At 42.1% G+C, this 111978-nt stretch overlaps 9 protein-coding genes and 1 non-coding gene across 12 annotated transcripts; 4 read left to right on the forward strand and 6 right to left on the reverse strand.

Annotated features, from left to right (window-relative positions):
• Nucleotides 1–4786: 4786 nt before the first annotated feature.
• Nucleotides 4787–9532, forward strand: eif2b4 (eukaryotic translation initiation factor 2B, subunit 4 delta). The gene is made up of 13 exons (XM_058056637.1): nucleotides 4787–4880; nucleotides 5314–5351; nucleotides 5437–5611; nucleotides 5697–5891; nucleotides 5958–6040; nucleotides 6409–6500; nucleotides 6575–6689; nucleotides 7102–7178; nucleotides 7286–7388; nucleotides 7491–7618; nucleotides 7679–7856; nucleotides 7934–8114; nucleotides 8378–9532. Exons 1-13 carry the CDS (start codon nucleotides 4859–4861, stop codon nucleotides 8575–8577), a joined length of 1587 nt encoding a protein of 528 aa, XP_057912620.1. The 5' UTR covers nucleotides 4787–4858; the 3' UTR covers nucleotides 8578–9532.
• On the reverse strand, nucleotides 8639–10399 carry atraid (all-trans retinoic acid-induced differentiation factor). The gene is made up of 7 exons (XM_058056638.1): nucleotides 10277–10399; nucleotides 9991–10121; nucleotides 9729–9797; nucleotides 9536–9607; nucleotides 9294–9415; nucleotides 9099–9199; nucleotides 8639–9019 (listed from the first exon to the last, which is right to left on the reverse strand). The coding sequence occupies exons 1-7, from the start codon at nucleotides 10367–10369 to the stop codon at nucleotides 8915–8917; spliced, it is 693 nt and encodes a 230-aa protein (XP_057912621.1). The 5' UTR covers nucleotides 10370–10399; the 3' UTR covers nucleotides 8639–8914.
• A 637-nt stretch (nucleotides 10400–11036) lies between these two features.
• On the forward strand, nucleotides 11037–23419 carry snx17 (sorting nexin 17). Its single transcript, XM_058056922.1, has 15 exons — nucleotides 11037–11534; nucleotides 13817–13891; nucleotides 15053–15170; nucleotides 15800–15864; nucleotides 16774–16884; nucleotides 16967–17057; nucleotides 17663–17750; nucleotides 19041–19110; nucleotides 19191–19283; nucleotides 19556–19759; nucleotides 20751–20879; nucleotides 21597–21674; nucleotides 21808–21882; nucleotides 21962–22003; nucleotides 22256–23419. The coding sequence occupies exons 1-15, from the start codon at nucleotides 11475–11477 to the stop codon at nucleotides 22373–22375; spliced, it is 1419 nt and encodes a 472-aa protein (XP_057912905.1). The 5' UTR covers nucleotides 11037–11474; the 3' UTR covers nucleotides 22376–23419.
• A 595-nt stretch (nucleotides 23420–24014) lies between these two features.
• On the reverse strand, nucleotides 24015–32746 carry znf513a (zinc finger protein 513a). The gene is made up of 5 exons (XM_058056921.1): nucleotides 32516–32746; nucleotides 30975–31099; nucleotides 30747–30881; nucleotides 27078–27827; nucleotides 24015–25653 (listed from the first exon to the last, which is right to left on the reverse strand). The coding sequence occupies exons 2-5, from the start codon at nucleotides 31012–31014 to the stop codon at nucleotides 24773–24775; spliced, it is 1806 nt and encodes a 601-aa protein (XP_057912904.1). The 5' UTR covers nucleotides 31015–31099; nucleotides 32516–32746; the 3' UTR covers nucleotides 24015–24772.
• Nucleotides 32239–41896, forward strand: si:ch211-278j3.3 (E3 ubiquitin-protein ligase RNF19B). The gene is made up of 11 exons (XM_058056920.1): nucleotides 32239–32335; nucleotides 34017–34340; nucleotides 35571–35992; nucleotides 37530–37987; nucleotides 38670–38875; nucleotides 38940–39087; nucleotides 39301–39463; nucleotides 39650–39764; nucleotides 40598–40729; nucleotides 40990–41227; nucleotides 41375–41896. Exons 3-11 carry the CDS (start codon nucleotides 35837–35839, stop codon nucleotides 41577–41579), a joined length of 1821 nt encoding a protein of 606 aa, XP_057912903.1. The 5' UTR covers nucleotides 32239–32335; nucleotides 34017–34340; nucleotides 35571–35836; the 3' UTR covers nucleotides 41580–41896.
• Nucleotides 41897–43453: 1557 nt separating this feature from the next.
• Nucleotides 43454–59836, forward strand: si:dkey-71h2.2 (low density lipoprotein receptor adapter protein 1). 3 transcript variants are annotated; one of them, XM_058057798.1, is made up of 11 exons: nucleotides 43454–43757; nucleotides 52618–52760; nucleotides 53661–53773; nucleotides 56004–56118; nucleotides 56703–56775; nucleotides 56862–56954; nucleotides 57063–57190; nucleotides 58350–58384; nucleotides 58841–58869; nucleotides 59148–59218; nucleotides 59435–59835. In XM_058057798.1, the coding sequence occupies exons 1-10, from the start codon at nucleotides 43673–43675 to the stop codon at nucleotides 59183–59185; spliced, it is 852 nt and encodes a 283-aa protein (XP_057913781.1). In that variant the 5' UTR covers nucleotides 43454–43672; the 3' UTR covers nucleotides 59186–59218; nucleotides 59435–59835. The 3 variants fall into 3 exon arrangements, with proteins under 3 accessions (XP_057913781.1, XP_057913782.1, XP_057913780.1); XM_058057799.1 differs by having other exon boundaries at nucleotides 58844–58869; nucleotides 59148–59836; XM_058057797.1 differs by having other exon boundaries at nucleotides 59148–59835.
• A 1118-nt stretch (nucleotides 59837–60954) lies between these two features.
• Nucleotides 60955–77361, reverse strand: fndc4a (fibronectin type III domain containing 4a). The gene is made up of 6 exons (XM_058057695.1): nucleotides 76979–77361; nucleotides 70054–70169; nucleotides 69762–69966; nucleotides 66379–66468; nucleotides 65227–65360; nucleotides 60955–63417 (listed from the first exon to the last, which is right to left on the reverse strand). Exons 1-6 carry the CDS (start codon nucleotides 77052–77054, stop codon nucleotides 63376–63378), a joined length of 663 nt encoding a protein of 220 aa, XP_057913678.1. The 5' UTR covers nucleotides 77055–77361; the 3' UTR covers nucleotides 60955–63375.
• A 5115-nt stretch (nucleotides 77362–82476) lies between these two features.
• blk (BLK proto-oncogene, Src family tyrosine kinase) lies at nucleotides 82477–88437 on the reverse strand. Its single transcript, XM_058057447.1, has 13 exons — nucleotides 88366–88437; nucleotides 88122–88213; nucleotides 87842–87872; nucleotides 86187–86280; nucleotides 86023–86121; nucleotides 85858–85961; nucleotides 85612–85761; nucleotides 85029–85181; nucleotides 84780–84959; nucleotides 84641–84717; nucleotides 84352–84502; nucleotides 83083–83214; nucleotides 82477–83020 (listed from the first exon to the last, which is right to left on the reverse strand). Exons 2-13 carry the CDS (start codon nucleotides 88209–88211, stop codon nucleotides 82818–82820), a joined length of 1464 nt encoding a protein of 487 aa, XP_057913430.1. The 5' UTR covers nucleotides 88212–88213; nucleotides 88366–88437; the 3' UTR covers nucleotides 82477–82817.
• A 4111-nt stretch (nucleotides 88438–92548) lies between these two features.
• rp1l1b (rp1 like 1b) lies at nucleotides 92549–108375 on the reverse strand. Its single transcript, XM_058056688.1, has 5 exons — nucleotides 107857–108375; nucleotides 106169–106246; nucleotides 105484–105995; nucleotides 102778–102943; nucleotides 92549–102703 (listed from the first exon to the last, which is right to left on the reverse strand). Exons 3-5 carry the CDS (start codon nucleotides 105916–105918, stop codon nucleotides 93063–93065), a joined length of 10242 nt encoding a protein of 3413 aa, XP_057912671.1. The 5' UTR covers nucleotides 105919–105995; nucleotides 106169–106246; nucleotides 107857–108375; the 3' UTR covers nucleotides 92549–93062.
• Nucleotides 108376–109915: 1540 nt separating this feature from the next.
• trnal-cag (transfer RNA leucine (anticodon CAG)) lies at nucleotides 109916–109998 on the reverse strand. Its single transcript has one exon. It is a non-coding gene; the product is annotated as a tRNA-Leu (tRNA).
• Nucleotides 109999–111978: the final 1980 nt, after the last annotated feature.

Raw genomic sequence — 111978 nt, forward strand, 5'->3', positions numbered from 1 at the left:
TGGCTTGTATATTAGAAATATGAAGTGATTCAAACATAACCAAATGGCAAATGTATCATTCATAATGGAGACAAGCCGATGAGCGGCAAAACGTGGACCCCTCAACAAGTGACAGTGATCAGCTGCTCTGTCAAGAGGAACAGTGAGATTATGATTTGTGCTCGGGCCATTGTGTCTGATGTGAGCGGCCAAAGCATTCCACCAGCCACAAAAGTCATTTGATATTCCCGGCAGCCCGATATAACGCGGCAAGGCCTTGGCGCATAGCTGACATTAGTGGAAATGTTGCATTTGAGGTCGGCTCGCACCCTGGCCGGGGGCCATGGGAACTATCCAACGACTGTCCAATTTAGATAACATCCCGCTAAAGAGACAAAAAAAAAAAACAAAAACAAAAAAAAATGCACTGCTATTTGTGGACGCAGAGTGCCTCGGAAATAGCAAGCGCCTTGGGTTTCAGTGTAAGCCCCCCCCTTTTGCTCTGCGCTCTGAGCTGGAGCTTTCTGTGAACGAGGCCCCCGGGTTCCGATCACGCCCAATCCAGGCGCTGATTTTAGAACACAGGTGTTGACCTCAGTGGAAGCGGCTTGTGCTTGCTGCAGAGGAAAATGAACCCTCCGCTCTCCTCCAGCATGCTGCTGATGGCCATATGGTCCCCGACAGATGCCTGCTAGCGGTCAAATATGGGCCCACGCAATCCACCCAATGAGGCGTTAACAGCGAGTTTGAAGGAAGACGCATAAGCAGAAATGGTTGTGCAAGCCATTCCCAAGAACTCATATAATCTCTATTTCTTCCCGGCTGGCGTTCATCTGTGTCTATGTTCAAAATAACTTGAAATGTTCTGAATTGATTTGGATGGAATTTTCAGGAATTGTCAGAAATGGGATGTGGAAGAACTGATTACATTTTCACTGTCTGGACCCAGGAATTTTTTAACGGTGCGAGATAGGAACATTTTCACCATTTGGGCATATTCATTCATTCATTTTCTACTGCTTATCCTCACAGGAGGGTCACAGGGGACGCTGGAGCCTATCCCAGCTGTCTTCGGTACATCCTGGACTGGTGGCCAGCCAATCACAGGGCACATATAGACAAACAACCATTCACACTCACATTCATACCTATGGACAATTTAGAGTCGCCAATTAACCTAGCATGTTTGTGGGACGAAACTGGAAAACATGCAAACTCCACACAGAGATGGCCTAGGGTGGGATCGAACTCGGGTCTCCTAGCTGTGAGGCCTGCACGCATATAACTTTCCAAAATAATGATCAGAGCACTTGTTTGGGACATTCAGCCTTCCTGGTGCCTTGCACTATCATGCTAGATGCACGCTAACATTAGCATAGTAGCATTTTTTGCTATTTTCATGGGTAGACACATATATAAACATTTACCTCTATTATGCTAGGTGTTAGCATGGTAAATTAACATGTGAATGTTAATATTGCCAGCATACCAACATTTCTTGCCATTTTTACAGGTATATACACATATATACACATATATGGTATACTGACCATGATCACGCTAGGTGTGAGCACGCTAATTAATATTAGCATGGTAACATTTATAGCTATTTTGATAGATAGACAGTATTATATTAGGTCTTAGCGTTGTGAGCATGCTAACATGAGGATACTCACATTTTTGTTGGTTTTAATGAATATGAACTTAAGCAGACGCTTTGTGCTAGGTGTTAGCATGCTAACGTTAGCATGTTAACATGCTAACATAGTTATACTAACATTGTTAGCATTTTCAGAAGTAGGCACTTATACAAATGCTAGGTTATGCTATTATGCTAGGTGTGTGCAGGCTAACTTTAGCATGTTAACATTGTTAGCATTCAATACGTTATTCAAACCCAAACTCAAATTCAAACTCATATCATGTCATAGTATATCATATCATAACATATTATATCATATCATATGATGACATCTTAACATTAAGTGAGGTTTACCAACTTTGGCCCACCTTTGGTTTTATACTGAAGAGTGCAGACCTCCGTCAAGGTCAATCCCGCTTCAGGTACCTGAATTGTTATTATTATTCCCTGAGAAAAGTCTTTCCTGCTCCTCAGTTTTATGGAAACGGTTAGAAATGTTAACTTTTTGTGTCATTCAAGCAGACAAAGGTTGTCTTTATTTGGCTTGAGGTAATGTTTCATGTCAGAAACCTTCAGCTGCGACCCCCCGAAATGCTCCAACACATGCCCGCCCTACAGTCAATGCATTGTTCCTGTCCGTCACCCTCGCTTTCTCCCGTCTTTCTCCAAAAAAGAATCCATTGACATTCGGCGTAAAATAGAGGCAGGGTGGGGTGTCTTTTAGGGGGGTGTAGGGTGTCTCAGCCAGCCCAGTGTGAACAGCTGAGAGGTGTGATTTCACAGGCCGGCTCCCCACTGTCACGGGCCCTGATTGGGCCGGACAGGAGGTCGCAAGGAGAGGCCCGGGCCTTCCTAAAGGACACCAACAGGTGGGGGGCCACTTTGGAGGGGGGCTTGCCTCGGCGGGGATAGAAAAGGCCGACATGCGAGGCCTGCTGTGGGCACAACACACCCTGCCTGGGCCGGGAGGAGGACGCTCGGAAGGAGAGAAGGAGTTGCTTGACGGAGGGGTTCTCGGGGAAGGGCTTGTCGGGAGGCAGCAGCTTGACAACCAAATTAGGGGTTAGATTTAAAATCAGGTGGGGTTTTTTTCTTTTGTTTTTTTACAACCCTTGACACCTGGGGCAGCTGAGAATCAAAAGGGATGTTGTGACGTCCATTGGTCCTGTCGTTACACCTTATAAAAATCAGTTACTGTTAGGTAGAGCGTGCTACCATCACCTCCATCTTGTCCAAACTCAAAAACGGTGAGTAAAAATATGGACAATCTATCTTCAGTGTATTCTATCAATGTCTTAATATGGGTTTTCCAGCCCTTGAGAGAAAAGCCCATTGGTGTAATCCTGGATTTGTTTCATTTTAAGACACTGCTAAACATCACAAATTGCCACTTTCCTGCATAAATCATTAGTATTTGTTTGTTTGTATGGTAAAATGTCACATATTTTGCATCCTAACACACTTTCACCAACACACACCAGCATATCTCATGGGTATGTGTGTGTATTTTCCGCTGACATGTACACATTTTGCATTTTTGCACAGTTTTTGCATCACATCTTGTCAAATAACGGTGTAGTTCATGCTAAAATGTCAAACATTTTATATTTAAACACCAAACGCTGGCCAAAATCTTTATTTTTTGTGTGTTTTATGCTCAAATTGACACATTTTAACACAGTTTTCGCATCACAAAATGTGTTTTTGTGTGTGTAAAAATGTCCAAAATGATATTTTTTGAAGGCTGTATCGTGTCCGAGGAAGTTCCAGTTGTTGCCCCTTGTGAGGACATGCTTCCTTATATCCCCATATTAATTCACCACTTATGGAATGTAAGGAAGTGTGTGGTTTCAAGGGGACTCAAGCATCACATTCAGCGGGTGGGGGTTGGGGGGGGGGGTGAATGTGCGTTTTATGTGCAAGCGTGTGTCAGGACGACAGGTGAAAGAAGGCCCGGGCTGATTTTAGCCTGCCCCCCCTCCCCAACTGTTGACGGTCAAGAAGGATTGACAGAGCACAGCTGTCACCCTTTATAGCGGCGACAGGATGCTCACGAAAAGGGAGGGGAGGTCAAAGGGTTCTCTAAAAAAGCAGGAGCGATCTGCTCCTTGACATGTTCTTTGCAATAATGGACGCTCCCTTAATCATGTGTCTCGCTGTGTGTTTCTTTAGGTAAGACCAAAGAGGACGACCTTACAGAGCGCAACCCTTCCTCCTCTCTTATCGCCATCTTTTTTTTTTTTTTTTTTTCTCTGCCGCTTGCAGCTGAAAGCAACACACCTTGCTGTGGCTGGTCAAACGGAACCAAGTCAGGTGTTTCTGTGAGGTTTGGTCCCCTTCAACCAGCTACTGCGTCGTGATTTCAGTCAGCGGACACCACTGAGTTTGTCATAGTAACCCTGGCAGATGTCTTTTGTAATTATTAGGTGTGTACTGTGCACTGTGTGTTAATGTTGCTTGCAAGAAGTCAATAAATCAATAAAAACTCCTGAATTGAGAATTGCATTTCTTTCTATTTTTAAAGAAAAAAATAATTTTACACATACTTTCACTCATCATTACGGGCATATATCATACACAGATGTGATTTTTAATAATATTGACAAAACAAATGAAATATTGAATTCATTTTTCATTATTTTTCATTCATATTCACAGCAAAAACTCTTATTACACAGTACATACACAATTATCGTCATATTTGATTTAAAAAATTATAAGCCACTAGTTCCCAATATTAGATATTAATTTTATCAGATCCATTACAACATTTAAAATTGTGTTGTATTAATTAAATCACATATTAATTTATACAAAATGATATATAATTACAAGATAAATATAATAAATTAGGCAGCATGTCTTTGCCCCCGAGTAATTCATTCGCAACTGATGCATGAATAAATATTTTGTGTACATCCAATAAATAACAATATAATTACCAGTATAAATCAAATCAAGGATTTCCTTGTTTACCTGCAAATTCCATTATATTCAAAGTACTTTTACCCTAAAATTGGATGTTCTGACAAGAAAATAAAAATAACAAAATATATAACTATTATGTTTTTATAATAGTACACAATGTTCCATTAATAATGTTTTCCAAATTCTACACCCCATAAAAAGACACCTAATAGCTACATGTGAGTAGTAGTTGTGCCGCCCATCCGGTAGGGGGCGCTGTGCAATATATGGGCAAAGACCTTGTACAGGAAGCGAAGCATCGCCGTAAACATGGCTGACAGTGGAGTGGCAGGTGAGTTTCAGACAGTGTTAAACAGCTGCGGTTTATCATAAGTTTGGCGTGTTTTGTCCGCTTTGTGTTGAACGATGGCGCAAAATCCACGCGATTTCACAGCTTGTGTAGAAATATTTTAGTTTGACCCACAGGGAACGATTAGAACCTGATGCTAATGCTTAGCATGGAAGCTAGTGATAGTGAGTGGTCCCAGTCGGCTTGAAATGTTGTTGCATCATCTCGTTGTATTTAATTTTTTTTACTCACAAAATAACCGAGAAAGGTCGTGTTTGTGTGACTGTGTCATTGGGAGGCCAAGCCATTTTCTGAAATGGCTAAATAGAGAAGCACAGTTAGCTAACAACAGCATGAACTCTCGGCAATGAAAGGCATATAAAACATGTCAATTCACATTATGAATGTCACTGAAGTGTGAGATAAACTGTTGCAGATGAACCTGACAAGCAAGCTGACATAGCGCGTGCAAAGGCAAGTGGTTATGTGTTTACTTGTATTTATATATAGATTAATTAAGGTGAGTTATCACTTATTACATATGTAACACTATGCACAGAGTGAAGGCAAAGAGCTGACCAAAGAGGAGAAGCAGCGACTAAGGAAAGAGAAGAAACAGCAGAGGAAAAACAAAGAAAAAAAAGAAGAGGCCACATCGCATGAAAATGAGACAAAGCCTGCCACTTCTGTTACTGCTGCTGCTGCTCCACCTTCACAACCGCCAGCACAGCAAGGTATGTCGGCATGCGTTTTGCAGCGTCTTACATCGCATTGCATCTGCATCATCATCATCATCATCATCATCATCTTCTGTGTCAGCTCCATCCGCAGTGCCTTCCTCCGAGACTCCCGGGCCAGCAGATAAGCCGACCAAAAGCAAAGCCGAGCTGAAAGCCGAGAGGAGAGCTCGACAAGAGGCTGAGAGAAACTCCAAACAGAGCAAGAAGGGAGAGACAGGCCCGCAGGCCACCGCCCCTTTGAAACCTAAACTGCCGCCGAGCGAGTTGCAGCCAGGTAACATCCAGTTAAAGTACGTGAAATGAACCTAGGGAACACTTTTTTTTTTTTTTTTTTTTTTAGTGGTGAAGAGGCTTCCCGAACATATCCAAGTGGACAACCCTGACGTTTTAAGGAAACTGGCCAAGAAGCTGGAAAGGCAGCAGGTTAGCTCCTCTCTTTAATAGGACTTAAATATCGAACCGCGATATTGCGAAGGACTGCAAACTCACTGACAACCTAAGTTCTATGTGACTGTCTTAGCAGCATGTGATCATACTGACCATTTCTTTCAGACACCAGAGCATGTTGCTCCTGAAAAGGTACAAAAGCAAAGCGTAGCAAAGCTGTTTGCTGTGCAGATCATTAGAGGGTATCTTCTTTTGATTTTGGAACAGGCTGCATGCGCCCTTTAGCGCGCTTTGGCGTGTCTGTGCATGCGTTGACTTTGCTGTAGTTGTGTTTTTTCTCTCCTCCTCTTATGTGCAACAACTGATCCATCTGTGCTGTTGTGTTATTTTGTTTTTTTTTTTAGATCCCGCTGCGGTTAGACTACGGTTACAAGGTCAGCCTCTTCTCACACCTTCACCAGTACAGCCGCAAAGCTCCTCTAACGCAACAAGTCGGGTAAAGTAGCTTTAAAAAGCATCATTTTCCAGAACATGTACATGGTGTGTAATAAAACACTGTTTCCTTGCTAGCATTCCCTCCTCGGTCATACATCCTGCTATTGTGCGACTGGGACTCCAGTACTCGCAGGGCATCGTCGCAGGATCCAACGCTCGCTCCGTGGCCTTGCTGCACGCCTTTCAACAGGTACATTTTATGTGGGAAGCCAAACAAGTACGAAATTTCTTCTTTCGCTACTTTTTGTGTGTTTGTGTGTCACAAGCCGCTAAAATAGTTTCTCATACCGTCCTCCGCTATGAGAGAAAGTTCTGTCATACCGTAGAACGGCATGACTGACAGCGATATAGTATGTTAAGATGCCATCTACTGCACAGAGCTGGAACAACATGCAGACAGTCCCCTTATAATGTGTTTATGAGTGATGGGCAACAGGTTACACCAAAACTATTCATGCATGCTGTGGCGGCCCTTCAAGATTAGATTTGGATGTCCACGAGGTTTAGTGGACAACCTAACCCACTAAACGCATCTTAAATCTGTAAAATGTGGAAAAATATTCCAATATATGTTAATAAAGCACAGTTTTGTATCTGATCAGGTCATAAGGGACTACACCACACCTCCTCATGAAGAGCTGTCCAGAGACTTGGTTAACAAATTGAAACCCTACATCAGGTAAAAAATGATCTATTTTGGTTTAAAAGGGCATTTTAAAATTTAATTTGGTTATTTTTATATATATTTTATATACATCATGTTTCTCCTTTTTCCCACCTTGGCAGCTTTTTGAATCAATGTCGCCCTCTATCGGCCAGTATGGGCAATGCAATCAAATACATCAAGAAAGAGATCTCCAACATTCCTAGTAATTGCAAAGAAGACACGGTGAATGTTGCATTTTTTTTAATTTAATGAATCCAAAATGACTGTTTTATATAAAATGGAGTGTATTTACTAAACCCAGCCTCTTTGTCCACTTCCCTGCAGGCCAAGTACAAACTGCTCAGCTGCATTGACAGCTACATCAATGAAAAGATAGTCCTTGCCGCCACAGCCATCGCACAGTTTGCCATAGAAAAGATCAGCGATGGCGACGTCATCCTCGTCTACGGATGGTAAGGTGGTTCATTCAGATCACTGATCAAGTTCCACTCCCACGCTCGCATCTTTCTCAGCTCATCGCTGGTCAACCACATCCTGTGCGAGGCCTTCGACATGGGCAGGAAGTTCCGCGTGATCGTGGTGGATAGCAGGCCCAGGCTGGAAGGCAGGGAGGCCCTGAGGCGCCTGGTCCAGAAGGGCATCAGATGCACCTACGTCCTCATCTCCGTCGTCTCCTACATCCTCCCCGAAGTGAGCACCACACACTCACATCAGTTTCTCTTGGTACTTGGTGCAAGTGAGGTTGCTGTCGTGTGTGTGCGTGATAGGTGTCAAAGGTGTTCCTCGGAGCTCACGCACTGCTCGCCAACGGCTACATGATGTCCCGCGTGGGGACGTCCCAAATAGCTCTGGTGGCCAAAGCCTTCAATGTGCCTGTGCTGGTGTGCTGCGAGACGTACAAGTTCTGTGACAGGGTGCAGACGGACTCCTTTGTGTCCAATGAGCTCGGTAAGGAACACAACCACGCTAAGTGTACGCAATTGTTTGTTTGTGTGCAACTTTCAATGTTACAGGTTTTTTTTCCATCTACAAAGCAACCACTACTTGTTACATGATTGTAGGTACAGTATGTACCGACTAATATTTGTTCAATTTGCATTTTTTACAATGTGCTAATTAAAAAAATTATAATATAAAACATTTATAATAATCTTAATCTCACAATTTGCAGCATTTAAAAAAAAATTTACATTTAACATAACTATTCCCAGATGACCCTGACGACCTCATCGTGACTCGAAAGGGGAAGACTCAGCTGGAGCACTGGCAGGAAGTGCCTTCGCTCGGCCTGCTCAACTTGGTCTACGACGTAACGCCGCCAGATTTCGTGGATGTGGTCATCACGGAGCTGGGCATGATCCCGTGCACGTCGGTTCCTGTGGTGCTACGTGTAAAAAATATCGACCAGTAAAGGTTCACGTGCTTTTGGCATGCAATAATAATTATATATACACACAAGAGAATGGGATTGTGTTGTGTTTTTAATGGAGTTGTTTTTCACACTGAAAACACAAAAAACAATCTAGCCAAATTAATAGCCTTAAAAATGAAATAGCTTAGTTGGGTGGTGAGATAAATAAAAAAAAGAAGCACTTAAAACAGCATTAGTGTTTCCGATCCATAAAGAAACTACATTTAAAACACTGCCGGCTTATAATAAAACCAGTTCATGTAAAAACCCCAATGTTTGCGTAAAATAGGATGGAAATCACTGAGGTGGAGTGGCGGCGTATTCCCTTTTGAGCTGACTAGAGTGACTTGGCCTTTCGTCTCTGTGTGAGCCACAGCAGGAGGGAGAGCACCAGTGTGGAGGCGCCAATAGCCCCAAACACCTGGAAGGCCGGGAATTCCCCCTGTTGAAAAAATGCAGGATTTTCAAACTTTTTTTTTTCCCCAAGAAAGTAGCAAGAAAAATGAGAAAAGGGAACAGACTTCTCTGAGACACTTGTATCCATGGTAGTTGTCTGCACAGCTGCACTCGAAGAAGCCAGGACCAAAGGGACCACACTGGGAGAACTCCGGACAATTGACGGCTACGGGTTGATTCATTCATGAGGACGTAAGCAGCTGCTTGTGTGCCTTTTAAATATAATATAATATAAATGCTTCCAACAGTGGAAAACTTACACATCTGTCCGGTTTGGTTGCACATATTCTTTTGGCCTTTGCAATGCAAATTTCCTTTGTTCCATTCCACTTTTTCCCAGGAGGAATTCCCACCAGGACATGTGATGTCTGCAGGTAAAATCCTAAAAAATATTTCAATAAACTACTTACTACCTTACTACCTACTAACATACATATGGTAATAAAAAGAATGAATTGAAAAGAGCTGAGAAATCTAAATTACAATACTATATCGTACTTACAAGTCATTTAACTCAATAAATCCTTGAAATGTCAAGTCACTGATGTTGACGAGAGTGTTTTGTGAAAGATCTCTGCAAAATAAAGGTTGAAAAATAATTTAATTAGAATAGAAACAGAAATGGTCTCTATTGGCTTTAAAGGTATTGTTGTGCACACATGCATTTTAGCTCATGACGTCCTTCCCATACATACATCAATAAAGCTGTGGATGCTTCCTGGAGATACTCCACGTGATTTAGGGAGCAATTGGACAGATCCAACCTAAAAAAAAGTATTCATTGTTAATAATAAAAAAAATTACTAATAGCAAAATACTTGGTATACGTGTACGTCCAAAAAAATACCCATTACACAAATATATTTAAAAATTGAATACTATAAAATAGGTATTTTGTTTTGAACTTCATGTTATATTTCCCAGAGAAACGAAAGCATCACTGCATGAGACGCCTACCCGATGATGCGTTCAAAGTCACTCGTTCCATTCCCCATGCAGCAGCGTCCGGCTATCCGACCAGCGGATAGGGAGCAAAACAGACCCACTGCAGAGCCATTCAGGACCGTTCCGCCACATCGACTACATACCTACGATTGTAACAAATAAAGTCAACGGTGGAATTAGCTGTTTGTTTATTATTACGCATAATTCTTTCACTACTATTATTCATATGTTAGTCCTTATTACGCCGTGTGTTGTCTGATAATGATGAAATAAACAACATAGCACTTCTTGATCTTACCTGCAGCTCTTTAAATTGATGGCTATGGTAAAAACACAAACAAATGATAAAAACAAGCAGTGTATGCTTAAGCTGGCAGTTCCCAGCTTTCATTTTTAACAAATGAGGTCATATGATCCTTCAGTAGCAACCACGTGACCGGAAGTTCTTCCTATACAGTATTCCCAACATTTTAAGTCTTCCCCCTTACATTTATTGACTACATTTATAACCACTGCCATGAATTGATTTCTCTGCAAACTAAAAAATGTAAAATAAACATTATTAATATTATTACCTTGTTTACACGTATTTGTACCGTGCTCCCTCGCTGTCACTTTGGCTCGTACCACCACAAAAGTGGGGCAATATTGGAAACGATTAGAACACCCGCGAAAGCACCCACACATCCATTATATAATAAAGAACTTTTCTATTCACGTGAAAATATTGCATGGCGAAAAACAGGATTTTACTATTCTGTAACAGGATTTTACTATTCTGTTAACCTCTGTGTCAATTTAACCACCCTCGACTAGAATGATGATGGTTTATGCCAGGATTGTTCCAATGGACCGCTCTCACACAAACCCACTGAAACACATGACCTAGCTGACAATTTTTGTCACTTTACTTTGTAACATATTTTTTCGGGTATTAATTTTGATTTTAAATTTACAGTAGGCAAGGGGGACAAGTAAAGCCACAAATTCCAACCGTGACCTCCGCCCCCTTGAATGTGAGTGGTTTCGACCATGGAGTCTGTAGGAACCAGCTGCAGCTTCCAGCCAGTTAGCTACATCTGGTTAGCGAAAGTGGATGGCGCAATAGTTTAGCATTTTAACTCCTTTTATATTAAAACTCTATCAAAAGTGTTTAAAACAGCATTTAACGTTAGCTGTGTTGAGGGTGTGATAACCAAACAGTCGCGACATGGCTGCTGTGGTAGTTCTAAAAGTTTAAAACTGACGTGTGAGAAGTTTTTTATGTGAAAGCTAGCTTGTGTGTGGAGTTTCACGTCCAGTCGCCTCCACAGCACCCTTAACACGGCTGTATTGAACCGAGCAACCGTGTGCATCCCATTATCCCTCTACTCATCACTGCTGTGGATTTTTATATCAATTTTTATTTATTTTTGTTATTTTACTCTGGACAACTGTGGCGTCTTGAGCATCGTTAGCGGGAGTGGCGTTCAAGGACCTCTGGCTTGGAGCTAAACATGCATTTTTCCATACCCGAAACAGAGGTGCGTTCGGGAGAAAATGGATCTACCTATGTGGTGAGTACTAACGTTTTAATTTTTTAAAAACTCTTGACGTGAGGTTTCAAGCTAGCGCCGAAGGCAGCGTGTGCTTGTGTGGATGAGCTCATAGCCTAATAATAATAAATAGAAAACATCTGTCGCGCATCATGCTAATCGGGAGACAAATGTAGGGACATAAAATATAGGAGAAACGCAGTTTTTGTGCTTTCATAATGGTTGGACAAAATGGTTTTGGGCACTGTTGAGCCACAGAATATGTATGACAGACCACGGCATTAGGTAGACCACCTAATAGAGCCAATACAAGAGCTAACATTTTGGTTTTATTAGGGACAGGAAAGGGGTTATACTAGTAATAATGCACCACAATAATAAATATTAAATTGATCTTGCATTTGGTCCAATAGGATTCGTGCAGGTGTACCTAATTTTATGGCCATGAGCTGTCAAAGACACCTGAAGAAACAAAGGCTTAAATCCCTGCTAGGGTTATTTTGCTTCCATATTCTTTAACTGAATAAACATATTTTTGCATGCATCTGATTTAAGCAATGGCAATCCCTATACACATGCTATTGTGTTGCTAGGGAACTGCTGTCAAGCTTTGGGGAATAGCGAGAACCGTCATGGCCAACAGTCTTGACTGTTAGTAACCTTCACTAACTGAAAAATTATCCACCCTCCCGTTAGCAGTCGTCTGACCGCCACGGTGACCCTCCAGCCAGCCCGCAGGAAGGGACTTTGCTTGCTCACAGTGTTGAGAGGCGAGCCCTGTGTTTGAGTGTACCTTGGAACCGGTGGATGCACCACTGGATCTGCTGACTGTGCGTTTTCTGCAATAACAAGGGCAGCAAATGCAACCTCCAAAGATTACCATTAGCAAAATAGCAACAATAGTTATACACATTAATGTCACAATCCATGTCTGATTTAACTGTAAAACCAAAACAGGGTCAGACATCCTGCCTAGTCACGCTTCCTTCCTGCCTATATCATGCACATCTTTTTTTTTTTACTTTTGCTTCTCCCTCTCTCCTTTAACCTCCCCCCTACCACTCTCGAAAAGTCTGTCACTTCTCTGTCGCATAATTTGCAGTCTGGAGTCCTTCCCATCTGCTTGTTTGGACAGATGACTCAGGATAAATATTCAATAGAGGCGGTGGGGAGAGGAGATTAAAGCACCCAGCGTCCCTTGTCACCCCAATGGGGGCGAAATCGGTTGTTTCTGCATGCAGGCGGAACGCACTTCCTGCGATCCATGCAAGTGTACGCAGCTCCATGGGGGAGGAAAATATTACCATCCAAAACAAACACCCCTCACATTTTCAGCAAAGATATACAGTATGTATTACAACATATTCTCTCAAGGGATAATACTATAGAAAGTAAACTTGTACTCTGCAGCTTGTAGCTGGCAACACAAGTGAGTAGCAAGGTAATTGTGGTTCATGGTTTGGGGCTGCACGAGTGCTGCTGGCACTGGGGGAGCTGCGGCTCATTGAGAGGACACATGAATTCCAACATGTACTGAGACATTGCGAAGCAGAGAGTGGAAGTTTTCCAACATACGGAGCCCCACCATCACCACCACCACCAAGGGCACAATGTGGACATGTTCACTGTGAGGTGGAATAAAGGCTAAATAAAATCGTGCACAAACATGACAGGCGTACTGACGATTGTTATATTCTGCAGCTAAAAAGGCTTTTGTAAGTCCAACAATGGAAATAAAAATATCTAATATTTTGTGGTTTCATTGAAATGGGACATAAAAAGTGTGTGCTGTGATCATAATTAAAGCCAAAATGGCTCCCCGCTTGGTTCCTTTTTACAACCATTCATTTCCATTTTTATAACAAGAGCAACAACACGCCCGGCAGCCAATTATGAACAAAGTAGTCTAATACTGTAAGTGTTTGAAGAGATTTTGAGTCCTTGTTAAGAGCTGTTGAAGGGCTTTGTCGTAAATTTTAAATATTTTGTTGCGGTCCGCTTAATGTAGAATCTGGCCTCGGCTTTTTTGACTTGGAGACACTTGGCTTGGTGACTTTATGGAGGAGAAAACAAAGACAGAATTCCTCAACCTTAAGTCTCTGGCCGCTGTTGCACAACATGACAGGAGGAATGGTGGAAAATGTGATGCAAGGACCCTTCTTCTGCTTTTTTCTAAACTATTTGTTGATTCCTCTTTAGGGGGGGAAAGAGGCATCAATGGGTTCATCTGTTGAGATGTTTGTCTGGCCTGAGTTCTAATGTGTCATTTTGTTATGCTGTCTATACGTGTGTCCCTCCCACAGGCTTACAACATTCATGTCAATGGCGTGCTGCACTGCAGAGTCCGCTACAGTCAACTCCTCGGCCTACATGAGCAGGTTAACCCAAACCTTTTTTTTTAATGTTTAATTATGATAATGAGGATGACGTTGCATTGGACATGCACTTGACAACGTGGACAGAGATCGTTTTTAAGTCCTCAGTAGGACATGTTTTTTATTTTAATAATGATATGGAGTGCATGAGAAATTGGAAAGGAAACCATATCTATGTTACATAATAGAGTGGAAAAAAATATTCTCTAATTCCATGTGGAAGTGGATTCTTATGTTTTGAGGAAATACATTTGAGGCAAACTGCTTAGCTTGCTGGCTTGCGAGCTCGCAGCCATCCCGAGTCCCTGCAGGATAATTGTTGAGCAATGTGTCATAAACAAAGAACAATCAGAGTGTAAATGTGACTTTAGGGGTGTTATATCATATCTACAGGGCTCTCTAATGTTAAAAACCATATTTAGAAGGTCATAAACAGATTGTTTTATGTTCTAACTACAAAAATATTCAATCCTATGTCACGGTCAGGGCTGTACTACATTTCAGCAACGTTTTTTTAATGCGTGAATTGAAATTATGGAATATGTGCGGCCATAACCAAAACCAAAATTGTTGCACACCAACATGTTTTTTTGTGTGGATAAAACTAAGCATGTGCCACCTGAAGGGAGATTTATTCTTCAAGCCCGTTTGCTGTCTCGCCATGATAAATAAGCAACCAAACTTCACCGTCTCTGTCCTCAAGTCATCCACTCTGACAGTTACTGTTGCCCGGTAACAGGGTGTGTGTGTGTGTGTGTGTATATATGTATGAGATCTATACTCTTTGGCATCCTGTAGGGCAAAGACTGAAGCTGATGCTGTTGTGTTAATGACTTGTCTTGTTTAAAGGACATGTTTGTAAGAAGATGGAGGCGGGGCGGATTGTCTACACACCGTGTCAAACCCTGTGAAACTAAAATGACTATTTTGTCATGAGACTGCACAAGAACAGGCTTTAAAATACAGATGTGATTCATGAAAGAGCGCATGAATGTGGCTCATAGAGTGGAGCGAATGCACAACTGCAACCCCGTGCTTGTGTTTAATCATGCACGTTTGCTTTCACAGATTGTTTTAATGGTAGGGAGGAAGGCCGAAGGGAGAAAAAAAAAAGTTTCACGATTACTCGCTCGGCCTCACAAAGTCTGCTTTGTCTCCCCACAGATAAAGAAGGAATACGGCAGCAACGTGGTGCCGTCCTTCCCCCCGAAGAAGATCTTCACTCTGACGCCTGCCGAGGTGGAGCAGAGGCGGGAGCATCTGGAGAAGTACATGCAGGCGGGTGAGTTGTTTATCGGCGTCGCTCCGCAGGTGGCGCCTTCTGCTTCCACTTGTGTCTGGGGTTGTTTGTGTCTTGAACATCATGATGGCGGACCACTTGACGATATTGGTTTTGGCAATTTGTCCACAGCAAACACATTTAAGCATATTTCTGTCACAAGTCTTGTTGCAGCTTTCAGAATAATTCCAGCTTTTACATCATTTCCGTAAAAAACAGGCTGTTCATCTCTTTCTTTTTAATCCTATTACCCCAAACCTTATGCTGAACCTGCTGTGTGCACAAACAAGTTTGTGGAAACTGGCAGCCCGGACGCCGAAGGTCTGTTTTAATCCTCTCAGCGCCGGCGGTCACGGCAGAACAAGGAAGCGTTGTTTTGTTATTTACCCACGGTCCCTGAGCGTACGTGCACGGGTTGTTCTTGGCGACGGGATGGCTTGGTTGCGTCATGGCGTGGAAAAAAAGAACAAAAAAGAACCGTCACCAGCGGGGCGTCTATCCTCATCAAACTCCAGCATGTAATCACGCACACGTTTATTGAACCCGCATAAATGGGACACGATTAACTCTCCTATGGGGGGGGGCGAGTTTTCACATGCTGCTTGACTCATTGTTTCCTCCTTTTTATACAGTACGCCAGGATCCACTGCTTGGAGCCAGCGAGTTGTTCAACAGCTTCCTAAGGAAAGCACAGCAGGTCGGTACCTTGCTTGAGTGACACCCACCCGGGACACAACATTAGGAACACGTCATTTATCACAACGGGGTGTGGATATGCAAGCTAATAATGTATGCATGTATTCGGAATGGGGCTCCAGGTTGTGTTGTCATCCTTCAAGCTGTGGTGGCCTTGGTTGCCAGGCGGGCATGTAAATCCAGTGACCTTGGCGGAGGGATTCATCCATCTGCCTCCACTCTCGTAATTAGAAAGCGCCACCACTTGCGCCCCGTCCCCTCCAGTCCTGGTGTTTTGTGAGGACAGAAGGTGCAGACTAGCAAAAGGAGCATTACAACTGTGGGAGGTGGAGACTAATTAATACGATAAAAGCTGTGAAATATTCACAGATCCAGGCACCGTCAGTCTTTCATTGATTAGTAAGTAATACATGGGCATAGACCACTGCAGAGTCGTCGTTCAAGAAGGCATATAGAATATTGTCTTCTAGGGCTATAGACTCTAGTTTTTCATCAGAAAAAAAGGGTTAGGGTAGGGTTACTACTTTTTTCCGCTCTTTAGTAATCAGCGGTAGAACAAAGGTAAATTTGGGCAAAATATCAGTTCTCAACAACATCAGTTTTCCTGTCGTGTCACTACACGCTGTCGCCTGTCCATTGTTGTGTATGTGTTCCACAGTGTTTACATGCAGCGCTGTGAGGTTGCAGCAATGGCTGATTTTACATCGTCATTATCCGCCAGTCACAACGACGTGCATCAACAAGGGACACAGGGGAAAATATGTGTGTTTTCTGTTTATAAAATACCGGTTCCAACACTAGCACGGTTTATATTTTAAGTACTGTTTTGGCATCGGTAACGATGCCCAAGGCGTTCCCAAGTTGCTTTTCCTTAGTTAGAATTTCAACATGACTGTCACGTCTTATCCAGGAGACGCAGCAGATTCCCACAGAGGAGGTGGCCCTGGACATCTGCCTCTCCAACGGCCAGAAGGTCACGGTCAACATTCTTAGCTCAGATCAGACAGAGGACGTCTTGGATGTAAGCATGCTCGTGTGTGTGTCGACTCTTTGTGGTCGCTCAGCCTTGAATGAATGCAACTTGAGTTGTGTGTTTTTTGAAGGTGGTCGCAAGTAAACTGGACCTCCCTGAAGAACTGGTGGGCTACTTCAGCCTCTTCCTTGTCCGTGAGGGGGAAGAAGGAGGACTAACATGTATGTTAAACAACAGCACACTGTTACACAATCATTCTTTTATTGTTAATCAGTGATTGACCCAATCAGACATTCCATGGACTGAATGTACTGTACACTCAAGTATTAAACTACAGTATCAGTACTCTATCAGGACGGCCTTGGTGACTCTCATGAGTCTAAACATAGATGTCTAAACACTGACTGAGATAAGACCGATAGTGTTAAAAATACTTAAAGGGGACCTACTATGCTTTTTCCACTTTTCTGACCTATAAATGCAGTTAGAATGTGGTATTCTTTTAGTATCCTCATGTTAAACGATGCCAAATTTGAATAGCCATTTCCCACCACAAACAGTAGGTCTACCCACGTTTTTTTAAACATGGTATTCCTGAAAAAAGCGTATAATGACCACCGGGTGGAATGAATTAAAACAGACGCGGGAAACACGAAATCCAAAGAAATACAGCTGTAATAGGTGCAGATTCTGGAAGATCTAGAAAGCCTTCTGTGCTGATTATTGTGTGTAGCTGCTCTATAGGAGTCCACAACTCGATACAAAGGCAAAATGAGCATAATAGTTTTCCTCTACAGTCGCTTTTCTTTTACTGTTTCTTTCTCAGTTGTACGGAAGCTGCAGGAATTTGAGCTGCCGTATGTGTCAATCACCAGCCTACGCAGCTCAGAATTCCACATACTCCTACGGAAAAGGTACGGACCATCTTCTTTCGTTTTTTGTTTTTTTATTTCACCTAGGACATTTTTTTGTAATGTTAATGTCCAAAGTGCCTTTTATGTATACCTGCTGCTACAGTCACATTGTTTTCCGCATGTAAAACTATCATTATTCTCTGTTTTGTGTTAATATTTTTGGGTGTCTGGGAACAGTTTAAGGCTTTGGTTTTCGTGTGAGCTTTTTGGAACCGGTTCATCATGAAAAAAAAGTGGGTCCACTGTATTTCAATCCATCCACGGGATAACAAATGACATCTGTTACTCTGTGTTTATTTAAATAAATGAAACAGACTGTTCATTCAGTTTGAGGCCGAGGCCACCCAGATTCATTTGTCTGACAGTAATTGGGTTTAGATAACGAAAACAATTTGGCTTGCCGACGTACATGGACAAATAATTGTGTTGGAAGCATTAAGACTGACAGAAATAGGACAGGAGTAGTATAAGGAAAGACAATATCACTCCTAATTGAAAATTTTACGAGCAGTTGGGAAAAATTGGAAGAATGTAAAGTACATTTTGCACTGTTGGATCTTAAAGGAGGTTCTAAGTAAAGCTTCAAAAGGCCATAAGAAAAAATTGCAATTGGACTTAATTTTGGGGGAACACGGGAACACATGGTCCAAAAGAGTGAGCCAATTCCTCTGGAAGAAGTCCTTTGTCAAGTGCAGCGTTGTCCTGTTGAAAAAGCCAGTCATTACCACACAAATTAGGGCCTTCATGATGATGGAGAACCTCCTACAACCTCCTATCTCCACATAGCCGGCTGCCGTTTGACACCCCTGCACAACCTGAAGCGCCATTGTAGCACAAATTGTTCCATTTAAGGATCATGATGCCATGTGGATAATCGTATTCTTTTTTTTTTTCCCTCATCTATTCCGCTGTGATGCTAATGCTAACTAGACGAGCATTTCCCCCTCACCCGTCGACTCTATACTCGTCTCTTCCTCCATCCTGCCGCCGCTGAGGTGATGTGGATGTTGGCTTGCCTCAAGGGAGCTCTAAAGTCCTGCTGACCTACTTTCACTTTGGATGCGGGACAGAGGGGGAAGATGGAATGTGAATCTGGCAAAGTGGAAGGTGGAGGACTAACAGACCCCCAGTGTACGGGAGCCAGAGAGGGCTTCTTTGTGGTTACAACATTAGGAAAGGTGTCGGCAGTAGACGCCATGTAGTTTTGAAAGTGTTTTGAAAGAGTGTTTTTGCTTGTTTGGAATTGAAAGTATGTCACGTTTTTTTAAAGTTACATGTGTTTCTGTGCAGCTATTGGGACATGGTGTACGATGGCGATGTCATGGACAACAGAGTTGGCCTGAACTTGCTTTACGCCCAGGTAAGTCACATTACTTACCACAGGGGTGTGTATTATAACGTCCATTTGTGTTGTTTTTGTGTTGTTTTTTGGTCCAATAGACGGTGTCTGACATCGAGCGAGGCTGGATACTCGTCAACAAAGACCAGCACAGGCAGCTCAAGTCACTGCAGGAGAAGGGCTCCAAGAAAGAAGTAAGAATGCAGCACCTTTGGTTCACTTTTGTCGCGTATCAGTGTAGGGTGTCAAAATTACCCTCCCCCTGGGGAACACATTTACAGCAACACACACGAGCAGGAGTCTTATTTCTGGGTAAAAAGGTGACTATAGGGGTGTTAGTTCATGTCAAGAGAGCTCCAATATGCCTTTCAGCAATCTACATGGGGAAGGATTCAAACCTCATCTCGCCAGGGATTAGACAGATCCGTATTCTAACCCCCTCTGTGTTTTCTGCCCCCGCTCTCAGTTCATCAACCTGGGCCAGACGCTGAAATACTACGGATACATGAAGTTCGACCCGTGCGTCACCGACTTCCCCGAGAAGGGCTGCCAGGTCATCGTGGGGGCGGGCAACAACGAGCTCAACTTCCACGTCAAGCTGCCCAACGAGCAGATGAAGGAGGGCAGCTTCAAGGTCACTCGTATGCGCTGCTGGAGAGTCACGTCCTCTGTAAGTGTGGGGAGATGTTAAAAACCAGAGGCCGGTAACAACAGGCGCCTGTTTTTGCCAAGAATTGGTCATTTTTTCTCTCTCTCTGTCTCTCCTCCGCTCCTCAACCCTCCTGCTTGCTCGTTGCCTACGTACTCACTATTCAGCCTCATTAGCATAATTAGTCAAACACCACACATTGCATTGCTATGTGTGGTGGAAATTGGTTAAGTCGTTTGCCTGCAGCTCTGCTCCTTTGGTGCATCACTGATCCTGAAGTTCTGTCTGCAAAAACACATATCAATAATGCGAGTGTGTGTGGGGGGAGGCAAAGCTTACAGCTCTCAGAGCACGCAAGTGAGGAATAAAGCCCTCGCCCCCGAGGTGATGCATGCGCCTTTGCAGCACATTGGGTGTTTGTCCTTGTACACATTCTGTCATGTCTTTGCTGCAAGCCTATTTGAACAAACAGGTTTGCCTTTTATAAGAAATAATGGAAGCAGCAATGGTCTGTTCTTGGCTCTGCATGACGAAACCGCAACTGTATGAGCAGCATTTGAAGTAGCATTTGTGTCACTCGAGTGTAAAAAGTAAGTTGGCTAAAGGGGATTTGAAAGATAAATCAATACGGCTGGATATCCGCTTTGACAGGCGGTAGCAGCCTCCTGGATCGATTAGAATCGGCCATAAATCCTTAGCTGAATGGATTGGCGAGACACCTGGGTATCGCAAGACCAGCAGCCGCTTGACAGGCCGTCTCTCAAATAACCCGAGAACCTGGGCTGCCAGCGCTTATGCTCTGTAACTTCCCATGACTACAGCATATATGTATATATATATGATATGATGTGCTCTTTTACACATTTGAAAATACTGTAAGAAAGCCCCTTTTATAGAATTGGCTTCTTTATTTCATAATGTAACTGTTTATTTGTATCGAATCATCATCCACATCCCTATTAGTGACTCACCGTTGATTTCAACTCAAACAGTCTCCGTTCCGTCTTTGCAGCAAGTCCCCGTGGTGAACGGCACCAACAACCCGTGCACGTCGTCCAAGTGCGATGTCAAGCTGGAGCTGGCCTTCGAGTACCTGATGAGCAAGGACCACCTCCGCTGGGTCACCATCACCAGCCAGCAGGTACTCTCACAACACCGTGTAGTGTAGTAGTGGTGTCAAACATGCGGCACGGGTGTCTTTTTTTTTTTTACCCCCTCTAAAAATACCGTTACCGTCATTTCCTGACTTTAGAGTGCACCGGTATGTAAGCTGCATGTCATATTATGGGATGTTTGCTGCACAGATTGCATGTAACTTGGCTAGTTAAACAATAGGCTAGCTTGATCAGGAGATAATAACATTCATTCATTTTCTACCGCTTATCCTCACGAGGGTCACGGGGGTGCTGGAGCCTATCCCAGCTGTCTTTGGGCGAGAGGCGGGGTACACCCTGGACTGGTCGCCAATCACAGGGCACATATAGACAAACAACCATTCACACTCACATTCATACCTATGGTCGCCAATTAACCTAGCATGTTTTTGGAATGTGGAAGGAAACCGGAGTACCCGGAGAAAACCCACGCATGCACGGGGAGAACATGCAAACTCCACACAAAGATGGCCGAGGGTGGAATTGAACCCTGGTCTCCTCGCTGTGAGGTCTGCGTGCTAACCACTAGACCGCCGTGCCGCCGAGATAATAACATAATAATAAAATTTTGGAATCGTACAGGAAAGACATTGATAACACAGTTCCATAACTTCCACATAACACTACATTCCTCTTTTATATTACCTTATTATTCATATGACCTTGTCACTGTGCATACTGCATACATATGTGTGTACTTTCAGGCTATCATGATGAGCATCTGCCTTCAGTCTATGGTGGACGAATTGATGGTAAAGAAGTCAGGCGGCAGCATCAAAAAGGTTAGCCTTAAGACGTTTAAGCACCTTCAATACTAATAATAATAATAATCATTTCATGTCATAATTAAACGTTAAATTGACGTATCCTTGACAAGCACTTTCCAAGCACCCTGTTTTGTGCCTGCCTACCTAGATGCTGAGGAAAAGACACAACGGCTCCATACAGCGGCCCGACTGTCAGCAATCTGTCAAATCGCCCCCTCTACTGGTGAAAACATGGAAGCACAAGTCATTCTTGCTGGTCACTTTTTGCTAATGAAGCTTCTGTTGTGTGTTCCTCCCTGCAGGACTCCCCTGACCAGAGCCGTGAGCAGATCATCAAACTATCAGTAAGTTGTTGTTAAAGCTATCCTATAATAATCTAGCCTTCAACACACTCTTTAATGTGTCTGTAGCTTTAATGCTAATGAGCTGTGCTTGCCCCTGTCAGTGTGTGTTTACTCTTCTGCACTTTTTACGTAGTAAGTAGATATGAAAATGTTATTGTACAAGCAGAAGGTTCTGGGTATCAGTCTGTGCATCTGTAACGTGTCGCAGCAATCTGGTACTAAAACAGTCCACCATTGACTCCCATTCTTCAGACCAAGCTGAGCTCTGTGTCGCTACGAGGGATCAGCGCCTCCAACTCGGCCAACGACATCAGCGGAACAGATTTCCACGGCAACTACGCTTTCGAGGGGATTGGGGACGACGACCTGTAGCCCCCATTTCACCCCCCTTTCCCGCCCCCGCTCATCCCCCCCGCCTCCTCCTCCCTCCCACCGAACAAAGGTCACACTAACACAAGTGTCTTCATTCCTGCAGGGTTGTAGCATCCACGCCCGCAAGCCCGCAACTGTTAGCGCTTTTGAAGCAGCCGTCATGGTCACGTGATGCTTTTCGACTCGTGCATTTACAGCCATTTGTGGTACAATTCACGTACGACCCACTAGCAAGAGCAGCCGCGTGTCTGGATGAGGGGCGGGGCTAAAATGAGCGTTCATCATCACTTGTGACGACACTCTCAATAGACACTAAATTAGGCACACCCGTGGAGCTGCCGCTCCCGAAGGTAATAATGCTCATTTACGGGCCGGTCTGATACCTTTACATTGTTGTTGTTGTCATGGCAACCAGCATGATATCTCTTAAACGCGCTTGGGTCGCTGCTGCTTGCACTTTGCTCACTTACAAGATATTTCTGCAAGGTGGTGACGGCGGGGGAGGCTTTGGAAATCCATTTTAGCTTTTTTTTTTAAGGTTTCTCATAAATGCCAAATTATAGTTTACTAAAGCATTTTGCACACAAGATATTATGTCACTTTTTAAATAAAAATGTACATGCAATGAAAGTATTCCGAACATTTACTAATATCAAGTAGCTTAGCGGAGTCCAAATAGAACAAATATAATCTGCCGCTGTGTGTACTATAGAGCAGACATGAACTAGCTAACAGCCATCATTGTTTACATTGTTAGTTTACACTTTTTCATTGTATCTTTTATCAGTCATCATGCCAATCATCTCAGAGGATTCAGCCAATCAAGGGTGCTTTCGGACGGCGAGCAAAGTTCATGCATTGCTGGCAACAAAATGAACACACGCCGAGATGTTTGTTCTGCCGCGATGTCTTTTTTTTTGTTGTCTTCTGTCATTCGTGTTTTGCCATGAACGCTCGCAAGGAGGTGCCAAATGACATTTTTTTAAAAAGTGCTAGTTTCATTTTAGCTGCAATCTCGGTGGCAAAATAAAACACCTGAAACGATCTTTATTCTTGTTAACTCATCACTGCTAACAGCTTTGCTTTTCAGCCACGGAACACATTCGCTGGATGTAACAACTCCCCGGAAAAGCCATTGTCAGCTATCGGAACTAACGATCTATTCATCTTCCCTCTGATGGAGCTGGTTAACTTTGAAAAGTTGTTCTTTATTTTTCTCAAGCTGTTGAGAAAGTTGTGCTTCCAAGTTTTTTCTACTTCTGCGCAAGTCCGGATATTAGGAGGGGTAAATTTTAACAGAAACAGTGTCATACTAAAAGGAATGTTAAAAATGTTAAATTGAGACAAACTGTTTAATGAGGAAATCTTAACATTGCAATTTATAAGTGCTAATTGTATATATTTTTTAAATTGCTTCCAGAGTGGGAAAATTCCAGCCTGGTACTTTCTGGTGTCCCTGCAGCATATTAGTTGAGCAACATGTAAAGGTGGCATTATTCCATGTCTACAGGACCCCAAATGTTAAAAACAGTATTTACAAAGTCATGGCAGCAGCTAACCGCTATAGATAAGGGACTGTAGACACCTAGCTTTGAATATAAGCCTTGCACTTTTAGGAAACAATGAGTCGGCTATATGACATTCAATGCAATAATCTTTATTGTAAAGTCCTGGTTTTAAGGCATTGATGAGACACTGCATAAGGACACGGAACTGGACAAATTTCCCTTGCATACAATTATAATAATGAACTTTTCATAATAATAAACTTAATTCTTACAGGGGGAAACTACATGGCACATCCACTGAAAACCATCCAATACTGTATATTTATATTGAGTAATACTGTTAGAAAAATAATTGTTACACACATGCTTACTTTCTAATGCCATTTTTTTGTTTTGTCAAGTAAACAATGGGTTGATTTCACAGTCGGAACATAAAGGGGGACACAAACAACCCCATATAAAGCACAAACATTTAGGACACCACCTCAAATTTAAATCAACTCTTAATAATAGTCTTGAGGGGCTTAAAATAGTTTTATTTCTGCATCGCCCATAAAACAATTCCAGTGGCGTTAAGAAGCACTTCTTTGCTAGCAGTTCATTCCAAGGCACGCCGTCACCAGAGTGCCAATGCAAACAGAGAATGATGCGTTCAAGGACGCATGTACCCTTACTTATTGTGTAGTGTTATGTTTTTGTTTTTGTTTTTTTAGGCAAAAAGCATCATGCACCACTCCCTCGGGAGTATTTGTCTTTAAATGCTGGAAGTAAAGGACAGCAACGTAGCGGGATGGACACAAAGCACAGCGACAAAAGACAGAAGAGTCCACCCGAAAGGCATCACAATGTTGGGACAAGAGAGGATATAAAGGCTCTGTAGAAAAAGTCTTTAGACCATTTCCAGTTTGTAGCACGAGTGCTGCAACGTCTGAGCGCCTTCTCTCGCCATGTGCGCGGCCGCCCCCGCACCGCCCCTCGCCCCCTTGGCCACATCCTCCTGGTCCCGGCCTCCGGTCATGGGCACCTTGACCCATCCGTCGGTGGCCAGGCCGTGCTTCTTCTGGTGCCGCTTGTAGTTGTCCCAGTGCCCCGTGGTGTAGCCGCACTCCTGGCACTTGTAGGGTTTCTCGCCCGTGTGCCGCAGCATGTGGCGCTTGAGGTTCATGCTCTGGTTGCAGCTGTAGTTGCAGATGGCGCACTGGAAAGGCTTGGCGCCCGAGTGCACGCGCTGGTGCCGCTTGAGGTTGGCCAGGTTTCCGCAGGCGTAATCGCACAGGTGGCACTTGTAGGGCTTCTCGCCCGTGTGCACGCGGTGGTGGCGCTTGAGGTTGTCGAAGTGTGCCGAGGCGTAGTCGCACTGCGGGCACTTGTAGGGCTTCTCGCCGCTGTGCGTCTTCATGTGGCGGGCCAGGTGGTTGGGGTAGTGCGTGAGGAAGGGGCAGGCGGCGCACGTGTACACTTTATCGGTGCGCTCCACAGGGCTGCCGGGCGACGACGACGAGTCTTTGGTCAGCATCTCCAACGTGCACTTGGCACAGATTTGGGCCGACGAGCCGTCCTCGTCTTCCAGAACCACACCGCACAGGCGGCACGTGTAAGGGAGGGACGAGGACACGGGGGCGCTGCCGCCGCCTCTGCCTGACCTGCCGCCGAGGGCCGGGGTGGAGGAAGGCGTGGGCTGTGGCGACCCCCCTTTTAGGCTCTCAAGAACTGAGAGGTAGTCTGCATTCTGGACTGCTAGACTCAGGTGAGCTGAGGCTGCTGCAACCTCTGGCGTGACAGAACAGAAATAGGTTAGAACCGCAAGATTGTAGAAGACCATAATGTAGCCCACAGGGCATCCCCCGGTGCTACAAATGGTAGAAAAAAAAACCCAAATAGCTGCTACTAAACATGCCTATTTTTGATATGCTAAAGTTTGGACAGAAAAAAGGGAAAAATCAGCATAATTAAATGTATTAAATTAGGAATTCTATGACAATAATGACATATGAGGGATATGAAGTAATGTCATTTTAGAAGCATACAATTGAAACAAGAGTTTTTTAGTTAGTCGTAATAGTATGACAAACAGAGCAAAAACATTTGTTACGAGAATAAAGTAAATATTATGGGAATAAATGAATAATTAAGAGAAGTTGGTGACTGTAGAGGTGTTATTTCATGTCCAGGGGGCTCTAATAAAGGATGGTAAACGGGTTTTCTATTCCCTAACAATGGAAATATTCCATGATTACTGAATCCTGTATCCGGTAATCCGGTTGGGTCTAGAACAGGGGTCTCAAACACACGGCCCATGGGCCAAATGTGGCCCGCAGGACACTAGTTTGAGGCCCCCGCCTTGATATGAAAGTTTAATGTTAGTGCGGCCCGCGCAAGTTTGATATGGATGCTGTATGGTATCATGTACCCAGAAAAAATTATTACGTTTGATTAATGTTCATGTTAAAGGTTAAATAACTGTTAATAGTTATCCTCCCTATCCGTGTGGAAGTGGTAAGTTTTTGGCTATTTAAGTTTAAAGGAAATAACTTGAAGGCTACCGTTTAGGTCGCTAGCTCTCTAGTTTGCCAGTTAGCATGTGTCTCAAGACCCTGCAGTGGCGCAATATGTTGTAAATAAAAAGAGTATAAATGTGACTATAGTCGTGTTTTGTCATGTCTACAGGGCTCTAATAATGCTTTGTTCATTTTAATCTGAAAAAAATAATTTGTCTACCCACCAACTATATGTGGTTTCTTAAGTTATTATTATTTGCCGTTTTATTATTATTAGATTTATTTATTACTGATTGATTGATTTTCTTTTGTTGATTGATTTGTTTATTTATTTTTCATCTTATTTTGTGCAGAAAAATAAAAATAAAGATATTTGAGAACAGTGGAATGTTTTATCAGAGCTTTTATTGTAGAAAATCGGAACCAAAGCACTGAAAAAGTTTGTATATTTTTCTGTTTTTAATAAATGCGGTTTTGTTTTTCGAAAACCTGATGCGGCCCAGCCTTGCCCAGACCCTAGCTCCAGTGGCCCCCAGGTAAATTGAGTTTGAGACCCCTGGTCTAGAATATCAAAGTGGCCCTTCATCCTTCCATTTTTTTCCTATGTGTCCCTCACTGGAAAAAGTTTGGACACCCCTGCTCCAAAACACCAACATCCGTTATTAAAACAAATTTAGTAAAGCAAGATAAACATACCCTTGGCAGCTTCATCCTCCTCCTCCTCACTGGTTCTCTGGCCGGTCATGTGACTCTTGAGGGCGCTGGACCCGCCGCTGGGTCTCAGCGCCGCGTCCTGCCCTCCCGGCCCGCCGGCATTGGGCGTGTGCATGCGCTGGTGCCTCTTGAGGTTGCCGAGGGAGCTGCAGGCGAAGGCGCAGCTCTCGCACTTGTAGGGCTTCTCGCCCGTGTGGATGCGCAGGTGGCGCTGCAGGTTGACGAGCTGTGCCGAGGCGTAGGCGCAAATGGGGCAGTTGAAGGGCTTCTCGCCGTTGTGCGTCTTCATGTGGCGCTTGACGTGGTTGGCGTAGCGAGACGAGAAGCCGCACTGGTGGCACGAGTGCAGCTTGGCCTTGTCGTCGCCCGACAGCGCCCCGTCGCCCATGCCGTTGGGGATCCCGTCAAGCTGCGAGTGGGGGTGAATCCCGCTCAGGCTTCCGTAAGCGAAGTCCGTGTTTTTGGCGTCCCTGGCGGCTTTGCAGCAGCGCAGGCAGTAAGGACCCACCAGGTGTCCTAGTGGGTCGTCGCGGAGCTGGCCGCAGCCCCGGCAGGACAGATAAGGGGGGAAGGTGGCCTCGGAGCGGCCCATGTGGCCCTCATCCTCCCTTACGTTGTCGGGTGTGCTGCTGTGGGAGTTTTCCGTTTCGCTATCCATGCTGAGCTGGCTGCAGTCGGGGTTGTCCTCATCACACAGAGGATACACAGAGAAACCGATCTCAGCAGCTACCTCTGTAGGGAACACAACACACTACTGTAGTCAACAGTACCACCGCTACTACACTGCTACTACTGTAGTACTACATTACTCATGGGTGCTACCACTGTACTAGTCAACCACGCCATTGGCCATCTCTCAACTCAGACATAACTAAAGCATCACCCACAAGCATCTGTAACAAAGCATATTATTATTAACTTTTTCTCTTTTTTTCCCCCTTCTAATATCTTTCAACACCCTCCGCCATCTCTGTATGGAGTTTGCATGTTCTCCCTGTGCATGCATGTTTTTTTCCGGGTACTCCGGTTTCCTCCCACATTCCAAAAACATGCTAGGTTAATTGGTAACTCCAAATTGTCCATGGTATGAATGTGAGTGTGAATGGTTGTTTGTCTATATGTGCCCTGTGATTGGCTGGCCACCAGTCCAGGGTGTACCCCGCCTCTCGCCTGAAGACAGCTGGGATAGGCTCCAGCATCAGCCCTCATGAGGATAAGCGGTAGAAAATGAATTATTATATTCATTAATTAATTTTCTACCGCTTTTTCCTCACGAGGGTCGCAGTCTTCAGGCGAGAGGCGGGGTACACCCTGGACTGGTCGCCAGCCAATCACAGGGCACATATAGACAAACAACCATTCACACTCACATTCATACCTATGGACAATTTGGAGTCGCCAATTAACCTAGCATGTTTTTGGAATGTGGGAGGAAACCGGAGTACCCGGAGAAAACCCACGCATGCACGGGGAGAACATGCAAACTCCACACAGAGATGGCCGAGGGTGGAATTGAACCCTGGTCTCCTAGCTGTGAGGTCTGCGCGCTAACCGCTCAACCACCGTGCCGCCTGAATTAATACATTTCTAATTAAATAACATTTTTCTCTATATGTGTATGACTTATTACAGAAGGTATTCTGGCATTACTCAAAGAACTACTCACCTGCATATGTTTGAATTTAGCCAATGGGTTTAAAGCATTATGTATCCATCCATCCATCTTCTACGTCCCTTATCCTCACTAGGGTAGTGGCTATGCCAAATGACTTTGGCTGAGAAGCGGGGTACACCCTGCACTGGTCGTTATCGAATCGCAGGGTTTAAGGCATTAAATCTCATAATATGACATGGAAAAAAAAACTCACCACCTATGTTCTTTGGCCCATCCAGTCAAACACACGAGGAAAACTACAAAACCCCTTTGAGATGAAAGCAAAAAGGGACACGCCAGAATCGCCGACATCGTGCCTGACATACCTCCTTGCGATGTCACATCACATCAAGCGCTCGTGCTCTCCACCCAACTTGGCCAAGAACTACATTTCATACTCACGCTCTTTTCCCAAGATTGTTGCCAACCGAAAGAAGCTGCCTCCCTCGGGGCGCGAAGACAAAAAGCGCCTTGTTTTCAGAGCGCAGGTAAAAGCTGCTTTCCCCTCAAAGATGTGGACTGAGAATGTGAGGAGAGTCCGGACCACCCCTTGGTCATACACCCCCAACCCCCCAACCATGATTACAGAGCCTGATGATGATGATGATGATGATAGTGTGGCTGCAGCTGATGGTAATGAGCTTTGATGATGATGATGATGATGGGGTAATGATAATGGCAATAGCGGAGGCAACAGCACATGATGATGATGATGATGATGATGATGATGATGATGAATAGATGCCCTCTCATGATGGTGTCCTTGATGGTAATGGTGGTACTTTTTTATGACCCTTATATAATAATGGCGTCAGCCTTTCTCATGCTTTCCGTGATGAAAGCAGCATGTTAGGAAACAACACACGCCGCTCCTCATCTCACACAGAAGGTACACTGCATTTCAACAACGAGTATGAGTAATCTATGTATTTTGGACATTTCGTCTCCTGTATTATTTTTTTTTTTTTTTAAACATACCATACTTTGTAATCCTAACTTTTTAGATTTGCCAAACAATGCTACGGCTAGGTAGCTTTGGGATAATGCCAAAGAGAAGCTGGAGCTTGAAAACCTGCGTACGTCATCCAAGTTTGTGAACACTTGGCCCCTCCCACTGAAATACGTAAAGGGGTAAGATGAAAGCGGCGTTCCGCCATTGTTCAGTGGAGATGAATAACAGACCATAATAATGTTGGGAGTGAGAGAGTGACTACAACAGTAGAAAGGCGAGAAGCTTTCATTCAGTGGAACCTCAGTTAGTGTTTTTTGTTGTTGAAAATTTACGCCACAATATTGACCGTGTGCATTCTCTGTTTAGCACACAATATGTCACACCTTGTCGTGGTAGTCATACGATGCATGAGTCCACCTGTACTCATTTTGTTTCACCCCTCTTTAGTAGCATCCTAATAGTTAGCAAACAAAAGGACAACCGGAACTGGAGTTGCTTCACGCGTCCAGGATGTCACCAGCGGTTAACGCGTTTTTCTATGCATAAAACAATTATCAATGCATAGAAATGATGAATGAAAAGGAGAAATTAACATCTAAGGTTATTTTTACCTTCACTGAACATGTTCCCAAAAACTGTAAGGCACCACCTTCCAGTTTTGCCATGACTTATTTATGGAATCCAGTCATGTTTCTCAGCTTCTTTATCAATATGCTGGCACTTGCAACCTTTTTTGGCTCCATTTTAGCTTACTGAGATGAGAAACACTACGGAATTCTGGAAACAAACCAATGTCAAAACAGGAAGGTGGCGATGGTGTTTGATCTCGCTGCCGCATTGTGTCTTTGGGGACAACCACATCTTCAGTGAAGGTAAAAGTAACCTTAAAGGGGACCTATTATGCTCATTTTCCTGGCCGCAAATGTGTATTAAGCATTGTAGAAGCTTGGATGTAATGTCACTGGGTGTACCTAATGATGTGTCCATGAATTTGCCATCCGTGTGCTCTACAAACACACGCAACTTTTGGGATGTTCAAACCAACCTGAGAACTTTTCCAGGCCCAGAAACTTGTCGTCACGATAAGGATCAGCAAAGTGAAGGTCGTGTTCTAGAAGGAAGTCTGTGTCTAATGCGAGGTTTCCTGGAGTTTCGGCAGCTACAACATCTTTAGAATCCGCTGCCAGGAGAACAGAACAACAAGATGAGCCGCTTCCATTGATTGAGCCGCTTCACAATACAACAACACACCAAATGTTTACGACTGACTCACACTTGACTGACTGTGGATTCTGCTGTTTTTTTCTTGGCATCTTCCAGTCAGCCTCTCCTTTGTTTGAAACGTCTTCCTGCAGACTTCCACAACCATCACACCAGCGTAGGGATTTCCAAGGAATTCTGTCAAAGACGGAAGGAGACATTGAATGACATCTGCCACTCTCTGCAGTTGAGTGAGCACCATATGAGGTACACATCAGGTGTCAAATCTTTTTACCCCACAGAGGGCTGTGTACTCAAATTTTACTTTTTTTAAAAATAGATTTAACGGTAGTTTATGCACACCTTGAGGAAAGTGAGGAAGGACTAACAAATTTGGATTTGAACAAATTCATTCATTCATTCATTCATTTTCTACCGCTTTTCCTCATGAGGGTCGCGGGGGTGCTGGAGCCTATCCCAGCTGTCTTGGGGCGAGAGGCGGGGTACACCCTGGACTGGTCGCCAGCCAATCACAGGGCACATATAGACAAACAACCATTCACACTCACATTCATACCTATGGACAATTTGGAGTCGCCAATTAACCTAGCATGTTTTTGGAATGTGGGAGGAAACCGGAGTACCCGGAGAAAACCCATGCATGCACGGGGAGAACATGCAAACTCCACACAGAGATGGCCGAGGGTGGAATTGAACCCTGGTCTCCTAGCTGTGCTCATCAATCGCCGAGCAACTTGCACACAAAACGCCTTCCTCTAAAAGTGAGTGTTTGTTGACAAGTGAGCTCAGAGGAAGCTACGACACTGCAGTTAACGTCACAAGCAGTAGAAAGGAGAGCTTGATTTGCTCACCTGCACAGTACAGGTAATCTCCCCACAATAAAAAAAAAAAAAACAAGCTGCGGTTCGCAAATGCCCCCTGGGCAGGTGGTTTATTACTAGGTGTGTTACAACACACTAGAGATTTTCACATTACTTTTAAGAAAAGTGCAATAAAAAATGACATCTCAATTAATTTTGATTAATTATCATCCCAGGTGTAGTGCCCACTTGAGTTTTTTCTCTGAATGACAACACTCATTTGACAAGATCTTGTGCCCCCCTTTTAATACAGTACACATTTTGTTATTGGTGTTTTTTTTTTTACCGAGTGTGGTGATCGATTGCCGCCCGACACCCTCTGCGGTTGAGTAAACAGTTTCTCAGCTCACCATATGAGGCTATAAGGTGCATGCTTTTTGTTCAATTGACGTTAACAAAAGGAGACACTTTGACGCGGTAATTAGATGCTGAAGCCAACCAGCTGGGAAATTCGCACCAGCAAGCGAGACTACTACACTGCAACCCGTTCACAAAAACAGCATGCGGCTAATGTTGACCAGCCTCAGCAGGTTTCCAGATGTGGCCACAAAAGGTGAATCATTTCAACATTTCACCCAACGCGACGGTGGGACACAAACAGATGCCAATAAACAAACAAGCGTCGTCTTAGTTTGTCATGAGCTGCGCTTCTCCGTTGTCAACACACGGCTAAATTAGCCTCGGTGAAGCTAACGTCAACTACAGTGCAAAGTGAGCCACCATGCTAACTTACCTAAAAAGAGAAAGTACTCCTCCCCCCGAGTGGCGTGTTTGTCGCCGCAGTGCGCCCCATTAGCTGCGGCTCGGCTCTCCGGGAGTGCTCCACGTCTGGAGATCCGCCATTTCTTCATGAGCCTCGGCGACAAAGAAAGGCAATTAATGCTATTTTTCATAACTTAATTGATTTTCTCATTCGCCCTGTGATCTGCCGGAGCAGGAACAACAAGGATACTTCCGGTTGGGGCCACTTCACAATTAAAGCGTGCATATGTCGTCACGATAGCATTCGTAGCGTTTGTCCCTTTGGTTGCACCTCACGTCACCCTTTCAGTCATCACGTCTGAGGGCACAATCGCTACAATTAGAGTTTTACATCGCTGAATGACGACAGTACTGCAACATATAAGAAAACATTTTTTTTATTCTTTGTAGTTTGTACACTCGCTAGCCATAACATTAGGTACACATATAAACATATAGGCAATAAACACAATAAAGCTATAATTTTCTGAGAATAAACGTGAAATAAATACGCTATCCTCGTACTATTTAACATGGTTTTATAATGTTTGTTAGTGTTGTCCCAATACTTATTGTAGAGCTATTGGAAAGTCTACTTTTTCCAAATAAACTGTCGTTTATTTTGAAAGTACCATAGACCCCACCGGATTTCATTCTGTTCTATCGAGCTGTAGGTATCATTTAGCTCGACATTTCTGTTTCCGGCAGTAATTTACACAAACGAACACATCGTTTAATGTTGGTGTTTATTTGATTCTAATCATCAATTCCAATCATTCATGCTCATCAAATATTTGGGATTTTTCTGGAGAAGTATATGATTGTTGGCGATATTTTGGAGGTAGGACTATTATTAGGAGCATAATGAAAACTGAAATTAACAATAAAATTGTGATGATACGAGAATATTCGTGACAAAATACTTTTTTTGTTAGTGTTATCTTTTTACATTGCCCCAGAACATCATCGTATATATTTATTCAAACACTAGGTTACTCTTTGAAATGAACTGCTTTAAAACGTTTATTTTGAAAGGCACACTGACCCACCGGATGTTATGCTTCTACCGTGGACTTGTCCTTTTAACTAGTTAATGCCGCTTCCGGGAATCGTTTTGAGTTTTTGATGCTAGCTAGGTGAAGTCACAAAGCAAAACCTTATGATATGTTATCTTAGAATTATCTTATTGTATCATGTTATCCTCATTTTAGGTAACTATCTATAAGCAAAGTACTGTAGTAAGTTATATTTTAGAATTCTTCAATTGAGCGTGTAAAAAAACACTGAGTGAAAAACTTTCACAGAATCGTGTATATTAGCATACAGCTTCTCGTTAGAATACATATCCTTTTTATGTTAATATGAGGGGCAAGATTTCACCTGGATGCGATAATACATTTTGTCTTATTTTCATAAAAATGTCAATACCAGAGGTATAAAATCCTGTGCAATGAGTGTATTTGTGAGAAGCAACGCTTCTCATTTATGAATAGGAGATCCTGAGCTCCTGCGTCATCCCATTGGTCCATGTCACCGCAGTGTGCCACCCATCCGGGCCGCTGCTGCTCACATGCGAGTCGTCAGTGAGGTGCAAGCCGGGGGAAGGCTCTCTTCACCGCGGATGCATTGCTCTGCCTGTGAACCCCCGCCCCTCCTTAAAACCACCACCACCACCACTTGCACCGCTTCTCTGCAGCTTTTCCGGGGTAACAGAAGGACGGCGTCTGAAAGGAGGAGGATGAGGATTTTCTTCGCGTCTTTAGGGGAGGAGCCATTTGTTTAATGCGCTGCAAAGAGAGGGCGCCGCACACCGAGAGGTAAGAAGCCGTTTACGTAATGCATCTTAGATGTGTGTTAGATCTCCTCTTGAGGCGTTCAAAGCCGATCCGTGCTCACATTTTGACAAACACAATGTGGAGCTATTAAAACATGCCACTCCCTGCAACAGCATGGTGTAAGTTACCCATGCTGTTGTTGTGTATTGTGGTAAAATTGCATCCAAATGAGCTGTAGTTTGGAGTATATGTTAAATAATATGACGCCAAAGAGTTAAAGGGACCTATGACATGATGTGACCTCTATTGTGTGGCTCTGCAGCAGCTCCCATTGAGTATCACATGGTATATTTTGGTCAGGGATGCCTCTGTGTGTGTATGTGTGTGTGTGTGTGTGAGTGTGTGTGTGTGGGCAGGCTGAGGTCACCCTCCTGCCTCCTGAAAGCCGCATTGCTGCTGTGGGATGCTGTCCAGTGAGCAGATGTTGCACAGGGAGGCTGCATCAGCATCCCCATCACCAGGTTTCCCTCCTCCCAAGGTCCTACCTTATTCCCTCTCGGCTTAGCGGCATGGCAACAGCTGGCTAACAAGTGTCGCGTCCTCACGATAAACAAAAAAAAAAAACACAACACCTCGGAGCTGAAAAAAGGATGACTTGCATCCTTGCGGTGCATTTTAGGGCTATGGCAAGGCTCTGGCAGATGCTAGTTGTGTAATAATTCCATCTGTTGTTGTCATTAAAAGGCATTCTCTAGGCTTTGTCTAACATGTTGTGAGGAGAAAACATGAAGCTGTGCAAGCAACGCCTTAGTGACTAAGGCTTAGCCAGTTTAATAGTTTTAATAGTTTTTTTTTAAGTTGTACAGTATCTGCAAAAAGTCTTCAGAAAGCATTTTAACACTTTTCTGCTGTGTTGTTGTTCTGCAAAACTGTTTTCTGGCTTTGTAGGTAGTACATATTAGAGCCAGAACAGAGGCGGGATGCTGTTTGTGTTCAAAAGTTTTGCGGACGTGTTCTGATTGTAGGATGCAGTAGCCCACGTCACCGGGTTCTGTATGAAAAGCCAATTTTTTAATGGTTGGTTTGCAATTTGGTCACCTGGGCCTTCTTTATAGAGGTGAGTGTTAGGTGTTGGTCCTGGCATGGAATGTTGCACCTTCTTCCTGTCTGCGTTTAAGGATATTCCACAATGCCGAGCCTGGGACTGTCACTTCTTTCATTTTGCTGTGTTGGATATAAAGATCTGCAAGTTGTGTTTTTTTTCGTATACAGGCTGTGAAGAGGAGCTCTAAACATACTTGGGGATGTTCAACAGAGGACCAGCAAAAGTCCAGTGAAGGAGAAGATACAACAGGAACATCCCGATGAATCGCTGCTAGTGATGTTCCCCTTTTGACAGGGGTCACCTCCTCTCTTGTCGTCCTCCATCGCTGCCTCTCTTCCACCCTCGCTCCTTGACTCACACACACACGCACACACATTGTGCTTCATGGTCGTTGGCCTGCGCTCCTCAGTCGCCGTTCCAGTCCAAGTCGACCATGAAGAGGCCCAAACAGCAGCAGACGGGGCCCCTGAGCTTCCTCAACTTCTTCAGCCGAAAGCCCAAATCGGAACCGCGGCCGGAAAAGAATGTGGAGGCCCGGCCCAAAGAGGAAGTAGCCATCACCCTCACGCTGCGGGAACATCCAGAGCTGGTAAGAGTCATATTTAGCTTTATTTTAATGTTTGTTTTATATATTTTATGACATAATGATTGTATCTATTGGCTTCTAATAAAAAATACAAAAAACAACCAATATTCCAGTTTTTGGAATGACTTCAGTCGATAGGCACGCTCAGAACATTTGTTGTTGCTTCAGTCAAACAGCTGAAACGACATACTTTATCATGAAAAGATACAGGAGAGGATGCTGCGAGACCACCACTAATCCAGACTGTAGATCATTAACTTCAGACGGGTCCGCTCCTGTCTGCTCTGTTACAGCCCAAATCCATTAGAGTGTTTATTTAATTAATTGCTAATTTGCCTAAATGATGTTGCCTAGTAACCAGAGTCGACTGAGCACCTGCAGACTGAACTTATTTACCAGGGATGTCCTTTAGCTACCTTTGAGAACATTAACAATTATTATTCTTTATTCGTTTTTTATTGGTATTTTATTTGGCACAACTTAGTAAAAACATGATTTACTATTTTCTATTATTGTTTGGTTTGAAAAAAATATTTTTTAACAATTCCAAGAAATAAGAATAAGAAAGAAAATATGTCATTTAAACAACTGAAACAGAAGGGCATAGAAAGACTGCTGAGCCTGAAGCTCCGAGATAATTGTATGAAAGTTGCCTTAAAGGAAAAATGCACTTTTGTTGGAATTTTGCCCATCATCTACAATCTTTATTGTAAGACATGGACACACCTCTTTCTCTCTTCTGGACATTCTAAAGACAAATAAACAGATGAAACAACACAACTAAGAATGCCCATAATGGTACCCAGCGACAACTATCATTAACATTGTTACGTGGAAGAACTACATTGTTGGTGTAGTGACACCCCGCCACACCACACACTCGCGAAAGGTAGTACTACATATAGGAGCTGTGTTTTTGTTAGTGAATTTGGAAAAGTTAGGTGTAGCGTTCCTTTTTATGTTGCTATGTGAAATCAATGCAGGAAGGAAGTCATGTTAATGATTAAAATGACCAAAATACAGCAAAATACTGTAAGTATGTTATCATGAATGTGTTACTACATGATCACAGCATGGTTATTAAACCATAAGTCCTTGTTGGAGGTTTTTGGAGGCGTCACAATAGCGGCCTTTGTTGGCGGAATAGGTGTGTCCCATTATGTGCATTTGTTAGCTGCCTCGTTGTGGTTTTAGAACACACCGAAAAGAGAGACGTGTGTTTAGGTCTCATATAAGTTTTTCCCCACCTCGTTGTTCTCATTGTGGAAAGACTGTATGACTGACAAAAAGGCTGTCTCACTCCGTTCATGCCGTTGTTCTATGGAGCAAAGGTGCCATGTTGCTGAAACCAATGGGAACCTACTTCTTGCCTGCTTGGAGGCGGGAGCAAAACAGACACACATGTACATGGCAATATACCGAGGCCGGCAAAATGATGATGATGAAAGTTAATTTTAATTTAATGTGTGATTAATTAATTTATTGCAACAGTCCGCGTGTATTGTGTTAAATGCAGTTTAAAAAGATGTGTTCTCCATAGGAAATTGCAACAGAAGACGCTGCAGAATCGAGTGTTTCCGGAGCAGAAAGAAGCGAAGGACGAGGCACTGAGCCGGAGGAGGATGGCGGCGCCGCGGCCCCGATCTGCGGCTCCACCGACGTCCTGTCGCTCTCCTCCTCCAGCCAGGACCACCTAGTGGACGAGCACCTTGAGGAGTGTCCGCTCTGCCTGCTCAGCCAGCCGCGGTGCCGCTTCCCGCGACTCATCACCTGCTCCCACCGCACCTGCTCGGACTGCCTGCGCCAGTACCTGCGTATCGAGATATCCGAGAGCCGGGTGGGGATCGCGTGCCCGCAGTGCCCCGAGACCCTGGCGCCACTCGACGTTCGCACCATCCTGGACGACCGGGTGCTGCTGGAGCGGTTCGAGGAGTACCATCTGAGGCGGTTTCTGGCCGCTGACCCGGATACACGCTGGTGTCCTGCACCTGATTGCAGGTGGGGACACACCTGACACTATTTAGTTTTTTTCCCTTTTATACAAGCTGCATTTACATCCAGCATCAGCGCAAAAGTACTTGTAGGACAGCGACGATTAGTGAGTGTTGGGTGTTTCTTGTTCTATGGTAAAAAAAACAAACAAACAATAGATGCCTTCAAAGAAATGTGGAAAAAGTGTCTCATAGGGCAGTTGTATTTGCATGGTGTCCACACACAGTGCTTCGCCTTAGAGGCTTAACAGATTATGTCTGCTTTGTGAGGCATAAATCCTGTTAATTTTTGCATAATCCACAGTTTTAGGGCAGTGTTATGTACACAGTCGCTGCGAGAACATAAAGTATCTACACTCTGATGTAGTTAGAATGCTCGCTTGTCAGGATCTGCTATGTTCTGTACATGTCAAAGAGTAGATAAGTGATCTGAAAAGGAAGGAAGTGCTTGAACTGTGAATCACACAAGGTTATTTTTACTTGATCGTTAATCACACAGCCTTATGAATATTAACAAGGTACGTTAATATTCCCTCTTGAGGAGCCTAGAGAGACATCACAGGCTCTCAGTTATGATCACAAGGCGCCACCACCGCCCGTCATCTTCGGTGTGACGCCACACTATAATAATGATAGACATACTGTGCAGGTGTACCTAATTTAGTGTCTACATGTCTACTCCACTACAGCTACGCAGTCATCGCTTACGGCTGCGCTGAGTGTCCCAAGCTGAGCTGCGGCCGCGACGGATGCAACACGGAGTTCTGCTACCACTGTCGGCAGCTGTGGCACCCCAACCAGACGTGCGACCAGGCCCGACGCCAGCGAGCCCGTCACGGGTCGGGTAGTAAAGACGCCTCTGCGCTGTACGTCTTCAACGAAGAAGCCGGCGGAGGTGCGACACGGCATGTCAGCTGTTATGTATTGCACATGTACATTATTGTATGGTGTTGTTGCAGACGCAGAGGAGATCAAGCCGTGCCCTCGCTGCGGCGCCTACATCATGAAGACCAACGATGGCAGCTGTAACCGCATGAACTGTACTGTGTGTGCCTGTCAGTTCTGCTGGCTGTGTATGCAGGAGATCACCGACGTGCACTACCTCAGGTACACATTCATTAGTTTGTTCTTTTTCAAAAATGAAGGTTGCATGATAATTATCGAATATGGTGCACCTTGCTGGGCCACGGAATGTGGTAGTAGTAGTAATGACTTGATATTTGATTAGGACTGATAAGTATCATCTCGGTCTTGACCACCACAACATTTGACAAAATGAAGATATGGTGCATCTCTAATGCTAACAAATGTGTGCCCCAGTCCCTCAGGATGTACGTTCTGGGGGAAGAAACCGTGGTCGCAAACCCGCAAAGTTCTGTGGCAGGTGGGCATGCTGCTAGGAGCCCCCGTGGTCATCTCACTCATAGCGGGCATCGCCATACCCGTCATCATAGTGGGCATACCCATCTACATGGGACGCAAGGTACACATCCACTGAACCCTGTAGAGTGTAACATAGTAGAAATTAAAAGACTATATTGCAATATATTTCAAATCATGTCTCATTCTTGTCGGCCCAATCTCGTGTATCGTCGAGTGTCTCACTATTTTTTTTTACCTTGTGGGGTTAACATGACATCACAATAAATCTCGGGTTTTGTTTTTGAAGGTCCATGGTCGCTGTAAGAAAAACAATATCTCAGGAAGCAAGCACTACTTGACGGTGGCCAGTGGCGTGATGATGTCCGTGTTTGTATCGCCGGTCATAGCAGCTGTGACTGTAGGTAAGGAGTTGATTGAAATTAAAACGATAATTTTTCTAATGTCACATACGGCGTGTACATGAACCTGAATAGGGGGTTGAATTTATTGTTAGAATAGGACTTTCTTCTCTTCATATTTTGACTTTATTCTTGTAAAATTGTTGCTGTTCTTTCTTCATGTACATTTTTTTCTGAGAATCCTGATCATTCATTCATTCATTCATTTTCTACTGCTTTTTCCTCACGAGGGTCCCGGGGGGTGCTGGAGCCTATCCCAGCTGTCTTTGGGCGAGTGGCGGGGTACACCCTGGACTGGTCGCCAGCCAATCACAGGGCACATATAGACAAACAACCATTCACACTCACATTTATACCTATGGACAATTTAGAGTCACCAATTAACCTAGCATGTTTTTGGAATGTGGTACCCGGAGAAAACCCACGCATGCACGGGGAGAACATGCAAACTCCACACAGAGATGGCCGAGTAGTAATTGAACACTGGTCTCCTAGCTGTGAGGTCTGCGCACTAACCACTCGACCGTCATGCCACCAGAATTCTGATTAATATTGCCCAAATATTTGGACTTTATTCTGGTAAAATTACTGCCGATTTTGGGTTTAATGTGCTGCGGGCCAATGAAAAAAACAAAAAACGCCCCTGGGGTGGCCTGCAGTCTGGCTGTCAGTCTAGCGCTAGAGGCTAGCAGGCTACATAATCCACACACCACACGATCAACGATTAACTTGTCTTACTGTCTGTAGCCAAACAATCTTTGGTGTGTTTGAGATCTGCTGAAACATTTGACAAACTTGTGGACTTTTTTATCAGTGGTACATTGTTTGTATTGCAGGTGTAGGCGTGCCGCTCATGTTGACGTACGTGTACGGCGTGGTGCCCATGTCGCTCTGCAGGAACGGCTGGTGTCGACCCAACAGCGAGTCCCCCGACACGCACAAGATACAACTGGAGGACTTGGCCAGCTGTAAGCACACAACTAACACTGAATTGATGCGTAATTGATGGAGGCCAGTGCCGTTCCATCAGATGTTAGATGGCATCAAATGTGATTATAGTACAGAAGATTATAGTAATATTACTTTACAGCTTCCCTACTGAGATTGGATGGATGATTTTTAGATTACAGTTAGTGATTAGACGTATTATATAGTCGGAGTAGATGATTTAGTACTGTATGTTTTTGTCATGTGTTGCACGTATTTGAGTTTTCCATTTCCACTGCAGACCTTCTGTTCTCTCACGTGGTCAGCGACCACTGGACAGCCCAGAGTAACCCCGTGCTGGGCGACGCCGCCAGCCTCCAGGAGGTCAGCGTACAGGAAGCAAGCGCCCTCCCGAGCACCAGCGCCACACCCGCATCGCTGGACGACTACGTCGCCAAGGAGGGGGAATCGGGCCAACGCCACGCATACGCCCACGAGGACGGCCAATCAGAGTGCACACAAGCGGCGCTTCCTTCGAGGTAAACGCGTCCGCTCTTGTCTTTTTGGTGTTTATGGCTTCCTAATGAAGTCTGCAGCTTTTAGACGGGCTGGCAGTCACACCAGCAGACGTTAATGGATGGATGGACATGGCCGTGATTGTGTTTGATTGCATCATGTCGCCACAGGGATGGAACCAACATTGAGGTCCGCGTGGAAATCGAGGCCCAGCCCAGAGGCGCACGCCAGTCCAGCCTTAGCAGCGTCCTGTCCAGCTGTAGCTTGTCAGCCGAGTCTCTGCAGGGACAGTTGGCCGCGGAGGAGAGACCTGAGGGTGGAGAGAAGACAGGAAGGGAAGAAGGGAGTGTTTTCTTTGAAACAGACCATGTATGATGCCCAGGGTTTATATAGTATAGGAATATAACACCCACACAAAAGGGGGGCGCTGAACGCACGGACGGACCCATTGGCCCTGGCCGCCTTCTGCTTCCGAGACCCTCCCACCAGATGCCTTTAACCTGTGAAGAAGAGATCCGTAGCGTGTACGTGTGCTAGGAAGTTAGCATGACACTGCAATCAGGAGAGCATTATAACCTCACAGCATGTTAGCTGATGACTTCATTCATTGGACGTCTTCTCTGTTGTCTCATTTCACCTTTAGCCACCTAACCCCCTCCCCCAACACTCCATAAATAAAGACAACATTGCAAGCATGACTAGTTCACTTGGAAAAAGGATGACGGATTTAGCAGTCACTCCATGTCTTTCCATATATCATAATAATCACCGTCATGTTCACGCCGGACTTTGGGAACAATGGACACGTGCTACAGTGTTCTCTCCTCCATTTGGGAACACGCTGATTCAGCACCTGGAAGCTGTTCAGGCCTGAAAGTAGTTGCACTGTGTCTTTGTGGCAGGAACGTCGCATGGTGGACAAAAGTACTGTGACACAAGGACAGAGAATGTCTTGCTTGATTGAAAACTTCAAATTAAAGCGCTGTGGCAACGACAACATAATGATTTTTAAATAATTTTAAAGACTGGGGAAAAGTAGTCATTTTAGTAGCATGAACTTGAAATATTAAAGTTTGGAAAAGTTGGAATATTGTGAGAAAAAAATTAGGTTTTAAATTTTGCAAGAATTAAAAAAAAAAGTTGCAATTTTACAAGAATAAAGTCGTAATATTATGAGGAAAAATTATTCAATTTTAGCCATGCAAGACATGGATTCTGAGAGGCCAGATTTGAAGTGTCCCGATACTTTTGTCCATAAAATGTGCCCATATGATAATAAAGTATCATTTGTGTGATACACCTACCAGGCATTGTATCCGTAGCTCACTTTCATCGGACAACAACAAAAACAAAGAAGCATCACTGCTGTGATCTCCCTCATGGCTGCACGATGACGATGATGTTCTCACCAACTGTACACTCTGTGCTCACACTCTCATAGTAGGATGTGTAGTCTATATGACAACATGGATTAAGACCTTCTGCAATGATCACAGAGCAGCACAACTACAGCAGCAGCAGCAGCATCAGCAGCAGCATGCCACCTCAGGCCAAAAGGAACATCCACCACTGTTTAATGAGCATAAACATGGACTGACTGTTCAGGCACTGCTTTGCTTTATGGGTGTCGAGGGCTGACGTTAATAACCTGTGATGGGTTCAATAAATATCACACTTATGTTGGACATAAATACAGTGTTCATATTCTTATTAGTTATTCTAGTTAAAAATAAATGTAAACTTTTTATTAAAAAACTTTTTTTAAATTAGAAAAATTAGTGTTAGTGTGGTATTCTTGTGAATATGGCAAAAATTTTATATATATTTCTTTACATTTGAATTTAGCTAGATTTTTAATAGGAACTAAATTAAGTAAAGGACGTTCACAAGTGCAGTAAAGTAGTATAACGAGCCTACAATGACTTACTGCAAACTGTAGAGGGCGCCAAAATACAGACTACCCAAAACGACTCAATTATGTAGGTTTTTTTCAGTCCATAGCTACAAAAAATACATGCATAAAAATATGTACTCTATGCATAAAAATACTCATCTATATATTTTTTTATTTTTTTAAATAAAGAAATACAATACACATATATATAATTATAATTAATTTAGAAACCAGAAATAATTTGGAAACAACATTCAAGAGATACTTTTGTTGTTTTTTTCCCTCCGTTAAATATGGTTGTTTGGAGGGCGTTCCCCTGTCAACCTTGGAGGGACACGCCCTTAACTTTGAAAGGCACGCTGATTGCATTGAGTCGCTGTGTTCGGCTACAGTTCTTCTTAGCCGCTGGTTCGAATAGCCACGACCACCACCAAGACCACCAGCAGGGGCGGGGCAATATAGAGTGGTGAAGGCGGGCACTCTCGCTCTCTTGTGCCGCCAGTCTCGCTCCGCATAGCGGATCCATCCACCTGCTTGGCTGCGGGTTGGCCGGAAGGCACTGACTCCCCTCGGCATGGACGCGCTGAAAAACGCCGGGAGGGCTATTATCAAGAGCCCAGGAGTCCCGCGGCACACATGGGGAACTTCGAAACACGAAAGTAAGTGTGACGAATCTGCTATCTTGAGGCCAAAGATTACTTTTCTTCTTATTATTATACCATTGTATGTTAGTTTGAAGCTCATTGGAGCTTTTTACCTACCAAATATACTACATATTTTACAATGTCAAGTCTTAAAATGTAAACATTTACTGTCTGTTTCTCATGTTTATGCATATTTTCCAATCCAATCGTCCCTCGCTATATCGCTGTTTTCCAGAAATTAATAAATGATCTGTTTCGTCGTACATAAAATACAAGTGATATGTAGTATTCTGGTCACAAGGCGGCGATATTCATAGAAAACGGTAAGACTTTAAATTACACTACCTTAAAACTGCATTAAGTCATAAAGTCAGCCGTGTCCATAAGTTTTTGACTCCTTAAGTTTGGAAGAAATAAATTCGAGGCTAACTGGTTAGCCTGTTAGCTCGCTAGCTAACAGCCGTCACGGGGCCCTGCAGCAATGTTGTAAATAATGAATAATAGGAGTGTAAAGATGACTATAAGTGAGTTGTTTCTTTACTACAAGGCTCTAATGATAAAAAGTCGTATTTAGAAAGTCATAAACAGGTGTTCTATGCTCTAACTACGAAAGAGATGCTAGGCAAATTGCGAAGGTGTTTAGACAGTCATGGATGTCACGAGACTACCGACTCACGAGACGAGACTTTAATATTATTTTTAAGAGACGTACATTGATAAACATGACTGGACAAACTAACTTTCACATTATTGCTGATGCTTTGTCAACGTCTTCTGAGATCAAATAACCACTAATGTTATGATAATATAGAATACTGCAATGCAATGCTGTCGTCCCTTGTTTACTGCGGTTAATTCATTCCAGACAAAACCGCAGTAAGTGAACCTCCACCTGTTAGTGACTTTCTAAATATTTTTTACCATTATTAGTGCCATGTAGATACAAAATAACACCCCTATAGTCACCATTACACTCAGATTATTCTTTGTTTATGCCACATTGCTAATGCGCAGGCTATGGGATCACGGCTGCATAGCATGCTAGCACACTAACTTGTAAAAGGGTTTCCATTTTAATTCAAATTTTAACCAGTGCTTAGTTTATCAAAGAAGTAGTAATGCAACAATTTCAACAGAAACGTCTTCCAGGAAATACTTTTCAAGTGAATTGTTTGGGGATTTTGTGTGAGTAAATTTTGATGGACAGGATTTGTTATTTCCCTCCGTTGTTACCACGGCGACGTCTTGACGATGACAAGTGCTGACAAACATGATGTTATCTGTGGAATATTCACTGTGCCCGTTGTGCCACAGTAGCTTTTTGTGCTCTCAACATTTGGAGAATACAAATAAATAAATAACATCAGAATGCAGCAGGTGATGGACAGATACATGGACACAAATTGAGCTGCTGTCTGCAGGCTCCACCGTAGCCAATTAGGAGAGGGAGGTACCATGCATGCTCCCAGCATGTTGCGATGTGTGGAAGCTGGCATTGCATATGTGTTCTCTGCTAGCATTGTGAGTAGAATAATATTATAAAGCAGTAGAATAATATTCTACACTGGCCGATTGGTGTCTGTAACGTTAAATTGGTGGGACAATAGCCACCATGAAGTACTCAAAGGAGGTATGTCATATCATCCAACTACAAAAGTAACCCTCTGCTGTAGCTTTTGTGTCAATTCTTACTAACAAAGCCAATAAAATGTAACCATTGTATCTCAGACCACACATAATAGCGGCATCGTCACACAAAAGCGACATCCGGGCCCCCAATTATGCTCATTCTCTCGCAACGGCAGCGTCATCATTCCCACTCCTCCTTTGACACATGTCGTTATTTATGCTCGCAGCTTTTCTCGCTATACCGCCGTCTCCTTGACTAACGAGCCACCGGGAGATAATTGTTCCTCCGAGGGATGGGGGGGGGGGGGGGGGGGGGGGGGTTCCAACTGACACCTCCTGTCGCTTTTAATAAGCTGTTGGAACTCCGTCAAAAATCTTCCGAAAACAGCTGACTGTGGTCGCATGCTTCCGTGGCTGAAGAGATGCAGCAGTCACGTCAACGACCTTGACGCCAAGGGCAAGTGTGCCACTTGTTCCCTTAATTCAGCGTGATGTGATTCAAAGGGACGGCCCGTGCTGTGTCCTTTCCCCTCCTGCTGGCGGCTTTGACCTCAGCTGAAGTGCACTGAATGTCACGTCACTGCTTGGCAGAAGACTGCCTCGGAGGCTCAACTTAATAGGAAGTAAAGACGTTCTCACTATGGGAGGAACAATACATGTATTCCTAATCTCGACTTTCTGAGGCCTTTAGGGTTTCCACACAGTACGTATTAAGTGATGGACAGCAAGTGTGTGGTGGATTTTACCTTATTTCTACTCTTCAGTAAGGAACATTGGCTTTGGTTGGCCGTTTGATTTTACCATCTCCAGTGTGCGACTGAGGAGTGAATGAACTGTGGAAAAAAGACGCTATATAAAATGATCCATTATAATAAGGGGTGTCTGATAATTATCCCGATAGTCCCGATAAATAATAATAATCGGTCGATATCGGCATGAGAATTTTTTCCCGATCATGAAAACCAATGTCTAAAAACATACAACAACATACAACACATATATGTTCATTTCACCACAGGAGATATGTTATGTTACACATATAGATATCAGTATTGGAAATTGAGAGTTGGACAATATCGTTTCAGAAAAAAAAGCCAATATCGGACAGCCCTAATTATTATCATTCAGTTATTCACATAATATTTGGACTTTATTCCCATAAACCTTTGTTTTGTTTTACAACTTCTAAAAAATTCTAAAAACCCACCTGTTTAAATCCGTTTTTAATGTCTAACTTTTTATACCTGACTGCTGTGCCCCACTTTTAGCCTTGTTTTTAGCTCTGAATGAATGTATGGATGTTATATTTTAATTCATGTTTTACTCTGTTTTTTACTCAACTCTATTTTATTTTATTGTATTATTATTATTATTATTATTATTATAGATTCTCTTAATTTTAAAATTGTATTGTAAAAATTCATTCATTCATTTTCTACCGCTTTTCCTCATGAGAGTCGCGGGGGTGCTGGAGCCTATCCCAGCTGTCCTCGGGCAAGAGGCGGGGTACACCCTGGACTGGTGGCCAGCCAATCACAGGGCACATATAGACAAACAACCATTCACACTCACATTCATACCTATGGACAATTTGGAGTCGCCAATTAACCAAGCTTGTTTTTGGAATGTGAGGAAGACGGAGTACCCGGAGAAAACCCACGCATGCACGGGGAGAACATGCAAACTCCACACAGAGATGCCCAAGGGTGGAATCAAACTCCAGTCTCCTAGCTGTGAGGTCTGCGCGCTAACCACACGACCGCCGTGCAGCCTGTAAAAATTTATATTCAATTATATATTTTAGAATGTGCCATGGGCCCATAAAACAACAGAAACGGGCTGCAAATGGCCTCCAGGCCGCACTTTGAACACCCCGAGTGCGGTGCTTAAAAGAACAACACGCTTCAAGTAATAGACTAAGAAATAATCGCTAGCTGCGTTCGTAGACATATTTCATGGTAAATCCAGGAATTCTTGTGAAAGCTATGATAATGGGCTCCTGTGACTGATGATTTATGACATTTAGTAGACATTTGCCATCTAGGTGTGATTAAAAAACACACTTACACAAACACCATTTAGATCGTTACATGGACTAGCATGGCCTGATACGTGCCCTGTAATAAATCATCATGAATCAAACAGCCTCCTAATGATATTTTCATAGCAGTGATGTGATTTTCTCTCCTGTACATTATTTTCCTCCCTCTTGCACTTGCAGTCATATTGATTTTTAAGTCTGGGCCTTGTGCTATTTAAAGCTGCTCCACCTCCATGTTGACTTTCAAGGTAAACTTCATAAACGTGCCCAATTTAAGCCCAAACTGTGACAAGAGGACGCGTCCCTAACGGCGTAAAAGATGTTCTTTCACATGTTTTTGGAGGGTTCTTTAGCACCATCAAAGGCCTGAGGTGAAGTGAATTATGCAACAGTGGCGATACGCAGAGAGCCAGCCTATCTTTGGAGAGTGCGGAGTACGTGTCAGCGCTCCTCAAACTCAACATGGAGAGGTAAATCCCGTCTCTGTGTTCTGTTCCCGACCCGAGTCGCTCCTATAAATAACTTGGTGGATGAATAATGAGGAAAGTAGTGCTGCGTGGAACACATGATGTTCATACTTACAGTTGAAATTGAAGTTACATTTGTCTTTTTAGCTGGAAATGATGGAATAACGTAGCAAAAGACTGTTAGAAGTTGTGATATTTGGCATTTTGGACAATTCACAGTCTTTTTCAACCAACTGGTTAGCCTGCAGGACCCGCCATCACTCCTTAATGACAAGCCAACACACAAATTGACAACATCTGCTCAAATGTTTCAATAAATCTATAAAATGCAGTTAAACAAATGCATTAGCTCAATGCTAATAGAAACTAAAAATCTCACATACGCCCTCGCGGTTAGCTTTAGCGATTTTACATGGTGATTGTGAACACAACAGACAGGACCTGCATATTGGGAAAAAAAATTAAATAAAAATAACCTGTGACTTTCTGCAGTTGAGTAGATAAACACAGATTAGCAAAATATCAGCCTGTAGTGGAAAGTAACCACTTGAGGACATATTGGATCTATAAAGTAGTACTTAAAGCACTCAACTGTGTGGCCCTTTAATTGTAAGCGAAGGTGTCTGTCACTCACTTGGAAGGCTTGTAATTGCTCCACTGCATTAGAGGTGTGGGTGGGGGGTGCGGGGTTCCTGTGGGAATATCCCCCCCTCCCTGTTCTTCCCTACACAATCTATTAAAGAGCCACAATCTAAAGCTCAGTGCCTGCTCTCGCGTTCCTGTGATCAAGCAGGGCTTTTTAAGTCAGTGAAGGAAAACAAGATGTTTAATATCAGCGTCTTATTTCATGCTTTCCTCTTCTGAAGGCTGATATCGCTAGTTTTTGCTGGACTCTGGAGACAAAGATGCATCGGCATTAACGCGTGTTTGAATTGCTAATGATAAGAAGTGATACAGAGTGATAAAACCTGATCCGTTTAATAAAAAGAGCTTCAGGGTAATACCACTTTCACACTTCCATTGTCCATTGAAGTGTAATAAAAAAAGACTGCATTGTACCCTCTTTCTTTTAGTCATTTCCCTTTTACTGGAGCTTAAAAACAAGTCTCAAACCCTTGTGTTTTCTCTGTTGTGTTCCTTTACATTGCCATCTCGTGGCCTGTCATGCATGTTTCAGCGTTACCTGTTGTTTTTGCAGCTTGTTTTGATGATACGTTTCCAGCAGTTCTACTTTGGTTACTGTCAAACCATATTTAACTACGACTTAATGCAGTAAATCCTTGTTTATCGCAATTAATGGGGACCAGACACCACTGTGATAAGTACATGATCTTCTTAATACATTTTTTAACATTATTAGAGCCCTCTAGACATGACATAACACCCCCATAGTCACCTTTCCACTCATATTACCCATTATAGTAGACATAATAAGAGTAAATAAGACATTTAAAATATAAATAAGTGATTTTACCTTTACATTTTCTAAAGCAACCCATCTAGATCAACATTTTTTACTGTTTATAAAACATTATTTTCTCCCTTTTTCCTTCATAATAGTATGACTTTATTCTGATAATATTAATACTAATATAATATTTATACTTTGTACCAACCTGATTCCCCCCAAATTGCAACTTTATTTTTTGTCTTGTTGCTCATTTTACAACTTGTTTTCCCTTTTCAATATTCTAACTTTATGCTATTTCTTCCTCTTAATATAATGACATTACTTTCTTACTGTTTATGTAAATTTTTCTTAACATTTATTATTTTCCCCATTTTTGCTTGGCATGGGTTACAGCCACAACAGTAATTTACAGTAATTTTACAGTACAGCAGTAATTTATTCATTAATATATTTTTGACAAAGCGTGATCGAGTGAAGCTGTAAAATTGCAAGCGTGAAGTGGTGAAGAATTACTGTCATTGGTTTGAGAATGAGTGCTATAATAAATCTGCCTAATAAAGCCTACATAGCCTCTATTAAGTTGAATTTGCTTTGGGCATCCACATTTAACTATGTTTTTTTTGTCTGTACCGTCACCAAACAGCCCTGTAGGTTTGTTTTATTTGCCTAAAACAACACAGTGTAAATATTATGTCGTATAAACAATCCGTGTTTGCTGACTACTCCTGGTTTTCGCAGTGGCTCAAGAGCTTGCATATTATTAGCATCACACAGGCGTCATTTGCACTGGCACTGTAAACACTGATTAGAATGTTTTTCCCTGCGTGGATGAAAGTCCCAATATGGGGGGGTTGCAACCTTCTTTAAGGTGTTTATTATTTACCTGGCGAGGACGGAGGCTTGAGAGCTGATGCTAATTTATTTTAAAGCCGCTGTGATGTTGTGCCAAAGTATTCTCAGGAATGCTGTTTGTCGGCACCACCCTCCTCCCTCCTCCCCCTTCCCCTCATCTGGGTTGTTAGGGATGCAGGGTGTGGTTGCCGTGGCAACACATGGCGTTTGAGTTCCCCTCCCCTCTTTTGTTATTGTTGTCAATATTTGAGCAGCAGCTGCTACGCTAGCTCTCAGAGGCACTTAATAATGCTCCCAGACTGCTTTAATAAAATAAAGGTTCTTAAATTGGTGCGGCAGGTGAGGGGAGGTACTTTGCTTTTTCCTCATTTGCCCTTAGGGCAGCACCAGAGAGCCACACGCACATTTTCCCCAAATATGCGGCCTATTTTCCCTGTCAAAGTGGTGTCCCAGATTCTAACTGAATCAGCAATGCAAACAGAATATATCATCATCCATACAGAGACAAGCCAAACACGTGACTTCTACATGACATGACATGCATGACAGGATCATACCATTTTTCACTGTGGACTTGACTCGGGACTCAAAAAAAGAGAGAAGCCAAAAGCAAACACTGGTGCGCTATGTTTGTGTTTATCTCTCCATTTGTTAGCTAGTAGTTTACTTCCTGGTTCATGGAGGGACTGTACCATTGTGGGATAAGGGGAACACCAACTGAAATGACAAAAAAAGAAGAGAATGAATTCCTCCAAAGAATATGGACAAATCATGAAAAGTTGTTTTGTCACTTTTTTAGCTAGCAAGTTACTTCCTGGTGAGAAGGGACTGTACTACGTCTTTGCCATTTGCCATTATTTCATTGTTTCTGATATGCTAGAATTGTTTAATTGTGTGACAAATGGCAAAAAAAAGGAAAATAAATCTTTTGTAACGAACCTGAAAACATAATAGAAAGTTGTTTTTGAGTATGATTGTCACCCGTGCAGCTAGCAAGCTACTTCCTGGTTCATGGTATGATATATGATGGGACTGTACCACATCTTTGCAATTTGCCATTATTTCATTGTTTCTGATATGATAGAATAGTTTCATTGTATGTCAAATGGCAAAACGAGAAAAATAAATCCTTCTAACGAACCTGAAAACATAATAGAAGGTTGTTTTTATGCATGATTATTTCACTTTTTTTTTAGCTAGCAAGCGACTTCTTGGTTAATGGGGGTATGATGGGACTGTACCACTTTTTTGCCATCGTTGATTTATTTGTTATATGATGGAACAGTTTTTTGTGTGTCAAATGGCAAAAAGAGAAACTAAATCCTTCTGACATAATAAATCATGGAAAATCATTTTCTTGTATGTTTATGTCACCTTTTTAGCTATACCGTACTATTTTTCCAGATCTGTGGCTTCTTCTTCATCACATGTGCCCGAAACAGGAGTTGAGAACATTCAGACAGAGCATGAATTGTGCTCGGTGGTTGTTTGACAGGACTTTCAAGCTGATGCACTTGACAGGCAGGATGACATTTGGTAGCATCAAACGGTGCTGGTGGATGATGTGATTGAAGAGGAGTTAATAATTCAGAGTTATCGGAGGAGGTGCAAAGCAAGTGCTGGTGCTTTCTCACAGCTGGTGACAGATGGTCCAGCCGTGTGTGGACAGATCAGTGTCAGTGCATGCCGCTAGAGATTGGAGCCTCATTATTATACTGTATGTGTGTCTGTTTGTCTTATAATCTCCTAATCTGCAGTATAAACACTAAGCATTGCGTTGTTTACTAAATTACAAGACATCTGGAGGTGATTTTGGTTGTAATGCCGTATAGTGATGTGCAAAATTGCATCCTTTCTCTTGTTCCGTCCAGGTGAGACTACTAGATGCTATTTTAGGCTCTCTGCATGTGCCAGCCTCCAGTCATCAACTCGAGGACAATATGCCTCTTTCTGGGAATTAACCATCAATAAATTAATAAGTCAATATTTGAATTGAATAAATAATGAGTGTTTTGTAAAAACATAAATAAATAAATAAAATAGATGGCTAATTAATAAATGATTGCAGTTTCTTGCTTGAATACAACCTATTATTAGTCATTTAAAAAAATTGCATTTACTCAAAAAACGATAAACTGCTAATGTGTGATTCTGTCATCTTATTTTGTGGTATTGTGTCTACTATATTGGGTAATAGGAGTGTAAATGCAACTATGTGGGTGTTATTTCATGTCTGGATGTCTCTAATAATGTTAAAAACTGTATTTAGATTATCATACGTAATCTAGTTTTCTGTGCTTAAATTAAGGAAATATAATCCTACTTCATGGAAATTCACTTATCACGTCTGGGTCTGGATCCAATCAACCGTGATAAACCAGGGATTGCTGTATTATTATTATTATTATTGTAATCGTTATCATTATTGTTATTATTATTATTCCAAAGTGATTTCTGTTGTGTTTTCCCAAACAGAGCTTCCTGAGAACTGGACCGACACCAAGGAGACTCTTCTGGAAGGAATGGCGTTCAACCTCAAGTACCTAGGAATGACGCTGGTGGTCCAGCCCAAAGGGGAGGACATGGCGTCCGCCGCTATCCGCAGGATCGTTACCATGGTGAGATATTTGGAACAACTTCCTTTAAACTGGACTATATACACAGTGAGACGTGCAATTCAGCACTTCCTTTCCGATTGATTGTCGATCATGTTCTTTCTGTTGTTCATCTTTTAATCTCACAGAGGCCTTTCTCATCATGAACTCCCTCCCCCAGCCCACCCACTACGTCTCAGTTAGGGAGTCAAACTCCTGTCCGGATTAAGATTGAATTGATTTACACCGTCTGTTCCCTTGGAAACCAATGGACAATGGGAATGCGCTTCTTGTATTTGCTACATGTGCTATTACTGCAGGGCTGAAGCGCTTGTCTTTTCCTTGCTGGGAATGTGCTTGTTAGCACTTCCTACTTATTGGAACGATGCAGTTTTCAGTGCAATTGGAATCTATGGAGGCTCCCACCCGCCGAGCGTCACACGTTTCCTATCCTTGGGAAGACCTTCAAGCCTGCTTGGCCTTTAATTCACCTTTAAATGTCGTTAAATTCCAGTGCAAATGAAACACGGGCGCCTGTGCTGTCTTCCGTCTTGAAACACTCCATGTCCTGCGGGTGACAAAGAAACAAAGTGCTGGCGTTGGCGAGCTAATGGCGCTGTAAGCAGGTCAACAGGCGCCCTCCCAGACTGCTAGCTCAGCATTACGGCCAACTCAAACCCCCAGATGGAGCACCCGCGGGGGGGTGGGTCGTCAGCGCCTGCCTGCCAGCCCACATTCGAGTACACATTCTGGGCAGGAAATAGCAGCATTTCTACCATCTCTTTTTCTCGCCTGTCATTGCGTATAAATTTCACACATATCTCACTTAGCTGCTTAGTTTTTTTTCCCCATTTGGATTTGTAACTCCAATCCTAATCTTATCTGCATGTTTCTTTTCATATTTTTTTCTTTTTAAATCCTCAGGCCAGAGCGGGCACTAAGAAGTTCCGCAAAGTAACGCTGACGGTCTCCCCCAAAGGCATCGTCATCACCGATACGGACACTGCAGCTCTCATAGAGAATGTCTCCATCTACAGGTGATTGTTGTAATGCAGTTCTCTGACTTAATGAGGGGCTGGAGGTCAAATTGAAAGTCAAAGTATCATTTCCCAAAAGTGATAATGATAATCGTCTGTTTCAGGGTCATCATACATACACTGAAACCTTTTATTAACTGTACAGGCCGTGGTGTACATCACATATTAACTGTCTTCAAGTGTAAAAAGAAGTTAACCACTGCAAAACACAAAATGAATGAAGATTTTGTTTAACAAATCACGTCATGTTGAGGATGTGCTCACGTTTTAACATTGTCCTGCAAGCCGCTGTCAGACCTGACATTTAACGATCAAAGATTCCCCACTCGCTTTGTAAACTTCAGTGTATTTTTAAAAAACCTTTTTGTTACATGAAGCTGCTTAAAAATAGAGGAAACTCGCAGTAATGAAAAGTTATTGATTAGAGTACAGTGTGTGTATGTTTAAAAGGAGGAAATGTGTGTGCTCCTCTGATCCACCTTATCAGCCATAACAGACCTCAGGCCAGGGGATTCAGCTTGCTGTTTGATCCCCTCCTCGAGGTCCCCCCCCCCACCCACCTAATCTTTCCCCCACAATCTCTTCTTAAAAATATCATTTTCTCCTTATATGAGCACATAGGATCGGGGTGAGTGATCACATGACTCCACGCAGTCTAATTGGCCACTTTGTCCTCTGCATCGCTGATTTATACTCACTGGAGAAATTGGAGGTTCTGAGACCCCCTTTATGTGAGACCAGAATACCATTATGAAATGTCTTTCAGAGGCCTAGAAGTGCTTTATTAAAGCGATACACGTGCGTTTAAGTTACCTGGAATTGTGGAGCGTATCTTCACACACAGAGAGAGCCTTCTTTGAAGCTGAGGCTTTGTATTGATATTCCTCCACTGCGATGACAGCGCGCTGATCAAACGTGAGTGCAAGCTGACAGCTCGCGGTCAATTGTTTATTTATTTATTATTTTTTTTTACACATTTTCTCAATAATAGGAGCTCCTTCTGTGCTATGGTCGGGATCCAAATGCTCTAAATTCCTAAATAGCAGCGGACGCTTAATGGTATTCACTCTAGTGAATAATATATCATTCCCACATGGCTCATCATTTTTAATATACAGGCATCTATTCCGATCTTTAAAAAAAAAATAGGGCATCTGTTTGGACTTTCTCCTTGCAATTAAGGCCTTAACGTTCTAAGTTATGGTGCTTGGGTATCCTGGGCATTGCTAGTATGTGGGTCATGCATCATCAATGCTGCAAACAAGCGAAGAATACCGCTTATTGCATGCTTGTTATTGCTCCACCGTTCCACACTTGGTGCCCTTGCTTTGAAGTGAGAGGCTGCTGCACACTTGACACACTTAACATCATCATTCATAACTATACGCTGCTTTCAAATGTCAGAGGACCAGGCTGTGACAGTTATCAAGTGTAGCACGTCTTTCTCCTTTTCCCGTTATGTGTCAGACACACTGGCCTCAAGACATTCCTAAATTGGGTGCACACACTTCGTGCTGTATCTAATTATAATTCTATAAATGCATCAAGGTCATGGGAACTCATTGCAAGTATTATTAGTGGCATGTACTTACTGTAGCATACAGAGGGGGGGCCTCCGATATTATGGTTAGCCAGGTGCTGATAGACCTCTTTCTAGTCTGATTTTCAAGCTATTTTATAATGACATCATCTGTTGAGGGTCAAGCTGTCGCCCGAAGACAGCTGGGGTAGAAAATGAATGAATGAATTACCATGTTATAATATAATAATAATATTATTTTAAAATTATATTATGGTATGTGGTATATTATGGGCGAGAGGCGGGGTACACGCTGGACTGGTCGCCAGCCAATCACAGGGCACATATAGACAAACAACCATTCACACTCACATTCATACCTATGGACAATTTGGAGTCGCCAATTAACCTAGCATGTTTTTGGAATGTGGGAAGAAACCGGAGTACCCGGAGAAAACCCACGCATGCACGGGGAGAACATGCAAACTCCACACAGAGATGGCCGAGGGTGGAATTGAACTCTGGTCTCCTAGCTGTGAGGCCTGCGCGCTAACCACTTGTCCGCTATTGTTATTATTATATTTTGTGTAATTATTTTTAATAAAACATCTATAATGAAAAATAACAGTAGATATAAACAATACCATTACATAATACTGATGAATTAAGTAAATAAAACTCTGACATTGTTGTATTGAATGTTTTTTCCAGAATCTCATACTGCACAGCAGATAAAAGTCAGGACAAAGTGTTTGCGTACATCTCTCAGAGTCAGTTCAACGAAACCCTGGAGTGTCACGCGTTCCTCTGCCATAAGAAAAAGATTGTAAGTAACCCCCAACTCACTTTTAAAAAATCCTCTTTATGACTTTATTGATCTTGACGTATTAAGAAACATGCTTGTAGGCATTATCATATCACAAAGTGATCATCATATCATTGTACCGACCTAGGATTGGTAAAAATTGGGGTTTGGCGACACCTTGTGGTAGCCTCCATTTGACCTTAAACAACCACAGCAGGAAGTGGATACACCTGCAAAGACGAGTGAAATTGAATTCAACAAATATTTTTTGGGAAAAAAATCTGAATACATAAAAAAATTTAAATCACAATAGATAATATGGGAAGTAAAATGTATTTACTGTGTATGTAATTTATAATTTGTGATTGCTTCTATATAATAATAATTAATAATAATAATTAATAATAATAATAATTAATAATAATAAATAAATAATAATAAATAAACAATAATAAATAATATAATATAATAAATAATTGATTTTTTTTAAATCATGATTTCATCAAGAAAAGAATACTGATTTTGCAAGCATAAAGTCATAATATTGCTAGAAAAAAATCATAAATAAATTTCTAATTAATGGCATCACTGTGTTGGGATTCCAGGCTCAGGCTGTGACATTAACAGTCGCACAGGCCTTTAAAGTAGCTCTGGATCTTTGGGAGATGTCTCAGGAAGGTGAGTGACACGCCTCCTACATCTACTACCAGTACTCCTCTACTTTCATCGCTGTTTGATTTGATCTTCTTTCTTGGTTTTGACAGACAAAAACAAGAAGGCAAGAAGCACATGTTGTTCCTGCACAAGCACCAATAACGGACAGTGTGAGACCACAAACAGTCAGTGTGTCACAGCAGGTAAACGTCATCATTGTCCCAATACTCCATCCTTACCACCAGAGGGAGCTATTGTTTCCTGCATGAATTTTTCCCTGTATTTTTATTCACATCTTCCTGTTTCCTCAGACCCAAAGGCGTGCTCGTCAGTGGGGACGGACGAGAAGCTTCATCGCCCATTTCTGTCCACCTCCATCAGCTCCCCCTCGCCTCGTAGCAATCCAGCGAGAAGGCGACCAATCAAACATGACTCCTGGGTAGGTCAAGCTGATTACTTTAACTTGCATGCAAACTGCTGGTTGACACAGAATCAGTGTTGCAACAATTTAACATGCTTTTGAGTGACAAGTTGTGTCCAAACATTTTGACTGGTACTGACTATTACAGTAATGAAGTCAATTATTAATGAATGTCTATTATACTGGGTAATATGATCCAATACATTGATGAGACAATAGCCACCATCCAGAAAAAAGACAAGGAATTGCTAAGGTTTGATTTTGTTGTCTTATATGTATTATTTTCTTGAGTTATAGCTACTTTATTGGGTAATACAAATATAAAGGGGACTGTAGGGATGTTATTTCATGTATAGAGGGTATAATGTTTAAAAAAAAAACATAAATTAAATAAATCCAAAAATATGTATTCATATTAAATCCTAATTTGCGACTATTCACTTATCGTAGTCGTGTCTGGAACTTAACTGTGATAAACGAGGGATGAATCAATTTGTGTATGTTTTTTTAATTTTCTATTTTGAAAATATATAATATAATAATATCATTGTTTTTATTTAGTATTTATATATTACTTTTTTCCCATTTAAACTTTTTGTTTCTTTCTCAATTGTGTCTGTACAAAGCGAATGGGTGATGCTCAGTAGAGCGGTGCCAGTCATGAACGAGTCGTTTGAAAATTTTTATAAACTGACTCTCGGGTACTCTTCTCCTTTTTAAAGCGTTCACTGTTACTGCTAGCAAACTTAAAATAGGAATCCGGGTAACATGTCATTAATTGTGGAACTGTTAATACCATTGAGCTTGTTGCGTATGTGCGAGTTTCTGTGCGTTCGCTTTGTGAGTGACGGGTGATTGAGGAGGGATCACGTTTCCCATCCCTAAATGCTCAATGTAAACGAAGCATTGCAGGTGATGGCATTCGCCACTAGATGGCACTACAATCACAGGTTTCTCGCGTTTTTTTTTCATACTGAAATGACAGCAATTATTGATTATATTCAGATGCAAACCTTGTCAGATTGATTCATAATGATACAAAGTAGTCCTTTACAAAGTAATTAACCATGCAGTAATGTTTTTCATTGAGAGTTTGTGCGATTCAGAGGAGATGCATGCTGGGCCTTAATGAATGCATCTATCTATTGATTTGATATGCTGCTTTGTATCTCAACAGGATGTGGATGATGGAGTGGACGATACATTCTCAAGGTAACCTTCAAGCCTGATGTTATCCTGTTTATCTTATGAAAGACACTGAAATGACTGTTTTATTAACGACGCGATATAGAAAATCTCTCGTAGCTTTCTGTGATGTCCTCCAAAGCGTAGCAGCTTGTGTCTGCTCTACTGAGTTGGGATTACTGTTCTCTTTTGTTACTGTGACATTTTCATTTCCATGCACTCCAGGGGCGCTGGGTTCTGCTGCAACAAATGGGAAGGCACAGAAAACAACAAAAATATGCTTAAATCCACTTCAGCTTTTGTGTGGCAGACTTTGTTTCCATGCGCAGCCAGGAAATGACTCTTGTTGTGTTAAATGTATGTAACAGACGGCAACCATAACTGCTACGTGGCCCATTAGCAGTCACTGCCTTTCTGCTTATTTGATTATTAATATTATTAATGTGTCTTAAAGTGCTGCTTCTCTGCCTTTGTTTTGTGTAGTAGCATGGACGTCGAAGAATCATGCACTGGTAAGTTTATGCTGCATGTTGCACCTTTTCTTATTTCTTTCCACGATCCAGTTATTACTTCACGCTGGCAGTAATATTAGATTATACCAAGTAGTGTTATTAGTAGTAGTGTAGTAGTGTTATTATAATATTTTGCCCCAGTGTGTTGTGCAGTGGAGCTAATAAAGTGGCCTGCTAGTACATACAGGTCTGTATGACCATGTAGAAGCAATACATTCATGGACAAAAATGGGATTCATGTTCTTCATCCTCATCTGGGAGCTTCTCTGTCCCTCCAGACCCGACTTCAGACCCGTCCATTACAATGCACCTCTGAGGAGGTCCACATCGACGCTAACTGGAACCAACAGTAAGTGGCGTCACTCTGGATCAGTAGGGACACCGAATGAACTTTAACACCTCCAGGAACGTCCCACAGTCAAAATTTTTATTTTTTTGCTTCAAACACGACATTACAGGATTTGGACGTTCCACTTAGACCTGACTGAAGCACTTGTAACGAATCATGAATCATCTTTTCAAGCACAGACATGACGTGACGTGAACCACTTGTTACACTTCTTAGGCAGAAGCAATCACAAAGTTGGCTCTACACTCCTGTTGTTGTTTTTTTGCGTGGAAACTCTGCACTGCCTCGCCCTGCAGAAGAAGGATGTGAAGAGTCTGCACAGGAACAGGAAGTGAGTCTCACACCAGTAGTAAGCTGACCTTTGACAAGTGGCCGGTTCCGCCATGTTGTGTCCATCCGCATTCTCTTTCTGTTTCCAGTTTCACTTCTATTGAAACTATTGTGTAACATACCGCTGATGCATTTGAGTAAGTAACACTCCCACTCATGTGAGTCTACATGAACGCTTGTTTTCTACCTATGCAAACACAATGATTAGTTTGTGTAGTTTGTACTGGACTGTTTGCATTCTTACATATTTATGCACAATAAATGAGTTTGTACCACAAATCCACTGAATTGAGTCACCATTTTGTCAGCTTGGTGTATACTCCACATGGCAAAGGTAATTCAAGCAGTTCAAGTACAAAGACACTTTGTTTTTATTGCTTTTCTAAGGGAATAGGTGGGTTGAAAAAATAAAAACCAATTAGGGTTAAATTATTAATTGAATATGTTTAATAATTAATTAATCTATTTATTTTAAATCATGAAGTATATACTACAATATATTCAAGCTAATGTACAATTACAGAAAAACAGGACAGTGTCATAAAAATATTTGAAAATACCCAAAAAAGAAACCATTAAAAATATTGAAAGAAATTATTGATTATTAAGACCAAATATAGGAATAAAAACGCTATTCACATGCTACGTTTACAAAATGTATGGTTTTAGAGAAACTTTACCTCAAATCACCGAAGTATCGATATTTAGATTTGAGAATCGACTTTAGAGCATGAAGATAAGGTATCAAAAGAACCGATATTTCCGTATCGCACGTCACTAGGCAGCGGTAATGCCACAAAACATTGAGACATTTATTTACGTTTATGACGTCAGCCATGGCGTGACGTGGTAAGTTTTTGGCGCCTTAACTTTGGAAGCAATACATTTGAGGCTAGCTTGTTAGCTCGCTAGCTTGTTAGCTCGCTAGCTTGTTAGCTCGCTAGCTTGTTAGCTCGCTAGCTTGTTAGCTCGCTAGCTTGTTAGCTCGCTAGCTTGTTAGCTCGCTAACTAGCTGCGGTCCTGAGTCCCTGTGGCACAATGTGGTGTAAACAAAGAAGAATAAGAGTGAAACGGTGACAAAATGAGTGTTATTTCACGTTTACAGGGCTCTAATAATGTTAAAAGCCGTATTTTGAAATAAACAGGTTTGCTGTGCTCTATATGAATATCTGGTGGTTTGTGTTTGAATACAGTCTATCATTAGTCAAAAATATGTATATTTAAACACATGTTACATTTTTTTTGCCGAGGCTGCCTATATAGGCATTTCCAAGCATTAAAATGGGTAAATGAAGTAAAATCCAAACAAAGCAGTCATTGTGATCATATGTAGTATTCTACCCTGGACACTAGGTATCAGTAGTGAGACACACAAGCACCAGACTTGATTGAAGGAACAACAAGCTTTTATTGCAGGTTTGAATGATCTCACAACAGACAATAATCCCTCGCTGCTGTAACCCAAAACTCAACTCTGAACCCCAGAGCTCCAGCTCCCCTAGCGCAGGAACACATTTACATCGACACAAATGAACACGAGTCTTATTTATGTCTGTAATCGCTTATTTTCTCATATTATGTCTACTATATTGGGTAACAGGAGTGTAAAGGTGACTATAGGGGTGTTATTTCACATATAGAGGGCTCTAATACTGTTCAAAATGATATTTAGAAAATCGTAAACAGGTTTTCTATGCAGTAACTGAAAATATTCCACTTATAAATAAGGAATTATACTTATCATGGTCACGTCTGGTATCAATTACTGTAATAAATGATTACCAATTATTAACATGAAATTTCAGGTTTATTCCCATTGACTGCAGTAGGTTATGGTGCATTTATTAATTCCATAAAGCATCTATTTTAGTGTATTATCTTTTAATATGTTTTTATTCATTTATTTATTTTAAATAAAAGTGAGCAAAATCGCCATAAAGAACTGCATAAAGATTTGAAGGTGTTTATACAATACAACTTCACATTTTCGCTAATCGTCTTATCCCATGCGCTTTAAAACAGTCGCAGCCCTTCCTCACCGTCCCACCTATTGTTTGCTTCATAGGCGTATCTGTGGCATGCATGGAGCCGTAGTGGATAAGCAGCATGTTGCCATGGTAACAGACTGCAAAAGTCTGCAGTGAGAACATGAACTGTTGTACCTGAGACACTCATGTAGTTTCTATTGGAAGAAGAGCACTGATTACAATTTGGGACAGGTTTAAAAAGGTTACTGTATGGACGTTAACATTGTGGCTTCCTGCTTGCTACGCTACCAGCAGAAGCTTTGCATGCACGTCTAACAGAGTAGTGTAACATATGTACTGTACATCCATTGTTATTCTCTCATTAACACATATTCATATACAATACATGGGTGCTTAGGCGTTCTATTCTATAAAGTGTTCTACTTTGTCTAAACAGCACATGCCAATATCAAAAATACAATGCTTAATTTCACTGATGGCCTCCCAGAGATTGTGTTGTGGTCGTATTGCAACATTTTTGCTCATCTAGTCGTCTACAGTAGATGTTTGTATCATGTTTTCCCCATCTATTCTCTTTGCATGCATGCTGTCCCAAACAACTCTCTCACTTGTCACTTCTAATGTCCCTTTTCCTACTTTTGACTTAAGTAAAAGTAGAAAAATATACATGAAACTAAATAAATAAATGGACTAAATATAAAAATTTATTTGAAATGTGTAAAAGTAATACAAATACAAGTGACTCAAATAAAAGTGCAAAAAATCATTAAAATGACTTCAATACGAGTGTAAAAATAATTAATAAATTAAGTTAAATGAAAAGTTTAAAAAAATGATTAAAAATGTTTTAATGGCTTCAATAAAAGTGTAACAAAAAGAAAATAATTTAAATACATATAAAAAATCGAAATACAATACAAAAATCCAATATAAAAATAAATAATAAAACTAAAAATGAATGAACATTAATAAATGTGTAAAACAAATTTAAAACAGAAAAATAACACAGTTTAAAAATATATGTAATAAGTAAATAAGTAAAAATAATAAGTAATACGTAAAAATAAAAAATGATTTAAAGGGGGCCTGTTATGATTTTTCCACTTTTCTGACCTATACATGTAGTAGTTAGAGTGTTGTATTCTTGTGTTAAACGATACCAAAGTTTCAGCTAATTAGTTTTGCACATTTGGAAGTGAGCCCTAAAAGAATTTTGAGATGGCTCAAAATGCTCGGTTTGAAAAGGCGTGGTAAAACCGTTCTTTTGTGACATCACAGAGGGGCGGACTTCCTTATATGGTTCATAGTTAAGAAGCACTTTGGGCGTGTGGCCAATCAGAGCGGAGTGGGCGTGCAATAAATGAAAACGGACTGTTTTGGAATAGGTGCAGATTCTGCAAAATCTAAAAAGTTTTCTGTGCGGGTTATTGTATGTAGCTGCTCTATAGGAGTCCACAACTCGATACAAAGGGTCAAAAAATGAGCATAACAGGTCCCCTTTGAATAAAAGTGGGTCATAACTTCATAACATGAATAAAGTGTCCCTTGAACTAACCCTTGAATCCTTTGATTTTCAGTATGCGGCCCTCGACGGAAAAAATGTGGACACCCCTACTCTAGAAGGACAATGATGGAGAGGAGAGACTCTACCCTCACCGGACACAACATTAGGTACACCTGAATGAGCTAAATGAGATCCACTTTGAAAAAGTGTGCCTTTGCAGACATAGCAATGCTCAAAGCACACAAATAAGCCGGTAATATATTTGTAGTTTTGTATTCTCTTGTCTTGAATCTCATTAGATGTGCAGGTTTACCTAATATATCTTCTTCTTCTTGTCACACTTCGATGATGTTGATGGACGGCACGGAGGGGTGGAACTGCAACACACAACAACAAGAGAAACATATAAGACAAACATTTAACCTTTTTTCGGAATACTTAAATTTTTATTCTTGGAAGACTACAGCTATTTTTCCCTATGTTAAAAATGTTATGAGAAAATAATGAATAATACCAGAAAAAAGTTGTCATATTGGATAAAAAGTAGTAATTGTATTGCTGTAAATGCACACTCACTCAATGCTTGCATGTAAAAATTGTAATTATATGCAAAATAAGTTATTTTAAAATGATTTTAAAAGGAAAAATGACTGAAACATACGTCGTAATTTTATCAAAAGAAACTACGATAAAAAGTCAGAATTTTATGATTTTAAGATTTTAGTTTTACAAGAATATTATAGATAATAGAGATATAATTTCTGGTGTATAAACCACTGTATTTTGCTTACACTTTGAACCCTGCTGCAGAATGGGAAGAAGTTAAAATAGTGTTTTTTTGAGTGTTAAGTTGCTGTGTGATGATGTTAGCCTTGAGTCTAAGATGATGACACTGTGAGTCGGGCTGTACCTCCTTCGATTTCCGATGGGTTTATGATTAACTTTTTCTCATAGCTCATGTTTGGCTCTTGCCAAATAAAGAGCTGCATGGACTCATGCATGACATAATATGCCATTTTATCAGGTGGACATGTGCAGCTTATAGTCCAGTGTGGCTTCTATATGTACGCATGTATATGTACGATTGCACACTTTATGTCTGGAAAGCCAGTCGATAGGAAGCTATAGGATTTGTCCACATGGACTTAGGCTGCCAAGTGGTGACAAAATGTCCTCTAATGAGAAGCGGAAAGAGAGAAAAATCTTAGGTCTGATTCCATTTTCTTCTTTTCCTTGATTATCGATGCCTTAATTATTACTGCTCCGAGACCGCCTCAGTCACTCTGCTGCCGTTTGTTTTACCCTGGAAAGATTTTCTGGGTGGAAACAAGCCTCGAGCACAACGTTTGCTGTCTACTTTGTATAAGTTTTGTAACGTCCATCAGCCTCTTTGTGTCATTGGCTCTGATTTAGACTTTAAGAGTCCTTGAAAAAGTCACATGGTTCCAACTAAAAGAGAGAATTGTCCTTAGATAGATTAGCTTGCCTTGGTGACGGACAAGTGGACACGGATTAGACTCGGAAAGAGGAAATGTCTTCCAGTTTGAAGGACAAAGTGAGTGTGAACAACATTCACACTCCCATTCATACTGATGGACAATTTGGAGTCTAAGTACAATTACTGTAGCCCATAAATGCTAAAGTCATTTAACACTTTGCGTAACAGCCAAGAACTGCAGGAATAACAGGAATAAACTCACCCTGGGCACAAGCTTTTTAGTATTTATTAGTTAGTTTAATTTAGTAGCAAACTTAACACTCAACGACAACATTGAATATTAATGTTAAGGAGAATGTTGACCAAAAGTCGCAAGAATTTAGTAGCCACTTTTAGCCACACTCTGACATTAAATAATAATATATTAGGATCATAGAATTACAGAATAAAGTCACAATATTATGACGAACAAGTTGAAATATTAGAAGCATAAACCTTCGTAAAATGTCCAGAAATTGTATGAATTTAGTAGCAAACTGCACAAAAACTTGTCATGCAAAACCTTTGTATTAATAATACATCCAAAATATTCATCGAATTACAGAATAAAGTCAAAATAGGATAAGAATAAACTGTGATGTTTTAAGAAGCTGTTTAGTTATTTGCTTGCTTGGCAACTTCCTTAACGATACCCACGAGAGTGTGTGTGTGTGGTTGCCATGGCAGCTAACAGCACCTCGTTGCTCACCTTGCTCCTCAGCAGCCCTCCGCTGTGATGCTCCGGCGTGCTCCTCTCCGACGACGGCTTGACCTTCTCCTTATTGTTGCTGGAGTCGTTGTCCTTGATGATGTCATACTGGCGGCAAAATAGGGCGATGACGGCTGCACGCAAACAAAGAGAGAGGGCGTTGACACACACACACACACACACGCGTCTCTGTGCGACACGTGGAAAGGCGGCAATGCAGACATGGCAGCTCTGTTGTGTTTAGACAAAAAGGAATAATTAGCTGAAGACAATTAGGCAGCACTCAAAGGGGGAATTCATTTTAATTTAATTTAATTTAATTTATCAGTGTACATCATTTTCATCTTCTTACACTTCCACACAGGCTGGAGCTTCTACCTGATGAAGTCCACAAAATATACTCTTAAAATGTATACTATTTCTGCAACAGTATCACCATATTGACATATTTTTATTCAGATAAATTATAAATTAATAAAATAATGACCCTATATTTATTATTTTCAGAATAAATCAGAACATTTTATTCATAGAATGTTTTTTTCTGTGACAGTATCACCATTATTGGCATATTTTTATTTCGATAAATATGTAAAAAAAACACTTCATCACCACCATGTTTTTATTTATTCTTTAAGAAACAAATTTTACATTTTCTATACTAATTGTATATTATTATTATTCATCTTAATATGAAAGTATTTTCTAATTACATTATATATATTTTTACTTTTTCTTTATTTTTGTAAGGGAAAGAAATCTGAAAATTTTGTATACCAATTCCATTTTTTGTAAAAAAAAAAAAAAAATCTGTGACCTTATACTTATTATTTGCATATTTTATCCAGATACATACCATTATATTTGTATTTATTCTATATGAATTATATGTTTGCATTTAATTTACAACATTATTTTGTGGAATGTTTTTTCATTATGTTCATATTTTTATTTAGATAAATATGTAAAAAATCATGACTATATTTTTATTTATTTTATAAGAAACGTTTTCTATACTAATTCTATTTTTTTGTTTCATTTTTTTGTAGAATGTTTTTTTCCGTGACAATATCACCATCATTTGCATATTTATATTCAGATAAATCCTGAAAAAATATATTTTGACACGTTATTGCTGAATAATATCCATACCAGCCCACATGACCAAGACCACCACGATGATGATGACCTCTCCTGTCTGCAGATGTCTGGACCTGTCCAGGCCCTGCACAGTGGGGTCATCTAGACACCAAAAACATCACAAATAATATGACATCTTATGAAAAGAACACTAAGCACAGCGTCCATTGTTGTAGTCCATATTGTGTAGCATGAATGCTCCTCTTAAGTAGATTGACTTCCATTCAGAAAATGATTCTGGAAGTCTTCCAGCGCTCCACTTACCCCAATGACCTTTTTTGTGTGTCGAGAAATATCAAACAGTTTGCTCCCCTCACGTGATGGCCATGAAATACAAAGCGGGGTCTAGCGCGTGTGTGTGTGTGTGTGTGAGACGGCTCATTCAACGCTGAGCGTCTCGTTATATGTCGCTATCTTTGTTGCGTGCAGCTCAGTCTGACTCAGCGCTTTGAAATATTGAGCAGCCGTGGCGTCCGTTGGGGGCCTCCAACCTACTTAAGACGTCCAACCTGTGAAAGTATTCCTTTTTATGTGGCTTTGTTTCCCCCCCACGCAACATTGGAAGCTTAGAGGATTCACCTGCTGGTTAATGAATATTTGAAAACACGCCAGTCAAAACAGCACAAATGCTTGCTTGGTTGCCAAAAAATGAGCTATTTTTTGCCGTCATGTTCACAGAACAGCTGGCGTTTCTTATCCCTTTTTCGCTCTTCATCTGCCTTTGTCTGTCCGCTCTTAAAATAAGCTCAATATACATTTTGACTTACTGTCTGCGACCCACCAGGAACGGAACTGTGACCCACTTTTGGGTCCCGCCCCACCAGTTGAGACCACCTGATATATTACATATGTATAGTACATGTAATCACATAATGAGAAAGAATGATGCCTTATTTATGGCGTTTCTGGCTCTTGCAAGTTGCCAGATGTGATACTATTCATGCCGCCAATCACGGTGGCTCGCATGCAGCTTCAATACGCTCAAATTCTTAAGAAAGGTTTCACATTTGAGCTTATCGCTCCTGCTGTCTTCACGACTCATCGGCTGTGCTCGTAACGCCAGGCTGGCTTCTAATGGAATTATGAGGAAGTGGAAGCTAATTAGAAGTCATTAAGGCGGCGCCGTCAAGAGCTGCACTTCCTGTATGTTTCGAAACAAGTCGGTTAAAAGGGGTCGCCGATTATTAACACTGATGACACGCACATCTTATATAGAATATTCATTCATTCATTCATTTTCTACCGGGTAGCGGGGGGGTGCTGGAGCCTATCCCAGCTGTCACCCTGGACTGGTGGCCAGCCAATCACAGGGCACATATAGACAAACAACCATTCACACTCACATTCATACCTATGGTCGCCAATTAACCTAGCATGTTTTTGGATGTTTTTTGGGAGGAAACCGGAGTACCTGGAGAAAACCCACGCATGCACAGGGAGAACATGCAAACTCCACACAGAGATGGCCGAGGGTGGAATTGAACCCTGGTCTCCTAGCTGTGAGGTCTGCGTGCTAACCACTCGACCGCCGTGCCGCCTTATATAGAATAAGTCCTCCAAAAAACTAAAAGAGCCCGCTGATTTGGTTTTGTATGACATCAATGTACTGTGCTGAATACACCTTTTTAAATCCCTCCGGTACCACACAGTATCATTTGAATCCTTTCCAAAAACCCTTGAAAGACTCAGACCCGTCTATGCGGGGTCAGGGGTCCCCTGCGCGCTCAGCACTTGGCTCTCATGGCCAGTTAGCTTTGGAGAGGTTTTTAACGTCAAAGAATCATTTCTGGATTGTAAAACATAAAGCCAAAAGGAACAGCGCGGAACGCTGCTCTTTTGAACCGCAGCTCCCATTACCTTTTATCATTCGCAATCTCGCCCATGTAATAGTTCAGAGCACTGCGTCGGCTGTATGATGATTCCCACGCTTCAGCGCTTCCTACTTGGGGTTGAATAGCAAAAGAATAGTCGTGGACGAGTCGGCTAGCTTGATTTGAGGAGCTCTTATAGCGGTCGTAATGCTCTATGTAGCAGGTAGAGTGGATTAGCGGATCAATTTCTTCCTAATAAAAGTCCTCTCAGTCTTTTGTCATCTTCAGGCGTTATTGGTCTTCATATTCAATTCCCTCTTCAGGACACAAGTCGGGCACGGACACAGAATCCAAATGAGCTCAGCCATAAATTAGTAGCGATATTTGGCCTGTGACACAATATGTTCAATTAACACCAAGACATTTCCCACTACTGCAATAGTGGAACAAAGTATTAAGTATTACAGTATACGGTATAGTTTGTTTGGGCATTGGACTTCCACACAACCATACAGCACTGTTGGTTCTGTTCATTTCAATATACCAAGGGATGACAGTGGAAATATATAGAATATTTATTGATTGCTCCACCCTCGGCCATCTCTGTGTGGAGTTTGCATGTTCTCCCCGTGCATGCGTGGGTTTTCTCCGGGTACTCCGGTTTCCTCCCACATTCCAAAAACATGCTAGGTTAATTGGCGACTCCAAATTGTCCATAGGTATGAATGTGAGTGTGAATGGTTTGTCTATATGTGCCCTGTGATTGGCTGGCGACCAGTTCAGGGTGTACCCCGCCTTTTGCCCGAAGACAGCTGGGATAGGCTCCAGCACCCCCGCGACCCTTTAGGTCGGTAGAAAATGAATGAATGGATTTATTGATTGCACTATATAGTCGTGGTCTTCTTCTTCTTTCATTCCAGTCTTGTGCAGGTCTCCAGTCTCCCCCCTTAGGTTCTTTGTCTTTTATAAACATAGCGTGTTGCGCTTAGGAGTACTTTCCCGAAGGACGAGGACTCATTTGTGTGTCTCATGGGTACATCATCGGTCTGTGGGGTGCAGAATGCTTTCTAAGTTGGGGATCAAATAGTTATTTTCTCCATTGTGTATTTTTATTCAATGTGAGCCAATGTTAAGGTCAGTTGACTGTTATATCATTCATTCATTCATTTTCTACCGTTTTTTCCTCCAGGGGTGCAGGAGCCTATCCCAGCTGTCTTTGGGCGAGAGGCGGGGTACACCCTGGACTGGTCACCAGCCAATCACAGGGCACATATAGACAAACAACCATTCACACTCACATTCATACCTATGGACAATTTGGAGTCGCTAATTAACCTAGCATGTTTTTGGAATGCGGGAGGAAACCGGAGTACCCGGAGAAAACCCACGCATGCACGGGGAGAACATGCAAACTCCACACAGAGATGGCCGAGGGTGGAATTGAACCCTGGTCTCCTAGCTGTGAGGTCTGCGCGCTAACCACTAGACCGCTGTGCCGCCCACTGTTATATCAGTTTATGACTTTTTTTTACATAGTGTATGTAACCCTCTGGTTGTGTATTTTTGGGATGATGAAACACCCACCTTGATTGGAACTGTTGGAAGGGAAGAGGTCCGTCTTCTTGAGCGTACGAAAGTGGACCTTCTTGCTCGCTTGGCTTTCTCCGTAAAGTCCGATGGACTGCACTTGGATGATGTAGTCCGTCTCCTCCTCCAGGTCCCAGAGGACGCAAGAGCGACTGGTGGTGTTCACTTCCCGGATGAACCTCTGCATGTGCGCGTCCTGCCTCTGCTCGTGGTTTTTGGAGGACAGATGCAGATTGAATGGAGAAGATGATGTTCAAATGTTCTCTCTCTCTAGTGGTTTCACACTTACTTGCTGCGAGATGGAGAAGCCAATTATTATATCTCCCTCCGGAACTTCCCAGGATACAGTTGCTGAGTCGGCTCGGAGGTACATGACGGACACGTTGACGGGGGCTGGCGGTCGGTCTAATGGCGTGGGGGTTGGGGGCGGGACACAGAACCAGAGATATCTTGTTAATGTGGGCACTTTACTCGCCTGTTAAATTGTCAGGGCCATCTGCTTCCATGCAGGATGCTGAATTCAGATAAGTCGTTTTCTCATTCTAAGGGTGTTTGGTTCTTTCTGATGGAAGTCGTGACCTGAAATCCAGTGACGACCTAAAAAATCAAACATACCTCGGTGTACGTCTTTAAGCCTGCATACTACTCAAATAACCTCACATTATACGTCCAAACTTTAATTTGTCATTTGCGACGGTGTGTCCTTCATTGGGTTCTGTGTGAAATGCACACAGTGGAGGTAATTCATTCGTCATGCGGTGACAACGTGCTTCCATTACTGTCGCAGTTAAAACTAACGATGACTGATTTTGTTTACGTACTTGTTAAGACAAACTGCTTTGGCTAAAAAGGCGCTTGTCTTCTGTCCAAATACAAGCCTTCCCCCCCCTCCCTCACTCATTCCCCTCCCTCACTCATTCCCCTCGTCTCCCTACCTGACCTGTCCTGACAAATTGCGCTATTTAAAGCCACATAGTGTCAGTTTATATATATATATATATATATATACAGTATATATTTATCCTCACTGCGTCACCAGGCAGCCTTCTATTGGAGAGCGGTTCTATTGCAAAGTGAGACAAAAGAGGTTGGACGCTTTGGGAGCAAACGTGCTGCTGAAACAAAAGGTGACAGATCTAATGGCGGGCTTGTGATAGGATTGGATGTGGGACATTTGGACACGGCGGTTCAAAGACAATAGCTGAGACGTTTGACGATGGAAGACGAGGTCCAGGAAGTAGAAACTCACTGTCAAAGTAATGGCGTTCCTGCTGCTCAAAACATGGAGTCTTTGAAACATGGAGTTTCAAACTTAGAACCAAAGTTATAAGAGCGGTCAGCTATTGACTTCATTCGTATACACCAATGTGGCTGAGTAGCACTGATTAAATTTGAAAGCGCATACAGAGGTAGATAAAGCAGGAACCTGTGATTGGACACACAGAATAAGTCACCTTGAAATTCATTCACCTATCCCAGTCTGCTTTCTATAATGTTGTCCCTTGAGAAGATATACTGTCAAAAAAATGCTTGCGGGAATGTTCTCTCCTTCACTTGTTTTGTCCTGGACGCAATCAATGTTGTCCTCAGCAAAAGGTGACAAAGGTGGCGCTAAAAGACCCTCAGGTCAGACGTAGCCGTCTGGCTTCCTGTTCATCAAGCTCAGGGTCTCGGACACACTTGACCTCATAGATTGTACACTGATCCACAGTGCCATGGCGGTCACAGGTGCAGCTTTGAGGTGGAGAGGTGCGGTAATTATTGCTCCAATTCTTGGAAGGACAGGGAGATGAGGGTTTTGGTTGGTGTCGTCCAATCCAAATAGCGTCTGAGTCCTTGGTGTGGACGGACGGATGGTAAAAGACTGATGTGTCTTTTAATAGAGAGACCGAGTACAAACTGTCCTTGGCTCTGAGTGAGGAAGAATGACGCATAGACGTACAGTATTTGCAATAATAATACGACTATAGTCCTTGTGTCTTGGCACCGCCCACTGATGATTTGATGATCAATAGGTTTTCCGGGTACTACAGTGAAAATCTGCTCCAGAAAATCCGGATTTCGGCAGTAAGGGAGGAATAAACTGCTTTATATTGTCTGAAAGGATGCTAAGGGTTCCATACTTTGAAAACCCCTGGTCCATGACACTGTTTGTGTTTGTTGTGTTAGCGCTAGCATCAGTGCTAATCATCACTTGCAATGTTTTTTGGCCCCATTGTGGGTTATTTTGCAGCCTAACTGCTGATGATGTCATAAAGAAGCGACGGATTTGAACGGTTTGTGATATTAATGCATTACAAACACACATACAGTGTATTAATAACACATAAAGACACACACTACTGTATGCTAACTGGGAAATGTAGGTAAACCAAAAAAAAAAAAAACACACTAACCAGGGCATACACTAACCGAGGTTCCACTTTATTTGTTAAGTTATGGCGCTAGAGTTTTTGATAGATTTGGTAGAAAATCTACATAAACTGAGGCAAAATGTTGGTGTACTGAATAACCCGCAGATGCTAACCGTCCACTGCAATGACTCTCCAAATGTGGCTGTAACTTGGAGTGATTCAGACCTTTCAAAAACCTGCAGGAGGTGCAAAAAAACAAAAAAAAATGCAGCTAAATCAGGTTAAAATGTCACTTGTCAAAATGTGTTTCCAGTAAATATGGCAGGTGATATTGTCAGTATGTTTTCTCCCCATGACGCTGTCTCACTCGTTGACATTTTTATTATTCCATCATTTAAAAAAACTAATGTAATCAGTTTTATTAATGCTTTGAAAGCAGTATGAATAAAGTATTAACATACATATAGAATCACATCAAATATGTAAACGATGTAAAATGGCTCCATGTTCGCCACCAGCAGCAATTTCACTATCTCTGCTTAGACGACAGGGGGTGGGGGGGCAGCAAATGTAGTCGGCATTGCTCGGCCTCGGAGCTATTACTCATGCTAGGAGCGTGTCCACATCCCAAGAGGGTCTTCCCATTTGTTGGGCAGACAACAGGGCTCGGCCCCTGCGACCTGTCGCTCTCACATCCCAGGCCTTGCATAACAGATGCTAAGATGGACACGCCGAAATTAAGAGTCAGAGTCCAAATCAATACGCATTTTTTGCAGTACACATGGGGTTTTTGGGTATTAGATTGTAAATAACCATGCTGGTCACAGACTTGGAGTATTCTGAGAGCCACTCTGCTGCCCACGGTGGCTTCATTAGCATGGAAGAGGAGCTCCCTTCACATTATGGATGACGCACGGTGCCATCAAATGACCTGACAATGCATCCCCCGCAATATATACATATATATGCTTATGTACACGTACTGACAATCAACACTTCAGACTGTTTGGTAACTAGCTACTAGCAAGTATACAATCATTTGTACTCGTTTTACAAGGCACACCAAAATTTTCGCCAAAATTTTGCTTCAATTTGTGTACACTGTTTCGTTATCGTGCCCAAACAAAGCACCCTACGCATTGCTGACTCACTGCCCGTGTCTGTAACTGCCAAATAACCCGCCATGGGGCCACTTGACAACATTTCATCTTACTATTTAGTGCTGCATTTCTCTTTATATACAGGAAAACATCGGTTTTGGTACACCCCAGATTTTGTATCATTTGGTTTTCAACCAAAATGTTCTCCCTCGGTTTTCATACACTGTCTCAATTACCAAATAAAGCACCCTACGTGTTGCTGACTCGCTATTTGTGCATGTGTTATTGAGTGCAATTGCAAAATAACCCGCCATGGGGCCAAAGAAAGTTGCGAGTGCCAGCAACTTGATAGAGAAGTTGAGAAACGATATTGAATTCAGGAATGGACTCATCCCAATGTACAAAGATGACACCTCCTTCCACCTTCCCGAAGTTGTTCGCCAACAAGAGTCTTCAAAAAAGGTAAAAATGGCGTTAAATGTTCATTTAAGACCTCACAGTTAGGAGGACCAGGGTTCGATTCCACCCTCGGCCATCTCTGTGTGGAGTTTGCATGTTCTCCCCGTGCATGCGTGGGTTTTCTCCGGGTACTCCGGTTTCCTCCCACATTCCAAAAACATGCTAGGTTAATTGGTGACTCCAAATTGTCCATAGGTATGAATGTGAGTGTGAATGGTTGTTTGTCTATATGTGCCCTGTAATTGGCTGGCCACCAGTCCAGGGTGTACCCCGCCTCTCCCCCAAAGACAGCTGGGATAGGCTCCAGCACCCCTGCGACCCTCGTGAGGATAAGCGGTAGAAAATGAATGAATGTTCATTTATTCATTTTGTTTGTCATTATTATGTATTGCTTTGTTGTATGAAAAAGTAATTATTCTCCATAAAATGTATTTTTTGGTTAATATTTTTGCATTAACTGCGTCGTCATTAATTTAGAGCAAATTAATCATGACTCAACACAAATTTTACCAAAAACATTGTCTGTACACTCATGGAACGGTTTTGACTCAGGTTGACTTGACATGATTTCCCACTGGAAAGGTCAGAGAAATTCATTGTGAAATATTTTACAAGCTTATGTGTGTGTGTGTGTGTGTGTGTGTGTTTTCAGCTGTGCTAATTATTCAGCTAAACATGAGTGAGCACATTCCCAAAGGTGCACAACTCAAGGCGAAACCAAGGTGCCGCTATCGTGAATTATTGAGCATATTTCCCTCTTTTATTACCTCCGAGTGCCACTTTGAAGGCTTGTGTCTCTCATAATTACAGCACCCGTTATCCCTAATACAGCCACATTACTGGGACACTTAACCATTATGGCTACAGGATATTATGATATGGATTTTTTAAAAAAAGTCAGATTTGTGACACAGCAGCAAAACACAAAGTCGAATCAAGTCCAGGCTCTCCCTTTCTTTTAGCAGAATGTATGTTTCAGGGAAGTAGATGTTAATTCAAGGTTAATGCAATCACTACACTACAAAGTCTTTGTTTTTAGCGACATAGCAAAAACGTGGCTAAGACAATGTACTTTGTGGCACTCTGCATTGTCCTCTAAACATGCTACAAACATGTGACGCCGGGTTCCATTAAAACGATGACAGCAGCACACGTCGAGAATGCATCAGCAGTTTTTTACCAGCAGCAGGTAGCTCATTTAAAGATATGAGCCTGGCGGTTTCCCACCTGAAAGCCACACAAGCATCTTCTCGGCAAAGACTACTATCCACTTTGGTATGAAACTGAATATTTTATCATCAGCCAAAATTTGGTGGAAAGTCGTCCCTCGTTTACAGCGGTAATTGTTTCAAGTAGATGAGGGAATATTTTCATAAATATTATAGAAAACCTATTCAGGGCTGTGTGTGTGGACTGTGTGTGTACCAAAGGCTGAATATAATATCATGTTTTCCGTCATTGTGCACGGTTCCTTGCATATTTCCATTCACATTGAATCCTGATGCCTCAGTGTGGCAGCGCTGACTATTTATCAAAAGTTAAGCTCTGGAAAGCTCAGAGGAGATCAGAAGTGCTCCCCCCACCCCCCTCCCTCAGGAAGTCAGGTTGATTAAGGTCTGATTGCTCTTACATTTCATGGAAATGTTTTCAATGAGCTGAAAGGGCTGCATGTGCTTGGCAAGGCTGAATGTCTTTTATAGCATTCATACCGCTGCAAGCCACGCATCCTTCCACGGATATTTGGAATTATTAGCATTCCAATACTATATCTGTATCAAAAAGTCAGCCTTTACAAAGATAATAACGCTGGATTTCGTCACAGAGGCAGCTGCAGTCGTCTAAGGCTGCACTGAATCACACATCCATGAGGCTGTCTAATATTTGGGTTACCTTAATTGGCCACAATTAAATCTAATGACACCACCTTCCGGTATATTTGCCCCCTCCTCTGTGGGCTGTGGTGGAAATACGTTGAAATACATGCTCACATGCATGTAATACAGGTTTCCTCAAAATTTTATAAGATTTACTCAAATGGTCAGTGACTTATGTACGATGAGTCCCGTCCATGCCTCAAAGATATTTTGGGTTTTTTGGTTGATGGCGGCCACATTTTCCAACCAATCTTGCTCAAATTTTTTGCACATATGTGCTTGTCAGACCCCTAAAGGTCTGTACAGTTGTGCCTGGCTATATTGCATTCTCTTCAAAAATAAATCATTTACTAAATGATCACTGTTTCATGGTTGAATACGGCCTATTATTCATTTTTTAAAATGCATATTTATGCTAATTGGAATGGAATGGAATGGCCTTTATTGTCATTATACAAGATATACAACGTAATTGTACATATTCTCTGCCTAAATTAAGCATTTTTAAACATAAAGCGGCAAAATGAACTAAAAACACAACTGCAAAGTAGAAGAAGCATTGTAACTTTGAATGTAGTATTCCACATTGGCCACTAGATATCAGTGTTCAGTGAGACTTGCACTCCACTCATCACTAAAGTTCCCAAGGGAACATATTTCATGTTTTTATTGACGTCTTACACGGTTTACTTAATCTTATTCTGTCTATTTCATTAGGTAATACCAATGTAAAGCTATTTTAAGATGCAAGGAAATACACTGCTGAGAAAAAAAGAGTGAGTCTATGTGTCTATCTTTTTTATGTCTAATATGTCTTATTTTCTGTGATTATATCTTATACTCATATCTAAAGATGACTATAGGGGTGTTATTTCATGTCTTGAGGGCTCTCATAATGTAAAAAATGTATTTAGAAGATGGTAAACAAGTTTCCTATGCCATAACTGTTCAAATATTGCACTTACTAATATTGTGATGATTGGTCAAAACACCCTAAGGTTACAGTTGGTGTTTTTGTAGAGTTGTGTGAGAAATTTCAAGTCGATCCAACTTGTGGTTAACATTTTAAACTTGTTTGAGTCATTTTTGCTCTTTTTCCCCCTTATGCTGTTTTTTTTGTATTAAAAAAAACACCTTATGACCTTATCTTGACCAATTCGCCAAATTTGGATGCAACTGTTTATCTTCTAAAGCTGAAAGTTTGGACTTCAGTCATATCTACATGGCTTTATTTACAAAACTAAACACCTGACCGGTGTTTAATTACAATAATAAACATGAGAGTTGCTATCAGTTCTATCGGGTCTGTTTTTTTCCGGTGTGCAGGTGTACCTAATGGACCGTCCACGGAGTGTCAGTCATATTTAACAAAACAAAGGGCGCCTGCAGAGTACTAACGCAATAAGTGTACAACAGCATCCACTTACTTGCTCCCACCAGGAACATGTCGCTCCCGAAGAGCAACAGGACCGCCGAGTGGATCAGAACCAGCAGACGAGCCATGTCTCCCCTAAAATCTCACCGCTCTCCCCCACGACAGGTCACTGCGGTCCGTCGGTGTCGAACATGATTGGAATACAATGCGGCTTTTTTTCACATTGGTGCTCTCCTCAGCAGACGGCGTCCGCGTCGGAGGACGGGTTCTGGAGTACGCTTCGGTCCATTCCACAAGTGACTGTCTTGGACTAGATGCTGGCGGCCATTACTGCTGTTGGAGCTCAGGTGAGAGGACTGGTTGACGCTGGTAGTGGAGCTCCTCACCAGCACACTGAGGGGGGTGGGTTCTAGCAGTCCGGGGGGCGGTTCGGTATCATTGGACAGAGAAGTTTGCGCGGCACCAGCGAAGGTTGCTGGTCTTGCAGCGCGCGTTCACGCTCCCAATTCATTCGTGTCACAGCCGGACACACACACACAGACACACACACACACACACACACATGTTGTCTTATGAAGATACAACCAGTTAGCAGTGATTTATGGCTATGCTAGTGTGCATGCAGTTTTTTACAACGTCAAATTGAAAACAAAGTCACTATTATAAATATGTCAGCTTCCCAAAAATGTTGTAAAAATATATTTTAAGGCACCAGCTACCCGGAAGGGTCAATTTGGGGCTCACCTGTTGCAAAATGACATTTTCCGGGTCAATTCAACTGCTCTTTTCGAGAACCCAAAAATGGCAGAAAAGGCCACTTTTTTCAGGGCTCCATTTTTGTCATTTTTTTCCCCAAGTCCGTACCTGTTTAAATTATTTTTTTATATCACTTTAATGGCACCAAATTATATTATTACTCGACATATTATTAAGTGTGAGGATTTTAACATTTAAAGAACAGCACTTTTACATAAATGTTTTTTGTAGAGGCTGCACGGTAGTGAGTGGTTAGCACGCAAGGCATCGCAGCTAGGAGACCCAGAGTTCAATTCCACCCTCGGCCATCTCTGTGTGGAGTTTGCTCTGGTTCTCTGGGTACTCCGGTTTCCTCCCACATTCCAAAAACATGCTAGGTTAATTGGCGACTCCAAATTGTCCATAGGTATGAATGTGAGTGTGAATGGTTGTTTGTCTATATGTGCCCTGTGATTGGCTGGCGACCAGTCCAGGGTGTACCCTGCCTCACGCCCGAAGACAGCTGGGATAGGCTCCAGCATCCACTGTGACCCTTGTGAGGATAAGCGGTGGAAAATGAATGAATGTTCATTTATTCATTTTGTTTGTCATTATTATGTATTGCTTTGTTGTATGAAAAAGTAATTATTCTCCATAAAATGTATTTTTTGGTTAATATTTTTGCATTAACTGCGTCGTCATTAATTTAGAGCAAATTAATCATGACTCTACACAAATTTTACCTAAAACATTGTCTGTACACTCATGAAACGGTTTTGACTCAGGTTGAATGAATGAATGCTTAGTTTGGTGCATGCTTTGAATGGAAAAAAGTAGCGCCATCTGGTGGACACAATATTGAAAGCCAGTCATTCAGATTGAAATCTGCATTGTACTACTTTATGTCAGGATTATGTGGACCAGAAATGACATTTTCAATGGGACATATTTTGTCACAAGGAACAAAATGTGCCTTTGCATTTTTAAACCCTAGTAAGGGTTAAAAGTCTGTGTCAAAATAGCACTGAGTTGGCAGACCTTTTGAAACAAAGTGCTTCTAGCAATCTGTGTAATTAAGCAATTCCTCCAGTGTACAGCACAAAATTCCCAACCAATCTTAATAAGTGTGCCAGATTCAGACTCAAAATGGCAGCACTTTTAATTATTACATCCTGTCAGTCCAAAATAACACCTTAAAGAGGCATAGGACAGGCAAAAGTCATCTTTTTAACTCCTGTAAAGCATGCCACAGATGCAAACACAACTCACGGATTGTCATGTTTTTGTGTTGCTATAAAATACCGTAGCTTTAGCCAAGACATTGGGAGAATGACGAAGAGGTGATCGATCATTAATGACTTTCTTGGAACAAACAATCATGACAAAACAACCTCAGTTGCAGATCAGAAAGTCGAAATTTTAAGCAGGATGGAATGGACACAACAATGCAAATTTCTCTCACTCATAAATGACAGTTTGACACCCCTGTGCGCGGATATACCTTATCAAAGCCTCAGTCAAAGGTTTGGACACAGATTCATTCATTCATTCATTTTCTATCGTTTATCCTCACCGAGGGTCGAGCGGATGCTGGAGCCTATCCCAGCTGTCTTTGGGCGAGAGGCGGGGTACACCCTGTACTGGTGGTCAGCCAATCACAGGGCACATATAGACAAACAACCATTCACACTCACGTTCATACTTATGGATATAATTAATTAACCTAGCATGTTTTCGGAATGTGGGAGGAAACCGGAGAACCCGGAGAACATGCAAACTCCACACAGAGTGTGGAGTCCGAGGGTGGAATTGAACTCGGGTCTCCTAGCTGTGATGCCTGTGCGCTAACCACTCATCCGCCGTGCAGCCGAATCCCATTCAAACCTTTGCTTTGGGAGGAAACCGGAAAACCCGGAGAACATGCAAACTCCACACAGAGATGGCCAAGGGTGGAATTGAACTCGGGTCTCCTAGCTGTGAGGCCTGTGCGCTAACCACTCCGTGCAGCCGAATCCCATTCAAACTTTTGCTTTGGCAGGAAACCGGAGAACCCGGAGAACATGCAAACTCCACACAGAAATGGCCCGGGGGTGGAATTGAACTCGGGTCTCCTAGCTGTGAGGCCTACGAGCTAACCACTCGAGCACTATGCAGCCGAATCCCATTCAAACTTTTGCTAAAATGTTGTGAAGGTTTCAGTGAGAAACACGGCATTGGGCCTGCAGTGTAATGCCCTGCAATGTAATCCAATAACCCCGTGCAGAAATGTATGAAAAGCCTTGGCTGGATTACTTCCTGTGAGCCATCAATCTCTGGCTCCAAGGCGCTGTAAGAAGGTATAAATCTCTCCATGTTCTCCAAACACGTCACGTTCAAGCCCATGCATAACTTTTACACTATCTCCAAATAAGCACATCGAATTCTAAAAGCCGCTGTGGATTCTCCCAAAGCTTATTCAAGTTTTTAATTAACGTGAATGACTATTAAAAGGGGGCGGTCTTTAATTGAATGTGTTACCATGTACAGTGAGCCTCACGGGTTGCATTTATGAACATTGCCTTTTCATGTGTAATGTTTCACACTCCCGCTGACGCACGTGTGATATTGCATTTTAATCCCGGCCATTTTGGAAATCAGTGCAATAGAAGGTGTCTGCTAAGTAAAAACAATACCAAGTACACACAATTACAGTTAATGAGCCCGAACCTACCTTAACCTTAACCACGACTCATAAGCTCCTCATTAGTTGTTCAGTAACTACTTTAAATTGATGTCCCTTATAGTCATTAGTTCCTCTGTAACTGCTGTATTTGTGTACCTTGTCGCAAGCGCACACATATTCCTGTTAGAACAACATGGAAAAAGTAGATTTAGCTCAATCTGGGAACTTTGACATTCCGAAAGTTAATTGCTTGGTGTTCGGCGGCAGCCAAAAGAATTCTTAAAGTGAAATGAAATGTCACAGAGGCAGGTGAGGAGTTTAATAAGCGAGTCTTTATGGGTCATTTTGCGGCCCAGACTGGAAAAGGGATGACGCATTCAAAGACCCCCAGAGGTGTTCTGCGAAGATTTGTTGGAAAGACAAATGGAAGCTTATGAATTGGAAATGTGTAATTATGTTTTGTTGTGGTGGTTTTATTATTTATGACAACAAGACAAGGCGCAGGAAAATGGCAGCGCAATGACAAGTCAAGGTCAAAGTGTGATGTATGAATATTTATTGCGTTGGAGGAAGAGGAGGAGGACGGTGACAGCGTGGGATTGCATACCGATTGGCTTTATCAATATCCTAGTACTGTTTAGATGAACTGCATAAGCTACAACTGGCCTCGCCTCATCATCCATTCATCGGTCCATTGATCAGTCAATGGGGAATGAAGTGGGAGGGGCCTCCTGCAGTAAATCATGTCAATACACCACTGCTTTTCGTCCCTGTATGTATTTTCTATTCAATACAGAGTTAGCTTCAGTATTGCACCAGGACGTAATGGAATGAAGGTGTTGGCAGAGTTATACTGACATCTCGTGGTGTTTTTAAAGTATTACAACTCCAGGTATCTTCAACTCCATTGGGATTTGTGGCCCAATGCATCATTTTTGTCAAGAATACTGAAGCTATTATCAACTTTATGGCTTTATTAGATTTCGTTAGATCTTGTGAAAAGATGATAATAATAATAATAATAATAATAATAATTAATAATAATAATTAATAACAATAATAATAAAAAATAATATAATAATAATAATAATGTCATTATTATAATGTCATTATAATGTCAATGTCATGTTTCATTATAGCTGCTTAAGTATTTAGTATACATACAGTATACATATACAAAATATATATTAAAAAATGTATTGGTTATGACCAGTCCAGGGTGTACCCCGCCTCTCGCCCGAAGACAGCTGGGATAGGCTCCAGCACCCCCGCGACCCTCGTGAAGAAAAGCGGTAGAAAATGAATGAACGAATAAATAATAATAATTAATAACAATAATAATAAAAAATAATAATATAATAATAATAATAATAATTCAATGTCATGTTTCATTATAGCTGCTTATGCAGTATTTAGTATACATACAGTATACATATACAAAATATATATTAATAAATGTATTGGTTATGACCAGTCCAGGGTGTATCTCGCCTCTCGCCCGAAGACAGCTGGGATAGGCTCCAGCACCCCCGCGACCCTCGTGAGGAAAAGCGGTAGAAAATGAATGAACGAATAAATAATAATAATTAATAATAATAATAATAATAATAATAAAACTATAATAATAATAATAATAATTCAATGTCATGTTTCATTATAGCTGCTTATGCAGTATTTAGTATACATACAGTATACATATACAAAATATATATTAATAAATGTATTGGTAATGACCAGTCCAGGGTGTACCCCCCGCCCTCCCCTCTCGCCCAAAGACAGCTGGGGTAGGCTCCAGCATACCTGCGACCCTCCTGAGAATAAGCAGTTAGCAGCATTTGATTATTGCATGTCTTTTCTAACATACAGTACTTCATAAATTGTATTTTTATTTACATTAAATTAAATAAGAGTATTTGCCAAATATCCACAGCATTCGGAAAACACCCACGCTCATCATTTCACCCGTATGTGCTCGGAAAATGATTTAAGGGGCATGGAAAGGGGTCAGGGGTGGTGGTCTGTCGATGGCTGTGTGGCATCTGAGGAATGCTGACTAGCATTTCCTGTTTCCTGTTCGTACAGGAAATGGCAGGCTTTCACCCCTGGATGGCAACCATCGCGACTGTTATCTTTGAGATGCGCTTTGGCCCTTCATTAGAGGGAGGGGGTGAGTGTTGTATCATGAAGTTGAGTTTTTGAGGGGGGGTAAAAATACTTATTGGGGGGTGAAAGTAGAATGTAATAATTTTTGACTTGAGGGGGGTTATCAGAGCTATTTTTAATGTTCGTATCGTATTTATCGGTACAATACAGTACACAAAAACAATTGTTAAAAGATTCTATATATTTTTTACTTACCAAAAACATGTACAAGTTAAATATTTCAAAGCAACCTGATGATGTATACAGCACGTACTCCATCCGTTCCTCCATCTTGTGTAGTGTTCCATCCTATCATAATCCACAATGGCGTCACCGCAATCACACTTTCCAGTCACGGCTGCATCTCGTATTGTCCCTCAGTGGCGACGAAGAAGTCGTTGAGAATGTTTTGCAAGAATTCAAAGGTGGGCCGCTCCTCGGGTCTCTCCTTCCAGCAGGCCATCATGATGTGGTGGAGCTCCTCAGGGCAGCCTTCCGGACACGGCATCCTGAAGGAGCGCTCCAGGTTTCGGATCACCTCCGGGTTTGTCATCCCTGAAGAAGTTAGAGGTGTTTTACAAGGAGCTTTATGTATATTTTACATGAACGTCACTGACCGGGGTATGGTATTCTTCCATAGGTGACGATTTCTGTCAGGAGGATCCCAAAGGACCAGACGTCTGACTTGATGCTGAACGTGCCGTAGTTGATGGCCTCGGGAGCTGTCCACTTGATGGGAAACTTTGCACCTGATTGGAACAAATGAGGTGAGACCACGTTATGTTGTCATGAGCTGACTGTAGAGTACGGTGTCAGCGTACACAACTCATTCTTCACTCTTTAATACATACTGTTAATACATCACTGCTATTTATGACACCTTACCATTTGACAAATAAATACGACGTAAATAAGTGTCAAAAATAAAATTTAAAAAAATCACTAAAAGTGTAACAAATAAATAAAATGACTTAAATATCAGCGTAAATAAAATCTTAAATTAAATATAGATGACTTAATTAAAAGTGTAAAAAAACATAATCAAAAATAAAATGACTTAAATAACAGTGTAAATAAAATAAAAAAATAAATATAAACGACTTCATTGAAAGTGTAAAACAAATAAAATAAAATGACTTAAAAAACAAATACAATTAAAAAAAAATATATATATATGATATATATATATAAATGACTTCATTAAAAGTGTAAAAAATCAAATTAAATGACTTAATAACAGTGGAAATATATAATTGGTGACTGCAAATTGTCCATAGGTATGAATGTGAGTGTGAATGGTTGTTTGTCTATATGTGCCCTGTGATTGGCTGGCTACCAGTCCAGGGTGTACGCCGCCTCTCGCCCGAAGACAGCTGGGATAGGCTCCAGCACCCCTGTGACCCTCGTGAGGATAAGTGGTTGAAAATGAATGAATGAATGACTTAAGTAGAAACGGGTTGCGACAGAATGACCAACATTTTTTCTTTGGAAAAAAGAAAAAAATGTTTAGGAAAAAAGTACACACATATATATATATATATATATATTTATTTTTGGGGGGGGGGGATTTTTATATTTTAATATTTTTTTTTCTTTTTGACTAGCTCTGTTTTTGTTTTATTTTTATTAATTTTTTTACTCAAACCAATTCATAGATCATTGTGAATTTTCAAGTGTTCTGTTTCCCTCCTCATTTTTGTCCCCAAAAGCCTGAACTTAATTATCCCTATACATTATGTAGCATAAAAACATGTTATTACCACATTTCCAGAGACAACAATGTGGTGTTGGATGTGGATGTGGAGCTCAGTAGGACCCTCTCGTTCTAAAATGTTTGTGGTCAGCATTTACGTGATGGACATGTTGAGAATAATGGATGAGTGAACCTTCTTGCGCCGTGTATTCAGACTCCACCAGCCTGGCCAGGCCAAAGTCTGCAATTTTGCAGTGCAAAGTCTCGCTGACCAGGATGTTTGCCGCTCGCAGGTCTCGATGGATGGAGTTCTTGCTCTCGATGTACGCCATGCCTTCAGCTATCTGTGGTCAACGGGGAGCACGTTGTTAGCTCCATTATAATGTACAGTAGATGTTCAAAAATGGCACCATTGCTGTGCGGAATGGATGCAGAGACACGGATAAGATAAGACAAGACGCCCTGTGACTGCTATGTCCCACCTGTGCTGACATGTCAATCAACTTATTCAGCCTCAGCCTTTTTCCGTAATCTGTTTTTAAAAAGTCCAGTAGACATCCTGAAAGGACAAGAATTTAGACGGTGTACCGGTGATGAATGGCGTCGCATTGCTAGTCCTACCATTGACCATGAACTCGGTGACGATGAGAATGGGCTCCATGGTGACCACGGCGTGGAGTCGCACCAGCCGCTCATGCTGCAGCTGCTTCATCAGGTTGGCCTCCTGCAGGAAGGCGTGCGGCTCCATGGTGCCCTCCTTCAAGGTCTTCACGGCCACCTTCAGCGTGTTCTTATAGTAAGCTGAAACCAGACAGGACTCCCAATGCTGTCGACCCGTGGATGTCATTGGTGGACGCCGCTGTCACTCACCCATCCATACTTCTCCAAACTGGCCGGCCCCGAGTTTCTTCACCAGTTTTAGGGTCTCTCTGGGGATCTCCCACTCATCCGGAGCCCACGGCTGCTGGGGGGGCTTTTTCTTGCAGGGGGCGTACAGGCGCTGGCACAAACCGTCGGCCGTACCTATGGACACATAGAAAAACCGCCAAATACTTTGTGAACCGCTGTGCATCATGTATTGGTTCCAGACCGTACCATGATTAGTGAATATTCATAGTTATTAATATTCATAGTTAGAGCATTGGCAACCTTTGTACATCCTTCTAAATATGTCGTTTAACAATATTAAAGTCCTCTAGACATAAAATGATGTCCTATATAGTCATCCCTTGTTTATCACGGTTAACTGGTTCCAGCCCTGACAGTGATAAGTGAATTTCCACAAAGTAGGATTCAATATTAATAAACTGAAGAAAACCTGTTTATGACCTTGTAAATGAGTTATAACATTATTATTAGGGCCAAAAATGAGCCCAATATATTTGTAAATATACATATTTTAAACTTACTGAAGTACTAAACAGCCATAATTTATTCCAATGTATTGGCTCACATGTGTAGTATTTAACCAGCTCCTGCAGGGAAGGAAAGGTGCTGGAGGGGGAGATGTAGTAGCCTCCTTTGTCCAGAGAGCGGATCTTGTAGTGTTTCACCACATCGGCAGTTTCTGCTGTAAAATCTCTGACGGACAGCGAGAAGGAACCTACAACAAAAAGCACTTGAAGTGTTCCAGGTGGTCTTACTTACTTGGATACGGTAAGAAGAACCGTGCAAAAGCCAACAAAAGGATCTGTGTTACCTTTACATGTCTCACTTTCACGTATGAGGAAGGCCCCTGGTTTGTTTCCAGGCGCCAGGAGCAGCCTTTCGGTTTCTCTCCTGCTCAGGTCCTTGAAAAACCACCTGTGTGCATGCAGGTTAGCATCAACGGTACATAACGCTTCATGGATGATGTTTAACGTACTTCTCCACCTCCAGCGTGTCTGCCCGGGCCACGTAATTGGACGGTATGAAACCCTCGTGTCCTGTCGACAACGAGCGAGCCAGCCACCATTCTCCATTTCTTCCAAAGACACAGGCGACATGTGAGTGTTGTTGTACCGCTACAAAGTACTCACATGAACTTACTCTTGCAGCACCTTGAAGTGGTCCCCCTTCCCGAAGGAGAGATCTCTGTGGTTGGTTGGCTTGAAGTCGTGCTGCGCCACAAACACCACGTCATCTAAACACCACAACGGATGGTGAAGTCAGCACGAGGGAGGGAAGGATGGAACGGGAGATTGACAGGTGAATTGGTGCATTGGTCCTTTGTGGTGAAGAGGGAACTGGGCCGAAAGTTCTCAATTTTGCTTAGGCTGTAGCCTCCGCCACCCAACCTCAGATAAACGATGGATGCTGACTGATAGACAGGACAGACATTCTACTTTAGGTCTCACTTTATGTACGATAAGGTACACAAAATACAGTACTTACTGACAAACTAATGCTTAAGGCACATTTAGAGTAGTTATTGAGGAACTAATGATTGAGGCACCTAATTTTAGAGTAGTTATTGAGGAACTAATGGCTAAGACACCTAAAATTTGACTCAAGTAATTACTGAGGAACTCATGAGGAACAAATGACTAAGGCACCTAAAATTAGAGTTGTTACTGAGGAACCAATGGTTAAGGCACATGCATTCAGATTAGTTACTGGTGAACTAATGACTAAGACAACTCAAATTAGAGTAGTTACTGAGGAACTAATGACTGAGGCACCTAATTTTGGAGTAGTTACTGAGGAACTAATGACTAAGACACCTAAAATTAGAGTAGTTACTGAGGAGCCAATGACTAAGGCATATAGATTTAGAGTAGGTATTGAGGAACTGAAGACTAAGACACCAAAATTTAGAGTAGTTACAGCTGAACTAATGCTAAGGTATATACATTTAGAGTAGTTACAGTGGAACTAATGGCTAAGGTATATACATTAAGAGTAGTGCAGAGGAACCGATGACTAAGGTATATACATTTAGAGTAGTTACTGGGGAACTCATGACTAAAGCATATAGATTTAGAGTAGGTATTGAGGAACTGAAGACTAAGACACCAAAATTTAGAGTAGTTACAGTGTAACTAATGACTAAGGTATATACATTTAGAGTAGTTACAGTGGAACTAATGGCTAAGGTATATACATTTAGAGTAGTACAGAGGAACCGATGACTAAGGTATATACATTTAGAGTAGTTACTGGGGAACTAATGACTAAGGTATATACATTTAGAGTAGTTACAGATGAACTAATGACTTAGGTATATATATTTAGAGTAGTTACTGATGAACTAATGACTAAGGCATATACCTTTAGAGTAGTTACTGATGAACTAATGACTAAGTATACAAATTTAGAGTGGTTACCGAGGAACTAATTAACTAATTAACCTCATGAACTACTGTAATTGAGTAGCTTATTGTAAAGTATCCCCTGCTTTATTCTCTCCCGTGTGTCACGCTGTAGTAGATAACACAACAAGGTGGGTGAAATACAAGCAGACGTTCATACATCTTCTGGAATAATCTCATGTCAACTGCTAAAACGGAAGCGCTTTGAAGGAACTCGGCAGCACAGACTTGAGATAAATGTTTCCTTCCCCGCTAATGATGATGTCTCCTTCCACAGCCTACACGCTGTACGTGTGTAGCATAGCATAGCATTCTGACCACAGGAATATGGCGCCACTGTGCTCCTGTTTTGGGTACAATATAAAGTCGTAGTGTAGTGTAGTGTGTCATTACCGTTGTCACAGTAAGTGTTTCCACCCCAAACCTAGAGCACAGAAAGAAGGTGGCTTGTTTTACACGACGCTTTTGCCACATGTTATCAAAGCTAAGCTAGACTATTTGTATTGTAGTTATCTTTTTATGCTAGCAGTTAAAAATGTTACAATGTGGCCTGTGTGGAGGTTACGGTTTGACCCTGGAACAGATGCTATTACTTCCTATGGGAAAATGTCTACTCAGTGCAAACTTTATTCCATCCTTGAAGGCTCTACTCAACGTCAAGGTGTTGGCTTACCATGTGATTAGAAGCATCGGGGTCCAGAGAATGTTTTTTTCTTTTGTAGAAGTTGTCATCCACCGCTTGGCCACTGCAAGTACATCCCATCCCTGAACAGAACATTACAAACTGATCAAAATGTTATTAATAGCCTGTGTGGGGGTTCAAAAATATGCTCATTTCTTCCCATCGCTGCCAACAAACTATCTGATTGACTTCATTCTCTACATGTTTAACTGAAAGCAGGTAGAAATATACGTACTTCAACTTGTGCTCGGTGGTCCTACAGATGTCAAATGTCTTGTCGTTGTGTCACTCTCGCTCAGTTTCCCTCTCAAAGCCTTGCTCTCTCTCTCATGATGAAGTCCCTCAGGAGGGCTCATTGCGTTTGGAACACTTTTTGTTTTGTTTGTCTTCACTTTAGTTAGCGTCGGCATCACCCCCCTTGATCAACAGTACTTTAAAAATGATATTCCACAACCTAATCACATCCAAGACTAGATCTGGATTAAAAAAATAACAAAGGGTAATGGTAATGGTTTTATTTCATTTGAACATGCATCAGATTACAATTGAATGCATCACATAATCAGTTCACAGTTCCACATGTCCAAAAGGAGTAGGACGAAGCAAAACTTATTAAATCCTACCCCTCCATCTGGTATTTTTACAATCAGTAACCGTTACATTTGTTCACTTCCTGCTTTCCTAATATAGTTTAATTTTTTTTTGTGACGTACCGAAGTACGAGAAGATATGACATTTTTATGACATTTTTAGGTAATTGGTTATTTTTAGCTGTAGCAAAGGGTAGCAAATGAATTGATGTTAAGCAGGGAATTATAATGGAATAAAAAAAACATTATAAATACATTTGTTTATGTCTACATGGGAATTTTCATGATATTTCATGTTTTTTTAAATGGGAAGTATGCCTATTTCTTAAGTATTTGATTAAAAAAGGATAATACATATAAATATGGTACATTGTTTTCATATTTATATGTAGGCAAAGTATTCAATTTTAATGAAAAAAAATTCAATCACAGCCTGAATGCTGTTGTGCTGACGTTCCCCAAATTGCCACTAGAGGTCGACAAAGTTAATGTTTTCTTCTAAAATATGACTCAAATCCTCTTGACTCATGATTGACCCTTGTCGTGACCTATTGTGTGTTCAAGCACTATTGTATGATGTAATATAATAATAATAATAATAGTGACTCATTTATGCTTTGTGTTTTGCATCCTAAGAGAATGAAATCCCTGAAAGGAGGATCTCATTGAACTGAAGTGGAGGCAAACAATCAATCTGACAACAGCGGAAGTCTTTGCTTCCTATGGGGGGATTTATCCAACACGCAACGTGGGGGGATATTACTCTACTGGGCAACACTTCACAGCTTTTTTTAGGGGGGGGGCACCTGTGCTGTGTGTGGCTATTGTGATGACACACAAGCTGCAGGTGCACACAGAGTGTTATTGAGTGTTTGCTAAAACTCCTGTTCCGTTTTTTTTTTTTTCAGCTTCCATCAGGCTCCCTTGTTTTCTTCCCAAGCCTTGGCGGATGCACTCGGGGTCCCCAGACATCGCATCCTGCCTGCAGGAGCGTCCTAAGTGGCCCCACAGGATAACCTCAACAACGGTGGGAAAGAAAGGGAGTGTGGGTCTCCTTTGGTATCTCACTCACCTCTCTGCCACCCATTATTAATGTCGCTGTGTGTGTGTGTGTGTGTGTTAGCGATAGTGTGTGCACATATTCGGGCAGTGAAAAGAAAGTGCAGATTATTGTGTTGAAATCATAGTCCAAACATGGGTGAGTCAACATGAGTCAACATGGATTAATGAATATTAATAATAACAATAATAATGGAAAAAATGTGGGATGCCACATTCATATTTTTAAATCTATTTATTAAAGGATTAAAAAACAAATATACAATCACACCTAGCATTGTCACGGTTCACTTATCACTTTAATATTTCACTTTTTTCCGAAATTTATTCATTCATTAATGATGGCTGTAAACTATGGTCTATTATTAGTCAAAACATATTGAAATACCGAGTGGTTAGCGTGCAGACCTCACAGCTAGAAGACCAGGGTTCAATTCCACGCTCGGCCATCTCTGTGTGTTTTTCCGAGTACTCCGGTTTCCTCCCACATTCCAAAAACATGCTAGGTTAATTAGCGACTCCAAATTGTCCATAGGTATGAATGTGAGTGTGAATGGTTGTTTGTCTATATGTGCCCTGTGATTGGCTGGCGACCAGTCCAGGGTGTACCCCGCCTCTTGCCCCAAGACAGCTGGGATAGGCTCCAGCACCCCCTTCGACCCTCGTGAGGAAAAAGCGGTAGAAAATGAATGAATGAATGAATGAATATTGAAATACGAGTGTTATGTAGTATTCTGTTCACTCGGTGGCAGTAATGACACAAAACATTGAGCCATGACCTTACATTACATTACCCCAACACATAACCTTAACACTGCATGAAGTCGTGCCTCACATTTTGTGTGGAAGTGGTAAGTTTTGGACTTCTTAAGTTTAGAAGTTTAGCATAAAAGTTGCAATGAGTTATAATAAATAATGAATAATAGGGGTGTAAAGGCGACTATATATATTATTTTATGTCTACAGGGCTCTAATAATAATAATTTCTATGCTCTAACCAGGAAAATATTCTATTGATTAACATTGAATTTTATTTTGCAGAATTTTCTCTTTATATTGTGCCCACTACTGTAGAATGACCACAATATTTTTGTGAAACTTTTCTCTTAAATCTTACAGTTATTTTCATAAAACTAAGATTTTTTTCCCCAGGATTTATAAAATACAGACTTTCCGCCATAATATGCAGTTTTATTCTCCTCCAATAAGTCCTTTTTTGTAGAATTAGCACTATATCCACCTTATGGTTGACTTCATTCTCATCGTGTTATTTTCGTCCTTGTGGCCGTGACACATAAATAAATGTATATTTCTGACCCCCCCGCCCCCCATCCTCCCCTCCATGACACAAGGCTCCTGTTGGACTTCCTGCCAGTGTGGGAACCACAAGTGTCCACTGTCACACACGGAAGTGAGGAGAAGGTCCCCTCTCTTTTCTCCTTCTCTATTATTCCTAAGAAGACAAAGTGATGGAGGAACAATGATGATGTGTTGCACAGACGCCATCATGGTGCTCCTCTGGGACGTAGAGCAGCTACCACTATTAATGCATATGTACTGTAGTGCGGTGTAGTAGTAGTAGTATAGTAGCAGTAGCAGTAGGGTCTTGACAGCTGGGAGGGAAAAAGCCCCTTCTTCCATGACTGAGCTCCGGATGACGCTCCTCACTCTTCCAGCGTTTGTTGTGGAAACAGCTCAGCTCTGCCAGCCAGCAGGTGCTTCCTCTGCTCCTTTTTTTTTAACTTCTCCAACTCTTGAAACCCAGCAGGGGAAGCTAGTGTTCATCGACACAGCAGAGCCTAAGAACTGTAGCGACTTCATACAGAAGACCTCTGATTTCTGTTCTTGCCGTATGTCCCTAAAAACATCAGAGTGCCCCGTCCCGCCTAGAGGATCTTTGAAGGCCACGTGACGTCCTCATTCCGGCACAGTCAATCAGGGTGACACCAATTATGGGTGTCACATGCCCACGGGAGACCTCCGATGGCAAAGGCACCATCCATCAGCTCCGTCTTAATAGGAGTTGGGGGGGGGGGGGGGTTTCGTTGCAGAGACACCAAGAAAGTCTCAATTTAGGGACTCTGCTGCTGCACACAAGTTGATTGGACGCTAGTTAGCTGTTAGCCTCCTGGCTATCACGCTTGGGGAGGAGTGCGGAGGTGTCAGACCCACTAAGGGCCGTGGTTTGAAGTGCAATATATTTTGCTTTTTTTTAAAAACAAATATTATATTTAAAATAGAAAATTATAAAAAATCTAAATTGTATTTTAATACTATACTTGTAATTTTATTTAATAATATATAGTAATGTAGAATTTTAAGTATACATAATAATGTTGTAATAATGTTATAATAATATTTAATGAGGGCTGCATGGTGGTCGAGTGGTTAGCGTGCGCAACCTCACAGCTAGGAGACCGGGGTTCAATTCCATCCTCTGTGTGGAGTTTGCATGTTTTCTCCGGGTACTCCGATTTCCTCCCACATTCGAAAAAAAACATGCTAGGTTAATTAGCGACTCCAAATTGTCCATAGGTATGAATGTGAGTGTGAATGGTTGTTTGTCTATATGTGCCCTGTGATTGACTGGCGACCAATCCAGGGTGTACCCCGCCTCTCGTCTGAAGACAGCTGGGATAGGCTCCAGCACCCCCTCTGCGACCCTCGTGAGGAAAAGCGGTAGAAAATGAATGAATAAATATTTAATAATATTCATTACAATTAATCAAAAACTGAATATTGTATAATAAATTATCAATAAATAAAGTATTTAAAGTGCATTAGCATTTTATTCCACAGACAAAAAAAGTGCAGTACATCCAGCTGAGGTAATACCCGCCCCAACACAATGAATCCAATGTTATCTTCTCTACTAACCTTCATATGCTAGTACTTCAAAATGACAATCATTCATGGCTTTTCCAGAAAAGATAACTAGAAAAATAAAGAGTATTATAATCGCAACAACAGAAACAAATAGGAAAAAACTACAATATTGTGTATGTGCAAATATGCACACAATGGCCACAATATTAGGTACGCTAATGGGATCCAATAGAAAAGCTGCATGATATGGAATGGGGTACTGTAGGTAATATTGTGGCCGCTACAGGAAGTTCCAGGTTGGAGTACTATTAAGCAGTACACAAGTGGATTATTCAAGTTTTCCTCCGAGTTTTCAAGTTGTATGAAAGAGCTGCCTCATCATGGAGGTGGTGGTTGGGATACGCGTATGTTATTCCGGTAGAAATACCTGGAATACCGCATCCGGTTCTTCTCTACGTTACTTGGTGTCTGACTTTAACGTTTCAGCGTCCGAGTCTTCTCCATCTGCGTAAACGCCTTCCTCAGACTCGGCGCTGGCTTTCAACAAAGTGTTATTTACCCCTAATGTAGTTTCCCCGACGACAGCTTTATCTGCTTCCTGATTGGCTGCTTCGTCAGGGATAAAGTCCTCACTTCTTTCCACCTCCTCCTCCTCCTCAGATTCAGCTTCATCTTCGCCGTCGGCCGACTCCCCCTGTTCTTCCTCTTTTTCAGAAACTTCAGAAGTGTCCCCGATGGTTTCATGGTCGTCTTCGTTATCGTCTTCCTGGGTTTTGGCTTCCTCGTTCCCTGCATCATCAGGACCATCGCCCTTGGTCACCTCAGGTTCCTCGGGCTCCTCCTCCGCCTCCTGTGTCACTCCACCTTGATCTGGGACATCCTCATCTTCAGCCATATTAGTTGCTCCATCCTCTTCTTCGTCACCAGTTGCTCCCAACTCCTCGTTTTCAGCAGGTTCTTCAGGTTCTGCTTCTGGATCTTCCTCGTCACATTCCTTTGTAATTGCTCCAGCATCTTCTTCACCGTCAATGGACCCCTCAGCCTCCTCTTCTTCTGGATGGTCATCAACATCCTGAGAAGAAGCAGCAGCCTGGTCTTCTTCTTGTCTTGCTTCTTGCTCATCAGTCTCCTCGTCATGGTTAGATGGTTCCTCATCATCTGGCTCATCTCCATCCTCCTCCACGCCTGTCTTTTGGCCATCTCCATCGTCACTTGTCAGGCAAGGTTCTTCTTCCTCATTTTCATTATCATGCTCTGTGGCCTCTTCAGCTCTGGTATCATCTGTTGCTCCTTCAGATGGCCCTTTCTCAGCGTCTTCATCCTCATTCTCAGGCATGCTTTCATCTTCACCTGCAGGAGCATCCGGATCGGAATCTGGATCTGCTTGTTCTGCCGCCGTTCCCTCGTCGGCTGGCTTTTCCTCAGTCACCTCATGGCCACTTTCATCAGCATCCTCTTCCTCCGCAGTGCCATCCATATTGTCATCTTCTACCTCATCTTCTGCTTCATTCTCATCTCCACTGGTGACAGGAGTCTCCTCATTACCAGGGACATCTTCATCTTTCTCGCATTCATCGTCGCTTGGGGCCGTCACCGCAGCCTCCTGTTCTGCATCTTCAGCTTCAACTGTTTCAGGAACCTCTTCACTCATCTTCTCATCTTCTTCGCCAACCTCATCAGTGGCCGCCACATCATTTTCATCTCCACTAGTGGCAGGAATTTCATCTTCTTCCTCTTTCTCAGATTCATCCACATTTGTGGCCTCCACCGTGTCATCTTCTGCTGTTTCAGGAACCTCTTCACACATCTCCTCATCTTCTGCAGCAACGTTATCATCAGCGGTAGCATCCTCATTCTCATCTCCACTAGTGACATGAGTCTCATTTTCTTCTTCTTTGTCAGCCTCTTGTGTTCCATCTTCAGCGGTTTCTGTAACCTCTTCGCTCAGCTTCTCATCTTCTGCAGCAACCTCATTATCGGTGGCGGCATCTTCATTCTCATCTCCATCATTGACAGAAGTCTCATTATCATCTTCTTCCTCTTTCTCAGATTCATTCTCATTTGTCGCTGTCATGGTGGTCTCTTCTGCAGGATCTTCTGGTGGTTCAGGAACCTCTTCACTCATCGTCTCATCTTCGGCAGCAACGGCATTATCAGTGTCAGCATCCTCGTTCTCATCTCCACTGGTGACAGGAGTGTCTTCTTCATCATCCTTTGTCATGGTGACCTCTGGTGCTGCATCTTCATTTTCAGCTGTTTCGGCTACCTCTTCGCTGTTCTTCTCATCTTCTGCAGGAACCTCATTCTCATCTCCATTATTTGCAGGAGTCTCATTATCTTCTTCTTTCTCAGATTCATCCTCATTTGTGTCTGTCTTGGTAGCCTCTTCTGCAGCATCTTCTGCAGTTTCGGAAACCTCATCCTTCATCTTTTCATCTTCTGCAGCAACCTCATTATCAGTGGTGGCATCCTCATTCTCATCTCCACTAGTGACAGGAGTCTCATTATCTTCTTCTTTCTCAGATTGATCCTCATTTGTGTCTGTCTTGGTGGCTTCTTCTGCTACATCTTCTACTGTTTCGGGAACCTCATCACTCATCTTCTCATCTTCCGCAGCAGCCTCATTATCTGTGGGGGCATCCTCATTCTCATCTCCATTATTAGCAAGAGTCTCATGATCTTCTTCCTCTTTCTCAGATTCACCATTTGCAGCTGTCACGGTAGCCTCTTCTGCTGTTTCTAGAACCTCATCACTCATCTTCTCATCTTCTGCAGCAGCCTCATTATCTGTGGCGGCATCCTCATTCTCATCTCCACTAGTGGCAGGAGTCTCATTATCTTCATTGGTAGCCGTCATGGTGGCCTCTTCTGCTCCATCTTCTGCTGTTTCGAGAACCTCTTCACTCATCTCCTCATCTTCTGCAGCAGCCTCATTATCCGTGGCGGCATCCTCATTCTCATCTCCACTAGTGGCAGGAGTCTCATTATCTTCTTCTTTCTCAGATTTATCTTCATTTGTAGCCATCATGGTGGCCTCTTCTGCTACATCTTCTGCTGTTTCAAGAACCTCTTCACTCATCTCTTCATCTTCTGCAGCATGAGTGGCGGCATCCTCATTCTCATCTCCATTATTGTCAGGAGTCTCATTATCTTCTTCCTCTTTCTCAGATTCATCATTTGTCATGGTGGCATCTTCTGCTGTTTCGGGAACCTCGTCATTCATCTCCTCATCTTCGTCAGGGGCTCCATCTTCATTCTCATCTCCACTTGTGGCAGGAATTTGTTCTTCAGCACTGACTTTCTCAGATTCATCATCATCTTGTGCTGCATCTTCAGCTTCAGCTGCTTCGGTGACTTCCTCATTGATCTCATCTTCTGCAGCAACCTCATTGTCATCCTCCCCATCATTCTCATCTCCACTGATGGCAGAAGTCTCTTCTTCACCACTGACTCCTCGTTCTTCATCTTCATCATCAGCAGCAACCTCTTCACTCATCTTCTCATCTTCTCCAGCAACCTCATCAGTGGCTGAGTCATCGTTGTCTCCTCCATCGGTAGCAGCAGCTTCTTCTTCCTCTGATTGGTGTTCACTGGTGGCTGTGATGGCATCTTCTGGTGCTGCGTCTTCAGCTTCAGCTGTTTCAGGAATCTCTTCATTGATCATCTCCTCTTCTGCAGTAACCTCATCGGCAGCGTTGGTGTCATCAAGCTCAGTGGGTGCCTCATCGTTCTCATCTCCACTGGCAGCAGAAGTCGCTTCCTCGCCACAGGCTGACCTTTCTTCATCTATCATCACTTCTTCTGCTGCAGTTGTTTCCTCAAACTCTTTGCTCATCATCTCATCTTCTGAAGCAACTTCATTCTCATCTTCATTCTCATCTCCACGAGTACCAGGACACTCCTCTTCACCACTGATGGATTCTTGTGCTGCATCTTCATCTTCAGCCGTGATGGTTTCCTCCGCATTTATCATCTCATCTTCTGCAGCGTCCTGTTCCTCAGTGGCTGCATCATCACTCTCAGCATTGTCATCATTCTCTTCTCCGCTGGTAGCTGGAGTTTGCTCCTCACCGTCAACTCCCACTTCTCCATCTTCTTCACATTCATGTTCACTTGTGGGTGCATTCTCATCTTCTCCCATGAGGGCTTCGGCATCCTCTTCACTCATTTTCTCATCTTCTGCAGCTTCTTCATCCACAGTGGCTGCTTCCTTGGTCGTCTCTTTTTCTGCAGAAACCTCATCATCAGTTTCCACAACCTCACTGGTGTCCTTCACAGTGGACGCATCCACATTCACATCTCCGCTGGTGGCTGGTATCTCCTCTTCACCATCTCCTGACGCTTCTTCTTCTCTCTCAGCTGAACCCTCCTCTTCAACAGCTTCCTCAGCCGTCATCTCGTTTTCCACAGAAACCTCATCATCAGTGTTTTCATGTTCATTGGAGATCTTCATGTTGGTGGCATCATCCGTCTCTGGTCCAATATCTTCAAATGGAGCTTCTGTTTGGTCTTCACTTGGCTTGGCTTCTTCTTCAGGAACATCTCCACCTGTGACCCCATCTTCGGTTTCTTTGGTCACATCATCTTGGTCTATGGCGTGGTCCAGAATCTGTCCAACAAGTGTTGCTGCTGCTTTAGCGTCCATGTTGGCGAGACATCCACCTGTAGGATCTTCGTTTCTCATGTGAAGGTTTCTCTTTAGGTCAGCGCATGATTGGCATGGACAGCTTTCATCCTCGGTTTCTCCACGCTGGTCACTGTAAACTGTACTTGTTGCTGAGTCATCGCTTTTTCCCAACTGCGATTCGTACGACTCTTTGGCTTTGATCTTAAGCCTTCGTCTCCTCTCGTCCGTTTGAGTCGTTGAAGGTCTGGACTTTGCTTCTTTCGGTGGCCTTGGTAGACCTGCTCGTTCTTTGATCTTGCACAGTTCCTTATGAATGCTGGTTTGGATGCGTGTTTGAACTTCTGCTATCATCCTGTTCAGGTGCTCGTCATCGTCTAGGTTCCATTGATCTTTCAACTCTCGCATGGCGTTGATGTGATGAGTCATGAACTGCTTCTCTATTTTGGTTAGTAAACTCAGAACCCAAACAGGATCTGAGTCTCGGCAAATGTGTTTCATGGACTGTAGTGGACTCTCAGACATGGAGTCTGTTTCAAGTCGCTCACCATTACCTGAGGATGGTGGGCTTTCGGAAAGTTCTCTTGGACTATCATTAATGGTCTCATTTGTGGATGGGTCTCCCTTTTGGGTTCCCTCAGGTCCACCTGGTTCTTCATGTTGGTGGTCTTCTTGTGCTTTGGTAAAAATATCTGCGAGGGTTTGTGCACCAGTACCGTTTGCACTGTCGCTGCTTTTTCCAGAACCTGTGGAGCCACTATTGACATCCACGCCAGAAGAAGACGTGTGAATGAATTCCTCGTCAGAGTGGCGGTCCTTTTCCGACACGGGTTCATTGTCAGAAAAGTCGCATATCCAAAGGGATTGGAGAATCTCCATCAGTGTTTTATATCGTTGACATTTTTCATCTGGGTTCTTCGGATCGTGGTCTAGCAACTGCAACTTCACAAGACACTCTAAGAAACCTCGAGCTGAAGTGCTTAATTTGCGTCCATACGCAGGAGAAACCTCTGGTAGACTACTGCATCTGTCCAGCTTTGGATTGAGAAGCACTCTCATCACCTGCACGGAAGAGTAACATATCTTGGAGTCAGTATCTCCAACATCTGCATTTGGTTCCTCTGTAGCTTTCTGGCAATCATCTCCAGAAACATCTTGCACATCGTTTGGTTCGTTTACATTCTCAACGGCGGAGTCTTCGTTGGTTTCGTCAACGGCGGTGCCGCTTTTGAGCCTGTCACAGTTAAACTCCTCCACGTCGCAGAGTTCGCTGTCGGCCGGTATGGTTTTAAGCCATTCGTTTACGACCTCAGTCGGGGAAGCGTTTGGTAGGTTTGATGGAACTATCGCAGCATCGTCAGCGTCCGTCTTCTCCAGGTCGCTATTGTTGTCAATTATAGCATCCTCAGGATCTGTAGGTCCATTTAGTTCCTTCTCCGAGCTCACATCTCCATTAATAGGCTGCTTGTCATTATCGGTTTTCTTGGATTTGACAGATTTGACCGAAACCGACTTTTGTTCTTTCCGACTTTTTCTTTCCAGAGCATCCGATGTTGCTGATACTTTGGACTTGGATGACATGGCTGTAGGCGTTCTTTCTTCCGATTCCTCAGCTTCCACGGCGAGAACCTCTGACTTCTTGGATTTTACAGATGTATTTGACAACGCACTTCGGGTTCTTTTCTCAGTCTGTTCGCTGGCGGCTACTCCAGACTTTCTGGTTCTTGAAGACAAATTTGATTTGATGGACAAAATGCTTGGAGTCCCGCTGATTACATCAACGTCCTCCGCGGGTATTTCAGCTGCATTTCCTGATATGTTTGACGTCCTTGATTTTAAAGATACATCTGATTTAACGGTCATTGCACTTGGGGTTCTTAATTCCTCACAATCTTCTTCTCCTTGTTCATTTTCAGGCTGTGCGGAATATTTCGATTCTCCAGACACAACAGACTTGATTTCAGTTTCGTCAATATTAGCAACATCTACAGCAGCTTTTGACTTCTTTGATGCTGCAGAGGAACCTGACTTTCTGGATTTGGTTGATTTGCCAGAGAAACTACTTGGTGTTCTCTCCGTATTGTCTTCATGTTGTACATGTAAGGATTTTGCTGATATGTCCGATTGTTGTGATTTAGCACGATGTTCTTCCTCACATGTCGCTCTTGATGAGCCAGATTTGTTTGTCCTGGTTGATTTGGCGGATGCTTTACTTGCTGATCTTATTTCTGATACGTCGTCATGATCCATACAGAGACCTGAAGACTTTGACTTTGCAGAACTTGCTGATAAGGAGCTGGGAGCTCTTTGCATGGTCACCTCTTCAACGACACAAGATGTTTGTGAATGGACTGATTCTTCAACTTCAGTTTGGTTCTCATCCTCGTTATTATCGACAGGTTCAGGACCTTCTTCATCTTTGGACTGCCTCGAGCTTCCTCGTGCTTCACTCTCCATTTCAGCAATTTCAACGCTGTGTTCGCTGGTCAGCTCAGAAACATCCCGAGATGCTCCCGATAATCCCGAGATTGTCCTTGCAGATTTGATGGACAAGTTGCTCAAAGTTCTTTCTACTGGTTCATGACAAGAAGAATTTTCATCAGCTGAGATTTTAGATTTCTTGGACTTTGAGGATTTGGTAGACACTTTACTCTCCGCTCTACTTGAGACTTCTGCAGATAGAACATCTGACACGTTGGATACTACCGACGTCTCAGAAGCACGTGACTTAAGCCTGCATTGTTCAGACGGAGCTTCAGTCGAACGTTTGGATCTACTTCCTGAAACACTCGATAAAACTGATAGTGAACTCATTGATCTGCTCTCAGATTGTTCTTCTTGGGGAGAACCCATACCGTGATCAGATGGACCGTCCTTTATGGACTTAGATGTTACAGAAATGTTTGATTTTGTAGATCTTTCTGATCTAGTTGACCTTCTGCTTGGTACCCTGTCTTGGTGATTACATGGATCAGCTGAAGCAGTGGATACTTTGGATTTTGTCGATTTTACAGAAAGAGAAGACTTAGCAGATTTAGGTGACATCGTACTGTGTGATCGCTCATCACATTCCTCTTCCACATCTTTGGAACAAATTCCAGAAACATCGGAGTTTCTAGAAATGTGCGATTTTGCCGATTTTGCAGACAAAGCACTTGGTGTTCTCTCTGCAGAAACGTGGGACTGGATCGATTTAGCTGACATGCAGCTTAAGGCCCGTTCTTCTGTTTCTTCAACGGAACACTGAGACCTTTCCTCCACTGGAACGTCAGCAGAACATTTGGACTTACTTGATCTTGTGGATTTGTTGGATCGGGCTGACATGGCGCTTGTTGCTCTACTTTTTGTATTCTCATCAATTGTTATTTCTTCCTGGACATCAACATTATCTTCTAAAGGAACTTCAGAAACATTTGAATGTGAAGAAACATCCTCAGGTTTGGAGATGTTAGATCTAGCAGATCGTGTTGATTTTCCCGACTTTGCCGATCGCTCTGACTTTACCGACATCACACTTGGTTCTCGTCGATCCTCGTTTGACCTCGAACAAACGCTTGAGTTGGTTGACATGCCGCTTGGTGACCTCTGGCTTGCTTCTTCATTGTCGTGTTCTTCAGGGTTATCTTCAGAATCTTTGGACTTTACAGATACCTGTACTGCTGATGATTCTGACTCGGCAGTTTTTTCTGACATGGCACTGTGGGATCTCGCTTCAGATTCGCCGTGGTTGCCTGATTTCGGCCTCTGTGTGTCCTCATCCTGGGAATTTGAGATGTCGTCTTGGACTTCCGAATTGCTCACTTTGGCTGATGTGTTGCTTGATGCTTCTTCTTCAGTTAGCACTCCATCACTTTTACAATCTTCATCTGGAGCTTCCGATGACTTAGATTGGGGAGATCTTGCAGAAACGACTGAATTTGTGCTTTGTGGTCTATCTTCAACTGCTTCTGTAGTAGATCCATCAGCGTCAACTTCTGGGGTTTTCGATTTCCTTGAACCTGCTTCTGATGTAGCAGATACTACCGACCTGGTACTTGGAGGTCTTTCCTCGGTTTTCTCCTCAATGCAGTCATCGGTATTCAACGCTGCATCTTCGTCTTGCACTTCCTCTTCAACTTCCAAGGTTTTAGACTTCCCAGATGTTGCTGACTGGACACTCGGTGCTCTGTCTTGATCTTCTTCAGCCTTCGTAGATTCGAGTTCCTCAACATTGACTTCTGATTTCTCTTCTAGATCATGTTCAGGTGTTTTGGACTTTGTAGAAGATTTCATTGACATTTGGCTTTGTGGTCGCTGTCCATTCTCACTTTCCTCGGCCTGGTCTTGGTCTTGGACTTGTTCTTTGGCAGATTCTTCTTCAGCTGCATCCACATCAGCAGACGACAAGGAAGTTGTTGGTCTTTCTCCATCGGCTTCCTTCTCTGATTGACATTTTTCAATTGTCACCTCAGATGTTTGACTTGATGGTCTTTCTTCACACTCTAAGACTTCTGGTTTGCACTTTGTTGAGGCATTTGAACGAACGGACATGGCACTTTTGGATCGTTCCTCCTCCACACCCTCGGGTTCTGTTGTTTTTGTTTCTTCTGAGTTTGATTGGACAGACGTAACTGCAAGTGCTTCCTCGGAATTTACATCGGATGCTCCACAGTGACACGCATGCAGCTTTTTGGACTTCTTGGTGGAGTTCTGAGAGTGAGAAGATTCCGGTGATGATAGCCTCAAAGTGTCATCTCCCGTGACCTCCTCAGGTTTTCCACTCTGTGAGGGTGGTCTTGAAGCACTTGTAGATGCAGGTTCTTCTTCTTGCTCAGCTTCACAGTTGTCCATAGCGTCCACGTATGATTCACTGCGGATGGTGCAGTACTCCACCGTTTCAGACGCTTCAACGTGCTCCACCACTTCCTCTATGTGCTCCTCACTCGATCTGGCCACAGATTGGAGATTTTCAACCGTGGTCTTTCTGGAAACCACTTTGTGCGAGGACGCGCTTGAGCTTGATGTGTGAATGCCGCGACTTTCTCCCTGAGAAGCTTCGGCCGTGTTTGTCCAGATGTTGTACTCTCTCTTTTGACTGCAGCACTGAGGACAACGAGAACTGTGTCTTTGGTGGCGCCTCGTCACGTACGCGTCACCCGTTTCGGAAACATTCTCAGAACCCGAACAGCTTCTCCCGACAGCTTGCTCCTGAAGGTGCTCGCTGGTTCTATTGGAGCTTTTTCTGACTTCTGTCGACCACAATAAGGTTTCTTCATCGAGCCGAAAGCGCACTTTCATCTTCATGGATAAGCTGCCATCTTTGTTGACACAGACTAGTTTCTCTACATCATCGTCAATTAATTTCTCAGCGGTGGCTGGACAGGAGCCAACGTCTTCTGCCGATTCTGTTCCATCTGGAAGCGACTTCTCAGAAGACACCGAATGCCTCGTGGATCGGTTGGTAGATCCTTTGGGTTTCGGTTGAACTGTGTGTCCTTGAATGACAGAAGAAACAGAAGAAAATTCAATCCATTTGAATCCAAACACTTTGTCAAATAATTCCCCATACCGTCATCGCTGTCTGCGCAGCCGGCGGATCGCGCTTTTGGGCTCAGAGTTGGCAATTTTTCTTCGGCTGCTTTTCGAAATCTCTCCACAACAGAGGGGTGGGATGGATCCCGACCCACGCAGACCAGAACACCGGGACAGTGCATGACACTTTGAACATTTTCAACCTGAAACAGAACAAATAGTTGGAACCATGTTGCTTTGAGAGGTTTTTGCTATGGACTGGACGGTGACTGGGGACTGGTTGGCATAGGAGAAAAGCCTGAACTGCAGGGGTCCTCATTAGATTAGATTAGATTAGATTAGATTAGATTAGATTAGATTAGATTAGATTAGATTAGATTAGATTAGATTAGATTAGATTAGATTCAACTTTATTGTTATTGCTCATGTCACTGGTACAGGGCAACAAAATGCAGTTAGCATCCAACCAGAAGTGCAATTTTATAAGTACCTTAGTAGTAAGTAAATGTAGAAAAAAAATGGACAGATCTATGTAAAAAAAAACTGTAACAGGCTATGACTATAATAAATGACTATAATATGGCTATTGTAGATTATACAGATTATAAACAGTATGGATATGACAATATATAATAACAGTAATATGTACAGTATTGCAATGAAGAAAGTCCTAGTTTTTGACACCCTTGCCTGTTTAAAAAAAAAATCCTGCTTTCTCTCCTTGTGCCACGGTGTGCTAACTAAAAAGGTCTTAATCCAGGATGATCCTCAAGGGACTCCAACAGATGACGGTGCAGTCCCGCATTGGAAGACTGCCAGCAAAGCTTACTCGGGGACACGTTTAAGTGTGACAACGTCATATTAAACACGTCACGCTGATTAACCATCGTCATCACAAGTGAATTAAAATATAATCCCTCTGTTTAACAGATGATTAACCAGATCGGCTGGGTCCAGTGGGGCAGTGGGACGAGTGTGCGCTGACCTCTTTTTTTTTCTATCCGAACCACTTGGAGCAACTCATGGGCTCTGACGAGGCAGACTTTTTCCTTCTATAGTTCAAGTCTAATATTGTGACCAGAGATTGTATTAATGCTGCACGGCTTCTTTCAAAAGTGCTGTTCATGAGCAACATGTTTTTGATGGCAAAGCACTTTTGAGCTGGAAATCCACTCTCAGGCAGCGTAGATGAATAGCTTCCATGCACAGTCACACCAAGGTAGAGTGAAGGTAATTAATTGCCTTTCTGGTATATACTGTACATAGAGAGTAAAAAAGCCGGGGAGTCTTAAACGTGGCCCGTTTCTCCCTTCGTGGAAATAACAGTGATTTCATGAAGATGAATGGCGCTCGGAGGAAAATGGGAAGGCGATTTGCGAGGACTCTTCAGTGGCGCTGTAATTGTATATGTGCATATATTTGATATGTTGGATAGTATATAAATAAACAGTTGTCCCTTGTTTTTTCATACAGTATTTCAAGCATAGAAACCCATGAAAATATGAAAATATGAGCTGGAAACCTCATATTACAAATATACAACATAAGGTGGCCAGAAATATTTCAATATTGAACAAATCAAAATTTGTTCTCAATCAGAAATCACTTCACACTCTTTATTGCTCTCTGGTTCAACCATATATTACTTATTGTGTGGAAAATATGGGGTAATAACTATAAAAGCAATCTTCACTCGCTAAATGTACTGCAAAAAAGGTCAGTAAGGATAATTCATCATGCCGCCTAATTCCTTATTTCAAAAATCTCAAATACTTAAACTTGCTGATATAGTTAATTTCCAAACAGCTAAAATAATGCATAAGGCTAAAAATAACCAATTACCTAAAAATGTCATCTAATACTTCTCTACAAGAGAGGAGAAATATGATCTTAGGGAAGTAAATTTGAAACACTTCTATGCTAGGACTACGTTAAAAAGCCATAGCATTTCAGTATGTGGAATCAAACTATGGAATAGATTGAGTAAGACCCTCAAACAATGCACAACGATGAGCCAATTCAAGAAACAATACAAGCAGTTGTGATTATGTCATTGTATGGTCATATCACCTCGTACTTCGGTATGTGACAAAACATTTAAAAAATAAAAAATTAACCCCCCCACCCCCCAAAAAAAACCTTAAACTATATTAGGAAAGCAGGAAGTGAACAAATGTAACAGTTACTGATTGTAAAAGTACCAGATGGAGGGGTAGGATTTAATAACCTTTGCTTCTTCCTACTCCTTTTGGACATGTGGAACTGTGAACTGATTATGTGATGCATTCAATTGTAATCTGATGCATGTTCAAATGAAATTAAACCATTACCATTACCATCTTCTAAGATACAGTTTCAACATTATTATAGACCTCCAAACTAACAATAACTCTAGTTTTTCATTATAGCTAATACATCTTGTAGCATATTATGACTTTTAGGACCAATAAATGACATTCTTAGCCGATAAAGTTTAATTTAACTAATAAAATGACTTTTTAGGCAGATAATGATACTTTTACCGTGTGAATCAATAGTGTTTCAATGCTGCATCCCCCCGCTGTACACCAACATGGCCACTAGAGGCCTCTGTTTCCCGCTGCTCTGTATTTCAGCATTGAAATCATAAGTACTGCAAAGGTCAAGGAGCATAAAGGCTAATATTGATGAATGAATGCCCCATGTGACAATAACTATGGATACTTTTACACTGTGCAGGTGTGCCTAAATGCCGTGAGCTCACCTTGTGCCCGTCCAGAGTGTACACCTTCCTGACGTGGTACTGCATGAGCTCTGAGAGTTCCTCTAAGAAAAGTCCAAAGCTGCGCAGCCCCTTGCGATGTAAGACGATTGTCTTCCTTACCGAGGGGTCGCTGTTTTTCACCAGAATCACCCTCTTAGCGTGCCGCTGAGGCGCCACAGGGCACTCCTCGGGCCTACTGGGCCTCCAGCGAACATACTGGTGAGGATGATGATGGCTGTGATGGTGGTCGTAGTGACAAAGAGAGGACAGCGACTGTAGCGCCTCCATGGTGCGGGCGTGTCTGTACTCTGAGCACAGGCAGCATTCGGCCGCCACGGGGTCATGATGGGAGATGCGGGGCAGCCTGCAGGCGGGGTGTTTTTGGGAGGCGTCCCCAGAGACGGCGCTGAAGCACTGGAAGCTGTGGGAGGACATGGCCGACCGACGCTTGTCCTTTAGTTTAGACGCCAAGCGGGAAGCCTAGCGGAGCCCCGCCTTCCAATCATGTCAACCTGGACGAAAAACCAGATCAAACGATATGACAGTTTTATCTTAGCTCCTCCGCATTTGGAATGTTACATATTCCCATGTCAGAGATTAAAGTGTAAAAGAAGACAGGGATAACGAGGAGGCAAAGCAAATCCTCACAGTTACTTTCAATAACGAGCTTAAAAGTGGACCTTACCTCGTCGCTGGCACTGCCGAGGAGAATCCATCGGGAGAACCTCCGTCAGGGATTAGCGCTGCTAAAAGGCGTAAATATCTGCAAATAAAGTCATTCTCGTTGAGACAAAGCTGGGAGGTAAAAGAGGCTTCATTGTTGCTGGGTAGAAAAGGGGAGTTGGTAAAATAGGCCAAGCTTGACTGACAATTATAAAGAAATATTTTGGCTCTTCTCCTTCTTTTTGTATTAGCGTCTTTAAGGCGAGCACAGCATTGCTTAAAATACTCCTGCATTTCTTATTGTCTCTTCACTCAAGCATGTTGTTTATGTTATGGCAACTGTTACGTGCTTTTAAACAACAAAATAAGCATTTACTGACTTGAACGCATCACAGATTGGTTGGTTTTGACAAGAAAACGTGTTGTAGACTCTTAAAGTTGATTCAAATCAACAATCATTGACATGCTAAGCTAAAGAATGCTAACTGAGTTAGTCTGTCTTCCTTTTTCTTACAAACACATAATGATGCTAGTGCTAACACAACCTAAAAGGCGTCCTGGCTGGTCCACCTGTGATATCATAAGACGTATTTATTATCGCCGCGGAAACAACTAAAGATGTTACTCTACTTTTTATAATACCCTGCCATGAGATGAGTTTTAGATTGTTCTTTTAAACTAGTTCTTACGTATTGTTGCTTTAATGCCGGGAAATGAAAGGATGCAACTTTGCCACTTTGGGTTTTTTTGTAAAGCAACCACATGTAAATATGATAAGAAGACAAAAGAGACTTTGTGATATGAGTGAAAAAGCTTATTATTGGTATCAACTTCATTCCTCAACTTCGCCCCCCCAAATGTTATAAATCTTAAATAATCTTCAGAAATTTTAAATTCTTAATATTATAACTTTATTAACATAAACTTTTTCCCCAAACAATTTTTAACGACTTTAAAGACTTATTTTTTCTTGAATATTTCAACTTCATGCTGACAAAATTATGTTATTTTTAGTCATAATTTTACAAATGTACGTATTCTATTAAAAATCACAGTTTTTTTATCGTCAGTATACAGGTTTTTCCATTAATATTTTAACATACGGTTGTTTTGCCCCCAACTTTCTTATTGTAAATTTAGACTTAATTTTTATATTATATTCTCTTAAAAATCAGAGTTTATTTATCATCAGTATACAGGTTTTTCCATTAATATTTTAACGTACGGTTGTTTTGCCCCCAACTTAGACTTTATTTTTATATTTTCTATATATTCTAAATTTATTTCAATATTTTAACTTTATTCGTGTTATTCTTTATTAACCTCAAAATCCAAAAAGTCCGACTTTATTTAGTTTGGTTTGTTTCTCATAATATTCCGACCAAAAATGACGTTATTGTTCTCATAATATTGCAACTGCTGATTTTCTCATTTTTTCTGTTGATTATTTTTTTTGTACATTATTTTTTGTTAAATTTTCGTTTTAGAATATGCCCCACACTCATGCCACAGTTTGGACACCATTGCTTTAACGCTTAGCATGTCTACCATGACAGAATACTGACTTCATTGTTTCTACTATTAACGTATATTGCAACCTCGTACGTAGCTTTGGATTATTTGATAAATAAAATCCAGGAAGTCAAATAGCAATGATGACATCATAGCATGGAAGCAAACAGTACAGTGCAGTAAAGTGCATATACTTACTAGATCCATCCACCTCCATAATCCAAATACAAATCCCAGGAATAAAACTCCACAAAGGAGCCTCCAAACCTTTAGCCAGCGGAGAGGCGAGTTTGCGCTCCTCCAGTCCAGGGTGGTCCAGTAGCGGGCCCTGCAGCTAATCACATGCATGAGGACGCCAAGGATAGACTGAAAAGCCCGGCTAATCACTGGCAGATTGGACAGAAATCTTCTGGACACATGACTTGGACGCCAAGACTGCACAAAGCCAGTTGGAGACGCTTTTAGCGTGCAGCTAAAGGATTAAGTGTTAAAAATATGTTAGGTCTATTTTCACCGGCCCTGCAACCCCCTGAGTCATCATGACACGGCTGCTGAGTTTTTGCTGTGTCATCCTCCATGTTAAGGATTCAATTTTGGCACTGAATACGCACCAACGTTATCTTAGACTCTTCCTTGGTGAGGGTTTTGGTTAGGGTTTGGCACTTCCTGGTTCATTCAATCTGTCGTTTACATTCTAGTGTGGAGGAGCAGTAACATGACGATTTTTAATTCAGATCTGAATTAAAACTGTAGTCCTTGCGAAATCCCGGCAACAGCGATGACAACACCACCTCTGTGGCGTGGCTGTATCACGCCTGGCGGAGGTAACAACACGCATACGGAACGTGGACACACGTCTTTGCGGCTTAGCTCTCTTCAACCCTGGCTGCTGTTCAACGATCACAAGTCGTTAGCGTCCAACCTGCTGAGTGACAAAGTTGCTCCCAGCTTTGCACCTTGATGAGTGGAAGTGACTCTTAAAAACAACATCATTTCAACTATGTAAATAACAAAAAGTGCCATTTTAACTTGTCTCAAGATTACGTTATTATATTACATTCATGACGTGGAGGCTGCACGGTGGTAGAGTGGTTAGCGTGCAGATCTCACAGCTAGGAGACCAGAGTTCAATCCAACCCTTGGCCATCTCGTTTGGAGTTTGCATGTTGTCCAAATTGTCCATAGGTATGAATGTGAGTATGAATGGTTGTTTGTCTATATGTGCCCTGTGATTGGTTGGCCACCAGTCCAGGGTGTACCCCGCCTCTCGCCCGAAGACAGCTGGGATAGGCTCCAGCACCCCTGCGACCGTCGTGAGGAAAAAGCGGTAGAAAATTAATGAATGAATGAACTTGTCTCAAGATTACATTATTATATTACATTTATGAAGTGGAGGCTGCACGGTGGTCGAGTGGTTAGCACGTGCAGATGTAGCAGCTAGGCCATCTCTGTGTGAAGTTTGGAGTTTGCATGTTATCCAAATTGTCCATAGGTATGAATGTGAGTGTGAATGGTTGTTTGTCTATATGTGCCCTGTGATTGGCTGGCCACCAGTCCAGGGTGTACCCTGCCTCTCGCCTGAAGACAGCTGGGATAGGCTCCAGCACCCCCACGACCCTCGTGAAGATAAGCGATAGAAAATGAATGAATGAATTTATTACATGGAATAAACACATGTGTGTTGTATACAGGATTTTTATATATCAATTCCATAAATCCCATACCAATATCAACTGATTGCATTTTTATGTTGATATCCGATAATTATCGGACATCCCTAGTTATAATGTTATGGAAATAAAGTCAAAATACTTTACAAAAGTCACAATACATTTTTTGAGGGATAAACATAGTATTACAATACAATATTTACTTATTACTTATATTTATATTAACTTATTTGTTATTGAATGTATAATTACTGGGTAATTATGAGGCTGCAGTGTAGTATGACATCCAAATGCTTGCCTGAAATATGACAAGAGGAGTTTTGTATTCCATATTTCAGAACCTGCAGCGCTTAATCCCACAGTAATGAGATTGGCACTGCATCATCTGATGAAATCAGTCCAAATCTGGTGAATGGAGGTTAGCCAAGCAGATCGTTCTTTTACTTTCTCACTTTCATGCCAGTATAAGAGTTTTTTGTACATGAAAAGTAAGTACTGTACAACCATTTTAGTGATTGGTGATATAGTTTTTGCTGTGCATTCTCTTTTCTAATAATGGAATACAAATGAGCGGGAAAAAATGTTGATGTCAGAAGTGGGATTCGAACCCACGCCTACAGAGTAGACTACGACCTGAACGTAGCGCCTTAGACCGCTCGGCCATCCTGACACGTGTGAAGGACGCTCATATTTTTTCCATATGACTGCACAGTGTACGACGAACGTTCTGCGTTTAATATTATAATATTGACCAATAATAATAATTACAATAGCACTTGTTTATACAACTTTTAAGGAATTATAGTAGCAACAATAAGCGTGTGGAACCCACGAACTCACACCACATGTAGTTTTACCTATTCATGAGAAGGCGGAAGTGTTTCCATTCGTCGTCGCTACATCGCCGCAGATGATTGGCCAACTGGTTTTAGTAAACCAATGGGATTGCTCGTAACAGCAACGGTGGTACGCTGATTGTTTAATGAAAGGGTCTTCCTTTTAATACATGTGATTGAATTGGTAATAGTTTTGTTGATTCTGTGAATGGGTGAATTTTAGGATATTCTAAGCACAGTGGATATTTAAGAAGTATTTTTGGATGATACTTCAACATGGTCAAGAGATGAACAAAACCGTAGGGCTGGGAGATTTTTTAGTCCTTACACGAACAGCACTAAATAGTAAATAGCTTAATGGAGAAAAGTTACCACTATTCAGAATGTTTTTGAATGGTTTGATGGTCTCATCATACAAAACATATAGTATATACATGTATGATGTATATAAGTGACTGTATTTGCAGTTGTTTCTTATCAGAGCGGTCAGCCATATCTGCCCTTAAGTGCTCGGCCATCTGCAATAAACACACGGCTACACGCCTCATATCCTGTTTTCAGCCCGTCAACACGCCACTTTAGCCGCAACGTCTCAACTCTGGGGACGAGCCCATGAGTCACTTCCATGCGTTTCTTTCTTTTTTTTTGATGTGCTAGTCTTTAAGGAAATGGGCCTCAAACGTTCCAACAGGAAGGGATTCCTTCAAGCTAACAACACGGCAAATATTAGCCCCATAATGGCATGGAAATGATGCCGCTTGACCCAGTGCCAAGGTCAGCCTGGAGCAGGCCCGTAACCAGAAGCTTTTCAAGTAGAAAGAGATGAGAACATCAAGGCAGCGGACATGTTGTGTGTCATCGCTGACGTACTTCACACACAAGAAGAGACGCCTCTTGTTGTGGTTCCTGTAGGGAACAACATGATCCCACCAAGTAAACATCCACCTACTATGTATATATGTACCTATGTATGTATGTATGTATGTATGTATGTATGTATGTATGTATGTATGTATGTATGTATGTATGTATGTATGTATGTATGTATGTATGTATGTATGTATGTATGTATGTATGTATGTATGTATGTATGTATGTATGTATGTATGTATGTATGTATGTATGTATGTATGTATGTATGTATGTATGTATGTATGTATGTATGTATGTATGTATGTATGTATGTATGTATGTATGTATGTATGTATGTATGTATGTATGTATGTATGTATGTATGTATGTATGTATGTATGTATGTATGTATGTATGTATGTATGTATGTATGTATGTATGTATGTATGTATGTATGTATGTATGTATGTATGTATGTATGTATGTATGTATGTATGTATGTATGTATGTATGTATGTATGTATGTATGTATGTATGTATGTATGTATGTATGTATGTATGTATGTATGTATGTATGTATGTATGTATGTATGTATGTATGTATGTATGTATGTATGTATGTATGTATGTATGTATGTATGTATGTATGTATGTATGTATGTATGTATGTATGTATGTATGTATGTATGTATGTATGTATGTATGTATGTATGTATGTATGTATGTATGTATGTATGTATGTATGTATGTATGTATGTATGTATGTATGTATGTATGTATGTATGTATGTATGTATGTATGTATGTATGTATGTATGTATGTATGTATGTATGTATGTATGTATGTATGTATGTATGTATGTATGTATGTATGTATGTATGTATGTATGTATGTATGTATGTATGTATGTATGTATGTATGTATGTATGTATGTATGTATGTATGTATGTATGTATGTATGT

Source organism: Doryrhamphus excisus, chromosome 19 (genome assembly GCF_030265055.1).
Source record: "Doryrhamphus excisus isolate RoL2022-K1 chromosome 19, RoL_Dexc_1.0, whole genome shotgun sequence".
NCBI classification, from domain to species: Eukaryota; Metazoa; Chordata; class Actinopteri; order Syngnathiformes; family Syngnathidae; genus Doryrhamphus; species Doryrhamphus excisus.

Excerpts from the sequence above, each read along its gene's own strand:
- blk (XM_058057447.1), bottom strand. The coding sequence starts at position 88,211 with ATGGGATGTACTTGCAGTGGCCAAGCGGTGGATGACAACTTCTACAAA. Across the intron at positions 85,762-85,857 it reads TGAAAGTGAGACATGTAAAG|GTTCCTTCTCGCTGTCCGTC; the intron begins GTAACACAGATC and ends TTTTTGTTGTAG. Across the intron at positions 84,960-85,028 it reads GTTTGGAGAAGTATGGATGG|CTTACTATAAGAACACGCTG; the intron begins GTGAGTGACAGC and ends GTCTGGTTTCAG.
- znf513a (XM_058056921.1), bottom strand. The coding sequence starts at position 31,014 with ATGCCAAGAAAAAAACAGCAGAATCCACAGTCAGTCAAGT. Across the intron at positions 30,882-30,974 it reads GAATCCACAGTCAGTCAAGT|CGGATTCTAAAGATGTTGTA; the intron begins GTGAGTCAGTCG and ends TTCTCCTGGCAG. Across the intron at positions 25,654-27,077 it reads GGAGGATGAAGCTGCCAAGG|AGGTTGCAGCAGCCTCAGCT; the intron begins GTATGTTTATCT and ends CTGTCACGCCAG.
- eif2b4 (XM_058056637.1), top strand. The coding sequence starts at position 4,859 with ATGGCTGACAGTGGAGTGGCAG. Across the intron at positions 4,881-5,313 it reads GGCTGACAGTGGAGTGGCAG|ATGAACCTGACAAGCAAGCT; the intron begins GTGAGTTTCAGA and ends AAACTGTTGCAG. Across the intron at positions 5,612-5,696 it reads ACAACCGCCAGCACAGCAAG|CTCCATCCGCAGTGCCTTCC; the intron begins GTATGTCGGCAT and ends CTTCTGTGTCAG.
- snx17 (XM_058056922.1), top strand. The coding sequence starts at position 11,475 with ATGCATTTTTCCATACCCGAAACAGAGGTGCGTTCGGGAGAAAATGGA. Across the intron at positions 15,865-16,773 it reads TCCTAAGGAAAGCACAGCAG|GAGACGCAGCAGATTCCCAC; the intron begins GTCGGTACCTTG and ends CGTCTTATCCAG. Across the intron at positions 21,883-21,961 it reads TCAAATCGCCCCCTCTACTG|GACTCCCCTGACCAGAGCCG; the intron begins GTGAAAACATGG and ends TCCTCCCTGCAG.
- si:dkey-71h2.2 (XM_058057797.1), top strand. The coding sequence starts at position 43,673 with ATGGACGCGCTGAAAAACGCCGGGAGGGCTATTATCAAGAGCCCAGGA. Across the intron at positions 53,774-56,003 it reads GAGAATGTCTCCATCTACAG|AATCTCATACTGCACAGCAG; the intron begins GTGATTGTTGTA and ends TGTTTTTTCCAG. Across the intron at positions 56,119-56,702 it reads TCTGCCATAAGAAAAAGATT|GCTCAGGCTGTGACATTAAC; the intron begins GTAAGTAACCCC and ends TTGGGATTCCAG.
- fndc4a (XM_058057695.1), bottom strand. The coding sequence starts at position 77,054 with ATGGCTCGTCTGCTGGTTCTGATCCACTCGGCGGTCCTGTTGCTCTTC. Across the intron at positions 65,361-66,378 it reads GGTCTTGGTCATGTGGGCTG|CCGTCATCGCCCTATTTTGC; the intron begins GTATGGATATTA and ends GTTTGCGTGCAG. Across the intron at positions 63,418-65,226 it reads GAGGGCTGCTGAGGAGCAAG|TTCCACCCCTCCGTGCCGTC; the intron begins GTGAGCAACGAG and ends TGTGTGTTGCAG.
- atraid (XM_058056638.1), bottom strand. The coding sequence starts at position 10,369 with ATGAAAGCTGGGAACTGCCAGCTTAAGCATACACTGCTTGTTTTTATC. Across the intron at positions 9,200-9,293 it reads CAACCAAACCGGACAGATGT|CCGTCAATTGTCCGGAGTTC; the intron begins GTAAGTTTTCCA and ends ATCAACCCGTAG. Across the intron at positions 9,020-9,098 it reads GATACAAGTGTCTCAGAGAA|GGGGAATTCCCGGCCTTCCA; the intron begins GTCTGTTCCCTT and ends TTTTTTCAACAG.
- si:ch211-278j3.3 (XM_058056920.1), top strand. The coding sequence starts at position 35,837 with ATGAAGAGGCCCAAACAGCAGCAGACGGGGCCCCTGAGCTTCCTCAAC. Across the intron at positions 37,988-38,669 it reads TGTCCTGCACCTGATTGCAG|CTACGCAGTCATCGCTTACG; the intron begins GTGGGGACACAC and ends ACTCCACTACAG. Across the intron at positions 40,730-40,989 it reads ACTGGAGGACTTGGCCAGCT|ACCTTCTGTTCTCTCACGTG; the intron begins GTAAGCACACAA and ends TTTCCACTGCAG.
- rp1l1b (XM_058056688.1), bottom strand. The coding sequence starts at position 105,918 with ATGTCCTCCCACAGCTTCCAGTGCTTCAGCGCCGTCTCTGGGGACGCC. Across the intron at positions 102,944-105,483 it reads ACACTCTGGACGGGCACAAG|GTTGAAAATGTTCAAAGTGT; the intron begins GTGAGCTCACGG and ends GTTCTGTTTCAG. Across the intron at positions 102,704-102,777 it reads CTGCGCAGACAGCGATGACG|GACACACAGTTCAACCGAAA; the intron begins GTATGGGGAATT and ends CTGTCATTCAAG.